General features: G+C 42.9%; 1 protein-coding gene and 4 long non-coding RNA genes across 13 annotated transcripts; 4 read left to right on the plus strand and 1 right to left on the minus strand.

Moving 5' to 3' along the window:
• The first annotated feature begins 7,478 nt into the window (after positions 1–7,478).
• LOC121030993 (uncharacterized) lies at positions 7,479–34,956 on the plus strand. The gene is made up of 3 exons (XR_005790502.1): positions 7,479–7,580; positions 28,357–28,442; positions 34,560–34,956. It is a non-coding gene; the product is annotated as an uncharacterized LOC121030993 (long non-coding RNA).
• Positions 28,229–48,918, minus strand: LOC121030979 (uncharacterized). 4 transcript variants are annotated; one of them, XR_005790497.1, is made up of 5 exons: positions 48,799–48,918; positions 47,208–47,414; positions 44,220–44,613; positions 42,827–43,424; positions 28,229–28,435 (listed from the first exon to the last, which is right to left on the minus strand). It is a non-coding gene; the product is annotated as an uncharacterized LOC121030979 (long non-coding RNA). The 4 variants fall into 4 exon arrangements; XR_005790499.1 differs by lacking the exon at positions 28,229–28,435 and having other exon boundaries at positions 41,252–43,424; positions 44,220–44,424; XR_005790496.1 differs by lacking the exon at positions 28,229–28,435 and having other exon boundaries at positions 41,252–43,424.
• Positions 44,532–47,076, plus strand: LOC121030989 (uncharacterized). Its single transcript, XR_005790501.1, has 3 exons — positions 44,532–44,747; positions 44,893–45,118; positions 47,001–47,076. It is a non-coding gene; the product is annotated as an uncharacterized LOC121030989 (long non-coding RNA).
• A 484-nt stretch (positions 48,919–49,402) lies between the features above and the next one.
• PITX2 (paired like homeodomain 2) lies at positions 49,403–69,486 on the plus strand. 6 transcript variants are annotated; one of them, XM_040475997.1, is made up of 5 exons: positions 49,403–49,932; positions 53,688–53,743; positions 54,225–54,362; positions 65,555–65,760; positions 68,227–69,486. In XM_040475997.1, the coding sequence occupies exons 2-5, from the start codon at positions 53,698–53,700 to the stop codon at positions 68,788–68,790; spliced, it is 954 nt and encodes a 317-aa protein (XP_040331931.1). In that variant the 5' UTR covers positions 49,403–49,932; positions 53,688–53,697; the 3' UTR covers positions 68,791–69,486. The 6 variants fall into 6 exon arrangements, with proteins under 6 accessions (XP_040331931.1, XP_040331948.1, XP_040331921.1 ...); XM_040475987.1 differs by lacking the exon at positions 49,403–49,932 and adding an exon at positions 52,693–53,040; XM_040476007.1 differs by lacking the exon at positions 49,403–49,932 and adding an exon at positions 53,480–53,496.
• A 1,394-nt stretch (positions 69,487–70,880) lies between these two features.
• Positions 70,881–82,622, plus strand: LOC121030999 (uncharacterized). Its single transcript, XR_005790505.1, has 3 exons — positions 70,881–71,022; positions 71,463–71,605; positions 82,449–82,622. It is a non-coding gene; the product is annotated as an uncharacterized LOC121030999 (long non-coding RNA).
• Positions 82,623–110,314: the final 27,692 nt, after the last annotated feature.

Raw genomic sequence — 110,314 nt, forward strand, 5'->3', positions numbered from 1 at the left:
GAATCGGAAACAGGCTCCAGGCTCTGAGCCATCAGCCCAGAGCCCGATGCGGGGCTCGAACTCACGGACCGCGAGATCGTGACCTGGCTGAAGTCGGACGCTTAACCGACTGCGCCACCCAGGCGCCCCAACATTTATTTATTTTTGATAGAGAGAAGCAGGTAGGCAGAGCAGAGAGAAGGAAACAGAGGATCCAAAGCAGGCTCTGCCCTGTGAGCACAGAGCCTGATGAAGGGCTTGAACTCACCAACCATGAGATGGTGACCTGAGCTGAAATCTGAGTTGGCCACTTAACCAACTGAGACGCCCAGGCGCCTCCTTCCTTCCTCTATCAAGTGCATCCATGCTCTGTAATAGATCTTCAAACTCTATATGCACCATGCAATTTTGACTATCTCCTATGATGTACCTGGGCCAGATCTAATAGGTTTAAGCTCAAGAGACAATAAAGAAAATCAGGCTTGAGAACTAAAATGTGTAAACCGGCAGTTAGTAAGTTTTGTTGAAAGGTACCAAGACAAAAACCATCCCAGATTTTAATCTCCACTTTGCTACTAGCCGGTGATTCTTCACCCGTCTGAGCCTGAGTTTTCTCATGTGCAAAATAAAAACATCAGATCGGAAGGTTCTTAAGATCCTTTCTATCTCTAAGTTCTGGAATTCTTGTGGAAAAAAGTACTTAGTTCAGTTAGGTACATTTTCTATTATGTAGCCCAATTAAACTAATGCAGATACCAGTTTTCTCCTCCAAAAGCATTTTACTCTCCTAACTACACAAGAGACTATATGGTAAACATCACTTGCTACCGAAATTTTATGTTTTACTAATTCATGCATGCCAAGACATTAAAGGATTCCCTTCCCAGCACTAGGCAACTGACCATTTGACCATTGCCTGACTGCATGGCCAAACCTATAGGAGAAAATAGGCACAGAGATTCTTGCTGAAATCCCCATTCTTGTAGATTTGAAACTAACCCATTGGAAACTCCACTGGCTTTTGTGGGTTAGCTGTGCATGTACAATGCAAGCTTGTTAATAACTTAAACCAACATTCATAATTTGATGTCAACCAGATTCCTTTCCTTCCCATACCTTATGGAGTATGAAAGAAGGGTTATAAAGATGAGAAAAGGGAGAAAAAGACCTGTGTAAGTTTGAATTGATCTTCAGCTCATTGTGAAAATGTACAAGGAATTTTTAAATGTCAGAATCTGAGGGTGCTGTCTCAGAGAATTGGGCCACTCAATTTTCTTATCCCAGTAGCTACCTAATAAGAATATGGTAAAAATTTAAAGACACACAACTGGGGCACCTGAGTGGCTCAGTCGGTTAAGCATCTGACTCTTGGTTCCAGCTCAGGTCATGATCTCATAGTTTCGTAGGTTCGAGCTCTACATCAGGCTCTGTTCTGACAGCGCAGAGCCTGCTTGAGATTCTTTCTCGTCCTCTCTCTCCGCCCCTCCCTCATTCACTCTGTCTCCCTCAAAATAAATAAGCTTAAAAAAATAAAATAAAATAAACGCACACAATTAAAACAGATCCAGACCTTTCCTGCCTTCAGAAACAGGTCTTTTTTTCTGAAGACAGGTCAGAATCCCTGCCTTTTCCCTATAAATTAGAGCTGCCATCAGTCTATCTGAGAACTAGGTTTCTGCTCCTATTCTGCATAATTACCGAGGTAGGTTGGGGATACCCCTTCCCACCAGGGAGGAAGATTATACCATAAAGTGCTGAAATAATTCCGAGTAGGACAAAAGCAAGGATAGCACAGCAACATTTAAGGATTAGGCATTTTCAGAAAGTGCGGACAATCAGATCCCCAGATGAACCTCTGGCTCCCTTCAGTGATGGCCTACTTTAGAGCCTGCCACATGAGCAAAGCTCCCAGGCAACCACGTACCTCCAGAACACACGGCAATTCCTCCTTTATTAAGCCGCTGTAAGGTCTGGAAGTATAATTTCAACTTTGCATCCCAGTAGAGTACTGAACACACTGTAAATACTGAAAACAGAGGGAATTTAACACAAGGTATTGGTTGCCCAGGTAATGAAACTGCCGAGAACCCAACCTGGAGAAAGGAAAGCAACCCAGAAATTAGGGAAAGCAGGAGGCCACCCCTTATGCTGGGGAAGCAAAAGATGGAGGCGGTTATTATCAGAACCCAGAGAATGATATCACCCCAAAGAAGCTGGCACCGGCTCGAGTCAGAGTGGTCGTGCAGCTGCCCGATGCAAATGGAGCAGAGAAATACCTTCGTTGCTCCCTTTCCTCTGCCCTTAGGTCTCTCCCAACCGTCTCCCATTGCCCGAACCCAGATAATTGTGTGGGAGCCTGAGAAATGCAGCCGGCTGGGATCAGCTTCTCTGAGGCAAGGAGCAGAGCTGAGGAAGGGGGAGGAATGCATCCGTGAGCAGGGAGTCAGGGACCAGAATGAGTCTCTTCATCCACTCACTAACACGCAAAGAAGATGTCACCAATGCCACAGCCCCCAAAGAAGTTAAGATGCTGTGGAAGAGACAGTACGTCAGCACATAATCCCAACCCTACCTGTGAGAAGTGAGAAGCTACATCAGAACTCAGAGAAGGGAAAAGCAGTCCGGGTAAGGGTGCTTTTCATATGGTGAGCATGCTCCTTCAATTCATTCCCTCAGGAAAAATGTTAAAATGATGTATCTCAAGCGAGAAATACAGGCTGTATTTTTATCGAAGAATGTCTTTTCTTAAAAACCCACAAGAAGGTTCTAAAGAAATTATTGTTGCTCTTTTTGTTTCTTGTTCCCCGCGATCAAATGACTTCTGTCATCATTGAAGGATTTTGACTGTCTCTGGAAAATGATAGCTAGAGTAACCCAACCAAAATGAATATTGCGGTGAGGAGGCCATTAGACTGGTAAGACACACAGCCAAAAGTGCCTTCGTGGACGACAAGTCAAGTAGGGGGTGAGGGGAATGAGAACAAAGTTAGCCTTTGCAAATGTAAGGAGATTTTCCAGTAAAGCGACAATAATTTAATTACAAAAATGCTTCTGATACGGCTACCCATGAAATCTTTTTTGGCAAAAAGACTGACAGAGTAAGTACGGCAGGCTAAGTGATTGCTGATTGGTTTGAATTAGAGCCAGATTAAAGGTACTGTACTGGCTTTCCATGTAGGCTGCTTGAAGAGGCAGCCAAATGTTCAAGCCTAAACCCCTCCTCTAGCATATAATCTAAGGCCACCATGTTCTCTCAAGACACATTAACAAGTTTTAGGTTAGTGAGCCAAACACCAACATTTTTCTCGCCTGATTTATTTATCATCTGTACAAAATGAGTCTGACTGATTTCTATGGCAAAAAGCAAATGCTACCACAATCACACGAGATGACATAACTACGGAATGATCATTTTTTAAAGAGCAAATCATACTCACCATAAAGAGCCACAGTAGCATTTCAATCCTTCAATGCCCTTCAGTGCTTTGTGTTTCGTAGCCAAAGTCTTTAACAGCCCATGAAGGCTGATAAACACCTTGTATTGAATAGCAGACTAAGAATGCAATCATCATTAAGTGATTTTTAAGCCCAAGTGTGGCTCCATTTATATTCAATTGGTTTAAAAACAAAAAAATAACACTTTGTATTTTACTGGGAAGCATCCAGATTTTTATTTAAAACAGAAATACTGAAAAAAAAAAACTAAAAGAAAAAAAAACTACACAGTTTCTGTTCTGGACCATTAATTTTTCAGTCAGATCTAACTATCATTTAATTGGTTCCTGATGCTAAAACTTGGATTCCACTTTAAACGCTTGAAACTAGAGCATATAGAATAATTTGTTATGCTGAGCTATTCATCCCAAATGTCCAGGGAAAATAAACCAATCTCAAAATAAAACTGGGCTACCTTCTGTGATGACACAAAATTAATAACATAGTCTAAGAAATAAACCTTGCATCTATGTTTGCCAAAAAAAAATCATTAGGGTCTCCATGATGAAGTAATATTTAATACATATAAATGTTTAATGTAAAAGGAGGTCTGTGAACTAAAAACACAAATTTTGTGAGCATAAACTTTAGAAATCTTGCCTAAATTAACAAGACTCAGAATCATAATTCAAATAAATCTACTTCTCTTGGGTTTGTGAATGAATTTTTCGTACTTCTTATTTTTTCTATTTATAGATCGATTAAAATGAGTTCTGGTAATATGTAACCCACTGATGAATTCCTAGAAGGAAATTTCAACTTTTCAAAGATTTCAAAGTAGTCTACATTGTCACTTTACAACGTGAAATCTAAACAGGAAAATATTCTATAGACGTGACTTTTTCTTCGGTAAGTACAGAAAAAAAATATATTGAATAATCTGGGAATTTAAGCAGCAAAGTGGCTTGAGGGATCTGCATTGTAAACAGGTTTCTGTTCACAACAAAGTCAATTTATAATCTGGCTAAACTAACCAGCTCAGAAAAACAACCTCTGAACAGGAATGCCACACATGCAGATAAACACTAGTGAAAACCTTCCTGAAAGGACTGCTGGCTCAGCGTGAACCCAGTGCAACTTGGTAACCAGTCCTCTGGAGAGAGGCCAAATTAGTCAGATAATTGCTCTGGCCTGAATGCAGCCTTGGAAGTGCTAAAATCTAAAATTCTTCCCAACTTCTTTTTTTTTTTTTTAATGTTTATTTATTTTTGAGAGGGGTGGGGGGCAGAGAGAGGGAGACCGTGGATCCGAAGTGGGCTCTGTGCTAAGAGCAGAGAGCCGGATGCAGGGCTTGAACTCAGGAGCGGTGAGATCATGACCCAAGCCGAAGTCAGAGGCTCAGCCAACTGAGCCACCCCGGGGTCCCCAAATTCTTCCCAGCTTCTTAAGGTTGGCTTAAGAGTCCTCAGCTAGTGGCCATGAAGCAGAGATAGTTAATGTTTCTGTAGCTTCAGTAATCACAAAGTGATTTGTAAATGAGGAGCTCTCTTTACTGCTGAAATGAAGTTCAAAGACAATATGGCTGAGCTATTTGCCACCGATTGAAACTGCAGGAGAAAAAGGAGGCACAGAATGCACAATATCTTTCATTCAGAGAAAGTAGGCGTAAAGTTTCCTAGTCTTCCAGGAAGACTAGGAAATGTATGTTATATGTTATATATATGTTAGAAATATATTTGTAAAATTTATCCTCATTGGTTTAACTCCATCCTCCCAGTCAATACTTTCGTCCAGATGCAAGTACGAGCTATACGTGTAATTTTATCATTTTCTCTTCCAGTCAGCTCTTGATTTGTCATTTTCAGTGGTTTTCTGTCAGAGTTTTGCATAGCAGTACCAGAAGCATTTAGCTGTATTAGAAACATTTTTGTAACTAAACCATTGTCACTTTCCTGGAAAATCTCCTTACATTTGAAGACTGAATTTGTCATCATTCTTTGCTCCCTACTTGACTTGAAGTCTACAAGGCACTTTTGGCTGTGTGCCCTTCCAGCCTAACGGCCTCGCCACCAACCCATCAGAATATCTGGTGATTTAACTATGTTTCCTGGTTCTTCTTAGTAGCAACAGCTTCCACTGGCAAGGTGGTTTGTTAGCTCCATACTACAGTCTGACTTAGTGCCAAGAACTTACCGCCTTTCCTTCCCCCAAACCTCTTCCACCTTGGGTGCTACCTAGATCAATGAAAGCATCAGGTCACAAGACAGAAAACTGGCTCAGCTCAGAGACTGCTTTTGCTCTCTCCACTCCCACATCTAAGCCTCCATTAAGTCCTGCCCAGCGGACCCCCAAATGCACCTAGTTTCACCTCCTTCTTTTCATCCTTTGCCCCTTGCCTTAGAGGAAGCCCTTGTAATATTGTCTGGAGTACTGCAATACCTCCCTATGTTCCCTCCCTTCTCTTCCCTTTCTGTTTTAACACTCATCCGGGCAGGTCTCTCCACTTCACAAAATCATCAATGGCTCCAATGCCTGCAGTCTCAAGTCCAAACTCCCTGCAGCCCTCACAAGAGCGTCTGGGCTCCGTCTCTAACCAATGCGCATATTTATCACAGTTTGCATTTCCCCCAAACATCTCATTTTCTTGTTATCTTTGAGTTGGCTGCTTCCTCCGCGTGGAATATCTTTCCCATCCTACCCTGTAGAATCTGCTTAGAGAATTCTTTGTAGACTCAGGTTCTCCTACCTCCCGTGGGCAACCTCCACCCTTGGCTTTCCCTGATCATCCTTCCTGAGCACCTTTCCACTCTCCCTTAGAACATTCACCCACTGCTAGGGAATTAGCAGCTTATGGACAGTTGTGGGTTCCTGGAAGGCTGGGATTTTTTTTTTTTTTTTGACCAGTTTTTGTATTTCTAGCACCTAATTGGAGTCCTGAGAACCTGAAGAGGGGAGGGCAGTTGAGGAAGGAAAGGAGGAAGACAGAAAGAGAAAGGGAAGGAAAAAGAAAGAAAAGAAGGAAGAAAGGAGGGAGTCGGGAGGGGGGATAAAAACCACTTGCATACCCTTGTGAGAATAAATACATTTAGCCAATCGAGGCAACCAACTACTGAAAAACTGGCACAGGAAAACACCCCTCACTTACACTGGAAGCTTGTTGTGTGAGGCCTGAAAAAAAGATCTAAAAAGACAGAGTACAGTCCTTTCTAACAGAACTGAGTCATATGATGAGATTGGTTTCTGAAACCAACGGTATCTAAAAGTAAAGAAAATAATGAATGCCAGAACAGTGCGTGGGGGTGGATTTTTCTCCAAAATACACCCTAGAGATTGAAAAGGGAGAGGGGGAGGATAAAGGTTGACTAGACGTGAGGGGAGCCAAAAATCACCTTTTCCCCCTTCAAAAGGCATCAGAGAAAGGAAAGGGGGATTGTACATTAATGGAAAAAAATCAACCACTCTGATTAAATGTTACATATTTTTTACTCACTCAAATTTCAGAAGGCCAGGGGAGGGGCTGAAGGGTGTGTTTTTACTAATGATTAATCTCTCTCTCTGCGTGTGTTTTTCAACCTGGTGACATTGTTGAACTTGGGGCAGGGGAGAGAAAAATTAAAATAGCCAAAAGTCCGTCTTCTCGGGTTCTACTAGAACATTATCCTTAATGTAAGTTTCCCTTGATTGTCCACTTTTATGTACCCAGTGAGAGCCCTGCTTGAGAGGAGTCTTTTCTTTTATAATTTGACACCTAAACATTTTGTCTACTTACTGTGAAAAGTCATCAAATAAAGGAAGTTACAGAAAAACATTATTATCCCCAAAGCAATTTATGATAGATAAGACATCCAAAGTTTTGTCTAGTTAAAAAAAAAAAAAATGCTTCTGAGATGAACGCTTGTTAAAACATTTGAGAAAGCTACGAATATTCTAAAAGAGTCTGCTCTTCCTATATGGTGGCAAGAAAAAAAAAAAAAGCCTAAAGACACAGCAGGAATAAATAATCCATAGTGATTTATTTACAGAGCCTGAAGCGTATGGTTCTGAACAAGATATTTCCCAGAGCAGCAGCAGCGAGCCTGACACAGCACCAGACCCGTTTCAAGCTCCCAAACGACTTTTCCATAGCCGCGTGCCTCTGTTTTCCATGCTACGTTTCCTGCTCTGAGGTCAGTAACTTATTTCATTTACTTTTCTCTCTAATCCGTATGCCTATCCTATCACACTAGAAAAACTCTGAGGTCTCGGTTTCAGTGATGTGGATGAGACTGACCCAGTGTCACTGAGTCACCAGTCAATCCAAAGGCTAATCTGTATTTTGTCCTGACTGCCCCAAGTAAGCAATAAAACTTCATTCACTCATTTCTTCATTCATTCATTCAACATACATGTCATGAGAAACTACTATATGCCTGCCATGGTGCTGAGTACTGGAGGGCAAAGGTTAACAATGGTTACTCTCCACTGAACCCACAGTGACAATACTGGGTAACAAAATGCTATAAAAGAGGAAAACAGAAAGTGAGGATGCAGAGAGGAAGAAGCAACCAACACTAATCCCTTTGTCCAAAAAGAAGAGAAGTTTGCCTTCAAAGGAGAGTAACTATATTTAACTTTAGAAATGACTAGAATATCCTTATGTGCCACTGGACTAACGTCTATACTTCTTAAGACCTGGGTCTGTAAGATCATCTTCTATAGGCAAAACTAAGAAGCAACTTAAAGAAATTATCTAGGTTCCTGTTTGGAGGGGACCAGGAGGGAGGGGATTACCTAGGGAAGAGTGTAAACATGTATAAATTATTGAGAGATTTGCTTAGAGCGTCTGCAGAAATGTGATCCAAGTTCACATATGTGGTTGAGAATTAACAAAACACCTTTACCAGAGGCCTGCCAGAGCAAATTCATGGAGACTTGTCCTAACTTACAGTAATATAGGACTTAATGGGTTTTAAAGCACTTTCATCCTCATTATCTCCCTGTACCTAAGGGTTCATCACAGAGTATGTATACTGAGGCACTCAGGGAAAGTAGTACATTCCCAATCTGACTGGGAAATGTGAGGATCAGAGAACCATGCTTGCAAACAGCACACCCAGGATGAGCTCTCCAGTCTTCTGAGTCCTGACCGGCGCCCTTCTTTCTTGCACCCCGCTGTATGAAACAACAGAGCAGGGGGACTAAAATCTAAATACAAAAACAAGCTCTCAGATCAGATCGATGAGACCGATATGATTGTCTCACATAGATATGATGCAAATAAATGTGATTTCTAATGCCCCCAGTGCCCCACTAAATAATAGCTGGAGTAGGTTCTTCACCATGCTAGACCTCATGCAGAGGAAGAATAATCTTTGAAAGACAAGACTGGGAGCAAGGCATCTTCCTTAAAGACCTTAGAGATTTTAGAGATCAGTATTTTCTACTGCAGACTAAAGGAAGCTCTGGGGATCCCAGAGAGAGAAAAAATCAGTCTTGGAAGTGACTGTGAAATCCACTCAATACCAAAGATTTTTTACCTGCTAAGCCTACTCCCTCCTTCAAAAACCCTGGGAGGGTTTTTCCCAAATTAACAGGAGAGAAAAATATGGGGGTGGACTAGGATTCAGCTCGACCCACGACTGACCAGGGAGAGATGCCTCCCCAGTGGAAGTCTTTGGTGGCGATGAGGAGGAAGTGAGTAAGCTCGGCTGTACTAAAGGTTATCGAATCTGGGACTGGACCACAAGGCTTGAGGACTGCATCAAAGGAAGGACTACACTCCCTGATTCCGTGTGTTCCTTTGGCTTTTGTAATCCGCAGACCTAAAATGACAGTGTCTGAAACAAGACGGAAGTGTCTTTCTCGAGTGTCAGTCCAAGCAATCCCGTGGGTGTGGCAGTTCCCCAGTGCCAGGACCCCAGGCTCCTCCAGCTTGTTGCTCAACCGTGGCTTCTCCAGCTCCAGCTCCAGTCCTCCCACCACGCTGCAGGCAGGGGAGGGAGGAAGTGCACAGGGACGCATGTAGAAGTTGCACGCGGCACTCTTGTTAATATCTCATTGGCTACAACGCCATCACCTGTGCACGGCTGGTTGCACGGGAGGCCCAGCTACGAGCTCTGTGGCTGTAAGAGCAAAGGGAGAGCAGATGTCAGAAGACAACCAGTTGTTTCAGCCACAGACCCCAACCTGAAGATTCGTCTCTGACAAGGCTTCCTCTTTTCCTTCAGCTCAACTGCAACTATTTTCTAGCACTTTACTGTAATGATGAGCCTCCTTTTCCGTCTGAACTGCAACCCCATTTCTGAGGCACAAAGTCACGGGCAGCTCCTAAGAGCGGGAGCCACAAGCTTAAAAAACTGCTTCGACTCTGCTCCAAAGTGATTAGCCTCATGAATATATTACTGGTATTTTTTTAGTGCTTGCTGTTAAGACAGTCTAACAATTAATTTGTAACCAAAAGAAATATCATCTGCTTAACAGGGAATATCAACCCATGAGAAATAAATGGTCTCTGCTTCTTACTAGAGAACTGTTAAGAACACTGTATCACTTTGATACTTGAGATCTGAAAAAATTAATGGAAGTGTTAGGGTCTATTTTAATGACAGTGTCTTTAATGATCACTTTAAAGTGATGGTTACAACACATTTCTCCAATTTTCTGTCCATTTACTGTCTCAATAGGTCACGACATTAATGGGAGGGGACACTAAATCTGAGGCTAGAATGAATCATGCCCGGCTCCAATCAAAATTGTACTGAATGCATGTATGGAATGTATTTGGATTAATATTACTCACACAGCAAAGATACCAAAGATACCACGTGACAGGAAATTCGAGGTTCGCACCAGTGTCCAGAGCACGTATGCCTGCCATCCAGTAGTTACGTTACATTGTAAGGACTCTGTCAAATATCTTGTATGGCAACATTAAATATGGGTCTGGAAGCCAGTTAGAAAATCCCTGAACTGAGTTTATTTGAGAGCTTAACAATATAAATTGCAGAAGAAGAGAGACTCTCCTAGAGAAACTTCTCTACAATATAACACTATAAACAGCTCTCTAGAAACATATTTCATCAACTGAGTAAGATCCCCTTGGCAGGCCATCTCCCGGGGTAAGCTGCAACGTCTGTAACATCTCCAACTCTGGGAGAAAGATGACATTCTCTGAATCCTGGAGGAACTGTGTTTTCCCCTTAGAACAAAAAGCATCATCCTAAAGCGTGGGCCTTGTCAGCTTTGTTAACACTGCCAAACCCCATCATCTCCCTTCCCCAAATACCTACACCGTCACATGCATACACATACATACATGTACACACACACATGGCAATCACCTTGGACAGCATAATTTTTTCTGAGAGCGTAATTTCTAAGAAGACAAATAATTATATCACTCATTAGTGCTTTGTGAGAAAGTGAAATAATTAAGGATATCTGGTCACTGGGGTGGTTAGACTCTTTACCACTTACCTTTTCACTGGAAAAAAAAAAAGGCATCTGTGGCAAAGCTTGGCATCTGCTTAACTTCGATGTCTTTCTTGGGAACAGAACCCTGATTTTACTTGGGCATATCGTCCCCCAAAATAAAAGATTACGTTTCCTGGCCTCTTATGAGCTGGGTGTGACCATGTGGCAAAGTTCCGCCCAACGAGAGGTTCGCTGGATGATTTCCAGCAAGTCTGTTGAAAGGGCCTGACTCACATGGGAGAGCTCTGTCCTTCTGCTTACCCTCCTCCTGATTTGCAACACGGATATGTTGACTGGAGCTGTCACACACACGGATGGCTCACGGGGCCATCTTGGACCATGAGGTGAGCCTGGGAATGCAAATCACACCTGGGAAGAAATCTGAGGTAAAGTAGGCTAGGCTGCTGTAACAAAGAAAATCCAGACTTGGTGACTTGGAAGACAGATGATTTCTCTCAGAGAAAGTGAGGCTTCCCAGCAATGGGCAATTTTCCTCCAGTCATCCAAGGACTTAGGCTCATGGTGACTTTGTCCTCTTTGTTGTGTGGCTTCCACGGCCACTCTAGCCATTACCATCCAGCCAAAGCCAAAGTGGGGGAAAGAGTGGAAAGCCGGGATCATAGATCTCCTCTTAGGCAAACGAAGAGGAAACTGCTTACATCATGTCTCCTCATACCACTGGCAAGAGCTTTATCACATGGCCAAATCCAGCTACAAGGGAGACTGGGAGATTCCATGAGCCCAACTGGAGAGCCACATCTCAGTTACAATTCTATTATTATGGGAAAAGAAGATTCACAGAGTTTGATAAAAACCAGTCTCTGGACAGAAGGTAAGGTGGGATGATAGGAGTCTGGGCCCTAATGACACCTTAGGGCTGCACTCTGTACTGACTACATCGGCATTTCTCTTAGCTGAAAGAAAAATCGATGTTTATGTTTTCAGGCCACTCCTATTTTGAAAGGTTTTTCTCCCCTTCTTTACAGCCAAACATAATCTTAAATGGTACAAATTATCAAATTTTACCTTTGAACATAAGAACATTTTGATTTATGAGTACAAAATACATATGGTCAGTTAAACGATTATGGAATTTAAACTATAAAGGATTACTCTAATGGAACGTTGAAAATTATGGCTGCAATTTTGAGTTAGCATTCAAAATGGAAATTTTTCTTAGCTTCCCCAATATTACTTGTCTTTGTACCTTGCAATACAACATGTGATTTCTCTGTGGCCTAAATATTAATAATATTGGTTATTAATTAGTGAAAACTAAGATTCATTTTTGCATCTTTGCAAGTTCAGAGTGAGGTATGCATATTTGTCCTCGTCGTATTTCGTAAGAGAGCACATGTACACGTAGAACTTTCACTTGTAGGATCATGAATCCCTTATGAACAAAAACTCATTCGATCAGATTGTCCCCATTGCCTCAGTCAGCATATCAACCCTTTTAAGTGATTAAGGCTGCATTTAGCACCCCTCACCACAATGACATAAAATTGAAATAGCTTAAACATGACTTAGAAATTTGCTTGTTCCCTTCAATGGAGATTTTTAGGTATGGGGACCAGAAGACATGGATTCTCGTCTTACTTACCCAAGCTCAGATCTCTGCTCTTGAGCGGGACCCTTAAATGCCTTTGATCTCATTTTTCTGATTTATTAAAACGAACGTTCACATGAAACCATCTCTATCATCTTTCTCTACTTTACCAATTGTTTTCCCAGTTCCAAAGATCCCCCGACCCTGTGACGACAAGGCCAAGCTTGTAGCAAGCAGCTAGAGCAAATGACATAACCTCACACTAAAAATCCTTAGGTGGGGCGCCTGGGTGGCTCAGTTGGTTCAGTGTCTGACTTTGACTCAGGTCATGATCTCGCGGTCTGTGAGTCTGAGGCCTGCATCCGGCTCTGTGCTAACGGCTCAGAGCCTGGAGCCTGCTTCGGGTTCTGTGTCTCCCTCTCTCTCTGTTCCTCCCCCACTCATCCTCTCTCTCTCTCTCTCTCTCTCAAAAATAAATATTAAAAAAATATTAAAAAAAAATCTTTAGGAACATGGGAGTAGCCCATGTGTTAGTCAGAAATGGTTACACAATCGTGTAAGTCATGAGGCTGTGTTTTCCACCCTCCATGACAACTTTTAGTGACACCGATCCTTACCTTTTACTGGGAGTTTATTATTTGCCAGGCACTGTGCCAAGTGAATTGTATACAATGTCTCAGTTAATCCTCCTGACAATCCCAGGAGAGCAGTGATATTATCCCCATTGCATAGATGAGGAATCAGAGGTTTAGAGCGATTAAATCATTTGCCTGAGCTACGCAGAGCAGAGCGTTGACCAGAACTCGGGACTGCCTGGTTCCTGAGCACGGGCTCTGCAGCACTGTGAGATGTCTGCAGGAAGTCAGGTGGTCCTGGAAAACTGCTCTCCTGACCCCACCCCTAGAGGCATGCCATTTGAGTCACTCATATTTAATTACACCATGAAGTCTCCATAGTAAACTTCCTTCCTTTGTGTCCCTCCGGACTCCATTCCCTTACTTCTCCTAATAATAGATGCGAACATCAATTGAGCACTAGCCACAGAGCTCTGTTCTCTAAATAGATGGTCTCATTTATCTTCACAAAAATCCTCTGAGGTAGATACTATTATTTCCTCCATTTCACAGGGAAGGACACCGAGGTACAGAAAAGTTAAGTATGTTGCCCAGCTAATAAGTGAAAAATACATGTTTGAACCTGGTTCTAATTCCTAAGTAAAATTATATATATATAAATATTATAGATATATAAATATTTAATTTAATAATATTTAATTAAATAAATATTTGATTAAATAATATTTAATTAATTAAATAGTTGATTGATAATGTTAATATTAATAAAATATATCAAATTAAATATAAATTGTATACAATAAAATATTAATAAGTATTTAATTGTAAATATATAAATATAAACATTATAAATATATGCACACATATATATATATATAAAAATTTTGGTAACATTCTAAATTAACATACATTGAGTCTTAACAATGTGCTGGACCTTGTGCTAATGATTCACATAAACCGTCACATTTAATCCTGTAAGTAGGCTTAACTGTTTTTGATGTTATTTGAAAGGTAACAAAACCCAGGCAGTCTTAGGCAAGTCATGAGAGAAAGTCAAGCAGGGGCCGTAGAACAAAATGGTTACAAGATCAGGCTTTCACCTCAGACAGCTGGTTAGAGCTACCAGGCATGTGCTCTTAACAAGTTACTTCATTTTTCCCTGCCTCAGTTTCCCCACATGTGAAACGGGAGTGCTATGAGGATTAAATGTGTTAACATATGTAAAGCTTTTAAACCAGTGTCTGGTGCAGAGTAAGAACCGAGTGGCTATGAAGGCAAAATCAATAAAAGCCCAGACTTGGCCTTTTACTACCAAAGTTGCTTTATCTTTTTGTGCCACAGTCTTGTCATTCGCCAGATAGGAATAGCACCGGTACTTACCTTGCAGTGTTATTTGGAGGAGGAAACGGGGAAATGTGTGTAGAGATTAAATGAGCACATATATGTCAGAACAGCGCATGGCACCGAAGTGTTCTTTTGTTGTTGTTGTTGTTGTTGTTATTAGGAGTATAGCATTGTTACCATTTTGGTCCTTTTCTCAGTCACACCAAAAACTCCTCCTCTCCTTCAGCAGTGATCAAGCCAGACCTGCCTGAAGTTTTTTTCTTCAAGGGAACAGAAGTGATGCCTATGGTGGTCTGCAATTTGAATCATTTCAGATGAGGAATACATGCAGGTCGCAGAATGCCTTTTCCCTCAGAACTCACCTGCGGGAGGGCAAGAATGCTTCTCAGTACCTGGGCGTGAATGGTACTCACTATGCCATGCAAACAAGCACATAATCATATCCCTGACTTGAAATGTTTTCTTTTTTTTTTTTTTTTAATGTTTAGGAGAGAGAGATGGAGTGTGAGTGGGAGAGGGGCAGAGAGAGAGGGAGACACAGAATCTGAAAGAGGCTCCACGTACTGAGCTGTCAGCACAGAGCCCGATACGGGGCTCAAGCTCACAAACCACGAGATCGTGACCTGAGCTGAAGTCAGTCGCTCAACCGACTGAGCCACCCAGGCACCCCTGAAATGTTCTCTAAGAACCCGCCTGACTTGCATGACAGCAAGGCTCTTGGACCAGGGCCTTGACATCCACTGCTTGGATGACTCCCGAAGCACCAAGCCGTAGTCCAAAATATTGACTGATTGTTTGGTTGACCAACTAATACAACATCCGGCCATCCCGGCTGCTTTGCTCAGAGTGCAGGCCGTCCTGCTCTGGAGAGGCAGGATTCCAGGACGGTTACATGCTGCCACAGCCTGACTGCCTGGGTTTGACACCTGCCTCCTCTATTTTCTGATTAGGTGAACTTAGGTAATTTGCCTCACTTCTCTGTGCCTTAAAAATGTCTAAAATAGGAATCATCATAGTCTTTATTGTGACAATTCATTGGATTCATCGTGTCAGGACTTAGGTATCAGGATATAGTAAGTGCTCAATAAATGTCAGCATTATTGGCCGGCTAGCACAACTAACTTAAACTAGTCTGGGTTGCCCAGTTCCCTCACGGCCACATGGTGTGTCCCTATCTGAATGTAGGCTAGAAGGGAGCTTCCCTCCTTTTGTGGGTGTAGGCTGGCAGTCCAGCAGGGAGAAAGCTTCCACGGCAGCTGTGCCCTGCCCATCACTCTAGCAGCGAATGCATGCCAAGCGTGCATACCTCCATGAATCATTTTGGCTGTTAAGAATCATTCACCAACATGACCTTCTCTTTTCTTCTTGAGCCATGCTAATAAGGCTATATCACTTACCACCCACACTTACATACACACGCAAAATAAAATGTAATCTTGTAACAATTATGTCATGGAGACGTGTCCTTGGGCACCAAGAATGATACCTGTTCTTTTTTTCCCCTTCTTCTGCCAATAAACATTTACCTGAATGTCTCACTACTTAGACACAGGGCTATGCACTACAATTATAACAGTGAAAATCATTTTAGACCAGAGTTTAAAATCTGGAGGGATGAGGGGCAGAGGAGACGGAGTGTAATGAGAAGTAAACAAGCAAACATAAAACCCTGTGGTAAGAAAGCATAGAGTTTCAGGCAGGGTGTTTGGGGAGCGGGGGGGGGGGGGGGGGCGGGGGGTTAAAAAAATTAAGCACCAAACCAAAAATCAGGATCTCAAAGAACGCCTTCCCCAAAGAAAATGGCATCTAAGCTGAGCCTCAAGCAGAGGTATGTTAATTCTCACAAGTATTCCATTATGTGGATAGAGAAACTGAGGCCGGAGGACACCAAAATGCAGTTGGAAAAACACACAAGAGTCTTCGGAATAAAAAAACATCATCCTGAAGACTTGGAGCTCTTTATTTCTACCATCACACCGTGCTCCCTCCCTTCCTAAAGATCTAAACATTTTAAGTTTATGAGTCTGACAACTTCAATGGCATTCCTTACCCGGGCTATAAAATTCTAGCCCTGCCACCACAGAGCTGTTCTTTCTGAATTTCACAAACTTAGAGATAACACTGACTCTAGTTTTCTGGCCAGCAACAGTAATGGAGCCCAGGACCTCGGTTTATATTTGAAGACTAACTTTACAACTGGAAAAAAGCTGCTGCCTGTGAAATTCAGGCCAGGGGGTGAGGGTGGAGGAAGGAGCTTGCTCTGAGATTCTCTGCCTTGGGAACTTTCTACTTATTTTGTAAATCTTGAATTTCCCTTTGAAGTTACGTTTTCGGAGAGTTTTGTTTGTAACACAGAAAAATACATGTCGTAGCAATATCTACAAATATAATAATAGAAAATACCCTCTCTTCAAAAATAAATACTCCGTGTGAAAAAATGAAATAATTACGTTATATTTATTTCTCATTGATCTTGACTGACGATACAGTAAAAAAAAAGAGGTTGGATCAACATGTCAGCTTTGCACAAAGGCATCAACAGATAATCTGCCTCATACCATAGTTTATGAGTAAGGTTTTGCCTATATTTCACATGTATGCCTATGTCCATCCCCTTGGTTCTAACATTGTACAAGCCTTCATTGACCGAGAAACTCTACATGCCACGGTAAAGCTGGTTCAACCAAAATAGTTAATGAAGATCCTTTGCCAAGCATGTGAAGGCTATTGCTTTTAGAGCCAAATCTGGTTGGCTTCCACGGTTACAATCATGTAATTTGACACATGCGATCTCCCTGCTCCCACCCCAATCCATCCAAGTAGACTGATTCCACTGTATTAGCCCAACTTTATAAGGAAACAGAGAAATTATTATCAGAAGAGAAAAAGATGTTATTTTGGCATAATGATAATCGGTAACCTGAGGCGTGCCAAAGTTTAGTCAATAAAGGTTATTTATAAAGCGTGAGGTACCACAGTACTGTTAGGAATAAATAGAACCCAGGACTTCAATCCCTAACTTCAGCTAACAACTTTCTCAACTTAAAGAATTATCTCTGGAGTTCTAGATAAAGGAATCGTAGAAAAATATCAGCCAGACTACATTTTGCATTGTCTATTGAACGACCATTTTAGGAATGAAATGTGATAATAATCAGATGCTCACTCCTGCAAGGAAGAGTGGATTCACATCCACCTTTGCTTTCATTACCTGAAGGTAAACATTCTGCCTGTAGAGCTGAACATAGGCCAAAGTGCATGGGAAGTACAGAGAGAACTGGAGGTTAGAAGGTATGTCCACTTAGGGTAATTCTTCCCTTTATTTAATACTTTACAGTTGACAAAGTTTGTGTTTATTTTGCCAAAACTCATCAGGTGTCCTCTGCGTGCTGGCATCGTTCTAGGCATTTTGGCGTCAGTAGCCAACAAGGAAATCAAAGTCCTGCCCAGGCTCTTTTATTTAATCCTTGAAACAAACCCACAAGAGGTAGACATTATCCCTATTTTATGGTGGAGAAAAGTGAAACTTAACAGGGTTAAGTGATTTTGCTAAGATCACAGAGCCATCATACTGAGAAAGTAGTAAGAATCTAAACCCTGGTCATTTGACTCCCAGAGCAGCACCCTGTACAATAAATCACTCCGCCTCCAGGGGGTGCCCTCGAGCCCTCTTGTGGCCACTTTTAGAGCTTTTTCTGTTCAAACCACCTTTCGTCTGGAGGACAGTTAGTTGATCTTTGAACAAAAGGTTGGACAAAAGGAAGAAGACTCAGAAACTGGAGATGAGGATGGAGTGGAAAGGGATGATATAAAGAAAGAGGGTGAGACCTCATTCTCAACTCTTCTCCCATCCCCATCGCCCGAATTAAGGGAAAATTGCCATTTTCCTAAAGTAGCTACTAATTGTGATATTAATGGGTTAACACTTATTTTGTCAAATAAGTTTGGCTTCCACCAAACTTTACAGTTGCTCAAAAAGCATTTAGGTGGTTATGTGCCGTATGTCAAAGCTACTCCTAGGCTCAAAATAACGTAATATTCAGCCAAAAATCATCCAGCAACAAATCCCACACTTGTGATTCATCTTCAGGCTGAACATTAGGCTGGACAGTTTTTACACATTACCATATCCTAGGACCTTCCACAGACTAATGAAATCAGAGGTTCTGGGGATGGAGCCCCAGCTTAAATTTTTTTTTTTTTTTTTTTTTTTTTTTTTTGCTTCAAAGCTCTCCCCGTGATTCTTCTGTACACACAAGGTTGATAACCTCTGCCTTTCAGTGGTTCTCCAAATGTGTCCCGGACACCAGCAGCCCAGCCGCATTACCTGAGAACTTGTTGGAGATGCAAATTCTCAGGCCCCACCCTAGATCTACTAAAGCCAGAACTCTGGGGGTGAGACCCAGCAACCTGTTTTAAGAAGCTCCCAAGTGATTCTGGCGCACACTCAGGTGTGAGAACCAATGCCTTAAAATATTTCGTTTATGATCAATCTTGTTAAACATCCAAACGCCTCCTAAGCTAGTTCATTTCCTAACAGAAGTCACGAACTACTTGAAAAACATACTTTGCATTTGGAAAAAAAAGAGGGCCATAGTAAATAAATTGAAATGAAATGCTGTAGGGGGCGCCTGGGTGGCTCAGTCGGTTAGGTGGCCGACTCTGGCTCAGGTCATGATCTCGCGGTCCGTGAGTTCGAGCCCCGCATCAGACTCAGAGCCTGGAGCCTGTTTCGGATTCTGTGTCTCCCTCTCTCTGACCCTCCCCCATTCATGCTCTGTCTCTCTCTGTCTCAAAAATAAATAAACGTTAAAAAAAAAATTTGAAACGAAATGCTGTAGGGGGAAGAAACCATCACTTCAGTTAACTTTTTCTGAGTTTTTCTCCCATTTTTCACTGCTTTTTTTCCCCTTCTGTTTCTGCTGATCAAATGCTAAAGGTTTCAGAGTGCTAGCATAATGTAAATGAGTTCCCTCTCTCTTTAATTGCATGAGACACATGTGACTGCAGAAATATGAGTTACAGATTTATATGTATTAATCTTCGTGAAAGCAGCATTCTCCAAGTATCATGCAAGCCTCATGTGACAGTCTTGGGTGCCACAGGCAGGCATGAGTTGTTTACATTAGCAAATACATTTCAGCAAAAACACATGTTGGCAGTTAGCGCTCTCTCAGCAACTCACACAAGCCATTCTGTGGGCAGCAAGACTCTGTTAGAAGAATTTTAAAGTCCTTCTTTTATATTTGCTTCCTCACAACCATCTGAAGATCTCAAAACATTTTGGATATGTCAGATTTTCAGTTCTCTGTAAATACAAAGGTTTAATATGACGGATCCAAAACCAGAGGGTAAAGTAAGAAATTTAGAGGTCTGCAGGCCACCCTTGGAATGAACATCTTAACATGAATGTTTTTGGGGGAAAGGCGTGGGAGTAACTTTTCATTCAGAAGCCAACAAAAACAGTCCATACTGTGGAAATGGGGACATAAGTAGTCCAGGTAAGTGTAATTCTGAAGAGCTGAGGAATGACATTCAAGTGACATAGGATAAGAACGAGCGAGCCATTTCCATGGGCAGGACTGATACTCAGCTGGTGGGGCCAAGCTGTTTGTACAGGATGTAAATACTTCTGTGTTGACTGGTACAGAGTTGATGGCTCTGAGCCCCCACAGTGTTGTCTCATTGCCATGGCCACCCCCAATGCTCCCTGTCCTAGCCTGGGCCCTTCTGCTCTCCCCACCCCAATTCTGCAGCTGCACAGGCAAGGTCAGGAAGACCAGGGAGCTCCTGGGCCCTGCTGAAGCCCTGTAGCTGATCTCTTCTGATAGCCAGTGCCCATGCCATAGAGTCTATTGAGTGTTTCGAATATCACTCTGTGCCCATCTAGGCCTAAAAAGGACTCAAAAAGGAATGAAATAAATTTTAGGTGATTTAACAAATTACAAAAGCATTTAACGTCACATGGTATGGTTTTGTTCTGAAATGCCTTTGAGCCTATATACATTTTTTTAAGCGGGGGGTAGATTCCGGCACACGAGGCCCTGTTCCTGACAGTAGCATTGGCATCGGCAGCATTCCTGGTGGTCATTGTGGTGGCAGTCACGGTCACAGTTGCACTGACATTCCACCTGTGTAGCTTCTGTCATTGCACACACTTTCTAACCAGAGGGCACCGTGGGCCACCAAACCCAGGGAAGCGTTTAAAGGAGCACATGATGTCTCGGGAGGAAAAAAAAATGCACAAACATCTCAAACTTTCGAGTTCGAATGTGAAGACTTTTTTCCGCTTCATTTCAAAGCATTTGGTTCTGCTCTCTTGTAGGGAAGGTTCTCCCAGTGGACGTGTTCCAATGGGCTGTAGATGACCTGTGTTGCAGAGTCACAGGCCAGGAATGCCTTCCTGATTGACCCTCCCCACCCTTCTATTTCAAGACTTTTTGGCGAATCAAGAGAGGGGAAGGTGGAAGGAGGCACATGGTACTGTATAGTCCAGCACGGTGTATAAACTCCTGCTCGACAGGACCTAACTGTCTGAAGCAGGCTCAGACACAGTCATGCAGCCTCAGAAACGTTTTGGAGGCCCCACCTCCCAAACTGGCTCATTCAGTTTTGCCTGTTGTCTGACCCACACCCATCAATTCTCTCCAGCTCTCCGTTTTCATTCTCTGCCAGCAAACTTAGCCAGGGCTTTACCAGTTCTTTTACTTCCTGTCCCACCCTTGACCCCAGTGTCCCATGGCTTTATGTTCTGCAACCTGGGGACAGTTGCTTCTATACGCTCAGCCTACCTTCCTGGAAGCCAGCCCGAGCAGAGCTCCCAGACCTGCTTGCTTGGCTGGGGGAGTGAAAGAGCCTGGTTTTATCTGCATCACCAGGACATTTTCACAAGAGGAGTTGCAGACCTCTGGATCATTCACTCCCCTACACCTTGCAGCACCATTTTGTCTGCTAACCACCTCTAAGCACCAACTCTTTACCAGTTACCTTCTCCGGGCTGTGGAATCTGTAGCTTACCAGTACCTAAATTATTCACGGCAGTAGTGGAGTCAGAATAAACATAAAAGAGATATTTTAAGATCTACGCAGGAAAAAAAAAAAAAAACTATTTAAATAAATGTAAATAGTTACCAGCATGGAAAACGTCCACTTTACATGCCTCTTCTTACACAGCTGCTAATAAAGAATTTCTAATCAAAAGAAGCCCCAGGGGCACCTGGGTGGCGCAGTCGGTTGAGCGTCCGACTTCAGCCAGGTCACGATCTCGCGGTCCGTGAGTTCGAGCCCCGAGTCAGGCTCTAGGTTGATGGTTCAGAGCCTGGAGCCTGTTTCCAATTCTGTGTCTCCCTCTCTCTCTGCCCCTCCCCCGTTCATGCTCTGTCTCTCTCTGTCCCAAAAATAAATAAACGTTGAGAAAAAAAAAAAAAAAAAAAAGCCCCAAAGGCATGTATCCCATTGAAAGTTCTGTTTCTCTTTTTTAGGGTACTCATTTATGAGAAATTGTAGGAAATGATATTAATTTAGTGCCCAAGACTTTACTTTTGCCTTGAGTCCTCTCATCCAAATTCTGATGAGGTTTACTATGTAAAGAGGATTAACTTTAAGATTTAATTTAAGTACTCTAAGGATTATATTATCCATAAATGTCAGTAAATAAGTATTATCTTTCTCCTTTGGTATACAAGGTATAACACTCCTGTACCACACTTCTTTACCAATACCAGTTGGCAAGGTTGGGGGTCGGGAGGAGGAGGGGGCTTAAGAAACCGATTGGAAGGAGCAATATAGGGCTAAGATGTATCTGGCATTTAAATTCCTTTATCTTCCATTCACTCCAGGCTTATATAAGTTTTGGGTTTTAATAATCAGCCCCATGGTGATATCATTAATATCATCTTTGTCTTCTGGATTTTAGTATTTCAAGTACCTTCATTTTATAAATCCCTGCTGGTGAGAAACACTACAGTAGATAGATCTACTTTAGCAGCAGAAATGTTCAGTCTAAAACAACTTTGCTAATCAATTTATTTACCACAAATATTTTCTTTTTGTTTCTTCCTAACTTTATTATCGCATTCCCTGTTGTTACGACTCTGCTAACAGATTTGCTTACAAATTCCTCAAAACCAGGGCTTTCAAGAAATTTCCTATAAAATCGTTATCTCCAACCACTGTCCTAAGTCTCATCTCTATTAGAATTATAAGAATAATAAAGCATTTGATTTTCAATGTCACTTAAAATTCTTATTTTCTTTACTTGTCAATTATTTCATTTTGGAGTTACAGTACAATATAAACATCAGGGGTTCACTTCACTTACAAAACCCCTGCAGAACCTCCAGTGACCTTATGTAGAAATACACTTACAAAAGAAGGTAATGCGATAAAGGAGTTATAAGGCAAAGAATTGGAATACCTAAAAGCAAAAAGAAGAGAGAAAAGAAATAACCAGTGCTCACTTGGTTTCTAACCAGAGTTTCACTTTTGAAAATGGTATAACACAACGATCTGCTTTTTCTTGGATTACCTTTTTTTTTTAATTTTTTTAAATGTTTATTTATTTTTGAGGGAGACAGAGACAGAGCTTGAGCGGGGGAGGGGCAGAGAGATAGGGAGACACAGACTCCGAAGCAGGCTCCAGGCTCTGAGCTGTCAGCACAGAGCCCGACAAGGGGCTCGAACCCACAGACCGCCAGATCATGACCTGAATCGAAGTCAGACACCCAACCGACTGAGCCACCCAGGTGCCCCTTTCATGGATTACCTTTAAAACTGAAATCGATTTCAATCACTTCCCCCCCAAGGGTATTCATAATAATAGCTACCGTAGCACAGTATCAGCCACCTTTTACATGTCACCTCTGAGCCTGTGAGTGCCAGATGCCTCTGGGACTCTAGGCCGCCTGTTTTGCTTCAGCTGCTTGCTCTCAACCATCTCTGCAGGGGCTCCTCCCAGTCACCTGGGCTCCCCAAGCCTCAGCCCCACCCACAGCTCCTCACCTCTCATGCTCTGCACACCTGTCACCTTTCACCTCCTTGGCACCAGGTGCCCAGGACTTGTTCACCACCCTCACACGAGCAACCCGGAAGTGAAAGGTTTCCACGGAGGAAACCTTTGACCAACCGAGGCTAGGAAACAGGAAACTAGAAAAACGAAATTGTTTTCCCTTTCCACCCCCATGAGTTTCCCTACGATGCAACAATCCTCACGTCCTTCAAAAGACAGTGTCAGGAGAGTGTCTGTATGCCCAGTAGACCCAGGCTTGGTAGCATCCCCTTGTATTTGTTCTGCCTCCTTCCTAACCCCTTTCCCCTCACTCCTGTTTCCCCAGGACTGCATTCCTTTATCATTCCTCTACTCCTCTATTTAAGAGGGGTGGCACATGACTCTGTCTACTCTCTGAGAAACCTTGGTACACTCGTTAGCTATGCCTTCGTAACACAACTACAAAACCTCGGGGGCATGTGACCAGCAGCATTTAATTCTCACTCACAAATCTGCCAGGTGGCTGGGCAGCTTTGCCTCAAAGTGTGACCAGCGACGTGACTCTGCTCCCGGCTGTGGGTCCGACTGGGCTTGGCTCCTTGCTGCAGGCTGGGTTCAAGTCCGCTCCACGTGTTTTGTGTATTAGCCATGGAACTTGGACTGCAGGAGCAGTGAGGAAAGTTCTTACATAGACGGCATAAGTGCAAGAAGGCAGCACCGTAGCCCCTGCTTGAGTCACATCATATAACATCTCTCATAGACCAAAGCAAGCCACATGGCTGAATCCACGTAAAGAGGGGAAGAAATGCACCTAGTGAGAAACTGCCAAGTTTCACGGCAAAGAACCTGGGTATAGGGAGAGGTACAAAAAAAAAAAAAAAAAGAAAAAGAAAAAGAAAAAAATCACGCCAATGATTCAATCTACCATGTCTGGCTACGATAAGCAGTCTTGTAACAAATTTAAAAGGTTATCTCTAGGGGCGCCTGGGTGGCTCAGTCTGTTGAGCGTCCGACTTCAGCCAGGTCACGATCTCGCGGTCCGTGAGTTCGAGCCCCGCGTCAGGCTCTGGGCTGATGGCTCGGAGCCTGGAGCCTGTTTCCGATTCTGTGTCTCCCTCTCTCTCTGCCCCTCCCCCGTTCATGCTCTGTCTCTCTCTGTCCCAAAAATAAATAAAAAACGTTGAAAAAAATTAAAAAAAAAAAAAAAGGTTATCTCTAGCGTACAGATGAAGAAATAACCATCCCCAGAAACAAAGGAACGTTATCCGTTATGACTGAGCCAGGATACTAACACAAGTCAGGTCTGTCCGACTCCAAAGTCCGTTTATTCGGAAATTGCGATTGAGTGCACCGTGTGCCAGGAAGTATGGAAAGTATTGGGGATACCAAAGTTAATTTATAAGTATCATTCTGACCCCAAAGAGCTTACAGACCAGTGGAAAGACATACTGACGTGCATGTACGATATAATCAGGTAATTACTCTAATGGGAGCTTGGGAGACTGGGCACCTAAGCCAGAACTCTCAGGAAAATCAGAGCAGCACTCATTTTCCGCAATTTTCCACCACAGCAAGCTGCTCATCTCCCAGCACAGCATGTTTCCTACCTACCTCCGGAGCATTTATCCAGTTTAAGTTAAGACATTCCAGCATGGTAACATCTTACTACGTAGGAATGCCCTAGGCTTTATTTACAGGAAGATAGCAATGTGGACATTCCTTCTCCAACTGAGATCAGTTTCTTGTATAAGTAATAAAAGATAAAGTGGACCTTCCTGACACACTTTCTTATTTTCCCAGAATTTAGGCTTATGTCACTGCTTGTGCTAACAGTCATAAAAATTACTCTTTTTTAATCCAAAAGTGCAGTGCTGTCTATTCAATATAATTTCAAATTATGGAAAGACATTTTATATCTCACAACACAAAATATGCTGCAGATGTTTAGGTCAAGATACCTTCCAGGGCGCCTGGGTGGCTTAGTCAGTTGAGCGTCTGACTTCGGCTCCCGTCATGATCCCACGGTTCGTGGGTTCCAGCCCGCATCAGGCTTTGTTGGGGTGGTGTGGAGCCTGCTTAGGAATCTCTCTCTCTCTCTCTCTCTCTCTCTCTCTCTCTCTCTCTCCTCTCTCTCTGCCCCTCCACCACTCATGCATCCTCTCTCAAAATAAAGAAATAAAAATTAAGGAAAAAAAAAAACAAGAAAGATAACTTGTGAAATACTGTATTTTTATCTTTCTTCCTTCCAAGCATTGCCATCTTTGTTCAAAATACTTAGAATGAAATTATTAATAGCAATGAAATGAAAGAAGATATTGGAGGAATAGAAGGTTTTGTCCTACTGTTAGTTACCACCCAGAATCTGCGCCAGTGGTTTTCCATCTTGGCTATATATCAGAATCAGAATTTATTTTTAAAAAATACTGATGTTCAGGCCACATAGATGAAATAAATCAGAACCTCTGGATGGGGTCTGGACATCATCATTTCAGAAAAGCTTCTTAGGTGATTATAGTGACCAGCCAGGATTGAGAAATACTGTTCTTCTATACCAGTAACCTAGATTTTCTTTATTATAACTTGATTTATTTCCTTACTTAGCGTGAAGTTGCTATTTGAGATATTTGAATTACAACTAAAAATGTTGTTGTAATTCACTCATTCCACAAATATTTGCTGAGTGCCTGCTACGTCCCCCGATCTACATATAGAGCAGAGGTAAAGAGTACTAAGCAAGAGCCATAGTCCCTTCCTTTAGGGAGGTTATGGAACAAAAAGCAAACATTTAACAAGTAAACAAAGACTATTTAAAAAGTAAACCAAATATTATAAATTATAATAAGTGCCATGAAGTAAAAGCCTGTCTGGGGACAATACACATAAGCTGAGATTTGAGGGATAAATGAGAGTTTACCAGACAAGGAGCTGGAGAAAGAGTGCTCCAGACAGAGGGAACGGTATGTGCAAATGTGCCCAGGCAGAGAGTCAGGCTGGTTCAGGGAACTAAAAAAAGGACCTGTGGCTGAGACAATGTGAAGTGGGAGAGGGGGCTAAGCTGAGAGGTCTGCGTCATTAGGGACTCCAGTTGTGTTAAGAAATATGTAGTAGAGAGGCACCTTGGTGGCTCAGTCAGTTAAGCATCCAGCTTCGCCTCAGGTCATGCTCTCAGTGTCCTGAGTTCGAGCCCTGTTTCAGGCTCTGTGCTGACAGCTCAGAGCCTGGAGCCTGCTTCAGATTCTGTGTCTCCTTCTCTCTTTGGCCCACCCCACTTGTGCACCCTCTCTCTCTCTCTGTCTCTCAAAAATAAATAAAAACATTAAAAAAAGAAGAAGAAATATGTAGTAGGGGGGCCTGGGTGGCTCAGTTGGTTAAGCAATATTTCTTGATTTGGGCTCAGGTCATGATCTCCCGGTTTGTGAGCTCAAGCCCATGTCCATCTCTGTGCGGTCAGCACAGATCTTGTTTGGAATTCTCTGTCTCCCTCTCTCTCTGCTCTTCCTCTGTTTTCTCTCTCTCCCTCAAAAACATATAAATAACTTAAAAAAAAAAGGAATATTTAGTATACTCAAAGTACAATAGGAAGCTTTCAGGTATTTAGAAATGGGGAGAGGAGGTGAGGGAGAGTGACAAGATCCAATTCACCTCAGTTAAGGAGACTAAGTGCTCCTCCTTAACCTGCCAGGAGACATTGTAGAGTCAAATGCTCACAAAGTAGTGAGTCTGTAGTTAGTGGAATAATGTAACATAGTGTTTATGAAAATAAAGCACATACTTGTAAATCACACATACGTACGTGCATGCACTCACACACACACACACACACACACACACACACGCACACACACACACTACTATCACCTAAGGTTCATTCATACTAGTAGTAGATGAGTTCACATCAATACTCAGCAGTTCTGTGTCTTTCAATAACTGATTTTTAATACAGTGCTTGCTATTCTGCAAAATTGATAAATGGTGTTTGTAATCACCCTCTTTTATTGCCAAACCTAATTGCTCTCTTTGTTAATTATAGAACCTGGGTTCCTCCTGAGGAGAAACACTTCATCCATTTGCCAGGAAAGGCAGTAACATTTAAGCAAAATGTTGATTTGATGTTCATTGATGAACACTAGCCAGTTGATAAATCTTCAAAGAAAAATTTATACCTACATATAAGCACAATGGATTTCTGATATGCTAATAGGATCGGTCCTATGAAGAATCTCAGCAAGATAAATATACTCTGGGAGCAAATGGATTTTTTTTGAAATGACAGATTAATGGTTTTAATGACTTTTTCCAAGTCTTCCTTCCATAAATATGGTGCCTGAGAACAAGTCACCAGGTGTGTGTTTAAATTATCATTTTATGACTTAGATGAATCTTCTATTTGTTCATTAAAAAAATAATAATAAGTGTGATCCTTTATAATACCTTCCCGGGAATGTCATAACAAATTCTACAAACTTGTTGGCTTACAGCAAAAGCAATGTGTTCTCTCACAGTTCTGGAGGCCAAAGTCCAAAATTGCTGTGATAGCACGCTTTAGAGGAAAATCCTTCCCGGCCCTTCCAGCTTCTGTTGGCTCCTGACATTCCTTGGCTTGTAGCAGCATAAATCCAGTCTTTGTCTGTCTTTACATGACCTTCGTCTCTGAGTCTGTGTGTCAAGTCTCCATCTTATAAAGACACATGATTGGATTTGGAGCCCATCCAAAATCCAAACTGACCTCATCTCAAGATCCTTAATTATATCTGCAAAGATCCTGTTTTCAAATAAGGTCCCATTCATAGGTACCGGGGATAGGACTTGGATATATGTTTCTGGAGGACACAGTTGAACCCACTACACTCTTGTAAGCTCTGTAGTTAATATTATGATTGGTGACAAATGAAAAAACTCTCAAAATAATAACAGCTTAAACAAGAAAAATTTATTTTTCTCCCAAGGTAAAGCTCAAGTAGGAGGAAATGTCAATATAGCTCATATATAGCCCATGTTGTTAAGAACTCAAACAGTTTCTATCTTGTTTATAATAGGATGGCCTCTCTTCTTAATTTGCCTTATGGACCAAGATAACTGCTCTATCTCCAACCATCGCTTCTGCATCCCAGACACCTAGAAGGTAAAAAAGATAAAGGGAAGAATACAACCTTTTATTTTAACAAAATTTCCTGCAAATTTTTCATATCACTAGTATTTACATCTTGTTGGCCAGAATTTAGTCATATGGCAAACCTAGCTGCAAGGAAAGCTAGGAGTTCTTGTTTATTCTGGGCAGGCATTTGCTCCATTAAAATTTAAAGATTCTATTACTGAAGAAGAAGAAATGGAAAATAGTATTGAAAAACACCTAAACATCTCTGTCCCAATAGTCAAATAACCTCCCAAGATTGTTTTTTTAAGAACTAAACATCCTGAATTGCTATGTTCTATAAAAAATTGGTGCCTCTATAGGATCTGAATTTACTCTAACCTCTGAAATGATCACGCTTTTACAATAGTTCCCCTTTATTTTTTATTTTTTTCCTTAGTACTACCTATTTGCTTGTTTGACCTCCATAGAATACTGTGATGTCTCTACCGAATGTACCAGTTAGAAAGTTATTACATTTATTGACGAGTGCAATAGTCGTTTCAATTGCCTTGATTGCTAATCCATTATTGAGGTAATATCCCCCTATATCTTATTGGGGTAACTGTCAAAACTGACACAAATGAAAGCAAATGATTCAAGTAATAGGGGACTGCATCCCAAAGAAAGAAACAAGTGAACTTGGGGAAAAATATATAGAAGAAGCAGCAGCTTCCATTTCAGTAGGAAATAAGCAGTTTGTTTCACCCCCAAATGTGGCAAAAGAACAACTGTTTAACAATAGAAACTTAAGGCCAGTATAGGTAATGGTGAGGGGGCATCTCATCTGAGCTGATGGAAGAAAGAAATGCTTCAGAATCTCCTAGAATGGTAACACTCAGAGTTAATTACAGACCACGGCATCAACTGGAAGAGTTAGCTTAACATAATACAAAGGGGGTGGGGGAGGAAAATCTGCTCTAGGAAATAGGATTTATTGGAATGAGATCAGAAACGACCCCCAATAAGCCAGCCAGAGTAGTGGGTTGCCCTAACTCCCTACTAGAGACCAAAAAGCTAAGACAAAGAAAACCAGAAATGAAAGAGCTGTGACATAGGGAGACAGATTGTCAGAAGGCTCGACCAAAGATAGATTCAGTTGTGTTGGGGGGCCTGGGTGGCTCAGTCGGTTCAGCATCTGACTCTTGGTTTCAGCTCAGGTCATAATCTCACACTTTCGTGAGTTCAAGCCCCTCACCAGGGTCTGCGTTGGCAGTGTGGAGCCTGCTTGAGAATCTCTGTCTCCCTCTCCTTCTTCCCCTACCCCACTTGCACTGACTCTGTCTCTCTCAAAATAAATAAATAAACTAAAAAAAAAAAAAAAAAAAAAAAAAAAGATTCAGAAAACTCTTGTCAGGTATTGCCAACCACAACCACAGAATAGAGTATCTTCTGGAACTTTGTCCTAAGAAGCAAGCAAGCCGAGGATATCTGCCAAGTAGTAAGTGAAGAAAACATGTCTTAATACCTTCATAGGTGGAAGTTCCAGCACAGCCTGCTGGTGACATCCATTTACTAATAGTGAGGACAAGTCCCAGCGAGAGAAAAATTGACTACTACTTTCTCAAACACGTGTACTTTTGTATTTAAAGTACCATGCTAATGTCTTCATTGATCCACATCTGATAGCTCCAGTGTTAATCCTAAAAATAAGATGGTTTCTGTAATAAAACCAACAGCTAACTCATTTCAGGTCTCCAATTTTTCTGTTCCTAGTCATACAACTTGTATACACTCATCAATGAAAACAGTTTTTATTACTCCCTTGAGTTTAACTAGAGAGACAATCCTCTTATTCTGAATCATTATTAAAATGAGCAAATCCATATTTCCCATTTATAAACCTATGGAGAAAAATCCTCTGAATTCAGGCACTAGTAGAAGAATTCACGTGTTTCCAAAATGCTAGAGAGTGAAAGGTTTTTTTTCAAAGTCGCAATTTGGAAGGCAGATTTCATAGTCCCCAAGACATTAAAAAAGAAAAATTAGCTTAAGTAACATTCCTACCATTACCAAAAGTGGCAGAAATGGCTGTGTGATTAAAGAGAACTTTTGTCTATTGTTGGATCAGACATCCATCATCAGACCAGCTATAGGTCAGGCGATTTTTTTCTTTCCCAAATGTCCTTTTTCCCCCCACATCTATAATAAGGGGAGGAAGATCCCTTACAAACACCAGAGTTCACATAAAAATCATATAAGGAAACAGGTGTGAGGGCACTTTGTGCGGCACAACGTAATATATAGATGCAAGATGTTCATATTTCAACAAAAATGAACACTTCCCTCTAGGAGTACTTTGCTCACTTTGACTCACCACAGGACCAGAGTAATTGCCAGAGTGTTGAGAGGATTTTGTTTTATGTTCATTGTTATATAGTTCGTGTTCCCATTTCATCTTTTAGGTCTTTATCTTGATTCTTTGATTTGTTTGCTGAATTTTCATTTGCTTGCTCAGGAATAAAAACCTTCTCTTTGTGATCCCTCCACGGCACAGTTTTCTCATTCCACAGCATGGAATTGTTGGTGTGTCTTTAAAGGCTCCTTTCACGGGAGGGCATGGCTTAAATAAGGAGAGACTTCAGTTGTTCTTCCCTTGCTGATTAACTTAGCAAGTCTTAGAAAGACAAGACAAGTTAATTCTGTGGATGAATAGCGGGAAGAGAAGAGCATGGATCTTCAGCCTTGCATTGTGCCTTCAAACGCTGGGAAGGATTTGAGGCACCTACTGAGACACGGGGTGTTTTCCCTCAAACAAGACCCCATCCACCCTGGCCTAAGATTTTCCCGGACACTAACAGTCACTGGGTTTTTTGAAGGACCTCAACTTGAGCACTGAACCAAAAAGAAGTAAGACAAAAGAGTCAGCTAATGAGTGAAATTACCAACTTTATTACCCATACCGACTGGGTTAGAGGACTTAGGTTACTGTGAGAACCCGAATGAGCTTGTTCATTCTCAGTGTTCAGCCTCATCCTGAAGGGACCACGAGGCTGACACACTTGCCCAGGTCACTGTCTCCACTTCTCCAAGTGGGAAGTGAAAAGAAAGAGATCAACTGCCCTCATGCTCAGGACTTTTAATAGAATAGCTCCCCACAATCAAGGAACTTTGAGTAATGGCTGTCCCTAGGCAAATGCTTCACCAGAAAGAGCAAGGAATTGGTCCAAAGGTTGGGAGTACACACAGATGACCACACTCACAGAAACAAGGAATGAGAGTAGGTACTTCTCTGGAATAAATACTAATAGCTAACATTTCCTGTGTGCTAGGAACTACTCTAAAAGCTTTACCCAGATTACCTGATTTAATCCTCACAACAAGCTTTTCCTCTAAGGAAAGTGCCATTGTTGTCTCCATTTTACAGATGAGGACACTGAGGCACAGAGAGGCTCAGTAAGTGAATGAGAGAAAAGGAAATCATGTCCAAGTAGAAAGCTTACCAGGAGGCAAACAACATTATATCACCTCTAGAAATTCATGGACAGTCCAGCCCAGATGGAAGAGCTTCTTTTCTTCTCTGTTCAGGGTTTCTACTCCCAATACAACTGAGACTGTAAGAAAATATCTACACATAGTGGTACTCAGGAACTGGGCTGGCCTTGATGGACATGACAGGAAGGACAGGAAGAATGTTCTTCTCTCTTCAAAATGTCTCCCCCTTAGGCTGGCGTGGAACCTGCACGAAATCCCCACTGATTTCTCTGCTGGGGTTAATGCATCCAAAATCAGTTGTGAAAAAGAAGTCTGATTAAAACAGGTATAACCATGATGTATAAACTCCTGGCAATATATTCATGTGAAGGCGGGGGTTAGCTCCAGGGAAAGAGCCCTGAGGAAATGAGGCAGGTTGAATAAGGGTGAGAAGAAGGAAAGAGAGTTCTCAGGCTGGGGAGCTCATAGGGCTCACAGGTGTCCAGGAAGCAGTGCGAGGGCACCAAGGCTGAAGGAATGTCAACACAAAACAGAGAATGGTCCGCCCCTCTCTCACACCTTCACTTGATTTGACTTGATGTTCCCAAGCCTTTTGAGGGGGGAGTTTTCTTATAAAATCCCTGTCACTTTCCAGAAGGCCGTTATTGCCTATCTATATCAGAACAAGGACACTCATCTGTCCCTGAAGCTCTTCAACTATCCACTGCCACCAGCAGATACCCACTCCCCTGCAAGTCTGTGAAGTCAGGAATGATATGACATCATTTCTATATAACATCAGTTCTATAATATCAGTTCTTCCCCCTGCTGTATTAATTTCCTGTGGCTGTTATAACAATTTATCACAAACTGGGTTGCTTAAACAGAAATGTATTCTCTCATAGTTTTAGAAGCCAGAAGTCAGAAACCAAGGTGCTGGCAGGGCCGCACTCCCTCCCGAGGCTCTAGGGGAGAATCCTTCCTTGCCTTCTCCGGCTTCTGATAGCTGTCTGCATTCCTTGGCTTCCTTCGCTTCTGGTCACATCGCTCCAATCTCTGTCTCCATGTTCACATTGCCCTCACATCAAATTCTCCTCTAGGTCTTCTCCTCTTCACTCAGTCTCAGATTTTTTTTTTCTGCCTTTCTGATAAAACCACCTTATTAGATTTAAGGCCTGCCCAGATAATCCAGGATGATTTCATCATCTCAAGATTTTTAATTTAAGGGGAGCGCCTGGGTGGCTCAGTCGGTTAAGCGTCCGACTTCGGCTCAGGTCATGATTTCACGGTTCGTGGGTTCAAGCGCCACATCAGCTCTGTGCTGACAGCTCGGAGCCTGGAGCCTGCTTCGGATTCTGCGTCTCCCTCTCCCCCTGCCTCTCCCCCTGCCCCTCCCCTGCCCGTGTTCCGTTTCTTTCTCTCTCAAAAATAAACATTAAAAAAAAAATTTTTTTTTAACTTTTAACTTAACTACATCTGCAAAGACCCTTTTCCCAAATAAATTACCTTCACAGGTTCCAGGGATTAGGATGTAGCCATATATTTTAGGGTACTACCATTCAACCTACCATCAGAAGAACAAGTAAACAAAATGGGAACATAAATGGAGGAGTACGCTATTTTAGAACCTCACTCCACCCCAGCCATCAAGGAAAATACTAAAATGAGAGGTTGTATAGCGATGCCTCATAGAGCATACCAGAAAAGAACAATGGGTACCTGTCCCAGCAATTTTGACAGCCGGGTGTGTGATCTTAGATGATTCATTTATGCTTTCAGAGCCTCAGTTTTCTAATCCGTAAAAGAGGGGTTGTGTGGGATGTTCTTTGAGGACTCTTCCAATCTCACCATGCTCTATACAAAGTCAATCCTACCCAAAAGGGAAAAAAAAAAAAAAAGGAAAGAAGGAAGAAACTTGGCAAAACTAATCTGAAGAAGCAAAGCAGACTTGTTTGCCACCAGGCATACCCGTTTTTCTTCTGTGCTGTAGGGAGACTCCGTGCCAGAAAAGCAAGCGCACGGGTTTCTGGAGACTTGGTTCCATCTGAAATTTGTGCCAACTCTATGAGATCTTGAAAAAGTCATTTAAGGGGCGCCTGGGTGGCTCAGTCGGTTGAGCGGCCGACTTCGGCTCAGGTCATGATCTCGTGGTCCGTGAGTTCGGGCCCCGCGTCGGGCTCTGTGCTGACAGCTCAGAGCCTGGAGCCTGTTTCAGATTCTGTGTCTCCCTCTCTCTGGCCCTCCCCCCGTTCATGCTATGTCTCTCTCTGTCTCAAAAGTAAACATTAAAAAATTAAAAAAAAAAAAGAAAAAGAAAAAGTCATTTAACCTTCCAGAACCTGTCTGGCTTTTGTGGAAAATAGGAAAACTGAAAGAATGCCATGGGGAAATAGTGTAGACCCACGTGGAGAAGGTATGGAAGGCGTTTAGCGGCAGCTGCCTGGTACACGTCGTTTCTTTCTGTTTGCCCTGCCCAGGGGAGAGTAAATAGATCTGATCTTAACCAAAGTTGCAAAGTGTTTGAACTTCACTTTTCACCTGCTTCCCTGCACTTTTCTTTTCCCTCTTACGTAACCTTTCCAGGCAAGGAATTTGTCATTTATAGATGTTTATTGATAAAACTGAAATGATTCATAACCAAAATGCCACCTGTGGCAGCCTTCCAATTATTTTGTATCTAACTGCGGCATGCAGGCCACAAGATATTTGGATGTGAGCAACCAGGTGACAGAAGACCAGGGAGCAGGAGCAGAGAAGCTGCTACTAAAGTCCTCTGACATGAAACTCGGCCCCTCTGCTGACTCAAAAAAGGACTCTCTTCAGGTATTTTAGAATTTGCATGCTAGGACTGAATGCAAGTGCATGTAGACTCCCCTCTTTCTTACAAAGTCAGGCTGAAAACTAGAAACTCATTCTAATCTGCTGTGGTTTAAATAAAATAATGAGAGTACATATGCTTAAGAATAAGAAGTCTATTCCATTGTCATGTTCACCTTCCCCAAATTTACTTATCGTGACTACTTCTTCTTCACCCAAGATATCAAGATGTATGATGAATGTTTTCTGAGATAAATTTGTGTTGTGTTAATATTCTATGAGGTTTTTTTTTTTTTAATGTTTATTTGTTTTTGAGAGAGAGAGAAAATGACAGGGTTGGGGCAGAGAGACAGGGAGACACGGAACTCAAAGCGGGCCCCAGGCTCCATGCTGTCAGACAAAGCCTGACACAGGGCTCGAACTCACGAACTGTGAGATCATGACCTGAGCTGCAGTCGGACGCTCAACCGACTGAGCCACCCAGGCGCCCCTGTTTGAAGAGGTTTTATTGTCCAAACCTTCCCCACAGCTCTGATTCAAGAGTACAACAAATCAGATTTCTTGTTTCTTTTCATATAAATACATTTCAAAAGAAAGTGGCAAACGATACTGAATGTAATCCAGACCAGCTAATGTTCATGTGGAACATTATATTCAGAGGGAGATCATTTTTTTTTCATAAAATCTAAATTTGTTGTATTTCCAATACAGTTTCAATACAGTGGCATAATTAGCCAGACCTTTTGACATAGAGTATTAAGATGAATGAAAAGGGATTAGTTTTTACCTTCCCAGGGCCAAAACAATCTAGTAATTGGAATTAGCACATGAGACGTCATCTAAGAATATTCCAACACGTCATTTTATGCTACTAAGACCATGTCACTTATTTTTTTTAATTGGTCTGAGACAAAGAGGTTTTCATTAACTCTTACCAACAGTATTCCGAAGAAGAGTCAGCTTCAAATAAAGCCATATACTTTTTTAATTATGTGTAACTGTGTCAAGGTGTTCTTGGGGAAAAAAAATATAAAGCTTCCTCATAACCCTTACTAAGAATCTTACCATGGGGACTTTGCTCTTACTTAAATTAAGAGTCAATCCTTTATTAAATATATCCTAACTGGCTATCACTATTATAAGAAAATCACCTCTATGAATGAGGAGATTAGGGGTAGGGGAGGCAGGGAGAGTCTGAACTGAATTGTTTGTTCTGTTACAATTCAGCAACACTTCAGAGATTGTTTTGCAAAAATATAAGGTGTTACTTTAAAATTTTAAGCATTATCCTATATCAAATGTAGTGTGCAGTTAAACTTTGTGCTAGAGCTTACGGATTTTGTGAGCTCAGTAAGGAATGAGACATCTTTGATAAATAAATTAGAAGTATTCAAAGAATTTATATTTCAGTTCTCTATGAGTCAGAGAGTTTTCCCAGTTTGGTTATTACTTATCTCATTTTTTATTTGTTTTTGTAGTTAAAACTATAAGCAGATAGGACTTACAAGAAATGTTGATACATAGCATATGTATATATGTGCATAAATATTTATCCATACATTTATACAGGGTGACCTATCTAAAATCATAATGCTTTACATGGACCTCCTACTAGGAATGTTTATATATTAGTTTCTCTATATGTGAAAAACAGAATATAGACAGAGAGAATATGCTCATAATTATGTGACTGTTTTAAACTCTTTCTTAATTAAAAATGGTGAAAAATCAAATGAAACAAAGCACCAGCATAAAGTTGAGGCATTTTACTTCTAAGTGGATAGCCCTGATTTAGCTTATGACAACTTATTTGTTATAAGCTTTGTCTTATTAAGTATAAACTCAAATATAAAGAATAAAAATCTGGCAAGAATAAAAACCTTAACAAAAGCCATTGTTGATAATAATAATGGGGGCACCTGGGTGGCTCAGTCGGTTAAGCGTCCGACTTGGTTAAGTGTCAGACTTCAGCTCAAGTCATGATCTCGCAGTTGGTGAGTTCGAGCCCTGTGTCTGGCTCTGTGCTGACAACTCAGAGCCTGGAGCCTGCTTCTGATTCTGTGTCTCCTGCTCTCTCTGCCCCTCCCCCACCCACGCTCTGTCTCTTTCTTTCCTTCTCAAAAATAAATAAACATTTCACAAAAATAAAAAAGGAAAAGAAAAAAAGAATGAAAACCACCATCAATGACTTCCAAAACAGTGAGATATTTTTTCAGCTCAACAGTAATGTTTATCAACTAACACCTAATAGTAAAATAAATAAATAAATAAATAAATAAATAAATGCGGCTATTATATCACAGACCTGTTGAATATCAGTTGTTTTGAAGGTCTAATTTATGTCAATTTCATAGTTTTCAGATATCTGCTTATAATGTGAGGTAGGAAATCAGACATAATAAATCAATTAAAATCAATGAATTTTATCCAGATCAGTAATTCATCCTATTTTAGAGATAACTGAATTTTTTTCATTTCACAAAGAAATGTTCATTTTTGTTGTTTTCCCTCTATTCCTCAGCCCCACATATGTCTTTGTCCTTCACTATCTATAGGTCCTAGCCAGGTAGGCAGAAGCCAATGATCCAGTAACAAGTAGAATACAGAAATAAGTTCATAGGGGGCAGTAAATACTCTTAGACATGGTAATAAGGAGATAATTTGAGGGCCTCACTGCTTCTACCACAGCATCATGGCTCAAGTTCCTCTGCCCTGGCAGACTCCTCATTCCTCATGGGCTATACTATATGGCTCCCAAATTTGGAACTTCTGGGATGTATCCTCTTTTGAGGAACTCTCACAAATACCCTTACCTATGGGAGACTCTGGTCTGCTGGTTTGGTGGTAAAGCAAAGTGACAACAGCCTTGTACCTGATCTAAACTCTCACCCCTGCCTTCCTTCAAATCCTGGGCGCCCTTTGAGGTCAGGATAAGCTCACTGATTGGCTTGTAGCTTTTCAATGAAATAATCCTTGGAGGGACCTGGAAATAATGTACTTTCCCAGTGTTTACAAACCTCCAAAAGATATGTTTAAAGGAAAAAATATAAGATAGCAACATTTAAGCCAAATCACAGCATTTCTTACAATACAAATGATTATAATAAAATGACTGGGGAGGTGAGACGTTAACTTAACCTGTAGTTAGAAGTAAATTTTCAATTTAAAAATGCAATACTGTTTAAATTCAATGTGGGAAACAAAAGACTCAAAAAACACTCTCCTGGGGCACCCGGGTGGCTCAGTCAGCTGAGCGTCCGACTTCAGCTCAGGTCATGATCTGCTGGCTCACGGGTTCAAGCCCCACATCAGGCTCTGTGCTGACAGCTAGGAGCCTGCTTTGGGTTCTGTGTCTCCCCCTCTCTCTGCTCCTCTCCCACTCACACTCGGTCTGTCTCTCTCTCTCTCTCTCTCTCTCTCTCAAAAATAAATAAGCGTTAAAAAAAATTCTTTAAAAAAAAAAAAACAGTCTCCTAAAATTAATCTGCAAACCATCCTACTCTCTAGTATGCTCTCATCTTTCCCCAACCAGGCACATCAGTATAACCATCTCTCTCGTCTTTGCTTTTTCTCTGATCATTTCTATATACTTAAAAGATTTAGTCAGTCTTTTTTTTTTAACTCAGCTTCTGCCCATTAAAGATTTAGAAATATTGTTTCCATCATCCAGAAGTCAGCTTAACAAATGACCACAAAGTGAACCTACTAAATTAACTGAATCATCTGGTTGAACCACAATCCTAGACCCTGACTCTGCTTTTTGTTCTCATTTTAATTCATTCATTCTCTTTCCTTTCTTGATTTTTTTTTTCTCTCTCTGTTCAACACACTCCCATGTACTTGGAGAAGGTGGAGAATGAGGAAAGCATCTATGATCTGTGTGCCCTTTCTAACACATAAGAAGAAAATAAGTAAATCTTTCAAGATGAAAAACATTTCTTTCATTTTTATTGACTTTTGTAGATCCTACTTGATTTTTGCAAATCAGAAACCAGTAGAATGACATTAATGCTTTGGGGAAACAGGGAGGAGTTGTCAACGGTGGCAAAAAAGAATAAAGAGCTATAAGAATACAGTTTTAACTCCTACAACTCACAGTACCTCTCCTGTGGGAAAGGAAGAGAATACAGAATATTCTCCATAAATGCATCCTTGAGAGAAAAGACTAGATACTTCCGGGGAGAATACAGAGGGCAAATATAAAAAATTTAAAAAAAATTTTAAAAAGTAAGAATCCTATTGCTTTTGATTCATAAATTGCCTGCAGGAAAAGGGACCTTTTCACATCTTCAGGTGGAAAAAAAAAGTTGCCATATGTGAATTTGTGTATATTTACACTCAGATAAGGACAATGATGGAAAACCATACTTGTTCCAGGATTACTCCAGCAGGACATTTAAACATCTTTCAGTGAGTCAGTGATTTTAGTTTCTTGGAAGTTGGGCTTTGGGAAACACACTAAATACACCTGTCTGAACAAAAAGGTACTTATTATAACTTCAAGAGTGACATAAACAAATGATCCAACATCCTCCCAAGAGACAGTGTAAATATCAAAAGCGCTAATAAGTGGAGGCTGTCCCCTCATGACAGAAGGTGTGGTATGTGTACAATTTCAAGATAAGAATGAAATCATGGCACTTAAACAGTAACAGCACTGTTAGCTACATGTAATATTTGAAAAATATGACAACCATCTCAATCTGCTCAAGTAGCTCTCATAGTAAGGGTGAAATTTTCTCAACATTGGTTAACTTATGGTGTATTAGAAAACTAGCCAGGAGATAAATTGATGGATTAAAAGATAAACTACTCACAGGCAGACAAACAGAAGGACAGATAGAGTTACAATCAAATGTGGACTTTACTCAGACGGAAAGATAATAACTTGCCCCAAGAAGTGATGGGTCTGCTAGGAAAGCCTTGAACACAGAATTTTCTGACTTAGTTTTTAATTTAGTTCTCACAGTGTCATGCCGCATAACAGAGAAAAACTCTAAAAGACCCTAGGACACTGTTTTCTATCTGTTAAATGAGGCTAACGGTATTTTCATACAGTTTTTTGAGGGCAAAAGACATATGAAATATTTAAAAGACTCTGGAAGAGATGCCCTCTATTTTTTTTTTAATGTTTATTTTTCTTTTTGAGAGTGAGCGCGAGCTGGGGAAGGGCAGAGAGAGAGAGGGACAGAGGATCTGATGCAGGCTCTGTGCTGACAGCAGAGAGCCTGATGAGGGACTTGAACTCATGAATGGTGAGATCATGACCTAAGCCAAAGTCAGACCCTTGACCGACTGAGACACCCAGTCGCCCCAGAAATCCCTTCTATTAATTGGAGCTATTTGACATGACATCATTTTATTCAGTAATGGGAGTTCAGTCAATAGACAAGATATACAGAATGAATTATGAAGGGTCCCCAGGGGGCTCTTTGTTGAAAAGGGTAACTGACTATCTTTCTAGATTTCAACATAAGGTGAGAGAGGGGGTCACCCTCTAGATCCTTTCCAATTCTTATTGTATATTGATCCTAATTTCTCTTTAACTTTTTTTTTAATTTTTTTTTTTTTTTTTTTTTTTTTTTTTTTTTTTTTTTTTGAGAGACAGAGCATGAGCAGGGGAGGGGCAGAGAGAGAGGGAGACCCTGAATCGGAAGCAGGCTCCAGGCTCTGTGCTGACAGCACAAAGCCTGACGCGGGTCTCGAACCCATGAACCGTGAGATCTGGACTTGAGCCAAAGTCTGACGCTTAACCAACTGAGCCAACCAGGCACCCCTGGATCCTAATTTGTCCTGCACATTTAGAGAAGTGCTAACTATGAGAGCCATGGGATAGAGATGGAAAATAAGACAGTGTGTGCCCTCAAACTTTACTTTCAAAAACACCATAGAATTCTCAAGAGATTCTGTGACAGCACAGATTGAGAGCCCCTTTAAAATAGGGGGGCCTGGGTGGCTCAGTCAGTTAGGCATCCAATTCTTGATCTCAGCTCAGGTCATGATCTCCAGGTTTGTGAATTCCAGCCCTGAATCGGGCTCTGGGCCTACAGTGCGGAGCTTGCTTGGGATTCTCTCTCTCTCCCTCTCTCTCTCTCCGCCCCTCCCCTGCTCTCTGTCTTTTTCTTTCTCTCTCAATAAAAAAACAAACATTAAGAAAAAGTTTAAAATAGGGGCGCCTGGGTGGCTTAGTTGGTTAAGCGTCCAACTTCAGCTCAGGTCATGATCTCGTGGTTTGTGAGTTCAAGCCCCGTGTCAGGTTCTGTGCTGACAGCTCAGAGCCTGGAGCCTGCTTCAGATTCTGTGTCTCCCTCTCTCACTGCCCCTCCCCTGCTCACATTCTGTCTGTCTGTCTGTCTGTCTGCCATTCTCTCTCTCTCAAGAATAAATAAACACTAAAAAAAATTTTTAGGGGCACCTGGGTGGCTCAGTCGGTTGAGCCTCCGACTTCGGCTCAGGTCATGATCTCATGGTCTGTGAGTTCAAGCCCCGCATCAGGCTCTGTGCCGACAGCTCAGAGCCTGGAGCCTGATTCCGATTCTGTGTCTCCCTCTCTCTCTGACCCTGCCCCATTCATGCTCTGTCCCTCTGTCTCAAAAATAAATAAACATTAAAAAAAAATTTTTTTTTAATTTTTTTAAAGAAAGTTTAAAATACACTCAACTACCATTTTTCATTATATGAACCACTCCTCATGCTACCTTACTCACATCACACAAAGAAATAAGAATTTTTGCCAGAAAACAGGAAACTGTATTGATTCTCCCATTTCTTCTTCTCCTGTGCTTCACAAAATTGGGAAGCTACACATCAACTTACATTTATCTGTCCCTTCTGGAAAAGGTCAAAATGAGCCAATTTTAAATCATTTTTGGCAATGAGACAAACTTGAATTGGGAACAACCTTTTGGATCAGTAAGTAACTGGTCTGCTGTGATGAAAGGGACCTTGTAGAAGGTTTCCTGGCATTCTTCCCTGGCTCACATTCTACCATCAACAACTAGTATACGGTCTAGCATTGCTACCAACAGACTGTGCCCTTGGGATCATTATCTTTCCCCTTTGTCTCCTGACACCCATCCACCCAGAGTTTCTTCTTCAGCACGAGAAGTCATCTTCCTTAAAATTTCAAATGACTTTACTATAATAACAAAGGCATGAGGGTGCAAACTAGACAAGTAGGTAATGATAGGTAAAATTTCATTTCTCCTTTGAGTTCAGCGTGGTTTAGCACAATAACCAGATTCCTAACAGGTTTTCTACATTTTGCTCCTCACTCCATTTGCATGCTTTTACAATGTGGATGTCCTTGTCACTCAGTCCTTACTCGCATTTCTCTTTGGTTTCCAGATAAAACTACTCAAACCTCAATTTCAACATCTTATTCTCCCTGGGAGTATCTAGGAAAGAGTTCTTGTAAACTAGATTTCCGAGCTCTTATACTGGGCTTAGGTCAACCTGACAATCTGAGCATTAATTTTCCTACTGTTCAGAATGATCCCTGAATTCTCTTTTCTAGAATGACCCGCCCAGGACAAATAGTAGAGCTTGGTTTTTCTGTTCTCTTTAATTCAATCATTTCCCTTTCCTTCTCTCTAGCAGGTAAAACATTTCTGACTTTCTCCATCCCCCATGTAATATATTTGCTTTTCTTATCTCTGCATTTTCCTCTCGTTTTTTTTCAAATGTTCCACATGGACATTCTATATTTCTTTCTCCAGAGGATTCTAACCCTGTAGTTATGGTCACCACCAGTTCAGTGTACTAGTTAATATTTGGAGGTAGACACATCTAGATTCAAATTCCGACTCTGCTACTTACCACCTATGTGATCTAAAGTAATTTCCCACTCATTCTGCACACCAGTGGTTAGAAGCTAGATGACCTCGGGCCCACGACATAATCACTCCAAACCTCACTGCCCCCGCATTTGTAAAATGACAATTGCCTACCTCATAAGGTTGTTGTAAGGAATGAATGTGATGATCAATACAAAACTGCTTGGCATAATTGCTAAATAAACTAAGCAGCCCACAAATATTAGTTATTATCGTTATTACTAATGTAGACCCATACTGTCTACGCTTTGTGGTCACTTTGTTCTCAATACAAATGCTATTATTTCTTCAGCCCAGACTTCAGCATACCTCATTAGCCAGAGGCTTTCTCTCATGGTCCATACAAAGTTTAGAGTAGAAAGCTGGGGGAGCTGGAAGGACTGCCAGACTTTTTACACAGCCAGAGCCATTGAAACACATCTGAATTTGAGTTGTGATGAGTCCTCACTCGTCCCAGCTCCTCTGTACGTCACAGCTTATGAACACAGCAGCTTTCACCTCCGGACACCAAAACCTAAACACTGAGATTATGATAAGTAGGAGAGCTACAACTAAAAAACACCATGGAACCAGAGACCTTCTATAAAACCACATGGTGAAGACTACAAGGGGACAATCCACGTAGTGCTTCAGGATCCCACTGTGTGTGTTTGGGATGGGGGGAGGGGGGCGTCAGTGCTCCAATTAAAGAGAAATGCAGGATGGGAGATCTGAGCCCTGCATCAGTCACTTCACTGAATTCTGGCTTGTTTCAGCTGCAACTTCCAAGGTCCCCATCCTCCTCCATTGCTCTAAAATCCATTCCTCCAGAAATGAGAGCCCATCAGAGAGAATATCTTCTGTGAGAGAGGTGGTCCAGTTGCTGCAAACTCTTGCTAGAAATTCCAAGGAAGTTTACCAGGTATATCTATAGGGTGGTGTTGAATAAAGCATTTCAAGTACCGATTATTCTACAGGAAAGAGCTTAGCTTTTAGAGTTTGTTGTTTGTGGCAGTGGTGATGATGAAACCCAACCCACTTCCCTGAAAAGTAAAGGGAATACATAGAGTACTACAAATTATTTGTTGTAACAATCGAAATGGAAGTTCTGAAGTGAAAACTGGGAGGTCTATATATTAAACTAAAAATTTTTATTTGAAAACCAAGATTATGCCGGCAGAAAGGCCATTTTAAAATCAGCACAGTAACTGGACTTTTCCTATAATGAATGTAGACTCAAACAATGATGTCTGTTAAGTGAAGTCTGTTAAAGACTTGCAAACCCTCGCAGATTATCTAAAACAAAAATAATACTATACTCCTGAACTTACAAGAGCAGTCAACCCAAAGGCTTTACCCAGTTCAGGGTGTCTCTCAATGGCTTTACTTTCTGAAATTGCTATCAGAAATTAAAAGAAATTCCGTGTAGCTACTTTTCATGGAAGTTCAGATTAGTCAAACTACATAAAATATATAAAGCCGTTTGTGTCTCAATTCCTATTATAAATGAAGTAAAACCATTGTAGACTTTGGGGGTCTTTTTCTCACTGATGATCCCAAGGTATTTATTATCCTCCCCAACACCAATAACCATGTTGACATACCCTTTCCTGTCCAATTCTGCATGTACTAAAACCATACGGTTATAAATAAAACTCCGAGTCATCACTTGCACTTGAATGAAATAATCCTGAAACGATTCTGCGTTTTACTGTGGCCTTACCTGTTTTGGTCCCTGTGGGCCTCCCACTTGAAATGATTCAGTGCAGAAGATGGCCAGAGCGGACTGAGGAATCCTGAAATTGGGGGTTCTGATTCCTGATGCAATCTCTATCCCAATCTACTGCATTAGTTCCTTCCTCTTTATTCCCAGTTTGGTAAAGAATGTAGGTGGAGATGCTGTGGGCACATTTGCACACATGTTCCAACTGATTTGGAAAAGGAATGGGCGAGAGAGGGGTATCCGAGTTAAAATCAGGCAGGCATTTCAGATTTCAAGAGACAACTGAAAAGGGAACATCTGTTAGACCCCTGAGTTGGAGGGCAGTCTGTGTTAGTTCTTCCTAACTCTGAGTGTGTGCACGTTGTGGAGCGGGTGGAGTCTTCCATCCTCAAATCTGAAAAGATTGAGAGATTTCGGAAGGCCCAGATGTGCCAAAGGTCAGAAGGATCAATACACAGACCCTACCACGGAAAGGTGGTGGGGAGAGAGGCGGATGGAAAACCGCTGCAAAAGGGAAGCCAATGAAAGGTAAGGAAGTTTCTGAATAATTAAAAAGTTAAGAAGAAGCAAACTCAGTTGCCAAGGGGGAAGGAGGTGGGGGTGGGGGGTAAAAAAAAAAAAAAAAAAAAAGCAGTTGATGTGGTAATTAAGAATTTGGTGAGAGCCTGGGCAGGTCACCTCCTTTCTCAGATCAGAGCCCCATCAGAAATTCTTTCAAGTGTCCTTCTGCGTCGCCAAAGATGACAACAGCAAATCAATAAGTGCTTGAAATGAAAGGGGTTGTTGGCGAGCCCCCAGGCTACAGATTTCCCGCCGCCAGCCTTTTCTGAACTCCTAGCGTGCCTTTGCACCGCCTCTCTTAAGAAGAGCTACCTTTTATTCTTATTCTCAGGACGAAGGTAAGTGCTCAGTTAGCATATCTATTAAATGTCGGCTGTATTTCCAGCTCTCCGAGCGCGCTGAGAGCGCGCTGCCGCAGCTGGCCAGCCGGTCCGCTAGGCAGGAGGAGAGGGGAAGACTGGCCAGGCGGCCAGCGGGTCCACACACCTCCGGGGCTGGCCCAGCTTCTCCCAGGATTTAGCACTGCTGGGTTAGAGCTCAACAGTCTCTGCCAGAGCAAAGGGCCTGAGTGACTGCGGCCACCAGAGCGCTCCTTCTAACTCATTTATTTACAAGCAAGCACAAAATCATTACCCACAGGAAAGAACCAATGCTCCAAAATTAACGCTTGCAATCACCGGAAACTCTGTTCTGAGTTCCAGACACTGGTCTGTTACCCTTCCAATATTCATCCCTTCCCTAATATGTCTCGGTTTAACAATCTTTCCAGAGCCCAGCATCCCCGGGACATTTTAATTAGGTAATTCATTAGTGAGTCAATACAGACATTTATATATTCTTTTAGCTCGAGTGGTTAAGTACTAATTTCGAAATGATTATAAAACACAGGAATAGGCAACGCATAGTAATTTTAATTTATATGCAAATCAATTGGTTCATCTTAATTCCTTAAAAAAAAAAAACCCAAAAAACAATTATTGTATTGTAGCATCGGGGGTATGGATCAAAGCGCCCGAATGGACAATTCCGAAACCGGACCTGGACTGGGGAGGGAAATTCTAAAACCGCCAACAAATCAATAACGTTTGAGGCAGTTAAACATCTCCAGCCATTGGTATTTACATACTCGCTTGTTGTCAGATAAGGAGCTGGGGAAATTGCTTGCCTGGGTTGAGATCATAATCCAAAGTGAAGAAAGTAAATGATAGCACGCACCCCGTCAGGGCGGGGTGTAAAATAATACTGTACCTTTCCCAAATCCTGACTCTTGGGTGAGAGTGAGTTGGCGGAGGTCATCCTAAATTTGTCCTCGGTTTTGCCCGCTTTGCTCACAAAATTGTCTGTCCTCCCTATGCTTTGATTTTTGTTCTAACAGTTGTCACCCGTCTGAAAATACTAGAGGGAGGGGTATAATTCAGAATCTCACTAAAAATTCTATGAATCCATTTAGCCAACACCGCTCTTCTTATGCTGATTTGGGGGTGGGGGGGAGGGGACGCATATGTTTAATTCCCTGTGTCCTCCCACCATTAAATTAGATGACCAAAAAAGACAGAAAAAACGGCTGTGAGAAATTATCTAGTGCATTGGCTTACTGGAAGGTTATTACCTTTAGATATAGTTTAAATTTTTTGGAAAAGTAAAAAGGGGGTATTGTTCCAGAGGACAACAAAAAATTGAGATATTCTAGAACAGTGACTCTCACTGGGGATCACCGGGAGATCCACCGGAGTTGTTTACGTAAAAGTGTAACATCCTTGAAATTCACAGATACATAAGGTCAGTGTCTCCCCACCCCCGGCTCCCGGCCCAGGCGATCTGGCCCTTAAGGAGCTGGTACCTTTGATGCTACAATCTTGTTTACATCTGCCGGGCAGGGAATTGCTTGCTTTGCTCGGACGCTCCCTCCACCCCCTTCTAATTTGAAGTAATCGGAATCTAAATACAATCGCCACGGCCCACTCTTTCATTTCTGCTCTGACGAGGGAAAAACCTGAAATCCGTGTCTTAAATCAGCTCGGTGGTTTGTAGCCCCCCAGCACCCTGCCTCTCCGCTGCATGCCTAATGTATTCCCTAGTGGTTCTGAGCATTAATTAGTTGTTTAATAGGAGTATGACTAAAAATGTAAAAGAAGGATTAGGAGCGTGAAACGTATGTCCAGCTCCTTCCGCACACTCGAGGAGGGAATGAGAATCATTCTGTATCTTCTATTTCTCCAGGAGCCATTAGCATTTCCCACCAGCTGCTCACTTCAGCTGCACTGGCGCTGGGCGAGGCGAAGACCCAAAAGCTCAGCGCGATGTCTGAGGCGGCCGGGACTGGGGTTAACCAGCCCCTGGCGGACGAGACTCCAGACAGAAGGAGGGGGGTGGGGAGGGGAACGTGAGCTTCCCGGAGCCCCTTCGTCCCAGCCCGGGTTTGCAAACCTCCGAATCTTGAAAGGGGGTGGGGGGTTGCACGCGCTTATCTGCGCGTCTCTCCAGCGCTGCCCCTTTCTCTTTTCCTCGTCTCTCTGCAAGTCTCTGAATCTTCCCGTCTCTGATTTTCTCACTCTTTTCCCACTTTTCCATGAGATTCCTCATCTTCGCCACCAGATGAAGGGAGGTCGTTCTGCTAGAAGCGTCTCCTAATCTCTATAAAATGAAAAGGAAAAATGGGGAGGACATTAACCCATTACTCAGGGGAGTGGGGAGACAGCAGAAATCGTTGATGGATACAGATGAAAATGTCTTTCTCAGACCACCTTCTCTGGTTTGCAGTGACTTTAGATTTCGGTTGTGGAACTTGTTGAAAGAATTTGATTTTCTTGATTCAGCCAGAGTTCAAAAACCAGAAATAAAAATTCTCAGGAACAGAGGGGAAATAAAGATAAAAACAGCATGTGAGCCGTTCCTCCTCTTTTCTCTCCCTTTAAGTAAAACGGTCTTGACTCTCCAACAGGTAGAGAGAGAAAGTTTGAGTTTTCATGGATGTTATGGGGAGGTTAGAGATGGCTTTAAAATGTAGATCTCTCAGTCAGTTTTCTTCGTGGCTGAAGAGGCTAGCCCTTTCCATAAAATGAGTCCATCTGTCGACTGTTAGCTATTTCAAAGTGAAGGGATTTAGCACTCAAAACAAATTGAGCAAGTTTGTTTGCCTGTTTTTACTGCTAACTCAAATGAATTCAAAACACGGAGTAATTCAAGAAAACACATAACACGTTCTAGACAGCCCCCAAATGCAGGGAAAGTCCAGCACCTATAGGGTGACCTGGGTTATTTTAAACGCCAAGCTTTTTAAAGATGTATGTATTTCACACATGCTCTTCCAACAAGTCATTTATTTCCCTAGAACTGAGAGAATTGGTATCCTGATTGAGGAAGAGCAATACAACTTTTGGAAGGAACTTTATTCTCTATTGAGGACAAAAGGGGAGGGCTTTTTCATGGCGCGCCTGGGCGAATTTTGTTCCTATGCAGAAATTAATATTGATGGGAAAACCAAACCGGAACCTATGACTGCTTTCCGACGCTTTCCAAAAACATACATTAACAGGACGCCCTTGAAATTGAAAACAAACTTTGTCTAGTATGCCTGGCAGAAGCCTTCACACCTGGTCTTCCAGACGAATCATATTTATAGTCCTTACACCCAAAGGCAGGACGAAGCAAAAACACCCTGCTAGCTACCAAAATACACGCCTTGCTCCAGTCAAGAAATCGGAAAATCAGGGCTTAGAAGTAAGACACACTTTCCGAATGAAAATGACTCCTCTAACTTCACGTCTTCTTCGATTTTTAAGAGCAAATGTGAATTTGAGAGTAGCTTCCCCTCCCACCCCCACCACCAAGCCTTGCAATTTAATACCATGCTCGCCAGGAACCTTAACCTCGTCATTTTAAAAAATGAGATATCCGTGACCCGGGGTGAACTTGTTGAGTGTAGGTACAGCAGAGGAAATTCTAGACTCTATGAACGCCCGAACCTCGTCCAGAGCAATCCTTTCGTGTACTCTGGTCAGTGCGCGACCGTGCCCACCTGCGCGCGGACAGCGGGTGCAGCGTGCTTGGTCCACCCGCCTTGACCTCGGGCGTGGTGTCCCGGCCGGCGGTGCTGGGCCAAGTCTCTGGGCCTTCCCCGGCTGACTAGTCTCGGTTGTCGCCTTCCCAGCCCTCTTCCCCACCATCCCTCCTCCCCGCTGGCCCCACTTTTCCAGATTACTCCTCAGTCATCCTCTCTCACCCCCACTCCGCCTACTTTCTCTCCAGCCTCCAGTGCGTCCCTCACATCACCACCACCCCCACTCCGCAATCTCTCGTTTCTGTGAACTCGTCTCTCAACCCTGCAGGCCTGAAAGAAGGTCACAGACAGGCACTCTCGTACTCACACCCTACATGCCTCGCCCCAAACAAAACCCATGCACACAGTCCTTTGTTCCATTTCTTGGGCCACTTTCCCTGGCCTTTCCTCCTTCTCCGTCCTGGTTTGCTCCCCAGGAGTACGTTTCTGTCTCCCGGACCCTCCGGTCTCCTCCCCACCCCCACCCCCACCCCACCTCTGATTTATTAGAGCTCCCGGTTCGGCGCAGATTCCTTGTTCTGCTCCATCCCACCCTCCCCTCCTATCCTCCCATCCACAGGGTCCCCTAAACCCTCTTTTCGCTCTCCGGGCTCTTCCTCGGGCTCCCGAGTCTCCGGCCTGCCGGCCTCACCTCCCTGCCCTGCCTCGCTTCTCGTCGCCCCTGCTCGCTCCCCCCGCGCTCGCCCGAACGCTGTGCTCGCTCCTTGAACGCCCGCCGCGCAACCGGGCTCGGCCGCCCGCCCGCCCGCCACTGTGCTGTGGAGTTTGGTGGAATCTCTGCTGACGTCACGTCACTCCCCACACGGAGACCGAGCTGAGGGAAGAGAGAGGGATGAGAGCGAGGGAGGGGAGAGAGAGTGCGAGACCGAGCGAGAAAGCTGGAGAGGAGCAGAAAGAAACTGCCAGTGACGGCTAGGTTCCGGCGGCCGCCGCGCACCCGTGGACTCCCTCGGAACTTGGCACCCTCGGGAGCCCCGCAGTCCTCTCGGGCTTGGCTTTCCGGCGCTTGCGGTGCAGCCTGCGCCTCGGATCGCTGGAAGTCTCCCCGGGAAGCGGTGGGACGCGGAGACAGCAGCTCTCTCCCGGTAGCCGGTAAGTGGAGGCCGTCTCTTTCCGCAGGGATGTGAGATAATGCGAGTTTGGAAATTTGTTCCACTTTGGAGAATCTTCACCGTAGGTGATTTGTGGTTCTTGGGGCTGCCTTCCCCCCCACCCCGAAGTAACTCAGTTGGCAAACAGACCTCGCAAAGCCCTGTTCCTCTCGTCCCCAGTCGCAGACACTCACAATCTATGGGGTTGCTGAAGTCGAGTGGGAAGCGAGACCATGGCTGGCATTTAAAACGAGGTATCTTCCCTTAAATCTCGGTGCCAACACTGCAGGGACAAATCCTCAGGCTGAGGATTAGCATTCTCAAGATAAAGGGCAGGGTACAAAGTTTCAGCTACTGGAAGATTAGCCCCTTTCCCATTGTTACCAATTGGAAAAAAGATTCCATCTTAACTGGCAGTTAGTGACCTCTCAGGCCCAAGCGAATTACCTGGGAACCAGGCCTGGATGCCAAGCTTACACAATTACTTCGGATTATAAATCCTTTAAATTGATCACCAGTCAACTCCAATCTTGCACTTCAGGAGATACATTTTAAATGGGTAGAGAGGAGAGGACTATTTTCCAACTGTCGAGTAAGAAAAAAATTATGATTCTAAATCTGAGAAATATGGTTCTCTTTTCATTCCAATTCAATGACTTTACTTTCTTAAGTAATTCAGAAATCAAGCCACCATAGGGCAGTGTGATTTTTTACTCCTTTTTGTGTGTGTATTATGTCTTAGTAAACTAAATGAAAAAAAAAAACTTTTACTACTATGAATTAAAATAACACAGGCATTCATATATTCTAAAATATTTTTATGAAAACTAATCTGACTTACAGAGATTTCCTTGCAGTTCTTAGGCCATTAATAAGAATTAAAGGTGGTTCTAATATAAGTTTGGAAGAAATTTATCTAAAATTCAAATACCAATTATGTCAAGGAAACAAAGCACCGGCACAGAATAGATGAGGATTTTTACTAGTGTAACATAAAATAAGCATACAAGGTTTTAATAATCAAACAGTCCCTAAAATTTGAATAGCTACTTCATTTATGGAATGTTTTACTTTACCTCAGCAAAACTACACTTAAATTATTCAGGTGCTTTGTTCCTCAAGTTGAGCATATTGTCTTCAAGTGTTCCTAAAGCATCAATATTAATTGGTTTAAAAGAAGGCTTAAACTGGTAAAATACAGAATTGTGTTAAGCAGTATTTTAATTTCCTTAAACGATTACCCACTGCAAATTAATTTAGTGGCTAATCTCCTTAATTTAGTTCATTTAAAACATATGTTCTTGTGCTGTTTATTTTTAAACTTTCCACTGAAGATTTTGTTACGGGGTAACAAAAAATGGAAAGGGGGGAATGTAAAAGAGTTTGGAATTATTAGAACTGTATTTTTTTCCTGCGATTTCCTCTTATGGCAATCATCAGAAATTACTTTTAAGAAAATTGTTTTATTTCTCAGGCTTTTACTGCCTGCTTTGGCCAGTGTGGTTCAGTATGCTTCATTAACTATGTGGTGCTTTTTAGCATACTCACAATAGAAAACTCAAATTAGGCAAAACAGCATTGCCTGGCATATACGTTCAAACCAGGACTTGAACTTTTGGGATGAGAACAACTTCCCATCAAGAAAAGTTGCGCATCTTAATTTGTGAGATTAGTGGTGGAGGCTGGCCCCTAAATCCTGAAGCCAAATTTGCCTTGTAAGACTTGTCTTGCTTGACAGGGCAAGTTTAAGGATCAGCAGGCAGGAATTGGAGGTTATTTTTAAAAACTATCTCCCTCAGTTATTTAGATTCAGTTCGTCCAGTAGGCCTGGTAATTATATGAAGAAAAAAAAATGCAGGTCTCACGGCTCATTTTGACTGCAAAATAAATCCCCAAGTCACAAGGACACTTAGGAGTGAGCTAAGGAACACGCCTTGACCTTCTTTTCAATCCTTAGAGCAGAGTTCTTGATTTGTTTTGTATTGCTTTGTTTGGCTTTCAGCACTGGAGCTGGGGGGGGGGGGGGGAATGTGTAAAAATTGGCTGACTTTATATTGAGCGACCCCATCTTTTTCTTTTGTATATTTCATTTCTTTAAAAAATGAAAACTATTTGCAGTTACCATCTGCAATGCTTCGGCTACCCGCTAATAATGCAGCCAGTTCAGATGTTTAAAAAAAAAAAAAAAAGATTATCGAATTGATGGTGACATGCAAATTTCCCCCGAAATTATCATAAGTAAACATTTGAAGTCTGGACTAATAAAATCCCATCTGTGTTACTTCATATCGAGTTAGTAGAAAGCTGTGATAATGAATTTTGTAATATCTCACGAACAGACATCTCAATCAGGGACTAATCCTGTGATTTTACTGCAGAATCACTAAATCTGGAGCCGCCAAACTGCTACTTCTGGGTCCCCGGGCCTGCAAGGATCGGCAGAGCCCCCGCCCACGTCCCAGCTAGCGGGTGGGGGGGGAAACCCCTGGACACCCACGCCGCGGCGCCGGGCAGCCCCTCCTCTAATCGGCGACCTTGGCCAGAGGCTCCCGGGGCTCGGCTTGTTCCAGCAGAGGCCAAGGAGCGGGGAAACAAGACCCAGACTAGAGCCAGACCCGCAGCTCCCTGCCCCGCCTCTGCTCTTGCGCCAAAGGGGCAACGCCCGCTCCTCCCCTCTACCCTGGACCACAGCGAAGTGGGCCCTCCCGCCGCCGGCATACCCTGGTTAGCGTGGAGAGAGGCAGGCACCGAGATCCAAAGGGCCTGGGGAACCCGAGACCTTCTTTCTTTCCTTCTGTCTTTAAAGCTGCCGCGGCTCTTCTACCCACCCGGACAGAGCCTCTCGCCACCCACCTCTCCCGGTTTGCCTGTGGCGGAAAAAGGGGGCGCGCGTTAAACGCTTGGCTCGCTGCGTTGTGGTTGGAATTTTGAAAAAGATTTGGTTTGCCGGGGTTGAATCGGGGCAGCCGTTCTCTGAGAGTTATTTCTACGTCCTCGCTGGGTAGAAAACCCTCCGGACTTTTGCCCCGTTCTCTTCTGTCTCACTCAGTCCACTTCGTTTCCCTCCTCTGCGATCTTAAATCTTAGTTTAGGGTAAATAAATGGCCGGGTGAGTATCTCCAGGGAAAAGTGTGGCTAAATATGGAAAAGTGGCTCCTGATGGATGAGAGGCCCGAAGCCAGCTCGCTCCTGGAGTACCCTAGGCCAAGAGCTTTAAGAGTCCCGTTCATTTCAGAATTACACAAAATCGAGGAAAACCGCTGTCTAGGGCAGGTACAAGTTGAGTCTGATAGTCTACAAATGTTTACTTAGCGTCTACTGACCGAAAGTCCTGTGCTGAATGGTGGTCTTCCACACAACCTCTTACACAGAAAAGTCCTCTCCACTCACCCCCAAGTTCTGTACCTGCTAAGGTTGCCCCCGTGTTCAGACGGGCTCTTAACTCCTGACATAAACACCTTGAGAGTGGTTCCACAGCCTAAGTCCCCCCAGGACATGATGGATTTATCCGTCGAGAGCCCCTGCGCCCGTTCACCGCAACTCTGGAGGGAGATCCCCCCTCTTGGTAAACATTCAGTTGTTCTGGACCAGGGGCTAGGGTGGGGATGAGGCGGAGAAGCACGCCCGAAACCCAACCCAGAGTAGGCACTTAAGAGCGAGTTTGCAGTTGTCCGCCCTACAGGTAACGTCCACTGAACCCTGCACGCTCGGAGACCCCGCTGCTTCTCACGACCCTCCTTCTCTTTTATTTTGCAGACAACGGGGAATGGAGACCAACTGCCGCAAACTAGTGTCGGCGTGTGTGCAATTAGGTAAGAACGCGCTTCTTCTGCCGGGGTCACTCGACGGGACACCGCACCATGCGAGGGCGGCAGGAGGGCACCGGTCCCTTGACGAGGCGGCGGCGAGGGGCTCTTCCCGGAGAGACCAGCCGGGGCGGAAAGGGAATCAGAACCGGGACACCGGCAGCCTCTCCCGGGGGTAGGAACTGGGGGGTATGGATAGGGAGGGAGCCGCTCACCGCGTCCCGATGCCCGGGGCCTACTCCTCCCTCTGAAGGAGCCGCTGGCAGCCTGGGAGGCGCGGAAAGAGTGTGCCGCCCTGCTCCGGGTTGCCAGAGGGTCCGGGAGACGCGAGCGACCTCCGCCCTTTCCTCTAACTGGGTCTTTGCTCTTTGTCCCTCTTTCTCTTCTTCGTCCTGCCTCCTACCCCCACCCCCAACACCCTCGCTTCTTTCCACCGCGGTCCGGGGCGTCTCTCTACCCGCTTGTGGGGCGGGCGCGCGCTGCCCAGGCGTGCAGCCGGCGGCCGTTGAATGCCTCTTCTCCAAAGACTCCGAAATCAAAAAGGTCGAGTTCACAGACTCTCCCGAGAGCCGGAAAGAGGCGGCCAGCAGCAAGCTCTTCCCGCGGCAGCATCCCGGCGCCACTGGTAAGGCCGGGAGCGAAGCGCAGGCCGCGCGCAGGTCACCCGCCTCTGGGCCTCTGGGCTTCGGGTACAGCGCACCAAGGCTAGGCCGCCAGACAGGCGCGCCTGTCCCTTGACTTAGACACTTGGCCCCTGTGTGGGACGGGAAGCAGCCGTCCCAGGGACGTTAATTCCTTTCCCCAAAAGTATACTGCACTCCTGAGACCCAACACCTCTCTCTCTGGCTCTTTTTCGCTCTCTCCCTGTGGCCTCATCCCCTACGCACACCCCAACCTACCTTTGCGCCGCTAGCTGGCGTGGAAAAGTAGTCCAACAGCGACCTCTGTCGCCCGCCATGTCCCACTGCGTGTAGCACCACCAAGGGTGCTCTCCGCCCCGGCCTCTCTCAGCCTTGCCCCGCCCAGGCTTGTGGGCGCGGGGTTTGCCGCGGAAGGCATGCACCGGAGGCTTGCGTAGGGCGAAGATTCGCCTGGCCGGGAGTTGGAGGAGCTGACTAGAGCCCCGCAGAGCCTGAGGGCAGCGACTGTGCGCCGCAGCCAAGGGTGTAATGAAGTGTGCGCCCCGTCGACGCGAACCTACCTGTTGTGCAGGTTGCAAGGCCTCGGGTTTTGGTGGTGTCGTTGCTTGATTAGCTGGTTTCACTGTGGACGAGTCAAGGGGCCCTGCTGCTCAAAGGCTTGTGTAAAAGCCAGAATGTCTCCAACTCACTGCATAGGCCTTTGCTAAACGGAAACTTGCCCTTTAGAGGTTTGTGTGTGTGTGTGTGTGTGTGTGTGTGTGTGTGTGTGTGTGTATGCGCGCGCGCGCGTGTGTGCAAGCTTTCCCTTGGAATACATGAAAAATTCAAATTTAACAACTGTCCTATTCTCCGGGTTTCCCAGGCTACTGTAATAACAAGTGCCTAGCCTTAGGAAGTTGTTGACCTTTGATAGTGTGAGGAGATAAAGCCCCCCCACAGCCCTCGGCCCCTAACCCCCTCTTTCCGGATTAAAGTGTAAGGATACAAATGTAATGTGTGCCGGAGGGGGGCGAATTGGGACGCCCCGCCAAATAAACAAACCGTGTTGCTAAGAAGAAAACAAAGACCCTGCATTCGTGCTTCCCGGTAAACCTGAGAAAATTATCATTTGCATAAGTAAAACTTCTAAAATGGTCGGGAGCGAAGCAGCCTGGCACTGCACACTATCGCGAGTCCTCCCGCTGGGCTAGTTAAACGCTCACTTGTCCGGGATTAACCCCATGGGGTTAAATGGGGCCGTGCAGAGATAACGTCGGGTGATTTCTGTCATTAAGATTGTGTTAAATTCTTCCTCTGTTTGATAATCGGTCGTAAAAATAAATTATTAGACCGGAGTATGTTTGGGATATGGTTAAAAATCAAGAACAGCGATGACTCCTGGAGAAATGTTTCGTTCGGTTCCGTCTGGCCAGTCTAGGGGAGCTCCCCAATCTCGCTTCGCGCGGGGCGGGCTGACAGTCGCCCAACTGAAGCTGACGTTTCCCGATGCGTTGGGAGCTGGAGAGCTGCCTAACGTCTCTTATCCCCACCCCAACCCAGGGCTCCTAGACCTCAGGAATGGTTTCTGAGGACAGGTGGTCTCCATGGGAGCCCCTCCGAGGGGAAGCTAGAGATGGGATGGGAACCTCTTAACGTGGGCAAGAAGCCGTGGTCAGCCTGGGAGTCCTTTCTGTTCCTGTCACAGTCGCCACTGGGCATCCACTTTTGATAATTAGTAGATAAATAAAGAACTAGAAATGATGAAGGACTGTTTCCTTACCCATGAACTTTCAGGCCCGGATTATTCTAGTGCGCTGATCCTCCACATTGACAACAATCTGTTTTCTACCTTTTGGACAGAAGAGGAAATTGCTGCCTAAACATGTTTAATACCATCAATTAAGGAGAGGCATGCGATAGGGAGAAATGCTGAAAATCTTGATTTTATTGGCTTTTAGGGATGTAATAGACAAAAAACAAAATGTCACACATGAGTAAGCAAAACTGCAGTGCCTCCAAGCAAGGTTGCCAGAGTCCCCTTTACTAAATATAAGTAAATTTAATTTATGTCATATGCAAACCCCTGGCCACAGCCTGCTTTGAAAAGAAAGATTTTTCTCCCTTTTTTGATAGCTTTTTTTTTCTTTCAGAAAGAAAGGAATGTTTACAATGGCATGTCTTTCTCCAAAAGGGGCCATGGTACTTTATTATTGGCACTACCCTCTCCTCAACCCCTCCAAAACACCATGTCTTCGTTAAAGACTGAAAACAGTCCCCAAGTAGACAAGGTTAACCTCTGGAAGGCTGGGACTCTTGCGTTCCTTTCCAAGCGAATCTTTGTTCCCTTGATACCCATTGGGCTGGCCCACAGCCTGGCTCAAACCCTGAAGCAGGTGGAGTAGGAGGTCGGCTGGAGACCCCTAAATCCAGGGGTTGAGAGAGGGTAGAAAAAGGACTGGCTAGGCATCCAAGTGGAGGCGGGAAGAGTTGGCAAGTTTAGCTGTAACCCAGAAAGAAGGCTCAGAGGTCTGCTGAGAATGTCCCCCTAGAACAGAGATCCTTGACTTCCTTGCTTTGAGTGTCCCCCCCCAAAAAAGCCTGCTTGCTGAATTCAGAAAGTGCTCTTGACCTTCAGGAAGGCGGGTGGGGGGAACTGATCCTCCCTTGTCTGTAACCCTTAAAGTTTCGGGGTGGTGGCTCTGGATTCCGGGCTGAAATCGGACAGAGCTGCCGCCCCGCGGTCGGGGTGCCTAGCTTCGGTGACCAGACTTGGGCGGGTACCTTCCCCAGAGACGCCATTAATTTTTAAGTAGCCTTGGCTAAATGGGTGAGCTGAAAGAGTCTCACCAAGGTCTCTGGTGTGTGCCAACGTCCTTCCCTTGGGGGGGGACCCCAAGACCCCTTGTGGCGCCCCCCGCCGAGACACACTCTCTCAGTGGCAGCTTGGCCCCAGTCTTCTTCAGAGAACCCGGGGTAACTCCCCACCGCCTTGGCGGCAGCAAACCCTTCATTCATTCAATCAGCAAATGTTTGCCGAGCACATACTACGCGGATTCCTAATGTACCCCCTGAAAGCAAATAAGCCGGTTTCCCTTCGCCGTTATGAAGCAGGTTTAATGTTAGCAAGGAACTAGCTAGAGCAGGTTCAGACCATCTCCTGCAAAACGCGATGTGGTGGTACCTGCGGCAGTGCTTGGGGCCTGAGCGTTGTTAGAAAGAAAGGGGATGCTTAGAAGGGAAGAGGGCCATTGGTGAGGCCCGGGGTAAGGGACAGGGGCTTGCAGAAGGGGCAGGAGGTCCGAGGGAGAAGCCACGAGAGAGGGGAACAGGGTTAAGGAGAGGGATTTCCATTTTCTTTTCTACCACCCCTGCCTCCCCACCCCATCCTACTCCACCCGCCACCGAGTCTAGCTTATTGTCAGCAGCTGCCTCTTGCCTTTTGTGGGTTTTTTTCCCCGTCAGGGGAAATTGTACCAGTTGTGCAATAGGTAGTCACTCCCTGTGGATCCCCGCCCGCAGAGGTAGTCTTTTTACAGGTCGTGTTCCTTGCTACTGACACCAAGTGCGCTCAAAGTTTCATAAGGCTGGTTGGGTTGTTATTCCAAACCGCCTGCTGTTAATATATGCAGCAGTTGTTAGAGCGACTCGGAGGGAAAAGGAAATGTATAACGAAAGCTTATTCGTGAGCAGGAATATACTAATGGAACAATCTGATGTCTTCTTAATCCTATGTAAAAAGCTTTGTCGTCTTCCTAATATTGACTGAATGGGTAATTAATGGCTCTTCATCTAGGCGAATACCCTGTAATCCAAAGATAGGCAAAAGACAACAAGCCCAAGGTAGAAGACAAAAGGCCCAACTGTGGCCGCCACCCCCTCCCCCACCAGGGACTCCAAATAGGAAAGTTTCTTTTCTGGAGAAAAGGGCAGAAGTGGGAGAATACAGGTACCTTTCCTAGGCTGGGCTTAACCACTGAATCTGGTCACCCAGCTCAGTTCTCCACTACTCCATTTGCCCCCACCAGTCCTCTCTGCATTTCTTCTCAGTTCCTCTAGGAAGTCACCCTCATTTGGATCCTGACCAGAACCTTTTCTTCCCCAAAGCCCCCATCTTTCATTTGGGGAAGTGATTGATAACAGAGGACCAATACACAAGGTCCTCAAAAGGCTCAGGCAGAGGATTGAACTCCTTCTGATCCAGGTGGAGACTCCTTTCTTTTACAACCTAAGGCAGAATCTGTGCAGACTTAGATAGTTGAGAGGGGTGGGAAGAAATTAATGGAAGGAGAATGAACAGCAGAATTGGGTATATGTGTTAAAGAGTGATCAGGAGCGGTGGAGTCGACTTCCTTGTGAGGATCTGACATGAAGAGTACCCAAAATTCTTCCACCATGTTTTTAACAGGATGACATTTTAATTTAAACCTTTAGAAGTAATATATTACTTGGGTTACTACGATGAGGTGGGTTCCTTTTTTTTTTTTTTTTGTCAGCTGACAGCTTTTAAAATATTATTTCGCTAGGGAAATAAAAGCTTCATCTCAGATTATAGGTGGGTATTTTTGGATTTATGTGATTTATGGTCACCATGACAACTAATGCTGAATGTTAGCTACCAGCATGTCTGGGAGAGGGAAGACAGAAAGAAGGGAGAGCAAGAGAAATAGAAAAGGGAAACAGACATGAGCTAGAGAGGAGAAATAGAGAAAAGAGAAAAAGGCGAGTTTTAATCCAATTTTTAAAAGTGACTTTAGTTAGTACCTTTCCAGTTCTCTCTGAACCTGGATATTAGTGTCTATCTCATTTTCATCATCCCCCCCCCCCATTGCTAAAACATATTTATACCACTCTACTTTTACTAGTTTTCTGGGATTAAACGTTCTCGGAATAAACCTGTTGTGTTAACAAACTAACGTGAAAAGGCATTGTAGCACGTGGGTTTAATGATTTCAGCAGCATCCCCCCACCCGTCCTGACTCTGCTAATCCCCGATTTTCTCTTCACCTGCCAGTGTGGGGGTACCTCTCCCACCCCGACACTGAGCACCCCCAGCTAGTTACTCCAAAGCTCAAGTGTGAGACTAAAATATGGGTGCCGTTGGCAGAGACCCAGAGAATGTAGGTGCTGCTCAGTACGTGCACAGACTTTGATTCAGAAAACAATCTGCCCCTTTTTACAAACCAGCACTTTTTAAATCCATTTAGAGAATGGGGTAGGAGGGGATCAACCACAGTAACGTTTAAATGTGTGGCTGCTTCCGCTTCGTGCCTGGAGCACGGGGTACAGCGAAGGGGGCCTTTCCAGATTGGTTTGTGTGCGGAGAAAAGGCAGGCAGAAGAAGAAGGAGGGGAGGAAAGGCCACTTCTTGAGCGGGGTGCAAGGTCTCCATCTGACCTCTGCGCCTTATACCACACGCGCACGCACACACACGCCTGTCACGTGGCTCTGAGCTGAGTCTGGGCCGCCTCGGCCTTGAACTGGCCTGGGCCAGAGCAAGACTCCCACCCCTCTAAGGTCTGACAGCCAGCGCAGGGAGACATCTAATGAGCAATCTTACAGGTGAGCTTTGAAGACAGATTCCACCCCACCCCCCCAAAAAAGTTGTGGATTGTTTGGTTGGATTGAAGTCCATACTTGGACCCCACACCCCAGACTTTGGAGGCATAACCCAACCAATCTCCTCGCGAAGGCCAGAGGGGCTTTGCGCAACTAACACTAAAGAGTGTGAAATTAAATAAGACCTTAAGACTGGTAATCGGCGGCAAATACCAGCAGCTCAAAACACGCCTGACCCCGTGTCACACATTTCCCTCCTCAAGGGTCTGGCTTTGCAAGAATAAGCAAAGAAAACCCAACTGAGACAATTCTTGAATGTCTTCGGACTTGAAAACCTAAACCCGCACTGGGCTTCCCTTCCCCCCACCCCTGCCCTCCGTGGGGGCCTTGCAGCACCTCCAGCTTCCCTGAACTGACCATCCTGATATTTCTCTGGATTGGAAATTTCTGTGATGGAGGCTGAAGTCATAGAGATTTCTAGAACCAGTTAAAGAAGACTGTGCAGAGGTGGGGGGTGCAGAGGTAGTGCTCAACCTGCAAAATACATAGGATTGCTTTCAACCCCTTCCTTATCTATACTACCAATATCTGTGCACCCACAATATTAAGTGGATTAAGTTTTTGTAGACAAAGTCTCCTAAATTGCCGACCATCATCACCACTGTTTTCATTGAAAAGTGTTTGTTTGTTTGGGGTTTTTTTTGTTTCTTTTGTTTTTGGGTTTGTTTTTTGTTTGTTTGGGGGGGGGTTCCCATTACTCACTTGCTTTTCTCCATCTAGACTTTTCATGTTGGTGTGCTCCCACCATCCATGGAACTGGGTCTGAGAAGGGGGTCAGCCGATCTCACCATGTGTGAAGTGATTAGGAGATTAGGAGAGAGTTGAAACTCTGGTTGGAAAAATGCAAAGAAATGCCTTACTGGCTCAGTTGAGTTGGGGGGGGGTGGTATATATTTCATATGTGCATTATCTAGATAGATGGTAGATAGATACATAGACATGGTTATGTTTTGTGTTTTTTTATTAATTTACTTTAACCAGATATCTCCAGATCATTGTCTTTATTCTCCACTTGACTTTGCAGTGGATAGGTACAATTTAAGATTCCTCATCCTTTTAGGCTTTTAGGCTGCCTGAAGATCACCAGCACTTCCAACCTCTACTACCCTTTAGCACTATGTTGAGCTGTCACTCGCCCTGGGGTTTTTCAGCCGCTTTGGAAGCTGGTTTGGAGACTTGGTCTTCCCGTTTGTGTATCTGCCCTGATGAGAGTTGTTAGTCAACAGAGCCACCGAGTTTAAATCAAAATTCTGTGGGTTTAATGAGAGATGAGCTTAGAAATCTATAGGTTTCTGTGGAGCTCCTCAGTTCTCCTGAGTAAGGAGTTGTGAGAAACACCCAAAGCCTCCACCAAAAATTGCCTCTCCGGGGTTTGAATCTCAAAGAAACCAGTACCAAGAAAGAAAGTATACTCACTGTAGTTTATCATTTGTTCATATGATGGAATCGCTTCATGAAATGAAGCTTTATGGGGGTGTTATTTTGGGGACTGGAGCTATACTGAGGTTTAAAAAAAGAAACTGGAATATGATTAGTAAACACATTGGGCAGAAAAGAGCTGAATTCATATTGACTTAGTTATAGGTCATCGGCTGGCAGTGCAATGGGAGGAAATATTTACTTTACACATACACTTTATGATCTTGGGGGAATTAGAGGAAATTCAATAAGAAAACGGCTAGAAACATTTAAAACCCTTATTTAAAAGACTTAAGCAAATTAGAGTCTTATCAGATTAAAAACCACTACAAATGTAAGAGCATTGTCTTCGGTGAAACTCTGTGGGGTCTGAGGAGATTCTCCGCCAAATCTCAGGGATAAAATGCGTCATTTAAGCACCAGATAATGAGCAGAATGTAAATTAATTTAACCTTCTTTACCAACAGGCTGCTGGTGTAATATGTATAATTTAGTGATAAGATTGCAGGACCTAATATAGCTGGATGTATGAGCCTCAGCTAATGCAGACTTGTCACATGAGGATGTGTTCTGCTCTGAGCAGGTGTATGTATGCTTGGAATGGGGTGAACTGGAATAAAAGGTTAAAGCTAGAAATGCTGCTTTAAAGCTTACTATAAAGAAAATTCCTCCTTTCTGCTAAATTTTTCTTAAAGTGGGATGATACTTCTGGGGAGAAACTGAAGAACAAATGTCATTTGCTTCTTTGGATGGCTCTTGAGCATGTTTAAAATGGGGGAGGAGTTGCAGATAGGGTTTGGCAAAGAGAGCCCGGCAAAGTAGAGACACATAGGTTACAAACATAATTTGCAGTCTGCCTCATCCACTCTGCCCCAGACTGAGTAAGTTTCCCAATCTTGTGAACAAGGACAAGGAGGGAGTTTTCTGAAGATACCTCATACTGATGTTACAAATCATTGACTGTAATGTCAAACAAATACACATTCAGGGATGATAACACTAACTCCACAATAAAGCAATCACCAATGCAGAAACCCAGAAGAGATTAGTTTGTGCTCTCCCCATGACCTAAGTAAGCAAAGGACAAAAGGACTTTCAAAAGTTATTTTGAATGATACGTTTGTATTTCTTTAATTCCTTTGGAAATTAATTTTTTTTTTTTTTTGGAAATAGTGTTGTAAGAGTTGTATGTCCCTAAGGTGTTTCTTTTTTTTTCTTTTTTAAAAAATAAATGAATAAGGCTTTGGTTTTTCTGAGCTGAGTGTTCTCCTAGGCTTTTGCCCTTCGCCCCCATTCTACTGCCTCTGCCTGCTTGGACTTTAAAGATTCAGCAGCCTTGAGTTCTCTAGGAAAAGAAAATGACTTAAAAAAATATCCTTGAAAGTGGTTATTTGGCAACATTCTTAATTGTATGGAAATTCATTAAAGCACATTTTATATATAATTAGCTCAAGGTTGTTGATTCTGCAGGCTTTATGGATTTGAATCTGATTGATAATAAAGTAAACAAGAGAGTCGAATTTAAAGCGGGCTCTCTCTAGGGTTAGGACAAGCTTAATACAGTGTACAAGGAATTTGAAAGATCTTGGATATGTGTCTTAATCAACGCTAAGTAGAATGGATAAGCTTTCAGCATTTTGAAAATGCTGGGTTAGGGTTTCTATTCTATTGTGTATTTTCTGTCTGGGGTCTAATAAGCATTACAGAGAACGTGATCTGAGGCGACTTTTTATTCTTGTATAAATCCAGAGTGAACCGCCAAACAGTTGTTCGTTTAAAGTCAAGGTAATTTTCTTTTGACGGGTCCATTTGCTTCTCGATTTCTAATTTATTAGCCGGCCTTCTCAGGGCTTTGTCTTCTTTGCAATTAAAATAAAGCTTCTTCAGATTAGCGCAGCATTCACTTGACAGGCTGTTTGGAAAATTTAAGATCGGAGAGGTGATGTGTTGCTGTTTTTCAATTTCTTCTGGTTTTTAGTAGCATGCCCCCTTTCCATACAGGGGGGGATAAAAAAGGCATCTCTCGATTGGAAATGGATGTAGTGAGATACAAAAAGGAAGGGGTGCGAGGCATGTTGATCCTTGTACCTTTCAGCTCTGGACCTTTCCGCTCCTTTCTCCCGAGCCTCTTACTCCCAGCCTCATCTCTCCGCCTCCCCGCCTGAACTAAAAGCAAGATCTTCTTCGGCTGGGCCGGAGCAGAATTCCCGGGAGCCGGCCGGTGTAGACTTGGTGGGCACAGTGAGGTATTAGCCCAGCCCCGCACAGCTGATAGGTGCAGACAGGGCTGTCCCTCCGCCGGGGCTCGGGGCCTTCTGATTGGTGCGGAGCCACGTCACTCCCGCTGGGCGAAGGGTCTGGGAGGAGGCGGAGGCGGGGAGCGTTGGGAGGGCCGCGGCAAAGTGACGTCTGGGCACCAGGAAGCCCGCCTCTGGTTTTAAGATGTTAGGCCAACAGGGAAGCTCGGAGCCGCAGAGCTGGTCCGTCGCTCGCCTGGGTGCCGGGAGCTGAGCTGCTGCGAGGCCGCGCTCGAGCTCGACGGCCCGAGGGGGGTGTGCGTGTGCGTGCCACGGAGGGCGCGCCCAGAGGCCCGCGTTGCTGCCGCAGCCGCTGCCGCCGCTGCGGGGGATCTAATATCAGCTACCTGTCCCTGTCACTCTTGACACTTTGCTGTCAGGGCTGCCGCGCGGGGGGCGGGCAGAGCGCGATCGCCGTTAGCTTTCCTTATTGGAGGGGTACGTGGGGGAGGGAGGGAGGGAAGAAAGGGGTCTTTGCCCACTCTTGTTTCGCTTTGGAGCTTGGAAGCCTGCTATCCAAAGACGCTCCGAGCTGCGCCCGCCTACTTACATCCCCATGTCTCCGTTTGCCCGCTGACTTTCCGCCGCCGGACCCTAAGGCTTGAGCCTTCCGAAGGAGACGGGGGCCGCTCGGTTCAAAAAGACTCAGCAGGGATTGTGCTCCCTGGCTTTGCCCGCGGCGGCCACAGCGCGGAAACTCTGCGCGTGTAGTGGAAAGCGGAGCAGGCGGCGGCGGCCACGGGGCTACGGCCGGGCGGCAGCCCAGGACTTGTAGGGCGGCGCGCTCCTTCGTCCATGAACTGCATGAAAGGCCCGCTGCACTTGGAGCACAGAGCAATAGGGACCAAGCTGTTGGCCGCCTCCTCGTCTTCCTCCTGTCACCATCCCCAGCCGCTGGCCATGGCTTCGGTACTGGCTCCCGGTCAGACCCGCTCCCTGGACTCTTCCAAGCACAGGCTGGAGGTGCACACCATCTCTGACACCTCCAGCCCCGAGGCCGCAGGTAAGGCGCCGCGCGGCCCCGCGGACACCGGGGTCCAGCCGCCCCTCGCCGCTGGGCTCTTCCCGCCCGCAAGGAAGTGGACCCCTCCAGGGGGAGGCGTAGTGGGAGTGGTCGTTTAGTTTGCCTCCCGCAGAACTTCCGGAGCCGGGATTCTTTTGGCCCCGAGTTTCTTTCGCCCTACCTCGACCGCCCCGCCGGGGTGGGGCGAACTGCGCGAGCCATTCCCTGCCCTATTCCTATCCTGGCCTCCCTATATTTGTTTTCTGGGTCACAAAAATCCCAGCATCTCCATTCGAAGACGTTCAGAAGCCACCACCCCCGACTCCCCAACCCAGAGTCTGTTCTCTCCGCTTTCCGCTCCCGAAAAGCTCCGCTTGTTAGAAAAGTTATTTCTGAAACGATGCCGCAGAAGAGGCGGTATTTCTAAAGGGTAGAGGAACTTGGGTGGGTCACCGAATCCCAAAGTCTACCTTTACTAGTCTCCTGAAACCGCATGGAGATCTGTGGGGGTCTGAAAAATGCGCGCGTGTAGGTGTCCGGAAAAAATTTGGTGTGTCTGCGCAGAAGAGTATAAATATACTTGAAAGAGGCTGTAAAAATGAATGTGCCTTCACAGTGAGATAAACATGTAAATAAAACGTGCGGCGCTGGGGGAGGGGAGGAGATGGGGCGCTCACACCCACACTCACGTCTGCACGCCCCACAGTCGCAGCGCTCACCGCGGCCCGGAGAGGCCGCTCGCACACTCCTCCCCTGCCTGGCAGCCCATCGCTTCCGCGGCCTCTGCAGCCCGGTCCATTTGGAGTTACACGGGTAGCAGGTGGGACTTGCTGACGGGAACCTCTCTGTGCTTCGTTTTCAGAAAAAGATAAGAGCCAGCAGGGAAAGAATGAGGACGTGGGCCCCGAAGACCCGTCCAAGAAGAAGCGGCAACGGCGCCAGCGCACTCACTTCACCAGCCAGCAGCTGCAGGAACTGGAGGCCACTTTCCAGAGGAACCGCTACCCGGACATGTCCACGCGCGAAGAGATCGCCGTGTGGACCAACCTCACGGAAGCCCGAGTCCGGGTAGGACCCCTCACGGAGCCTGGGAAGGCTAGGGAGGAAGGCATTGTAGAAATGCGGGCCACTTAGAACCGGAGGGAGTGTGGAAGGCAGTCTCCCGAAAGGCACGGTGTGCCTTTGCACAGGCAGAAGGCCTCTCCGCAGCCCAGTCGCGAGGTTACAGCTCCCCCTTACAGACCAGCGGTTGCAGGCCTAGCGCAGGCTCCGCGAGCGGCACCCGCTCACTGCCCCGCTACCCTGAATCCTTCGGAACTGGGCCGCGTGGCATTCCCCTGCATAGGGCATTGTGTTCCCGGCTTGCGGTCGCCGGAAGAGTGCTAATAAAATCCCTCCGAGGCCAGGAGCCGAGAACAGGCTCCAACCTGTGCGCCTTTTACAAGGAAAACCCCCCGGAGACAAGCAAGGCTTGGCCCTCCTGGGGAAACTTTCTCCCCCCAGGCTCGCCCGGCCCTTTCTCTCTACTCGGCTCATCCTCCTTACACAGTCTTTTCGGTTTTCGGCCATTCGGGTTTCCCCCACACCCTATCCCTTAGTTTTGTGATACACGGAAGCATTTTGACACACAACTACTATCCTGCTAGTCCTCTTAGAAAGAAAAAAGAAGAAAGACTTTTTGGTTTGGTTTATTTCTCTTTCTCAGGAGATTGTTATTCACACCCTTCTTCCCAATGATAATAGTTTTATTTTTTAAAGGTGGGAGGGCTTACCTTTGTAGCAAATCTGTACTTTATGGATTGGCAAAAGTGCACTTAAATAAATTACCCGGTAGCAACATCCTGGTTTATGCTGGTCGGTGGAAAACTCCAAATGTGTTAGGATTCTGGAAGCAGAAACACCCATAGCAAGATCCAGAGGCTTTGCTGTTAAAAACAAAAACAAAACAATTCTGGATAGAAAAATAGAGCCTCCAGTTAAAGCAGAGATGAAAGAACAATAAGATGGCAATAATGATGAAAAGAATAAAGACCAAAATGCATTCCCAAAGCAGAGGGAAGGAAGGTACTCTCTGGGTTGCATTTGTGTAGGGCATGAGGCTTTGCTGGTGGATAAGAGCCGGGATGAAGTTGGAGATGGTTTTAGTTTAACTGCACAGAGCTAGAGCTCTGACTCTGGCCGCGTGGTTTTGCGCAAGGTCAGGCTTTGATTCGCTCTCCCGTGCATCAGGGGAACGGGCCTTGCACGCACTCTTCTTGCCTGAGCAAAGTTTACACGGCTAGGGTAGAAATTAAAACTAATTAAAATAAAAACACAATCAGTGGGTTCTCTGGAATCCTTCTGAAAAGACCTCTCCCACCCCTCCAGCTTTCCAGGAGTCTCTCCCAAGTCCCCCGCCTCTTCCACGCTGGGCTGTCGCTCCTTCTGGCTGCCTCCTTCCAGGCCCGCTGTGTGTCCAGCCAAGTGGGAGTGAAGCGTGCTTTTTTATAGCAGTCGGGTGCAAAGAGGAAGGAGGATAAAAAGGAAATCGAGAATGAAAGGGAAAAGGGGGGGAAAAGAGCGGATTAGGCGTCTGGGCCCGGCTGAGATGTGTAATGTGAAACATCACCGATGTCAGCTCTGAAATCTGGGGCCAGGCCTCGCTCCAATACACAAAAGCCGCAGTCTGCGGCGACGGGCGGGTCCGATGTGGATTGAAAGAAGGGTTGCGTCGGGGCCACCGGACGCGGGGTGGGGGCTGACGGGCCAGGCGACGGCTTGCAAAGCCAAGCAAACCTGCTGAGCCCGGCGGGAGCAGTGCTGGCAGCCGGGGCCTATACTGGAGAGGGCGGAGGATGAGTAGGAGAGGAGGAAGGGAGGGGGAGGTTGCAGATTGACCCATTCTGGGTTCCCGGAGATTTACAAGCCAAGCTTTTGGAGTTTAGGAGACTGAAGGGGAGGCGGCCTTTTGCTTTTTAATTCGCTATTTTGCTAGGCAAGGATAGGGGTCGCGGCCTGGCGCCAGTTGTGAGAGCGAGTTCTGTGGCGTGGGGGCCGCAGGGAAGGTCTGAGACTGGAAGGAGGAGCTGTGCAAGAGAGCGCGGGCCTCTGGTGCCCTCTTAGCCACTAGTCCTCATCACTGTGTCTGTGGCTTTGGAATGGAAGCCAGTTTGCAAGGTGGCAGGGTAAGAGTTGGGCAGAAAACCTGCTGCCCCGCGTTTATTTTACTGTAAGTGAGTTCGGATCCAGAGGAGGGCCTGGGTTAGTGAACAAGCCGTCCACAGGCCGCCAGGCGTTGGACTGGGGTTTGTGGCGCAGTTCAGAGCCTGGGCCTCAGCCGGCCAGGCCTCCCTCGCTTTAGACGCGGTTCAGGCAGCTCCCGCCCGCGGGAAGGGGGGGCGGTGGGGGAAATTATGGTGTGTGTGTGTGTGTGTGTGTGTGTGTGTGCGCGCGCGCGCACGCGCCGGACATGGGTGGCCTCTGGTGCTTTCTGTGATCAAGGTTTTACTAATCCGATCTGTGGCATCTGTTTGCTCCTTTGCCGTCAACCCCCAGGTTTGGTTCAAGAATCGCCGGGCCAAATGGAGAAAGCGGGAGCGCAACCAGCAGGCTGAGCTGTGCAAGAATGGCTTTGGGCCGCAGTTCAACGGGCTTATGCAGCCCTATGACGACATGTACCCGGGCTATTCCTACAACAACTGGGCCGCCAAGGGTCTCACGTCAGCCTCCCTGTCCACCAAGAGCTTCCCTTTCTTCAACTCTATGAACGTCAACCCTCTGTCGTCGCAGAGCATGTTCTCCCCGCCCAATTCCATCTCCTCCATGAGCATGTCGTCCAGCATGGTGCCCTCAGCCGTGACCGGCGTCCCGGGCTCCAGCCTCAACAGCCTGAATAACTTGAACAACCTGAGCAGCCCGTCGCTGAATTCCGCGGTGCCGACGCCCGCCTGTCCTTACGCGCCGCCGACTCCTCCGTACGTTTACAGGGACACGTGTAACTCGAGCCTGGCCAGCCTGAGACTGAAAGCGAAGCAGCACTCCAGCTTCGGCTACGCCAGCGTGCAGAACCCGGCGTCCAACCTGAGTGCTTGCCAGTACGCCGTGGACAGGCCAGTGTGAGCCCCGCCCACAGCACCGGGATCCTAGGACCGTGCCGGATGGGGCAATGCTGCCCTTGAAAGACTGGGAATTACGCTAGAAGGTCGTGGGCACTAAAGAAAAGGAGAGAAAGAGAAGATATAAAGAGAAAAGGAAACCACTGAATTAAAGAGAGCTCCTTTGATTTCAAAGGAATTTCCTCAATGTCTGACATCTTTCACTAAAAGTATTTCCAACAGTTGCAAGGACATACACAAATGTTTGACTGGATATGACATTTTAACATTACTATAAGCTTGTTATTTTTTAAGTTTAGCATTGTTAACATTAAAATGACTGAAAGGATGTATATATATCGAAATGTCAAATTAATTTTATAAAAAGCAGTTGTTAGTACTCTCACAACAGTGTTTTTAAAGGTTAGGCTTTAAAATAAAGCATGTTATACAGAAGCGATTAGGATTTTTCGCTTGTGAGCAAAGGAATGTATATACTAAATGCCACACTGTATGTTTCTAACATATTATTATTATAAAAATGTGTGAATATCAGTTTTAGAATAGTTTCTCTGGTGGATGCAATGATGTTTCTGAAACTGCTATGTACAACCTACCCTGTGTATAACATTTCGTACAATATTATTGTTTTACTTTTCAGCAAATATGAAAAAAATGTGTTTTATTTCATGGGAGTAAAATATACTACGTACAAATTGGTCTGGATTCTTTCTGCCCTCCTCTGTCACCTGGCCAGGGTCTCTCAGTCGTTGCTTCCTAAACAAACCAGTTTTCCTCTGCCCGCCTAGTTAAACACACAAGGCAGCAGGCCTTATTTAAATTTGGTAGAAATAAATTATAGTCATTCATCAAAAATGAAAAAGAAAAAAGAAAAGCCACTCCCAGGGGGGAAAAAAGCCTGTAAAGTCTGGTCTTGTCTCCCAGATTTTTCTTTGGCTTAAACCCAGAGGATTCCATTATTGCTAGGAAATAATATAAGAGAGAAAGAAGAAAGGAGAAAGAAATTTAGAAAGTATGCCAGCTTTCAATGACTCTCAAATATACTCCTTTGGCGGGGGTGGGAGGGTGCTTCAACACATTCGGTAAATTGTTCTGGAGAAGCATGTGTGTATGTATACATGTACAGTTTATATACATTCCTCTCAAGAGGAATACATCTATAATAAGTTTACAAGGAAACACCTCCAGTTCAAAATATTTAGGCCTCCACGTTTATCTTTCAGGCTTAAGTAGAGAGATTCTTCATGTTATATTGCATTCTATTTCCAAATCCTTAGGAGACATTAAAAGAAACAAAGACCATTTCTAATAACTACAGCCCCTTAGTTTCCCGAAGAGCCCAGGGGGTGAGAGGTTAGAGTGGAGTTTCCTGAATCTTGTCGAGCAATATGTAGTTGAGGCAAAGGTCACGCTCCCCGTGTTTTGTTTTAAATAATATTGACCCATTAATTCTAAACCTGCTTGTTCCTGAAATTATACAGGATTATAGTTTGCAAACTGCGGGACAATGAAGCAAATCAAGATGAATTACAACCCTGGCCCTCCCTCCCATCCTCTGACATCTAAACGGGGAATGAGGTCCGTGTGAGTGTTTCAAAGAACTTTTAAGCACCCGCTCTTCCTTTGTTGGTGGTTTTCAGCTTTTTTCTTTTTAATGTGAAATTCGATTTCGTAACAAATCGTAGCAAATACGACTTAGTCCGAAGGAATTCATTACCGAGGCGCTGGGGGAGGGGGAGTGAGGGGTAAATCCTGAGGTCCTTTGCTATTCTGGTCACCGTCCTCCCCCCAGTGGGTGAGGATAAACACAACCCTAGGGAACAGGGAGTGAAAAGTAGCCCGGAGTTTTCTGGAGCCGAGAAAACCTGTGTTTTTGCGCTTAGGTTACTTTTATCTAACTGAAACTTTACCTATAAGCTTTTGAGCCTCGGACAGTGAGTCTTTGTTCTGCATAGGACTGCTGCTGCCACTTAAAGAGATCGCAGATAATGTCCCCGGTTTAAGATCAGTGCTCAATGCACATTAACTTTCTTTCTTCTTTCTTTTTTAAGCTCTGCCTCTAACCTACGGAGGGATCACGCGGCAGTGGGGGGCAGATAAAAGCCCTTTGGCCGAGGGTCACCTCCGTCCTTGTTGTTCACTTGAGAGCAGTGGAGAGGAAAACGGTCCCCACGGGCGGACTTTGGCTTCTGGAGCCGCGGAGCCCAGCGGTCCGGGCCTCCCCGAGCTCCGCCCGGTATGGGGGGAGGGGCGACGGGGGAGGGGGAGGAGGGGACTGGGAGAGGGGATTTGGGGATGGGGGCTGGAAACGCTAACGAGACCTGCTGGGAGGACTTGCGTCTCCTGCAGGTCTAAGAGTGACTTGGGAGAGCGGGATAGAGGAGGCGGACCTGGGCCTAGTTTGCTGGCTGAAATAGAACTCTATTTCGAGGAAATCAATCAGTCTGCAAAAAACAAAAATGGAAGTCGAGGTTTGGGAAGAGTTGTCTCATCCCCAACTTGAGTGGTGCGGGCTTGGGGGCGGAGACTCGGGACTGAGGAGAAGCCCTTTTTCCCACCTCAGCTCCTTTCCCTGGACTTCCAGAAAGAAGAATTACCCTCCTCACCCCCCCTTCTTCCCCACACCCATCCCCGCTCGCCCGCCAACCTTTTTCTGCACCTCTTTTTCCCTTCAAGTGAGAAAAGCCTAGTTCCTGAGCCAGTGGAGTCGGTCCTCTCGCCCCTCCCGCTCCCACGCGGGTCCCCCCTTCAGCCACCGCTACTGCCACCACCTCGGTTCCACCCAATCGATTTTTGCTGCATGTCAACACTTATTACCGGTGAGTGTGAGGGTCTTTTTTCTCCTTCTCTAGGTCTCTTAATGATTTCTGAGCTAGTTGTGTATTAAAGCGCTTAAAGGAACCTTTAAGGTAATCTATAGCATGAACACCACCAGCCTCCGCTAGGGACCAAAGATGGCGAGCCGGAGGTCTGGCCCCCAGGAGCCCAGGCCTCGCAGGCCTAAGCCCTCTGCGCGCCCAGAGGCTGGGGCGGGGGTGCTTGGGGCAGGAACCCCACACTGATAGTTCGCGGTCTCGGGGCTTTCCCCTCCCCCCTCCCCCAAACAACCACCCCTCACCTGTTACTCTAACCCTTTCTCCCGCCTGCCCTCGGTTTTTAAACTTTTAAAATTCCTGAGGCCTCAAACTCTTCATTCTCCTAGTAGCGAATTCAGACTGGCGGAGACCTAGGAAAAGGTGTATGTGCCCCACGTTTGTCTCAACTTCCTTCCAGGTCCTCAATCTGAGTTTTACTGCCCGTAGCTTGGTTAGAAATTTAATTTTAAAAACTATGTTGGGCAACCTGAGCCGTGTAGGCGTCTTGATTTGTAGGTAAATCCTCCCCTTCGCCCTCCCGGCCCTGCTCTTTCTTCCACCCCCCACCCCTGTCCCGCGAGGTGCTGAAACCCGGGAGTGCCTTTAGGAGTGTAACAACAACAAAAAATAATGAGAAAAAAAAATGAACAGCATCTTAAAAGTCGCAGTATTCCTCGAAAGCCCCATAAATTAACCCTGTGAAAAGCAGCGAACTCTTTTAAGGAGAGTCTATAAAAACCTGGCGCGTTGTCCAAGGAGGATAACCTCACCCCCACACCCACCCCCACCCCCCCACCCTCACCCCCACCCCCATCCCCACCCCCCCACCCTCACCCCCACCCCCATCCCCCCACCCTCACCCCCACCCCGCGTCGCGAATGTGACCAAACAAAGGTCTGTCCTGCAATCCACATCCTAATCCACGGGCGCCTTCGCCGCCGTCGCCGGGGCTGGCCAGCCTCCCGCCCGCCGCTCTCCGTCGACGCAGGCAACTTTGGGAGTCCCAGGCTAGCCGATGTAAATTTTTTAGGGAGGGGGAGAAAAAAGGGAGAGGGTGTAATCAGACCAGAGGCCTTTATGAATATAGAGTCCCTATTGATTGATTTATAAACCCCCCGGCAAGCAGCAGTTAATCTAAGCACAGGGGGAAAGCAAGAGACACGGCTGATTGAGAGAGGAGAGGTCTTGAAGTAAACGGGAGAAATTTGTTGTAGCAGATTTTCAGAAGGAATTTTTAAAAACTATCCTTCCTCCCCCAGCGTCCCTAATCTGACAATTGCATTTTAACTGAACTTGAGAAAGTGATAATTGAGGAAGAGATTTTTAAAAAATAATAATGTGTTAAGTAGAAACCTGATTTTAGATACATAACTAATTTTCCTTTTCAGGTTTTAGCGGACTAAAGCAGGGACATTTTACTCTCATCTTAAAAGTTTATCATCCTGCTTCCCAATCCCCCCACCCACACCCCCCACGAAGGGAGGCCTTCTCATTGTTAACTTTCTATTTGGAAAGATAGAATCCAGAATTTACTGTGTTTGGGATGCATAACTCCATTCACTTCTGAGTATTTTATGCATTTTATGTAAATGTTGATTTTAGATTTTGTTTGAAGATTAGAGAAGGCCTGGAAAACATAAAATATACCATTAAAGATGTATTTAATTCTAGTTAATTGCCTTTAAAAAATCATTGCTACTTCTGTTGTAACAACGTATGAACAGTTCAGTGGCAATTGTGGAAAACAGGAGATAGTTGAGGCTTAAGTTACCTAGCCAAAAAAAGTGACTAAAAGAACTATCCAAATTCCTCTTTATAAAAACATTAAAAAAAAAATTTAATGGATGTAGGGTAAAGTTGTTTGGTTTTGGAAGGTTGTGTGGGGGGTTGCATTTTTTTTCCTCTCTCTGAAGGGCTAAGAGAAGTTGAGACTCATTGATTTGGTCCTCCCTGAGCCGGGTGTGTGTCTGCACCCTCTGACTTTGATGGATCTTTCCAGACCTAGTTCTCCTGTTCTTCCTGCAAAAATGTTTAAAGTGTCCCCCACCCCACCTTGCCCTGTCCCTTTCTCCTCCCCCCCCCCCCATCTTCTCTCTCTCCTGTTTTCTTTACCCATTCTAAAGTTTTTTGTCCTTGCCTTTTCCCTGTTCTATCAACTTAGAAAATGGTCCGCTGATGCTGGGACCTCATATACTAAGCAAGGCTAAGGCTTGGTTGGGGTGGTTTCCTTAGAGCCCCAGGACTCTCTACCAATGCTTCCTCTGACCAGAAGAAGCAAGGCCTCTCTGTCTTCTGCGACAGTTTGCGGCAGGGCAGCGCGGGACCCCCTGGCACGCGGTCCTGGGCAGGAACCTCTATCCTCGTCCCTCTGGGGAGATGGGACCTAGAACTGTCTCAGCGGAGAAGGCAGTGGGGCAGCGCATGCAATGTGACGTGGATCCCAGACTAGTGGCAACCCACTTCTTGGACTCTTTCCCCGTTCGGCTTGTGTCAACAACCCCCTCAGCTCCGCTTCTCTGGGTTTCGGGGTGGGGCTGCTGAACCCAGTTGAAGTTTGATGGTATCTTTCTCTGTCCTCCGGGATGGACTAGCGGGGCCTTCTCTGTCGTCACTTAACGCGGCTGCTTGCGTTTGGTTACAGACGAGTATATCTGACTGATTTCACCAGGAAGTGTGCGGGCACCGGGTAGTGGGACGGTAGGGGACGCTGATGTGGACAGAGGTAGAGACCCTGCAGGCCATCCCCAGTGCCGAGGAAGGGGCTTTGCCGGCCAGAGCCCAAGGCTACAGATGACAGGTCACTTTGCTAGAAAATAATTATAATATCAAACAAACCAATAAAAAAAAAAAAAGGAAATTAAAACCCTTCTTCTGCGGGCCTCGGGCGATGTTCATTCGCAGTGTTCTACTAACCTTAGCGTCTCCACCCCTCGCTTAAAATCCGTGAAATCTTAGGAGCCACTCTTATCTGATGAGGCAGGGTCTTGTTTGTTTCTTTGACAGAAAAAAAAAAAAAAATCCCGCCTGCGGAATTCTAGGCTGCTGCTCCACGGCATGAAGCTCCCCTCCCCAGCTCGCAACCTCCTTTTCCCCTGCAGCGCCCCCCCCCCCCCCCCCCACCTCTGCCCGGTCCACCTCTGAGCTCCAAGGGATGGCAGTCTGGACATCTGACCAGGACTTTCTGGACCCATGGATTCCGCGGGAGCCACGTGGCCCAACTCTCAGAAGGACCCTAGGTGCCGCCGCTCTACCTGAACTTGCCCCCAAGGGTAGCTTCGCCTTGGGCCTCACTGAAGCGCCTGAACTGTGGATCGGGGACAGCCGTGTCCTACCGCCTTCTATTGACCAGAACAGCTGCTTTATCTTAATGTTCTTTTTTTATTTTTTTTTTTTAATTTTTTTTGGCCCTGCAACAAGGGGAAAAGGGCGATGGCAAGTCGTGCTGCCTCGCATTACCCTGACGATATTTTCAGAGGCACCCGGAGAAGTGGCGGCCCAGAAGGCAACCTACGCACCTCCGGGGATCCCTTTCGTGTCGCCGCACTAGTGTTTGCACGTCCCCTGGGACAACAAAACGGAATCTAATCCTCAACTGCCGCCGCGCACCCACCTCCCTCCGGCGTCCCCAACCGGCAGCCGCAGGCTGGCGAGCGTCGAAGCCCGGACGCTGGGGCAGCACAGACTCGCCCCCGGGGTCCTTCTGGGGCAAAGTGCCCGCCCTGGCGTCCGCGCGCTCGTCGCCCCCGCACGCGCCGCTCCCGGCCCCAGCAGCGGCGTCGTGGGCGGTCGGGGCCCAGCCAGAGCTCAGCCTCTTGGCTGCGCCTCGGGGACGCCTGCTGCGCCTCGGCCGCGGACCCGCTGGTTGCTCTGAAGTCTCAGAGGAGGTCTAAGGAGGCCCAGGCCGGAGCAGCGACCCCTCCCGCACCCCCGCCACTTCTCTCCTCACCCTCTCTTGGGCTTCTGTGCCTTCATTCCCGAGCGGCCATATACCTTGAGTGGGTCATTCCTGCCTGCCTCCCTAGAGCTGCCTTTCGAAGCCCTAGGGTTGAACATTAACCAGCCGGAGCTATAGAGTGGGGTAAAACGTTACATATAAAAATGAATCATCTATCCGATCCTGGGAGCGAGGACCTATAGAGAGCTCCGCGCCTGGAGCTGCCCGGCTACGTCCCCGGCCCAATGCACAGACCCTTCTGGCATCCACTTCCTAGGGACCATTGAGCCGCCCGCGGCTGAGGGTGGGTGGAGGCGGGGAGAATGGGGGTTATCGAACCTGCCGTTCTCCTTGAGTGGCCTGATGTTTAAGCTTTCTAACGCAAGCGAATTTCCTTTCCTTTTACACTTGAGGTACACAGGTCTGGAGCAGCCTTTCCTGTCTTAGCAAAGTTAGTGGGAGTACCTGAGGTTCTAGGAGGGGACTCTGCCCACAGGGTCGAGAACCCAGGCTGGTCGGTCGACTCTGGGAATCGGCCGCCAGCCCTGGCGCTCCCGATGGACCCTGAGAGGCAGGCTGGGCGGGTAGAGAGTGGAGCGGGAGCTGTGCAAGCCCAGGTTGGAGCCTGAGGGGAGGTGCACGGTGGGCGGCGCAAGGGGCGGGGGTGGGGGGTGGGGGGGTCTGGCCGGGAGGCTGAGCCCGTGCGCTTGCCCCGGCCAGCTGTCCTGCTGAAATCCCAGGCTCAGGTCGCACTCCCATCCCCCCTCGCCTGGGCCCTGCCTGTTTCCGATTCTGATTTTTTTTTTTTTTTTAATATAAGTACTGACTAAACCCACTTGCCCAGTCAAATACACAGAATTTATGAAAAGATAACAGCGGGGAAAGAGTTCAAGAGAGCGCACGTCCTCAGTTCTTATGCCCTCACCTGGAATCATTAGCAACCCGTGGTGCTTGGTAAATCCCTGAATAGAAAGGTGATTCCGTTTGTGTATCTCTCGCTCCCTCTGTCTAACCTCTCCATTCCCCTCTCGCCCATTCAAGAAAAGAGATAAAGTTAGGTGCTAGCAAGAGAAAGCTGTAATGTTATAGAAAGCTTTCAGGAGTTGCCAGTCAACCTGCAGAGTAATTGTACTTCTTAAGATGATTGGTTTATTTCTATCCATAGTAGCTGCTTTACTCAAAATGTGGTGCCTGGCCCATAATAACCTCTGAGTAAAGATTTCTTTAACAGGTAACACCCCCTACTTCTTACCCACACCTTGGAGTCTATCTCTAACCTGTTCATTGAAGCAGCGTAATTTTTACTGAGAGCATTCACCCAAATCTTTGTACTTAGGGGTGTGAGAAAGTGGCTGTGGTGGTGTGCATATTTGGTGTGAGCTGTGCATCATGCCATTACTCTCATGGTCATGCTTTAGCTTCTTAAAAAACTACTTCTTCTCTAGTGTGTTTATAGCCTGTACAGCAATTGTGAGAATTTCTGGCAGAAGGTAGAGACCGACAACAGTGACATTCAGGGAACAAGATTTCAGAGACTCAGCAGGCATCAAGCATGTGATGAATACCATATATTTGTATTAGTTGGATATTAGTTCCAGGAGAAATGACTTTGAGTGTAAGATGTAATTACAGAATGTCCCTCACTTCATGTAATGTCAGTGCTCTGCCTGACACACACAGTATTCTATGTGATTCCCAAAGAGCAACACAACCCCAGATTGTCATCACCCAACTGTGTGCTACCCCACTTCTCCAAGAAAAATAGAATGGACTCAACTGTTCTACCAGTTAGCTCCCCAGAGGGAATGAACACATCTAGGCAAAGAAATAAAAAGAGAGATGAGTCGGGGCGCCTGGGTGGCGCAGTCGGTTAAGCGTCCGACTTCAGCCAGGTCACGATCTCACGGTCCGTGAGTTCGAGCCCCGCGTCAGGCTCTGGGCTGATGGCTCGGAGCCTGGAGCCTGTTTCCGATTCTGTGTCTCCCTCTCTCTCTGCCCCTCCCCCGTTCATGCTCTGTCTCTGTCTGTCCCATAAATAAATAAAAACGTGGAAAAAAAATTTAAAAAAAGAGAGATGAGTCACATTCAGTTGGCCCACAGTGACTTACAGACACAGAGAAACATAGGTGGAAAAAGGACATTTACTTTTAAAGGTGCAGGTAGCTGGGGAAAGGGATAAGATAGAGAGTATTGCAGTGTTCACTCAAACTGTCTTCTCCCCCATCAAATTACCATGTTATCTGACACTCTCAATCTATTTGTGTCCTGGGTAACAGACAGTTTGACCAAGAGGTCATAGACGAGAGGGCTTGGGTGATTGGAAACAAGTTTGACAAGAAAGGAATCTGGGTGGGTTGCCACTGTGGAGGTGGAAAGATGAGGCCACCGTGGCTGCAGCAGCCTGGGAGCCCCAAGTCTCTGCTGGACTCTGCATTCGCATGCAATGCCTCCTCAGAGACCAAAGAGGAAGAGCTATCCACACAACTTTATGGACAGGAGAAGCTTATGTCTCTCTCTTCACAGCCCTTGTCTTTACCTTCTCTTTATTTCCTGTCACCCTCATTTCCTCCTTCTCCTTTTGCTCTTTTCCACCTCAGTTGGCTGTCTCCAGAATTCTGGCTGCTCTTGGGGTTATCCTCTACCTGTCTCCTCTTTTGAATCAAGGCTTTAGATGTAATGTTTACAACTCCAGATATGAAAAGTTGTTTTATCCAATCAATAGCCTGCTTGTAAACTATTTGTATTCGTAAATATAGAGTGCTTGTATGAACAATAAAGGTGTCAGGGCCAATAAGTAAAACATGCAACATTGGAATATGTCTTTTCATAGCAACAGAGGGACTGCGAACATTCTTTTACAAAGCTCCATTGAAGACTGGATATCCTGGAAGGGTCAGTGAACACACTCCTTTAATCCCAGGAAGCATCACCCTTGGCATTATGACCAGCAAGGTGGTAAATCTCAGTTCAGTTTACTACTCTCAACTTGGAAGCTCCTCTTCTTCCTGAAACCACCACCTGTAGGCTTGGACACGTTCTCAAAATTATGTGTTCTAAAAGAGCAAAGATACAGTTCGGTGTGGAGTTTATGTGCTAACATGAGTTTCTTTCTGCATCTTTTCATATAAAGGTACTTGTTTTTCTTGTACTATATCCTATTGTTATTGGCTCAGCAGTATTTTTTTGGTGATTTTCCTGCCTTTTATGGTTGGAAAGCACCTTCATTGTCATCCTCCATTTTCAGATTAGAACTTAATAGAACGTTGTCTTTCTCCATAGAAGATTTGTCCCATTACCATCCTTCTTTGATTCCTTTTCCTTTGTAACTTCTTCCAACATCTCTTTTAGAGATAATTCTAAATCTCACAATTCTCTTCCTTTTTAATTTTTAAATTTCATTTCTGGGCACTTAGTGTTCCCATACCTTAAACCTCTAGATTACTCCTTTGTCAATTACCATGTGGGATGTATTACTAGGAGTTGAGATTTGGGACTTATTTTCTTTTAAGCTTTTTGTGGGAGCCTGGAACAATACTTGCTAAGTAGTAGGTGTTCAATAAATGCCTGCTGATCAATTGGTAGAATTAAAACTTTTGTTCACAAAAATTAAAGTTCAAAGATTAAAATCTATAAAAATAGCATGAATTAAATCTCAGATTATTTCTAATTCATTTCTTTCTTTTTTAATGTTTATTTTTGAGAGAGAGAGTGAGAGAGCGTGAGCTGCAGAGGGTCAGAGAGAGAGGGAGACACAGAATCTGAAGCAGGCTCCAGGCTCTGAGCTGTCAGCACAGAGCCCAACGTGGGGCTTGAACTCATGAACCATGAGATCATGACCTGAGCTGAAGTCGGCGCTTAGCCAACCGAGCCACCAAGGCACCCCAACTCTAATTCATTTCTAATTTTCTCTCAACAAATCAGATATGTGAAAGAATTCCATAGTAGAAATTTCATCTTGATCTTTTTTTTTATCATCACTACTATCATTTTTATTACATCAGAGCATTTTTAGGATAATGAATCAAATCATTCATCATTTTTAGGATGATAGTCAGGGCTTGTAGGATACTGGAAAAATTTTAATGTTTCTTAATAAATAGTATGGAGAATGTGTGTGGTGAGGGAGACACTAAGGAGATGTGTATGTGGTGGTTGGCGGAGGGGGGCACATAGATGACAGATGTATCCAACTTATAATGTCAGGCAGTAGAATCATGTTACTAGTTAAGATATTATGATCTCCAATCTTCACAATTATTTAACGCACTTAACAATTTCACTCTTTATAATAAATAGTAAAACATAGTGCTTCACAATATACAATAGACAAAGTTCTTTTTTTCATTTTTATAGTTAGAGATAAGGAACTTGAGAAATTAAGTTAAACTGTTAGTCAACCCCAGAACAACAAAAAAGTATTAACCCAATCAGACTCTCACTAACATCATAGACCAAACAAACCACAGTTATTTTTATTTCTGCTAATTGTTGCCCCCACAAACCTCCAATATTTTTGATTAATTTATTGGTGGCAAAATATTCCCTAGATCACTTACCCTATCCACTCCCACTTGCCAACTGCTATCATACACAATAAATACATTTCACCAGAACAGTAGGAAGATTGGCATTACCTTTGATGAGACAAGTATGAAGCATTTAATAATTCTTGTTACATACAAGAAAAAAAATGTTTTACCTTATTATACTAAAAAAAAGCAAACAAACATACATATGAACAAACAAATATATAAATGGGGAGGCTGAAATGGCAGAGAGTTACAATAAGGTGAGTTTTACGGTGCCTATATGGCTTTCAAAACCACCATGTCTACATCCCTGCCCTGCTGTTCTTTAGAAGAACACTCTAGGGGCGCCTGGGTGGCGCAGTCGGTTAAGCGTCCGACTTCAGCCAGGTCACGATCTCGAGGTCCGGGAGTTCGAGCCCCGCGTCAGGCTCTGGGCTGATGGCTCAGAGCCTGGAGCCTGTTTCCGATGCTGTGTCTCCCTCTCTCTCTGCCCCTCCCCCGTTCATGCTCTGTCTCTCTCTGTCCCAAAAATAAATGAACGTTTAAAAAAAAAAAAAAAAGAAGAAGAAGAACACTCTAGATGGCTGAAGATTCAAAAAATCAAGGGGGAAGATGACTGGGAAACTATACGATGTGATAGGCAAATTACCTTTGATTGGTTCAGGCACTCTAATCATCAATTAAAAAAATGATCTATACACTCAAGAAACAATGGGCCAATATTATTCTCACAGTACTTTAAATATATTTTTTCCATTATATTTTGACCTGATTTTATATATAATCTTTCCTAAATGTAACTATAGGGTGATGCAAAAGATCTGAGTTATTGAATATTTCTAGGAGCTACGCACTGCGCTAAGCGTTTTTCACATATTATCTCAATCAGTTCTCATAACAATCCTCTAAAATAGGTACTGTTATGTTTTTATTTGTCAGATGAGGAAACTGATGCTCAGAAGTGACTTGCTTCAGGATGCCTGGCCAGTGAGTGGCAGGACCAGGCCTAGAATAGGACTCAAACCAGGCACAGTCTGACAAATCAGGCCAATCTAAACAAATGGCCACTGTAAAAGAATTCTGTCTTCTATACCACTTTCTGTTGATGTTCATTAGAAAATGTCATTCATAAAAGACATACAGATTAAGGAAATTTAATTATTAAGAGTGCTATGAAAATAATGTTGCCTAGTTAGTTTATGAAATGATCAGTGTTTGAAAAAAATGATGATTATAGTAACTGAGACCATTAAGGTAAAGTTATTCTACTCTTCTGTGTGTGTCTCAAGGCACGTTTCTCAGACTAAAGTAATAGGTATAACCTCTTAAGCTATTTTGAAGTGTGAGATTTTATTATTTTTATTTTTTTTTAATTCTTTATTTATATTTGAGATTGACACAGAGTGTGAGCAGGGGAGGGAAAGACAGAGAGGGAGACACAGAATGTGAAGCAGGCTCCAGACTCTGAGCTGTCAGCAAAGAGCCCAACACGGGGCTCGAATTCACAAATCATGAGATCATGACCTGAGACAAAGTCGGATGCTCAACTGACTGAGCCACCCAGATTCCCCTATTATTATTATTTTTAAAGTAATCTCTACCTCCAATATGGGGATTGAACTCATATCCCAACATCAAGAGTTGCATGTTCTACTGACTGAGTCAGCCAGGTTCCCTTGAACTATGACATTTTAGATATGATAGGAAACGGAGCCAACTCTTGCTAATATTAAAGAAAGAATTTACACACACACACACACACACACACACACACACACACACAACACACATCAGTTGGCATATGATGAAATGATTTTTCCTTCGTCTTGTACGTTATGACCTGCTTCCTCCTTTCTTGCCTCTCCTCACCCTCCATTGTCCCTTTCAATGCTAACTCTAGGTATCAGCTTAGATATCCCTGGAAAAGGCTTCCCTGACATCTTGGCATTGGATTAGGTCAAGGTGCCCCTCCTGTATGCTCACATACCTGTAAAAAAGCATATAACACACTTCCATGAACTTAACACTTTTGAAGATTATAGGTCAGTTACTTTGTAGAATGTTTTTCAGTTTAGGGTGTGTGTGTGTGTTTGTGTGTGTGTGTGTGTGTGTGTGTGTGTGATATTTTCCTGTGATTAGATTCCAATTACATATCTTCTATGATATTCAGAAATATCACAGAAGTGATGCTGTGTTCTTAGGCACACAATGCCTGCTTAAACATAATTTCATGATGTTACATTGCTTATTTGGTTTAGGTGACATCAGCTAGCTTCTCTATTGTATTATTACATCTCCTCTCTTTGTAGTTAGTATTTCACAAGCATGAAGTGTTTCTTTACAGTGAGAAACTGAAGCCTCCTGCCAACAGCCATGTATGTGAGCTTGAAAGTGGATTCTCCAACTCTCTAGATGACTGCAGCCCTGGTCACTAACTTCACCCCAAGTCTGAGCTGCTCCGAGATTCCTGACCCTCAAAACTGAGTGAAATAAATATTTGTTGTTTCAACAAGTTAAATTTTGAGTAATTTGTTACACTGCAATATGTAACTAATCCACTACATACGGACTTGCTATCTTCCAAAAGTTTGTCACTTTTTTAAAAAATTTTTGTTTGTTTGTTTTTCTGTCACTTTTTATCTATTATAGTCCTCCCACTTCTTTGCACTTAAGGGTTCTCTCTCTCCCCCCACCCTACCATTTTAATAGCATTTGGGGGGGAAATAGAGATAAAACTATTTGATCTACCAATTTTTTTTAAGTTTATTTATTTGTTTTGAGAGAAACAGAGGCAGCACAAGTGGGGGAGGGGCAGCGAAAGAGGGAGATAGAATCTCAAGTTGGCTCTATGCTGCCAGCATAGAGCCCGATGCAGGGCTCAAACCCACAAACTGTGAGATTATGACCCCAGCCTAAACCAAGAGCGGGACGCTTAACCAACTGAGCTACCCAGACACCACTTGATGTGACAAAATTTTACCAGAAGTCCATGGAGGGGAATCTTAAGCACAGATTTGAAGGAGGGAAAGGATAGGACTTAGTGATGCTGTTTAACAAAAACATTTGAGTTAGAAGAAATATGAGATAAACACTCTGAGACAGAAAAATAAACTTACAGAAAATAAGAAGCAACTGAAAATGATATTTTACTTCATATTTAATAAATAAGATTCTGAGTTTTAAAAGTATAATTTAAGAATATTTCTTTTGTCTGCCCAGCACTGCTCTCCTTCTGGAGGCAGAAGTGTCTTCTTTTTGGAGGAAATGCTCTTTTCTTTACTTAAACTGTATTGTTCTAGTGGAGGCTGCCAATTATAGAAATGGTCTCTCTCTTCACAAGAGGAGGCATACGACCTAGGCCAGCCCTTTGGTCCCTCTCTGGGAGTTTTCAAGTGGGATTTAGAAAGAAGTAGTCCTTTCATAAAGAGATATCAAAAGCGAGGTTGTCAAGGGCAGAATGTTGCGGTCTCTGGTAAGACAGAAAGCTGACTCAGAGAGAAGCACAGATGACAGCTGGATGGAGAGAGAGTCTAGCCTGTCTAGAGTCCCTGTTGCTTGTTCCTTGAGGTCCGTGCCCTTCCTGAGATTTTGGTACTCAGGTCAGTATTTACTTCCTGTTTTGCCCGTCTAAAATTGGGTTTCTGTTACTTGCAGCCAAAAGAATTCTTGCTTCAATAGAGTGTCCCTTTTCCCACCCCCATAAATGTCTTCTTCCTTGAGGAGAGCAGAAGAAAGTGTTTTGGAACCATGATTTAAGATGGTTTTGGGGGATCCTCAGAGGCATCAGTGTAAGAAGAAAACTCTCATCTTCTAGTGCCCTCTGCTAACACTGCCTGTAAAGTATTGAAGAGGTGAAGGAGAGTTGGGTACACACACACACACACACACACACACACACACACACCCGTTAAGTTTTTTTGCCAACACGATAATATTTATTGAAAGTCTATTATATTTCAGGCACTTTTACAAACATCTGTTCTGCATTAGTCCAAGAAACTAGATTTTTCATACTGTTCCTAATTATAGATGAGATAATACCTTTAAAGGTAAAAGATGTCAAATATTACTTTTTCCAGAAAGAAAAAGTTATGAGCAAAGACTCTCATTCTGTTCACCTTTCTAAACCTCCGCCAGGTTTAACCATTATTTGGATGTCTCTTTCGCTTTCATAGTGAAAGGCTATCCCAAGAAACTTAAAACAAGATTTCAAATGTAAATGGTATCACAGTACTACTATTTGATTTGTTTCTAAAGACATTTTGAGAAAGATTATAAAAAATGAACAAAAACCCAAATCAACTATAACTAAATAGTGTGACTTGCCTTGAAATTCTAGCTTTATTCCTATACATTTGTTTCCTCCAAAGAAACTGACTGAAACAAGTCAGTCCAAATCTATATAAACAGACTTAAGTTTGGGAGAGCTGTGATGCTAAAGGCATTAATTCCACATTTGATTATTACTTTGAAACTTGGACAATTAGTGCTTGTCCAGTAATTTCTCATGTGTTTTCACCCCACCTTGTTCTTCCTGGGGGAAAATGGTTACAACAGTTTAGAGCTCTTTTCTGAAGAAATTTCCACACTGGCAAAGGTACCAACTTTTCACTTTCGTAGTGGGTGGTCTGGCACAGAAACTCCCCAGTGGCTGAGAATCTGGAGCCTGGCTGGGCCTCCCATAAGCTACAGTATTAAACATTTTTATATGTAATTTAAGATGTGAACTATTATAATTAAAAATAAATAATTAGGTTTTTCCCATTAGAAAATTGTAAGAAATTCTCAGTGTATTCTGTAGAGTTAAGACTGTAAGTCTATATCAAAAATTAATCTTTTTCTTGTTCATTTTAAAAAAGTACTATCTTGATTTCTTCCTTTGTTCTTCCATTTTTTATCCTGTCTTCTATACCCTTCTAATGTTTTTCTTAATTATTAAATATATATGCATATTTAAATTACAATTCATAATGTTCTTGTGTTCTAAATAGTTCATTTATTTAATAAAAAGTTATCAAACACTTCTTCAAACACAATAGAAGATAGGAAGGTAATAATTATTTATTAAGATAAGTGCATTATACTCAACACCTTGGGAATGATGACAACTCTATGAGATCGGCATTCATTTCCACCTTACAGATAAAGAAACTGAGATGCCAAGAGATTAGTTGATTTGCTGAAATCATGTACCTAGAAACTGGTAAAACCAAGTTTAAATCTGGTATCATTTGATTTCTAAAGGTTTTTCTCTTGACCATACTATACTGTTTTCTTATTCACCACCCCAAATCAATGTATACTACTTACCAGCTCATTCCATGATGGTTCCAACTCAGGAACAACCACGTCTAACAAAAGTAGATTTGCTAAATACTACACATGGAATGATATAACCTATGCTCTCAGGGAGCTGAAAACATGTAAGAAGAGATAAATTATGTAAGCATATAACTGAAACCTAACTTAGAATTCAGTAGGTACCTTAGGAGTGGTATAAAGTACCTCAGACTTTCAGAAAAGAGTGAGAATACTTCTGGCTGGGAGGATTGAAGCACCAAGTCTGAGATATCTTCTGATTTTTGTTTTGAAAGATGGGCAAAGCTTTACAGAAGTGAAAGGAGAGCATTTCAGGTACAGGAAAAAGTGCAGTAGAGATTTAATGGTAGATCTGTGATGAGTTTAGTGGACAGAATAATCTACTGTGTCAAAGTAAAGGAAGTAAGACTGGAAAGCTAAATTTTATTTTATTTATTTTTTTAATATATGAAATTTATTGTCAAATTGGTTTCCATACAACACCCAGTGCTCATCCCAAAAGGTGCCCTCCTCAATACCCATCACCCACCCTCTCCTCCCTCCCACCCCCCATCAACCCTCAGTTTGTTCTCAGTTTTTAAGAGTCTCTTATGCTTTGGCTCTCTCCCACTCTAACCTCTTTTTTTTTTTTTCCTTCCCCTCCTCCATGGGTTTCTGTTAAGTTTCTCAGGATCCACATAAGAGTGAAAGCATATGGTATCTGTCTTTCTCTGTATGGCTTATTTCACTTAGCATCACACTCTCCAGTTCCATACATGTTGTTACAAAGGGCCATATTTCATTCTTTCTCATTGCTACGTAGTACTCCATTGTGTATATAAGCCACAATTTCTTTATCCATTCATCAGTTGATGGACATTTAGGCTCTTTCCATAATTTGGCTATTGTTGAGAGTGCTGCTATAAACACTGGGGTACAAGGACCCCTATGCATCAGTACTCCTGTATCCCTTGGGTAAATTCCTAGCAGTGCTACTGCTGGGTCATAGGGTAGGTCTATTTTTAATTTTCTGAGGAACCTCCACACTGTTTTCCAGAGCGGCTGCACCAGTTTGCATTCCCACCAACAGTGCAAGAGGGTTCCCATTTCTCCACATCCTCTCCAGCATCTATAGTCTCCTGATTTGTTCATTTTGGCCACTCTGACTGGCGTGAGGTGATATCTGAGTGTGGTTTTGATTTGTATTTCCCTGATAAGGAGCGACGCTGAACATCTTTTCATGTGCCTGTTGGCCATCCGGATGTCTTCTTTAGAGAAGTGTCTATTCATGTTTTCTGCCCATTTCTTCACTGGGTTATTTGCTTTTCGGGTGTGGAGTTTGGTGAGCTCTTTATAGATTTTGGATACTAGCCCTTTGTCCGATATGTCATTTGCAAATATCTTTCCCATTCCGTTGGTTGCCTTTTACTTTTGTTGGTTGTTTCCTTTGCTGTGCAGAAGCTTTTTATCTTCATAAGGTCCCAGTAGTTCATTTTTTATTTTAATTCCCTTGCCTTTGGGGATGTGTCGAGTAAGAAATTGCTACGGCTGAGGTCAGAGAGGTCTTTTCCTGCTTTCTCCTCTAGGGTTTTGATGGTCTCCTGTCTCACATTCAGGTCCTTTATCCATTTTGAGTTTATTTTTGTGAATGGTGTGAGAAAGTGGTCTAGTTTCAACTTTCTGCATGTTGCTGTCCAGTTCTCCCAGCACCATTTGTTAAAGAGACTGTCTTTTTTCCATTGGATGTTCTTTCCTGCTTTGTCAAAGATGAGTTGGCCATACGTTTGTGGGTCTAATTCTGGGGTTTCTATTCTATTCCATTGGTCTATGTGTCTGTTTTTGTGCCAATACCATGCTGTCTTGATGATGACAGCTTTGTAGTAGAGGCTAAAGTCTGGGATTGTGATGCCTCCTGCTTTGGTCTTCTTCTTCAAAATTACTTTGGCTATTCGGGGCCTTTTGTGGTTCCATATGAATTTTAGGATTGCTTGTTCTAGTTTCGAGAAGCATGCTGGTGCAATTTTGATTGGGATTGCATTGAATGTGTAGATAGCTTTGGGTAGTATTGACATTTTGACAATATTTATTCTTCCAATCCATGAGCAGGGAATGTCTTTCCATTTCTTTAAATCTTCTTCAATTACCTTCATAAGCTTTCTATAGTTTTCAGCATACAGATCCTTTACATCTTTGGTTAGATTTATTCCTAGGTATTTTATGCTTCTTGGTGCAATTGTGAATGGGATCAGTTTCTTTATTTGTCTTTCTGTTGCTTCATTGTTAGTGTATAAGAATGCAACTGATTTCTGTACATTGATTTTGTATCCTGCAACTTTGCTGAATTCATGTATCAGTTCTAGCAGACTTTTGGTGGAGTCTATCGGATTTTCCATGTATAATATCATGTCATCTGCAAAAAATGAAAGCTTGACTTCATCTTTGCCAATTCTGATGCCTTTGATTTCCTTTTGTTGTCTGATTGCTGATGCTAGCACTTCCAACACTATGTTAAAAAACAGCGGTGAGAGTGGACATCCCTGTTGCGTGGAAAGCTAAATTTTAGCTAGAATGTGTAGGACATTGAAAATTAGACTCAGAAGTTTGGAGTTAATTGTGTAGGCACTGAGTAGATGGGAGTGAGGTTTTTGAGCAGAGTAACGAATGGATAGATGCTGTGCTTTAGTAATTTAATATCTACCCACACTGCAAGAAGAACTAAAAGGTTTAAACTGGAGTATGGTAGAGATAAAGGAAAAGGTAGAGTTGAGAAAGCTAGCCACAAGACTACTTTGGATGAGAGGGATAAGGGAAAGGACAAATTCAACAAACTTAAAGTTTTTGAGTTTATGTGATTGACTGAATGATGAGCCCATTAACAGAAATAGGGAAATGCTATTCATTTAAAGAACAGTTTCCTAAGCAGTGTGGAGGTTCCTCAGAAAATTAAAAATAGACCTACCCTATGACCAAGCAATAGCACTGCTAGGAATTTACCCAAGGGATACAGGAGTACTGATGCATAGGGGCACTTGTACCACAGTGTTTATAGCAGCATTCTCAACAATAGCCAAATTATGGAAAGAGCCTAAATGTCCATCAACTGATGAATGGATAAAGAAATTATGGCTTATATACACAATGGAGTACTACATGGCAATGAGAAAGAACAAAATATGGCCCTTTGTAGCAATGTGGATGGAACTGGAGAGTGTGATGCTAAGTGAAATAAGCCATACAGAGAAAGACAGATACCATATGCTTTCACTCTTATGTGGATCCTGAGAAACTTAACAGAAACCCATGGAGGAGGGGAAGGAAAAAAAAAAAAAAAGAGGTTAGAGTGGGAGAGAGCCAAAGCATAAGAGACTCTTAAAAACTGAGAACAAACTGAGGGTTGATGGGGGGTGGGAGGGAGGGGAGAGGAGGTGATGGGTATTGAGGAGGGCACCTTTTGGGATGAGCACTGGGTGTTGTATGGAAACCAATTTGACAATAAATTTCATATATATATAAAAAAATAAAGAACAGTTTCCTAAGTTAGAAGAAGAAAAGGAATCATGGTAAGGCACATAGTGAGAAATACAGTTTTGGAATCTCAAAATTAGGAAGAACAGACTTTCCTGGTAGAGGAATTCAACAGTTGACATATTCAACCAAGATTGATCTTACTGAAAAGGTGAATTGATAGCCATCTATCATGGTTGTAAGGCAGTCAAAAGCTTGCTCAAAACTTTTTATTTATTTGTCAACTGTATCAGAAAATCCACATTATTAGATGCCCTAAAATGGATTCGGACATTGACAACAAAAAGTCCATAAATGTTTTAGATAGTTCAACTTCTTCCTTGCCAAAAATAGTTAAATTTTGATTGAATAGAGGGAAATTGAAAAAGATTCTCATCTTGGAACATTGAGGGAGGACTTCAGTAGGGTAGTTGGTACAGGCAAGAGGAACTGCATAGCAAGAAATTTTGGAGAGGGGAATTCATGATCTGTTAATTATTTATTAACTAATTCACCAGTTAAAAAGTATTTGTTAAGGATCTATGAGCTTGGAGCATTATGCTAAGTCCAGTGGGAGAAAAAATTACAAATACATTGTTTCTGTTCTTAAGGAGTTTAGTGAGGAGAGGATAATGAATTTATCATACCTCATAATTTTGCCAAAGGTTGATAATTTGTGCACAGTAAGCTAGCAAATCACTTATATTTTTCAGGTTTTCAAACTAGAGAATTTAAAACATTGTACTCCTCAGTTCTCACTTCTTGAGGATTTTGCCTAATTGGTCAATCTTTCAAAATATATTAGAACTCCTGATAAAGTTGAAGCTGCCCACTGTTTAGCATACTGCACAGGAAAAAATGGACCCTATTTATATTTGACAGAAAATGAATTAAATGTATGTGTCATTTCTATAACAGTGCAGGTGAAGATATGTGTATTTATTTTATCAACTGAACATATAAATAGGCCTAGAGACATGCTTAGTAACATTTTTATCAGTGAATTACATCTTTAAAATTCCATAATCTATCATACTTATCAATAATTCAAAGCTGTGGAATGTTGATATGGCAGAATTAAAATTCAAAAAAGATCTGAAAAGGTTGGAATACAGAATTGAAACTACAGTTGGAGCTTGATGATAGATATAGGTAATTTTTGGATTAGAAAATCAATAAATGTAGGGGCGCCTGGATGGCTCAGTTGGTTAAGCGACCGACTTCAGCTCATGCTTCATGATCTCGCAGCTTGTGAGTTTGAGCCCCACGTCGGGCTCTGTGCTGACAGCTCAGAGCCTGGAGCCTGCTTCCGATTTTGTGTCTCCCTCTCTCTCTGCCCCTCCCCTGCTCACACTCTGTGTCTATCTCTCAATAATAAATAAATGTTAAATAATTTTTTTAAATCAATAAATTCCAAAATGGATGAAGCTGGCTTAATAGAAACTCCTAAAAATTAAATTATCAAAGATTTTAGTGGATGCAGTAGCCAGCCTTCATGATGAACCCAATGATTCTAGGCTCCTATAATTGCCATCTTGTTGCAGTCCCCTCCCACAATGAATAAAATTAACCTACATAGCTAACAGGATATTTGTGGAAATGATGATATGTGTCTTCCGAGGCTAGAAAACAAGGATAGTTTTAATATAGTGGCAGAAAGTTAAGTAACACTGTCACCTGAAGTGATGTGGGAACTAGAAAATATATCTAACACATTGGATGACCTAGTTAAGGAATTTTCAATCACAGTGTTCAAGGTGCTGCTTGATTTCTTCTTGCTGTTTATAATCAAATATGAGTAATGAGAGGGAAAAGCTAAAGGCAGGGCTGTTAAGCAAAATAATAATAATAATAATAACAACAACAACAACAACAATAAAAATAGCTAAGACTTGTTACTCTTGGAAATTGCCAGCTTCTCAAGATGGGAAACTACTAAAACGAAATCATTTCTTCTTCTTCTTCTTCTTCTTCTTCTTCTTCTTCTTCTCCTTCTCCTTCTCCTTCTCCTTCTCCTTCCTGTTTGTTTGTTTTAATTTACTTAAGTAATTGCTACACCCAAAATGGGACTTGAACTCATGACTTGGAGATCAAGGTTGACTGCTCTTCCAACTGAGCCATCCAGACACCCCCAAAGAGATGGTTTCTGAGCAAAGATCAAGTCCAGGCACTTCCAGGCAATTGTGGAAAAATTGAAGGTAAGGTTGTAAAATTCTTTGCTAAGATCTTAGAAAGATCTAAGGTTATGCCTCAAGACAGCCATCCAGTCAGACATGAGGGCTTCTAGATTAAGTCCCTAGAAATCTCAGTGATCTCAGTCCTTCAGTAATCTCTGCAGAAACCCTAAGTAGAGAAGGGCTATCTCAAATACATCTGCAGGTGTGGCTTTTGATAATCGAGTAAGCACCAGGAAGATTCATAGGAGACTCACAAAAATTTTAAAAGTATTTAATTGTTAGAAACATTAGCACCTTGGACTGAAAAGACAGATAGAATAAAAGGAAAAAAAAAAAAAAAAGATTTGGACCTGAAAACTATGGACAGAAGCCAGACTCAGGAAATTACACAGCTACAAACCTAGGCTACCTTTCATAAAAAAATAAATTGACCCAGAAGGCAGAACCAAAAGCCTAAATGTCAGATTCAAGAGTCATGGAAAATCATTCCCAGGAAGCAATAGGAGTAAGTTCTAGTGAAGGAACTTCTAATATTTGCCTAGCTGGACTACAGAATTACTATGGACCAGTGATTCCTGTATTCCTCATTTCCCCCCCCCCCCCCCTTTGAACAGGTACATCTAGAGTGGTTATCCTATTCCTTCCTCACCACTGTATGTTGAGTGTGTGTCCACAGGGAGTGGCGGGGGCTGGGGGAGGCAGATATCTTATTTCTTTAGTACACAGCTCTTTAGATCAAGGAACTGTTTGCAAATAGCTATGCTCAAGGAACCACACCCAGAAAGCCTCATCCACATCTGGGCCTGGTTGACAAGATTCTAGACTTTGAGATGATGCTATGATGGGATGAGACTTTTGGTGGACTTGAGAAGGTGACAGTATAATTTACCTGTGAAAGGGAGTTTAGTCTTTGGGGGATAGAAGATGGACTCTCGTGTCAGCCTCTGATATAACCTCCAAATAATCCTTGCTTCCTGACATTCATGCCTCTGTGTAGTCCCCTCCCACACTGGGTAGGGCTAACCTGTGTAATCATTAGTATATCATGAAAATGACAAGGTAGCTTTCAAGACTAGAACATAAAAGATACTGTAACTTCTGCCTTGCTCTCTCTTGGATCACTCACTCTGGGGAAGTCAGATATCATGTCATATCATGTCATGAGGACCCTCAAGCATCTGACCCTAAGGACAGATAGCTCCATGTGGTAAGGAACTGAGCCCTCGTGAACTTCACTGCCATATAAGCGAGCCATCTCACAAGCAGATCCTCCAGCCCCAGCCAAATTTTCAGAGGATTTTAGTCCTACCTGAGATTTTTAACTGTAATCTCATGAGAGACATTGCACCAAAACTACCAGTTAAGCTACTCTCAAACTCCTGAGCCACAGAAATTAAGATAATAAACGTTGTTATCTTCGGCCACTAAGTTGTTTTTTTTTTTTTTAAGGTTTTATTTTTAAATAATCTTACAACACTCAAAATGGGGCTTAAACTTTCAACCCTGAGATCGAGAGTTGTATGCTCCACCAACTGAGCCAGCCAGGGGCCCCATTCAGCCACTAAGTTTTGAGGTAATTTTTATGTGGCAACAGATAACTAATGCAGTGAACTACAACCTTGTTTTGAGACAGTAATATGAAATGACTGCTTAAAAATGTTACGTGTTTTTTGACCTCATCAATGAAATAAAGTTTCCATACCAACCATGGCAATAGTCCATTTCTAGACTTGTATTCATTTTTAATACTGTATATAGTCTGAGTCACATACCTTGAAAGACATTGTGAAAGTGCCTGAGAGTACTAACGGACTATCAGGATAGTGCAAACAACAAAATATAACATAAAGAGGATCTGAGAACAACTGGTGATACCTTGAATAGACTTAGACATGACACAGCATCTGTACATGTGTTTAAAGCAGTAGCATGGGAAACATGTAATAGATATACCTTGCATAGACTGTGTTTCTTCAAAGGGGAGAAAGGGAACAAAAGGCTAATAATTATAAAATGGTAGATTTTATTTATTTATTTATTTATTTATTTATTTATTTATAAATGTTCATTTATCTGTTTAGAGAGAGAGCATGAGCATAGGAGAGGCAGAGAGAATCCCAAGCATGCTTCCTCTGACAGCATGGAGTCCGACTCAGGGCTCAATCTCATGAATGATGAGATCACGACCTGAGCTGAAATCCAGAGTCGCATGCTTAACCGACTGAGCTACCCAGGCTCCCCTAGAACAGTAGATTTTAAATAGCATATGAAAGCATTTTTTTGGTGCTTCTAATTCTCTAAAAAAAATAATGATTCCTCATTGGAAGAGGTGAAACACAGGCTAGATTATCACCTATAGAAAAATGCAGTACAGAAAAATCCTGGGCTAAAATGTTGGATAAACTTTGCAAAATGGTTCGAAGGCTGCTTTCCTACCTTATCTAAAATACATTTGTTCAGTTACCTGCAATAAATAACAGATTTTTAGTAATTCCCTTACATGAACCTCCAAAGTCTTACAGAAGTTTTGTCACAGATGACACAGTGGGCATGTTGCAGATCCGTGAAAAGTAATTAGTGTTTTCCCAATTACATGACCATCTAGAAACAAAGCAGAAAGACAATGTAAGAGTAAAGATACCTCTTGTTCTCCTTATTTTGTGTGAAGATTAAAAAAAAAAAAAAGACTTCTCTGGGATAGATTTATTATCTGAAACTAAGGTTCAGATCCAGGGGCGCTTAGGTGGCTCGGTTGGTTAAGCGACTTTTGGCTTGGGCTCAGGTCATGATCTCATGGTTTCATTAGTTTGGACCCCTAATCGGGCTCTGTGCTGATCGTGTGGGGCCTGCTTGGGATTCTCCCTCTCTCTCTCTCTCTCTCTCTGCCTCTCCCCTGCTCAGACTGTCTCTGTCTCTCTCAGAATGAATAAATTAAAAAAAAAAGTTCAGATCCAGCTTTGGCCTCATTTTAAATGAGATTAGAATGATTTATAAAATTTAAAGTCAACTTGCGTATCATAAAATAAAAAGAATTAGATAAGCATAAATCATTTTCTCCATTGGGAGTCATTTCATTGTGTGTTGTGTGAGATTCACCTAGAGGGTCCATTACATGCCATACATGTAAGGGTTAAGCTTTTAATCAGCTAAACAAAGTCTTATAATTGCTGATGACAGAGTTGGGGGAAAAATATGGAGATTTCTTAATTCTTTTTTTTTACCATAATTTATTGTCAAATTGGCCAACATACAGTGTGTAAAGTGTGCTCTTGGTTTTTGGGGTAGATTCCCGTGGTTCATTGCTTACATACAACACCCAGTGCTCATCCCAAAGAGTGCCCTCCTCAATGCCCGAGGTTTCTTAATTCTTAATGTAATACTCACAGAGTTATATTATTATTTTTTCTTGAAAAATAAAAATACAATTACACAGAAGATGAGCTAGTGTCCTCATCCTTAAAAATATCTTAGGAATTATTGCTATGATAATATTCACAATTATAAAAACAATATGTCTGTAATACTTTACTAACTAGATAATTGTGTCTAATGTAATAATATTTTTTGAATAGAAATGTGGAAAACAAAACCATAATATTTTACCAATTATCTCTGAAGTTATGAAAGAAGTCTTTCTCAGTTTTACCATCTACAAATTGGGATTGATACTTATGAATAACATATAAGAATGTTATACAAACATTGATTTATCTATTGTGCTTTGAAGATGAAGATTCTCATAATGGTGAAATATTCTTAAAGAACAGTTTCATTTCTCAAATGTATTAACACAGTAACCACATTTCTACTAGAATAATGTATATTAAAATGCCAACCTTAAGTCTGAAATAAACTTTTTTTTTTTTTTTTTATGTTACACAGACTCAGTGTTCTGAGCTCTTTCCCAAGAATGTAAAAGCCCATTTGTAAGTTGCTGTCTTAGAAAAATCTTATGTTCAAGGTCTTTTCTTATCATTGTTCTCCCAGGCCAAGCCTCCTGAGTCATTTTTCTACCATCATTATTTTCATATTATGGTACGAGTTAGATTAAACAGAAAAATATATAAGGCAAAGTAGTCATAAATACATCAACATTCACACATGAATACTTGCCTTTCAAAATGTTAGTTAATATGCCAAGAGTTTTAGATTGTAGTTTAAAGTTATTAAGTTCTTCACTTTATAACTGAGGGGGAATGACTGCTTTTTTCACTTCTTACAAAATATGTCCCCAGTCTATGAGTCTTCACCAGTCCTGGGGATTCTCTGGGATTAACATTTATCAACTGAAAATATACAAAAAGCAAAGGGCCAACTCTTTCCAAATAGGTATAAATTTGTTTTCCTTGCATTGGTAAAATGAAGTAATCTTAATTATTATTAAGGAGAAGGGAGAACACTCATTTTCAACACATGCTGCAATTAAGTTCAGTTTCCTGAAAAACTGAATTGGTCTGGGTTTAGAATCTGGAAAAGTTATAAGAAAGTATATTTCTGGTAATGATAGGAGTATCCACTTTTAATATTGGATAGCTATTTATATGTGTCAATATTAAATATTTAAAATTCTGAAAGTTTAATGTATTTGGTTTCACTCTCAGAAAGGCTGATGGCTTTTTATTTCTAAAGCCACTGTTAAACTATGTTGAAGGTTTAGTTTTAAGGACATTATGGCTTGGTCAGAATGTCTCAGAATATGGAGTATAATTTTTTATTGATATTTTCTTATTTTCTATAATGGGAGCTCACCTCATATAACTTTAAAAAGAAAATTAGGGGCGCCTGGGTGGCGCAGTCGGTTAAGCGTCCGACTTCAGCCAGGTCACGATCTCGCGGTCCGGGAGTTCGAGCCCCGCGTCGGGCTCTGGGCTGATGGCTCAGAGCCTGGAGCCTGTTTCCGATTCTGTGTCTCCCTCTCTCTCTGCCCCTCCCCCGTTCATGCTCTGTCTCTCTCTGTCCCAAAAATAAATAAACGTTGAAAAAAAAAATTAAAAAAAAAAATAAAAAAAAAAATAAAAAGAAAATTAATTTCACTTATTTTTGATGAAATTAATTCTAAAATGTAGAATGAATGGATTCCTATTTTCTCAGCTCTCTATAATTATATGCCAATAACAAAATATCTCATTGCTATTGGGATATAGAATATTTATGAAAGTTCAATATTCCTGTTCTTTAAGTCATAGCTTAAAGTGAATTTTTCACAGTGTTTGACTTCAAAAAAAATTAATCCATTCTCAACTTGTGTCATCCTTAGCCATAATCTATTTCAATTATCATTCTTCCTTAGTGACTCTGATATTTACACTTTCATTTATTGCATGATGATATTTGAAATGATGCCATCAGTACACCTTCATATTTTAGAATATAATTTCATGCATACTTTGACACATTATTATAGTTCATAAAAGCCTATGGTTAGCCCAGTACATTATAACACTGTAGAAACACACTATTTTAGATGGTGCAGTGGGAAAGAGAGATTCAGTGTGGAAAACACTGATCATTACCAGGAATTCATTCATCACCTATCCTTTTTCTTTATTCTTAAGTAGAAACAAGATCAAAATCATCAACGCAACAGCACAAGTATTAGGATGGCATTTTGGGGGAGAAGTGTTTTAGGGAAAAGAGTTCAGGGAATGCAGTTTGGAACATCTGGCCCATCTGCATACAAATAAATAGTAGTAAATACTTGGAGCTGCCAGAGTTGACAATTTATATTCTAAACATGCCTTACATGTTGGAAGACTCTAAAACTTTTCTTTAAACTTTGAGCTCCTATGATGGTTTTCCAGAGATTTAAAAAGAAAAAAAAAAAAAAAAAGGAAGACATGCCACTCCTTTCAGCAAAAGACTTTAGCTTTTTAAATACATAGTTTTCATTTGAAACATAAATATAATTAAATTATTGTGGAAATTTTTATTTTAAAAGGATCAGTATTTGTGAGCTAACTTGGATCTTATTCTTATTTACGTTTGTATCCCCAATCCTAACAGTATTCAGTACCAGGTAGAAATTCACTAAATAGTATTGAATGAAATATTTCAAAAATAAAACTACATTTTAAGAATATAGCATCTTTGATATTATTAAAATACGGAATTCAATGATAACAGTAAAGTTTATCTTATCTTCAAGGGGCAAATCTATATCATTAAAAATCAACATTTAACAGGCAATCAAGACGAAAACACTTAGGCACAATTGTATAAATACTACTTGTTAATTCCACATTAATTGTTGCTTAAAGATGCTTTTCTGGCTAAAATCCAAAGTATTAAATATAGCAAATAGGAAGCAAATCTAAATGAATTGAGGTTAAGTCACAAATAGCCAAACTATAGAAATGTGTAGCAGAAGTGTCAATTGGTCTCAACATCTGTCACTTGTGTTGCTAACTAGAATAAGTTAGCTTTATTTCATTGACTCTGGAGTTTATTTGCATTTATACCAGACACTTGGAAACCAGCTCTTAAACTGTGATTGGTGATAATGGATAAGATACTGTGCCAATTTAGTAGGCAGTAATTGTCTAAAAGTATAAATGTGTGAAAATTAAAACAGAATGGGGATGCTGATAGATGTTCAGCTTCCGTATTACTATCTTGGACTTAGTCTGTTTCCAAATTCTCTTTTCTTTTCAGATGTTTGAAGAAAACTTCCAAATAACCCTTGAAATGACAGTATGTCTTTACTGAGATCTCTCTCCTGAATTCAGCATATTTTTATTCTCAAGTTATGTTGAGTATCCAGATCCACTCTAGGACCACTGACTATATAGAGCTAAGTAATACTAATTTACTAAAAAGAATTGCTCCCTCTAGTGAATTCACAATATTACTTCGCTTTTTGGCACTGCTGCTGCATGTAATTTAATAAATGATATAAATGATGATGACTATTAGGTTGATGATAGTGGTCTGGCCTTCTTTTGTGATATTAAATTTTCATGTTTTCTGTGCTTGAATATAAGGAAGTTTTATAACGATTGATTGGAGCTGCTGGCTGGATATTTTAGAACATGACATTAAAAAAACCGGGCACTGAAAAAAACAATTTTCTTCTAAAACTCTTCAGATTACTTTTGAAACACATTTGGTACCATGTTATTTGATGGCTATGGCCCTGTTGGCATTAGCAAAGTAAAGAGGGGGAATTAAAGCAGTTGTCCTAATAATTAAAAGTTGGTCCTGGTGGAAATAAGTTTAACTGGAAATCTAAGTCTAGATACAATGCTTACCTTTGCTCTGGTTGTCGTATACCTCAGAAAAGTAATACACTATTAACCTTATTTCTCTCTACTAGTCAGATATTCTGTGTAAGTAATGATACAGATATTAAAATATTTGAAAGTTTTTGGAGTGTCATTTAAATTTCTATTACAGTACCTGAATATAAAGTAAGTTAGCGGCGCGGCTATGAACGGAAAAACATTCTTTAACTCCCAATCTGTTAATGCAGACCTTGCTTTCAGGAAGGAGGAATTAAAATAGAGAAGGTGTCCAAAAGTGACTATATTTATACAACTGATTCATTTAAATGTAACAATAATGATTGAACAAAACAAACGAAATCAGTCAACACTCACTTTTTTCTTCAAAAGCAGGATTCCATCTGCTGGGGAATTTGAGTTACCTGGATAATTATTTCTGTACTGGACCACTTTGCCTTTGCAAAGCCTTTTCACAATGTAATTTCGGGTAAGATAGCAGATGGCATGGGTTACCAATCCCACCAAGTTATTATCTTTTTTTCTGTATCAGTAAGAGCAACTCCATCAAGTTTTATGTAGTTTTCACCTTTCAAGTGCTTAGCAAACACGAATTCAGCATTGCAGCACTCCTATGAGGAGGTAGCAATTTTTAATAAATAAAAGATAATAAAATATACCCTAGATTAATTAATTTACTTGAAAGCACATGTGAGAGGCAAGCAGAGCAACTCTAAAAAAAATTAAATGATTATATTAACTATAGGAAAGAAGGTAATATTGTTTTCTGATTCACTCTCCCTTGGAGTAATTTCAGGAGGAACTCACGGGAGTTAGGGGCCTGCCAAGGTTTAGAACATTTTGTCTCCACTCCCCTTTCTCAAGTGAAGGAACAATTAGCAGTATTTCCACGGGGCCGTGACTAAGTGCAGGCAGAGGGCAGCCCTCGCCTCACGTAGCACCGGGCCGCCCCTTCCACTTCCCCTTCCCCTTCCTCGGGGTCCCGGGCCCGCCGGGAGCAGAAGCCCCGCCCCGAACACCTGGCGCGCGCCTGCGCCCCCCCCCACGCCCCCCTCCGCCGCTCGCCTCGTGGGCGAAGCGGGGATTCCGGTCCGGGAAGTCCAGTTAGGTCCCGGCCAGGGTTTCGGTCACCTCTGCGTCTTTCCGGAAGCTTCCTTCTTCCTTTCCACGACCAAGCGGGCCTTTTATTTTGAGAAACCTGGAGCTTCGTCCTCGTGCTCTGGGCCTCGGCGCGCACCTCCCGCTCCCGGTTGCCAGGTGGAGCGGCGCTCTGGCCCGGAGAAGCGGGGCCGGAAGCCGGAGGCCCGCAGTCCCGCGGCAGAGGCCCGCCTCGAGGAACGGGGCCGGTGGAGGCGGCTGCAGCCTGCCGGGCGCGGGCAGCCGGAGGCGCTGGGCCCGCGCTGGGGCCGGACCTCGCAGGCGCGGCCCTGCTGGCGCGTCGCGACCCCAGCGGGCCCGGGGCGGAGGAGGGAGCGAACGAAGGCAGTCATCTGAGGCCGCTGAGACCGAGGAGGTCGAGTCACACGCCGGGAAGACGTGCGAGGCTCCCCACGTTCCCAGAAGTAGAGCCTGATGACAGTCCGGGGAGGCGATGAGATGTGAAGCTGCGTGCGTGGCCTCTCTCGGGGAGCGACTTGTGTCTTCCTCGCAGCCCGCAGTTTGTGTTAACGGCTCTCGGTGATTTTCCCAATTCCCTGGCGATGTCTTTCGTGGGAATTTAAAAAATGCCTACCCCTGGATGTTCGCAGGGTTTCTGACGGTTCCTGTAGACAGTGTGCGGTGTTGAGCGTTGTTAACCCCAAAGCAGTAAAGTTAGCCATAGGGGCAAAACCTCACATCCCAGCACCACTCCAAAGGTAGTATTTCCTCCAAAGGTAATATCGGTGTCTTTGTAGCAGTAACTGATGAGGAAGTACAGTTTATTCGTTCGTTTATTTTTTAACTTTAGAAGTGGTGAGAAACCAAGGCTTGGATGAGTAGATTCGAGTTCCAAGGACAGAGAGGTGCAGGGAAGAAAACATTTATTTGGCCCATTCCCAGCCTTTCTCTTGCACTGTTGGAGAGAGGGGTCCCCTTTGAGAAGATGACATGAGATTTGTTTCTCAGGTGGAAGACATACTTCTCTTTTCCTCTGAGAGTATTTCTGTTTGGGGTCACTCCTGACGTGGAGAGAGAAGGCTAAGTGAGAACTGGACTGCAGTTCATCAAACCTATCTGTCTTCGTTCAGGTTTTTGTCCGTGGTTTCATTCCTTACAATAAAATACTGCCTTAGATAATTCCTAAAGCAGCTTAACAAACTTTGGCTGTGAACTCCCGCAGGTTCCTTGGATGAAATGTATTTTCTGCTCGGAGCAAATAGTAAAAGAAATAGATACTTGGTTTCTACAAGGTCACTTTGTAAAATCCTTAACCTGCCACTAGAGGCTGCTCTTCATTCTTATTATGTGAGGACTAACGTAGTGAAGAGGTTATTTTTTTCCCCACAGCAAGTGAGAAAACTGGAAAAAACTTTGGAAATTGCATTGTTTTCCCATTCACATTTTGAGGTCTTCCCCCCCCCATCACAGTTCTTTTCTTTCTTTGAAAAACTTTATTATTGTTATTAGGTTTGGTTCCTATCAGTTGTGTTTGATGGTTTATTTTTGGTATCCAAATAGAGGATGAAGGCACTCTTGCTTTTGGCTTATGCTTCTGTATTTCAGCACAGTATGTGGTCCTGGGCTGCCTTAGGTCGCTGTCACTGAATTTCCTTTTTGCAGTTAGAAAACTCACTTTTATTAAGGCACAATTCATGTCTAAAATGCATTGTGTCTACTGCTTTTCTTATTAGCCGTTATAGTGAATTAAATGGTTGTTCTCTTTACCTACTCTCTTTTTAATAAAATAAGGGATGTTCAGAAAGGACTTTTCAAATAGGCAAGATATAATTAGATCTCAAGCAAATACTGAATGAGTACAAGGAGAAGATTTATGAAAAGTTCTAACAGCTGATACAGGCTTTATCCCTCATCAAAGGCATATTGCGTCAAAAATATTTTAATTTCTGACAAGTGATACCAACCCCTTAAGTGTCAGATGGCAAAGTATTAATCTGCAACATGAGACTCAAAGTAAACATTCAGCCTTCCTACGTAATATACAAGACCTGCCCTTTTTGACTTCCAAATATTGTAATTTGCAAAAGGGACAAATTTTAGTGTTTATTGAGCTCCTGCTATGTGCCAGTACTTTGCTAGGTATCTTATGTGTCATTATCTCATTTATCCTTACAACAGTCTTATGAAGAGATATTAGCACCTTTTTTAAAAATGAGGAAATAGGCTTAGTGAGAAGTAACTTGTTCAGAATTCAACAGCTATCCAGGGGTGAAGCTGAGATCAGATCTGGTCTGATGCCAAAGCCCATCCTCTTTCAACTCATCACAGTCCAAGAAGTGGAGCAAGAACAAAGGTGGTATTAAGAAATCACTCACAGTTTTCATAAATAATTACAGAATTTTATTTTCATTAGCTAACTTCCATACTTTATTCAGATATCCTTAGTTTTTATCCAATGCCCTTTTCCTGTTCCATGATCCCATCCAGGATACCACATTACATTTAGTTGTTGTATGTCCTCAGACTCCTCTCGATTGTAACAATTTCTCAGACTCTCATTGTTTTTGAATTTTTAAATTCATTTTTTGTCATTATTTTTGACAGTTTTGAGTACTGGTCAGGTATTTTGTAGAATGTCCTTCTATTACAATTTGATGTTTTTCTCACAATTAACCTGGGATTATGGGTTTTGGGAGGATGACCACAGAGGTGAAGTGCCGTCTCATCACATCATGTCAAGAGTACATACTGTCAGTATGACTTATCACTGAAGTTGACTGGGAACACATGGCTGAGATAGTGTTTGTCAAGTTCGCCCCCTTTTTTTTTTTTAATTTTTTTTCAACGTTTTTTATTTTATTTTTGGGACAGAGAGAGACAGAGCATGAACGGGGGAGGGGCAGGGAGAGAGGGAGACACAGAATCGGAAGCAGGCTCCAGGCTCCGAGCCATCAGCCCAGAGCCTGACGCGGGGCTCGAACTCACGGACCGCGAGATCGTGACCTGGCTGAAGTCGGACGCTTAACCGACTGCGCCACCCAGGCGCCCCAAGTTCGCCCCTTAAAGTTGCCTTTTCTCTACCTTAACCTGCTGTACTCTTTGGAAGGAAGCCATTGTGCATAGCCTGCATTTAAGGAGGTGGGGAGCGATGCACCACTTCCGTGAGGGCAGAGTATCCACATCAATTATGTTGGCTTCTGCACAGATTTGTTACTCTTCCCCCGTTGTCAATTTAGTTAATCAGTTATTCATATCAGTGTGGATTTGTGGATATTACTTTTATACTTTCGGTTATAATTCATTATGGCTTCATTTATCAAATTAGTACATCTTTAGCCATTGGGAGGCCTTCCATTTGGTTCCTGTGTCCCTCTGACATTCCCACACGCCGTGAGGTTTTTTGTTTTGTTTTTGAGCATTTCTTTACTTGCTGGCACTATAAGATTCTCCATGCTAATCTTGTATATTTTCTGCCCTAGGCCTAAAATCAACCATTTTTCCAAGAAGCCCTGGTTTCTTTTATTAGAAAATAGTATTAGAAACCAAGATATGGATGCTAAGGTGCTCAGTACCACTGAGCTGTCATTGCTTCTAGTCTTTGTCAGCTGACAGGTAAAAGAAAGAATGTGTATATACTGACTTTTCTATATACACACATCTATAAATATCTTTATTTGTAACCATCTGTATCTATATTAAGCTAAACATGAGTTCATACTGATGCCTGAAACTCTTATTCCTTATTGCCTCAAAATAAAGACCTTCCCTTCCCCAACACCAACATGAAATATGAAAATAAAAATATCCATGTGAGAAAATCTAAGTACGACAGAACCTGAATTTACGGTAGATTCTGGGGCATAGTTACATCAAGCATGAATTCGGTGAATACGAACAGATCAGATACCAGTTGAGCACTGAGACTTTTCTCAGCTTTGTGAATCAAGGCCAGCCGCTCTAAATCTACATTTCATGTTGATCCATTCTACTCTTGTTTTATGACTGCATATTTGATTTAAAAGTTTAAACTATCATACTTTATATACAGTCATTGACTAATCCTACTGGGTCCAGAGTATATTCTATCACTTCATATTTCTTAAAAAGGAGGGAAACAAGCATAGCGCTTTACTTACCCCAAATTAAGCATTTATTAGTTTACCAGACATTTTGTCCAATTTTTTATAGCTTTCTTCTTGATGAACATTATGTTTAGACTTTTCTAAAAAATCAGAGCTTATATTCTCTTTATTATTATGTTGTGGATAAATCTTTTAGGAAAAGCATACATTTATTTGAGTTTTTATTGATCCTTCGACCTAGACCTTTAATTCCTTAGATAGGAATCAGTTGCACCCCTCAGGGATAATATTCGTTATAATGTTGACATCTATCCTTCCAATTATAATACATCTGCAATTTATCTTAAAGTATTAATTGCAAAGATCTGTTGATTAAAACTATAGATTTTACAATGCTTTATCAAGAGTTGGGTGTTTTTTGTTTTGTTTTGGTTTGGTTTTTTTCCTCCCTAAAAGGACATGGCTGAGGAGGAAGCTTGCCAGTATTTTCTTTAAACCTTTTACAGGCTGAAACAGCTGGAGCTATGTTCTACATCCTGTAATTTGGGGACCTTAATAATTAGCCTAGGTATAGAGTAGATAGATGCAAAATTATTTATTTGGGAAATCTCATCTTTGCACAATGGTTCTAATTTTGGAGTAGACTTCTATTCAGACAGCTGGTTCTCAGCTATCATAAGAATATGTCACCATTTCCTTCAGCTCATCTGACAAAGTAACAAAAGAAAAATCTGTACTCAGACTCAGTACTGTTTTTTTTTTTTCAGACTCACTACTATTTTGGTAAAACATCAAAACTCAGTTGAAAATAGTGTTTCTGAAATTAAGTGAAGAATATGGCCCATTTCATTTGTCTAGAAGTTCTAAAATTCCAGATTAAGCCAGATATAAATTAGCTGTCTACTGGATGGATACTATTATTTCTGCTTTCTGTAGAATAGAATTGTTTTAATTGAGAACTGACTTTTGAATTTAGCAAGGTGACCTCAACAAGCACAGTTTTAGTGGAAAGCCCTACTAGAATGGGCTCAAGGGAGAAATTTTAGATGAACCTACATAACTCTGTTTTGTTTTTGTCTTTTATTCTCTGATAAAAGAAGCCATGCCAGTTTTTAGCACAGACCTTGGACATAAGAAATGTTCTATAATATTGGTTGAACCAATAAAATGTCTCTAAGAGAACAAGTATAAGGATTTATCTAAAGGGGACCCTAGTAGTACAATTGCTAGGTCTATGGCATAACCATTTAAAATCCAATACTTTCTGCTAACTTCTCTAAAATAGCTAGCATAGACAATCTTCAGAGAAATTTTGCAATAAATAGGAGAGATCTGGAAAGAGAAATGGGGCCAATGTGTGTGTGTGTGTGTGTGTGTGTGTGTGTGTATATATATATTTTTTTAACTTTTTGGGGAATATTAGCATGTTTCTCTGCTAATGTAAAGAGTCCATTAGAGAAGAAGACACTGATGATGTGAAAAAGAAAATGGAGATTTAGTAGTGCAATGCTTTATAAAGTTGAGACCTAGTGCATTGGCCCTGGCCCTGGCCCTGGCCCTAGCTAGGAGTTCATCCATAATAGAAGATATGTTCTATCTTCTTTATTTGGGGGGGGGGGTTATTTTTTAAAGTTTTTATTTGAATTCCAGTTAGTTAACATACAGTGTTATATTCGTTTCAGGTGTACAATACGGTGATTTATCACTTACATACAATGCTTGGTGCTCATCGCAACAAGTGCCTTCCTTAATCCCATCACCATTTAACCCATGGATATACTGTATTTTATATCAGTTGTTTCCATATTTTGACTATTATGAATACTACTACTATCAACATTTGTGTACAAGTGTTTGTGTGGGCATATGTTTTCATTTCTTTTGGATATATACCTAGGAGTAAAATTGCTGGGTCATATAATAACTCTATGTCTAATATTTTGAAGAACTGCCTAACTGCTTTCCAAAGCAGCTGCAACATTTTACGTTCCCACTAGTGAGGTATGAAGGTTCCAATTTCTCCATATACTTGCCAACAGTTGTTATTGTCTGTCTTTTTTATTAGTGCCATCCTAGTGGGTATGAAGTGGTATCTCATCATGGTTTTAATTTGTATTTCACTAGTGGCATATGATGTTGAGTATCTTTTCATGTGCTTATTGGATATCTGTATATTTTTAGAGAAATGTCTATTCAAATCTTTAGCCCATTTTTAATTGGGTGACTTGTCTTTTTATTATTGAGTTGTAAGAGTTCTTTATACATTCTGTATGCCAGTCCCTAATCAGATATATAATTTGCAAATATCTTCCTTAATGCTGTAGGTTGTCTTTTCACTTTCTTGATGGTATCACTTGCAGCAGAAATTTTTGAATTTTCATGCAGTCCAATTTATTTTTTCTTTTATTACTTGTGCTTTTGGTGTCGTATCTAAGAAATCATTGCCAATCCAAAATCACAAAGATTTACTCCTATGTGTTCTTCTAGCAGTTTTGTAGTTTTAGCGCTTAGGTCTGTGATGCTTTTTGAGTTAATTTTTGTATATGATGGAAGAAATGGGTCCTACTTCATTTTTTAATGAATATCCAGGTATCCCAACACCATTTTATGAGAAGGCTATTTTTTTCCCCATTGAGGTGTCTTGGCACCCTTCTCAAAAATCAAATGGCCATAAATGTAAGGATTTATTTCTGGACTGTCAATTCTATTCTGTTGACCTATATTTCTATCTTTATGGCAGTACCACATTGTATTGATACTGTAGCTATGTATTAAGTTTTAAAATTGAGAAATCTGGGGCAGCTGGCTGGCTCAGTAAGAAGAGCGTCTGACTCTTAATCTCAGGGTTGTAGTTCAAGCCACACGATGGGTGTAGAGATTGCTTAAAAATAAAATCTTTAAAAAAATAAAATTGAGAAATGTGAGCTCTTCAAATTTCTTTTTATTTTTGAGGATTATTTTGGCTATTTTGTGTCCTTTGTATTTCCATATGAATTTTATGATCATGTTGTTAATTTCTGCCAAAAAAAAAAAATAAGCTGGGATTTAATAGAGATCATGTTGAATCTGTAGGTCAGTTTGAGGAGGATTGCCATTGTAAAAATATTAGGTCTTCTGGTTTAAGAGCCTGAGATGTCTTTCCATTCATTTAGATCTTTAGTTTTTTTCAACAGTGTTTTATAGTTTGAGGTGTAAAAGTTTAGACCTCTGTTACCAAATTTATTCCCAAGTGTTTTATCCTTTTAGATGGTCTTAGAATGACATTGATTTTAATTTCATTTTCAGATTTTTATTGCTAGTATATAAAAATGCAATTAATTTTTTATATATTTACTTTGGATCCTGCAGGCTCTCTGAACTCATTTAGCAGTAAATGTGTGTGCATGTGTATTCCTTACAATTTTTTATATACAAGACCATGTCATCTGATAATGGAGATCATTTTAGTTTTTCCCTTTCCAATCTGAATGCTTTTTATTTCTTTTTCTTTCTCAATTCCACTTGCTAGAACCTCCACTACAATGTTAAGTAAAGTGGCAAAAGAGAACATTTTGGCACTGCTACTGACCATTGGGGGAAAGCATTTAGTCTTTTACCTGTAAGTGTGATGGTAGCTGTGATGTTTCACAGATGCCTTATATCAGGTGGGGGAAGTTCCCTTTAATTCCTAGCTTGTTGAATATTTTATTATGAAGGGGTGTTGGATTTTGTCAAATGTTTCTTTGGTGTCTATGGAGATGATTATGTGTATTTTGTTAACATGGCATGTTACACTGATTGATTTTCATAAGTCGGAACAACCTTACTTTCCTGGATAAGGTTCACTTGACACTGGTCATGATCTTTAATTTTTTTATGTTGCTGCTAGATTTGGTTTGCTAGTAGTTTGTTGAGAATCTTTTTTTTTTTAAATATATGAAATTTATTGTCAAATTGGTTTCCATACAACACCCAGTGCTCATCCCAAAAGGTGCCCTCCTCGATACCCTTCACCCACCCTCCCCTCCCTCCCACCCCCCATCAACCCTCAGTTTGTTCTCAGTTGTTAACAGTCTCTTATGCTTTGGCTCTCTCCCACTCTAACCTCTTTTTTTTTTTTTCCTTCCCCTCCCCCATGGGTTCCTGTTAAGTTTCTCAGGATCCACATAAGAGTGAAACCATATAGTATCTGTCTTTCTCTGTATGGCTTATTTCACTTAGCATCACACTCTCCAGTTCCATCCACGTTGCTACAAAAGGCCATATTTCATTTTTTCTCATTGCCATGTAGTATTTCATTGTGTATATAAACCACAATTTCTTTATCCATTCATCGGTTGATGGACATTTAGGCTCTTTCCATAATTTGGCTATTGTTGAGAGTGCTGCTATAAACATTGGGGTACAAGTGCCCCTATGCATCAGTACTCCTCTATCCCTTGGATAAATTCCTAGCAGTGCTACTGCTGGGTCATAGGGTAGGTCTATTTTTAATTTTCTGAGGAACCTCCACACTGCTTTCCAGAGCGGCTGCACCAATTTGCATTCCCACCAACAGTGCAAGAGGGTTCCTGTTTCTACACATCCTCTCCAGCATCTGTAGTCTCCTGATTTGTTCATTTTGGCCACTCTGACTGGTGTGAGGTGATACCTGAGTGTGGTTTTGATTTGTATTTCCCTGATAAGGAGCGACGCTGAACATCTTTTCATGTGCCTGTTGGCCATCCGGATGTCTTCTTTAGAGAAGTGTCTATTCATGTTTTCTGCCCATTTCTTCACTGGGTTATTTGCTTTTCGGGTGTGGAGTTTGGTGAGCTCTTTATAGATTTTGGATACTAGCCCTTTGTCCGATATGTCATTTGCAAATATCTTTTCCCATTCCGTTGGTTGCCTTTTCGTTTTGTTGGTTGTTTCCTTTGCTGTGCAGAAGCTTTTTATCTTCATAAGGTCCCAGTAATTCACTTTTGCTTTTAATTCCCTTGCCTTTGGGGATGTGTCGAGTAAGAGATTGCTACGGCTGAGGTCAGAGAGGTCTTTTCCTGCTTTCTCCTCTAGGGTTTTGATGGTTTCCTGTCTCACATTCAGGTCCTTGATCCATTTTGAGTTTATTTTTGTGAATGGTGTGAGAAAGTGGTCTAGTTTCAACTTTCTGCATGTTGCTGTCCAGTTCTCCCAGCACCATTTGTTAAAGAGACTGTCTTTTTTCCATTGGATGTTCTTTCCTGCTTTGTCAAAGATGAGTTGGCCATACGTTTGTGGGTCTAATTCTGGGGTTTCTATTCTATTCCATTGGTCTATGTGTCTGTTTTTGTGCCAATACCATGCTGTCTTGATGATGACAGCTTTGTAGTAGAGGCTAAAGTCTGGGATTGTGATGCCTCCTGCTTTGGTCTTCTTCTTCAAAATTACTTTGGCTATTCGGGGCCTTTTGTGGTTCCATATGAATTTTAGGATTGCTTGTTCTAGTTTCGAGAAGCATGCTGGTGCAATTTTGATTGGGATTGCATTGAATGTGTAGATAGCTTTGGGTAGTATTGACATTTTGACAATATTTATTCTTCCAATCCATGAGCAGGGAATGTCTTTCCATTTCTTTAAATCTTCTTCAATTTCCTTCATAAGCTTTCTATAGTTTTCAGCATACAGATCCTTTACATCTTTGGTTAGATTTATTCCTAGGTATTTTATGCTTCTTGGTGCAATTGTGAATGGGATCAGTTTCTTTATTTGTCTTTCTGTTGCTTCATTGTTAGTGTATAAGAATGCAACTGATTTCTGTACATTGATTTTGTATCCTGCAACTTTGCTGAATTCATGTATCAGTTCTAGCAGACTTTTGGTGGAGTCTATCGGATTTTCCATGTATAATATCATGTCATCTGCAAAAAATGAAAGCTTGACTTCATCTTTGCCAATTCTGATGCCTTTGATTTCCTTTTGTTGTCTGATTGCTGATGCTAGCACTTCCAACACTATGTTAAAAAACAGCGGTGAGAGTGGACATCCCTGTTGCGTGGAAAGCTAAATTTTAGCTAGAATGTGTAGGACATTGAAAATTAGACTCAGAAGTTTGGAGTTAATTGTGTAGGCACTGAGTAGATGGGAGTGAGGTTTTTGAGCAGAGTAACGAATGGATAGATGCTGTGCTTTAGTAATTTAATATCTACCCACACTGCAAGAAGAACTAAAAGGTTTAAACTGGAGTATGGTAGAGATAAAGGAAAAGGTAGAGTTGAGAAAGCTAGCCACAAGACTACTTTGGATGAGAGGGATAAGGGAAAGGACAAATTCAACAAACTTAAAGTTTTTGAGTTTATGTGATTGACTGAATGATGAGCCCATTAACAGAAATAGGGAAATGCTATTCATTTAAAGAACAGTTTCCTAAGCAGTGTGGAGGTTCCTCAGAAAATTAAAAATAGACCTACCCTATGACCAAGCAATAGCACTGCTAGGAATTTACCCAAGGGATACAGGAGTACTGATGCATAGGGGCACTTGTACCACAGTGTTTATAGCAGCATTCTCAACAATAGCCAAATTATGGAAAGAGCCTAAATGTCCATCAACTGATGAATGGATAAAGAAATTATGGCTTATATACACAATGGAGTACTACATGGCAATGAGAAAGAACAAAATATGGCCCTTTGTAGCAATGTGGATGGAACTGGAGAGTGTGATGCTAAGTGAAATAAGCCATACAGAGAAAGACAGATACCATATGCTTTCACTCTTATGTGGATCCTGAGAAACTTAACAGAAACCCATGGAGGAGGGGAAGGAAAAAAAAAAAAAAAGAGGTTAGAGTGGGAGAGAGCCAAAGCATAAGAG

This window comes from Herpailurus yagouaroundi, unplaced genomic scaffold (genome assembly GCF_014898765.1).
Source record: "Herpailurus yagouaroundi ecotype Mexico unplaced genomic scaffold, PumYag 28, whole genome shotgun sequence".
NCBI lineage: Eukaryota > Metazoa > Chordata > Mammalia > Carnivora > Felidae > Herpailurus > Herpailurus yagouaroundi.

Coding starts and splice junctions, on each gene's coding strand:
- PITX2 (XM_040475979.1), top strand. CDS start 64,485: ATGAACTGCATGAAAGGCCCGCTGCACTTGGAGCACAGAGCAATAGGG. Junction 64,693..65,554: donor CTCCAGCCCCGAGGCCGCAG/GTAAGGCGCCGC, acceptor CTTCGTTTTCAG/AAAAAGATAAGAGCCAGCAG. Junction 65,761..68,226: donor TCACGGAAGCCCGAGTCCGG/GTAGGACCCCTC, acceptor GTCAACCCCCAG/GTTTGGTTCAAGAATCGCCG.